Here is a 121,896-nt window from a genome sequence, read left to right as displayed (position 1 = left end):
TCTTGATTTTGAAAATGGTTTCCCCTCTGAGATCTTCAGATTTGGTGGAGAGCAAGCCTGAGGACTCTGAGGGCTGTTTCCATGGAGATGGGAAGAAAATGACATCCTGAGTGCTGACCTGCTGACTTGCTGACCACCACGGGAGATGCTCTCATGGGCCATTTTGCTGAATTTTCACAGCAGTTACTGTTATCACCCTTTCTGGGTCAGGAGCCTGAGACTTGGGACGCGGCCAGGGTTACACGGGGTTGCACTGGTTTTTCTGGCTTCAAAGTCCAGCCTCTCCCATGTGCAGTTGTTGTCTCCTTGAGACAAGACACAGTTTTCTTCGTCTTTATGTCCCTGAGCCTCATCTCCCCCCCATGCAGGAGGCACCCAGAGTTATGTGGGAGGATTCTGGGAAGACGGCAGAGTAGGAAGCGGCAGAATCTGTCTCCCCACCTGGACCATTGCACTGGCAGCATCTGAATGGTGGAACTGTTCTCGCAATCTGGAGTCTGTTGAAGCCTTGCAACTTCAAGGGGGAAGGGCTGGGTTGTAAATTGCGGTTAATTTTGGTAAAAGTCAGCTCTTGCACAGTAGTGGCTACTCAGCCCCCATCACCAGCCCAGGGCAGGCAGCCGCGCCCTCGCAGCCACCTGCATAGATTGTGAGAGTTAGGGTGGGAAGCAGGACTCTGCCCCCAAATACAGGGGACTGTGATCTGACGGCAGGCTGCTGCTTCCGAACCCAGAGGGGCCCACGGGCGCGGGGGTAGCCATAGTTGTACCTCCCCCATCGCTGCCAGGCCCTCCCCCTCAGGCCGACGCGACCGCCGGAGCACTTAAAGGGCTGGCATCTTTTTTTTTATCCTTCGTTTTTTGCTTTTTCCTCTTTTGGAGCCAGACATTAAAGATTAGAACGTCCAAAAACAACTGCATATATGGGGAAAACTAGAAAGTGACTGTATATACCCAGGGAAAGGCTCAGAAAAGACCTGAGAAGACTAAATTTACACCTCAGGCACAGGAGACAGCCTACAGCAGTTAAACACACACACGCGCACACACACACACACAGCACATATACTAAAATTGGAACGGTACAGAGAAGATTAGCGTGCCCCCTGCGCAAGGATGACACGCAAATTCGTGAAGCGTTCCATATTTTTAGAGGGGATATATGTATACGTGTGGTATAGCATAAAGTAACACAACATTGTAAAGAAGCTATACTCCAAAAAAAACCCCAACAACAACAATAAACAAATCAACAACAAAACCCAGCAAACACGGGGAAAGAGGGAAGAATCTGCTTTTCAGAGCTACCACGTCATTAGATCCGAATGTCCAGTTTTCAACAAAAGATTACAAGGCATTCAAAGAAACAGGGACAAAGGGTCCATTCAAAGGAAAACAAAAATCAACAGGAACTGTCTCTGAGAGACCTGAGGGCAGATCTACTAAACAAAGACTTTAAAGCAACTGCCTTAAAGATGGCTCAAAGGACTAGAGGAGGATGTGCAGAGAGGCAAGAAAATGATATGCAAACAAAATGGAAATATCAATAAATTGACCTCAATCGAGACCAATAAAGAAAACCTAAAAAGAAGCCAAAAATAAATCCTGGAGCTCACAGCCGAAATGAAAAGTTCACTAGATGAATTCAAAGGCAGATTTGAGCAGAAGAAAGAATCAGTGCTATTGTAGGTAAGACAGTTGAAATTATCAAGTCTGACGAAGAGGAAAAAAAAAAAAGATTGAAGAAAAGTGAACAGAGCCTGAGGGCCCTGTGAGACACAATGTATAAAGATGTAATTTTTTGTGAAATTGACAAGGAAAAGGAGTGGGGATGGAGCTGTAAGGGAGCAGAATTTTTGTATGTTATTGAAGTTAAGCTGCTACAAATTCAAATGAGAGTGTTACAACTTTAGGATGCTAAGTGTAATCCTCATGGTAATCACAAAGAAAATAGCTATAGGATATACACCAAGGGGATGAGAAAGGAATTTAAACATTTCATGACAAGAAATCAACTAAACGCGAAAGACGACAGTAATGCAGGAGATCAGGGACAAAAACGCTATAGGGCATATAGAAAACAAGTAGCAAAATGACAGAAGTAAGTACCTCCTTATCAATAATTGCTTTTTTTTTTTTTTTTTGGTACGTACGCGGGCCTCTCACTGCTGTGGCCTCTCCCGTTGCGGAGCACAGTCTCCGGACGCGCAGGCTCAGCGGCCATGGCTCACGGGCCCAGCCGCTCCGCGGCACGTGGAATCTTCCCGGACCGGGTCATGAACCCACGTCCCCTGCATCGGCAGGTGGACTCTCAACCGCTGCGCCACCAGGGAAGCCCTTGTGTTCATCTTAAACGTCTCTTGCCTGATCTCTGGCTCACTCCTCTGTGGCTTTCCCACTTCGCCCATGTACCAGTCTTACAGCATGCCGAGAGAAAAGCTAAATAACCCGGATGGTGATGGTCTAACAGCGGACATCTCAACGGCAACGTATATGGCGAGAACGTAGCAGAACAAAGTGCTGAGAGAAGGAAATAAGTGCCAACCTAGGGCTGTAGGTCCTGGGCTAAATCATCCTTCACTAATGTGCAGGAAACAAAGACATTTTCAAACAAGAGAAAACAAAGGGAGTTTACCATGAAAGGAGCTGGACAGCCAGGTACAGAGGATTTGGTAAACATACACAAGTATGGACTTGGAAAAATAAGGATAATGGTCAAAGTCTACTTTGGGTTGTTAAAGCACACGGGTAGACCCCAAAACACTGGGCAAAAATGACACACAAACGAAAGGGCCAATCGGAGTGAAAGATCCTGAGATGTTTGCCTTTTGCAGGAGGGTAGAGTTAGTCACTTTAGATTTCGTTAATCTGAGTGTACAGTTAAAAACATGATGGCGCCGCTGAAAGACTAGACATAGAGTAAGTACGTAACTCTTAAAGAGAAGAGAGAAAAAATGGAATAAAAAAAATCTTAATCCAGAAAATGAGGAACAACATATCTGCAAGCAGGTGTCGGGAAGGGGTGAGTCAGGGTGAGGGGGTTATTGCCTGGGAAGCTCTGTGGGCACCTCGGAATGTTCTGTTCTAGGTTAGTCTTAGGACCAAGTGATGAGGGAGGTCGGGTCAAGAGGAGGGATGGAGGTGGCAGCTGAGAATGGGCTGGAATTGGTGTTCTTCCCCCTTGCTTCCTGCAGTGACAAACTGTGATGAATCTATGCGTTTTCTTCTCGACTAGATTGAGTCTTGAGAGCAGAGACCACGACTCATTAAAAATATATATATTCATTAACCATTTGAAAGAGTACAATTCAGTGACAGTGCGTTCACAGTGCTGAGCAGTCGTCACCTCCTCTAGTTCCAAATATTTCATCACTCAAAAGAGACCCTCACACCCCCTAAGCCGTCAGTCCCCGTCCCCAAACCCCCAGCCCCTGGCAACCACCAGGCTGCTTTCAGCCTCTACGTAAAAGGAAACTTCTGTTTTCAACTCACTACTCTTCGCTCTGACACCGAATGTGTGGGTTTATTCCCCACTCCAGCCGGTTCTCCAACCCTGACACCAGCTGTCCTGTAGTTCAACTGTCCTGATGCCAGGTATCCGGACTTAGTGCAGATCTCACAGGCTGAGGGCTCGGCCCCACGAGACGGCCCCCACTGTGGATGCGGACCCCAAGGAGTGGGTCCCCAGGTCCCGCAAGCTTGTCTGGCTTGGCTACAAATCAGGGGGTCCCGCAACCCCCTTTTCGGTTTGATAATTTGCAAGGACAGTTCACAGGACTCAGGGAAACGCTTTACTTACATTCGCCTGTTTGTCGTAAGGGATGCAGAGGGACGGCCAGGGGACGAGGTAGCCCGGGCAAGGTCCACAGGGCTCCTGAGCCCAGGACTTCTGTCCCCAAGGGGCTGAGGCACATCACCTTCTGGTGTGCGGAGGGGCTCAACCTGGAACTCTTTGAACTCCTCCAGTGGGGTTTCATGAACTCTTATTTAACCCTCACGACCAGATGAATGTCATGCTGACCCCTCCTTTAAAGCAGGGCAGCTGAGGCCCCACAGGTTAGCAATAATCCATCCTGAATTTGCACCTGGCCGCCTGGCTTCCGAGGCAAAGCCCACGGTCCCTGCTGGTCTAGCGGAAATTGCCGCCCCGGGGCCAACTGGGCATCGGAAAGCCTGTGGCTGGTGCCATGGGAGCCCATCTTCGCCACCTTCCACCCAAGCGCCCTCCTTATCACCACCCCCGAGGCCCCTCCCCACAGCAAGCCAGCGGTTTCCCAGTGAAACCCCCACAGGGGCACTCGAAGAAACGCGCTTTTCTGGCCCTTCCAGGTTGACAATGATGGGATCTCTTCCTTCCGAATCCCCCTCTTGTTGAGTGCAGTCAGGTGTGATCAGAGGACTAATCCCCACTGAATTGTCAATGACGCATCAACTCATCAACTTTTTTTCTTTACCCTTAAAAAGCTTCCAGTCCATTAATTTCCTATTTTGCCTTCTAAATATTCTTGCTTCCAACCCTTCAATCAAAGCAGGACCAGACAAGACTTTCCTTTTCCCCCTGAGGTTTTCCATTTTCCCTGTTTTCCCAGGATTATAAAGCACTTTAGATTTTTTTCTTTGTAGATTGGAAGTTACCGCTCGAAACATCCTCCTGCTTCCCATTTTGCATTTTAATGATGGACAATTCCTTAATGGAAAAAAATACATTTCTGACGGAGGAACTGAAAAAAAATTTTTCTGTGCGAGACTTGGTGGCAGGAGGACCCTGCGTGTTCCCCGAGTCAGGTGGGAAACTGCACCTCACCTGGGGGGGACAGGCTGTGCGGATGGCACTGCAGCTGAGGAAAGTGCAGGGCAAATCACACCGAGCAGAAATGGAAAGCCCCTCCTAATCCATTCCTAGCAGCCGAGAAAATTGAAAACCCCAGGGAAGGACAGGCAAGCGCGGCGGACGTGTGCGTGTGTGCGGGCACGTGTACGCCTGTGGGTGGGTGCAGGCGCGCGCGCGCGTGTGTATGTGCACGTGGGTATTTGCAGCATCTGGACCCTTCGCAGGGGAGGGAAAGGCACATGAGGGTCGCTCTCGTGTCCTGAGAACTTTGGTTGCATTGGCTGGAAAGCTGCCTTCCCCGGGGAGCCGCAGGGGAGGCTGGGATGCCCCCCATTTTGGCCCATTTCCTCCTGTGACAGTGTTCTCCCCAGCGAGGCTTATCCTGCTTCCCTGGCTGCCAAGGGGCCCCGTCTTAAAAGCACACTCGGTCTCAAATGTGCAAAGGACTCATTTCCTTGCTTCCAGAGGACATAAATTACCCACTTCAGAGGGAGTGATGGCCGTGCAGTGGAGTCAACTTTCCAGCCCTTGGGACCTCCCCTGAGCGTGGGGAGGACCCTCCAAGCCGCAGGAAAGCCCCTGGGAGCCTTTGACAGACGACTCCCCCCCACCCCTCCATCACGATGGGCTCTTCTGCGTGAACTCGCGCTTCGCTCTCCGGCAATTGCTAAAAGCCAATTAATTATCTTAAGAGCCAATTTGCCGAATGGCCAATTCCCTGAATTTATGGTTTCTTTGAACCAATCCGTTGTAGTTGAGCAGTTTTCAATTTGTGTTCATATCAGCATATTCAGACTGTTCTCTCTCTGCCTCAGTGCCCTGGGGATGGAGAGATGCAGAAAGGGGCCTTTTGAGAAGGCAACGGGGAGTATGTTTTAAGCCTGTGACCTTGACTATGAAGAGTTCTGATCAACCAGCTCTTTATTAACATGAAATAATTGTCATAAAACCAATATTTCGTATTGAAGAATACATTCAAGACTACGCTCAGTGATGCATTTTTCATAAATGTTTTTTAGATGGATTTATTCTTCCATTTTTTCAATCTGAAGGTATAAAAGAGGTTGTCGGTTGCCTGTTCTGTATCCATTCTCCGTTTTTTTCCTTTAGCACAAGGTCTCCTTTTGGGGGAGCACCCTTATGCCTAGTAAGCAATCACATTTCCCTGCCTCCCTGAACGTAGGGAGGACTGGAAAAATCTAAGCAAATGTATTTGGGAAGAACCTCATAACAAAACGTCCTGCAAAGGGACTCACCTGGGAGGCGTACTCTTTGCCCTTCTGCCTACCTTCTTTCTGCCTGGAATGCACTCACAATGGCTGGATCTACTGTGGCCATATTGGGACTGTGAGGTGACCTTGATGATGAATGCTGAGACTAAATGTGTAAGTGGACAACGGCCAGATCATATATAAAAAAAGAATGCTGACCCACAAACTGTAGGGACCTGTAGAGGAAACCAACCCTTTATCTTACAGCCAGACTGCTGTAAGTCAGACATGTATGAATTCAGACTGCTATCTCTAGTAAATGGTTCAGGAAACCAAATAATAACCCTTGCAACAATGGGCCCCAAATGTCCAGGACTTGATTAACAACTGACAGCGTCCCTAAATTTTGTTCCTGCTTGCAACCTGGGACCAACCAGAGAAAGCCAAATATGCACCCCTAAAGAATCACATAGGACCCCCACTTCTAGTGAGCCTGCCTGCAGCTTCCCACACCGACAGCCTCCATCAGGGCACACCTGGAGCCTTCCGTTTTCTCCGTGTGAAGCTTTCCCCCACCTCTATCTGCCTGGGAGCTCTGACCCCCTTGCTACAGCCAGGTCTGAATGAATAGCCTTTGCTTTCTCATTCGAGTGGGTCTCATTTATTTCCATGATGCCACATATCAAGGATGGTGAAGAAGAAGCACAAAAGGACCTGGAGCTCTGATCAGAGGAGCAGCTGCTCTGCTAGCTCAGAACTATGCTGGGGAAATAGAAAGAAAGACAAAATCTCCTCCCAGTCCACAAACCATCTCCATAAAGGTAGGAGAACAAGAAAGCGATTTTATTATTGAACAAGCATTTAGCTACGATGTGATGTGCACCCCAGATAATCTGTTACAGAGACTGCAAAGGCAGGAATCTTTCCCTTGCATGTAGCTAAGTAACTATAACCCATTATATTCACATTTCTAAGACGAAATGGCTCAATTTCTTCTACCTTTATGACTGGAGGTAGGGTTTGTGTCGTGGAGTCGGGTGCCAGCTGAGGTTTGGCCGTCTCTCGTCCTAGGAAACTGGGAGATGGGGTCTTAACCTCCTCGGTGACTGCATTTCAAAGGGACACTCCTGGGTCCTTGCGGAGTTGTGAGGCTGGCAAGAGGCTTATTTCCCATTTGACCCACAACTGCTGATCTCCAGACGTCTTAACATGACAGAAAACCAGTCTCTGTCATCTTTAAACCACTCTTATTTATAACTAGCTTGAAACGCAATATCTCACAAAAGCACAGTTTTGTTTTTTTTTAGATGTTGGGGGCAGGAGTTTAGTAATTTATTTATTTATTTTTGCTGTGTTGGGTCTTCGTTTCTGCGCGAGGGCTTTCTCTAGTTGTGGCAAGCTGGGGCCACTCTTCATCGCGGTGTGCGGGCCTCTCACTATCGCGGCCTCTCTTGTTGCGGAGCACAGGCTCCAGACGCGCAGGGTCGGTAGTTGTGGCTCACGGGCCTAGTTGCTCCGCGGCATGTGGGATCCTCCCAGACCAGGGCTCGAACCCGTGTCCCCTGCATTGGCAGGCAGATTCTTAACCACTGCGCCGGCAGGGAAGCCCAAAAGCACAATTTTGTACACTTTTTTCAAATCTGGAAAATTCTCTTATCTTTGAATATTGCCTCTTCCATGCCTTCTATTCTGTCCTTCTTAGAAAATATCTATTACAGCATCTCATTCTATCTTCCTTGTCTAAAGTTTTCTTTAATATTTTTCAGCCTTTATCGGCTTGTGTTACAGGTCAAGCTTCCAGTTCATTAATTCTCTCTTCAGCTGTTTCTGGTCTACTGTATAATCGCTGTGTTAATTTTTTATTTCAATGAATCATAACAAATAGATCTAAAATTTTTGTTTGCTTTTTAAAATATTCTGCCTCTTTAAAAAATATTCTGTTTCATGTCTTATGAATACTATTCTCTATATGCTGTCTAGAAGAAGCCACTTTAAGTATAAAGACAGATTAAAAGGATGGAAAAACATATACTGTGCAGACACAGATGAAAAAAATGCTGGTGTGTCGATATTAATATCAGACAAAGTCGATTTCAGTACAAGAATTGTTACTAGAGATAAAGAAGGACATTACATGAAAAATGAAGGGGTCAGACTATCAGGAAACTGTCAGGAAAACATCACAGTCCTAATAACAGAGCTTCAAACTACATGAAGAAAAACCTGAAAGAACTGAAATAAACTAACCACAGTTACACCTGGAGATTTCTGCGCTGCTTTCTCAGTAATCAGTAGAACACGTAGACAGAGCTTCCTGGGCCAGGAGATCAGTGTGGCACTGAGATAACCATGGCAACAACTACCCAAACTAGCCAGGCTCCTGACCAGATGGGCCAATGCCCCACACCAAGGCCTGCAGGAGGTGAGCTACGAAGTAAAGATGTCAGTTCTCCCCAAATGGAAAAACATGTTTAATGCAATTCCTGTCAAAATCTGAGCAATATTTTATAGATACAGAAAAGATTATTCTAAAATTTATATGGTAAGGTAAAAAACCCTCCTAAATATATTTGAAGAAATATAAAATGAGAGGAATCAGTCTATCTGATTTTAAGACTTATTATATTGAGACTGTGGTATTGGTGGAGGGATAGACACAGAGATCAGTGGAACAGAGCGGAGAACCCAGAAATAGACCCACACAAATATGCCGAACTGATTTTTGACAATAGTGCAAAAGCAATTCCATGGAGGAGGACAGTCTTGTCAACAAAGGGCGCTGGGCATCCACAGGGGGAAAAAGTGAACCTCAACCTAAGCATATAAAGGTGAACTCAAAATGGTCCATGGATTAAAATGTAAAACTGTAAGACGCTTAGAGAAAAAACAGAAGAAAACCTTCAGGATTTAGGGCTAGGCAGACAGTTCCTAGAATTGATGTCAAAACCGAGACTGGCAGAAGGAAATGTTGATAAATTGGACTTCATCAGAATTCAAAATGTTCGCTCTGTGAAAGATGCTGTTAGGATGACAAGACAAGCAGCAGACTGGGCGAGAATGTTTGTGAACCGCATATCTGACAGAAGACTGGTATCTGGAATCTACAAAGGACTTCCAAAACTCAACACTAAAAACAATCAAACAAGCACAGGGAATGCCACTCAATACTCTGTAATGGCCTATATAGGAAAAGAATCTAAAAAAAAAAAGGTGGGTATCTGTATCAACATTTGTATAACTGATGCACTTTGCTGTACACCTGAAACTAACACAACATTGTAAGTCAACTAGACTCCAGTAAAAAACAAAACAATGAAACAACGACAATCCCCAAACAGATGTGAAAGTGAGCGGAAGACAGGGGCACACATTTTACCAATAAGCATCCGCAGAGCACGTCTTTTCAGCTGTTCAACACCTCAGGCATCGTGGACGTGCAAGTCAGAGCTACAAGGGGCTCTCACTAAAGTAAAAGAAAACAGTGACAATACCAAATACTAAAGAAAGTGTGGAGAAACTGGATCCCTTGGACATTGCTACTGGGAAAGCATAGGTATAGCCATTCTGGAAAACGTTTTGACTGTTTCTTAGAAAAGCAGGCGAACCCCGGCATATGACCTAATAAATACACTCCTGGGCGTTCGTCCCAGAGAGATGAAACGTCAGACTCACGCAGAACCTGCTGGTGAATGGATGTAGCCGCTTTATTCGTAACGGCCGAAACCTGGAATCAGCCCAGATGCCCTACAAGAGGTGAACAGGTAAACAAGCTGTGACCCATCCAGCCGTGGGGCGCTGCTCAGCCGTAAAGAGCAACAAGCTCCTGAGGCACCTGGATGACCCTCCAGAGAATACGGTGCTGGATGAAGTAAGCCCAAAGGTCACATGCTGTGTGATTCCGTTTACAGAACATCCATGAAATGACACGCTTTAGAGATGGGGGACAGACTAGTGATTGTCAGGGGTTAAGGAGGGGGTGGGGTGGAGGGAAAGAGGGGGAGGCTATCAAAGGGCAGCAGGGGGCTCCTTGTGGGAATGGAATGTTCTGTGTCCGGACTGCATTAGTCAACAGCTCGGTGGTGATTCGGTACAGAGTTCTGTAAGGTGTTACCGTGGCGGGGGGGAATCTGGGTAAGTGCACGTGGGATCCCTCTGTGTTCTTTCTTACAACAGCAAGGGAACCTACAATTATCTCAAAATAAAAAGATTCATTTAAAAAATGATCATTTGGGGAATTCCCTGGTGGTCCAGAGATTAGGACTCAGCGCTTTCACTGCCGAGGGCCCGGGTGCCGTCTCTGATTGGGGAACTAAGGTTCCACAAGCTGTGTGGCATGGCCAAAAAAAAAAGAGATCGTTTTTCTTGGTTATAAGTTCAAAGAGAAGCTAATTTCACGGAGCCCACGTGGTTCCTGAGCAGCCCAGTGCTGGGAGGACTCTCTGTGTGAGGCAGACCTCTTCTGGATCGCTTTGGCCTGTCCAGACACCTGCTGATCCAGTGGGGCCCTCAGCAATTCAGGCCGGATCAGCCTGAGGCCGGACAAGTCTGCCTGCAGAGAAAACAGTTCACTTGCTGGCTTTGAATGATGCCTCCCGAGATGTGGGAATGCGGGGGCGGGGTGGCGGGCAGGCTGTGGGCTTGGAGGGTGTCCCAGGGTGGGTGCAGGCCCTGAGCTGGAAATGTCCTGGGGCTTTGGATACAGCCTGTGGACTGGTGGGTCACTGAGTGACCCACACCCTACCCCGCCCCGGCTGTGATGACGAGGGTCTCCTTGTGGGGAATTTAAAGGAACCACAGAAGATCCTGCTGGAGCGGCTGGGAGGGGCCCAGGCTGTGGAGGCCCCGAGAGCTACGGTGCTGTGTGCATAGCCTCACCTGGACCCAGGAAGGATCAGACCCAGGTGCCTCGCCTTGAGTTGGGGCCTCCCTTCAGCTGCCCAGGAAGCAGCGCTTGTTGGAAGTGACCAACTGCACCGGCAGCTCAGAGTATTGCCCGTCCGCCCTGTGGGCACAGCAGGTGATAAACGGCGACTCACAGGCTAGGCCGCGGTCAGCGAGGATGACACGGCTAATAAACGAAGAATTGCAGACCTCGTGGGTTAGCGTTCTCTCGCCCCTCTCCCCAGGGGCTGCTTGACCTCGCGGCCCCTCATTCATCAGCAGGCGTGTAACAGCTGTACGGGGTGGCGGCCTGACTGCCTCCAGTGGCGACGCTGCTCTTGCAGCTTCATAACAGGAGAAAAATACCCTTCATAACAGGAGAAAAAAATACCCTTCATAACAGAAGAAAAAAATACCCTTCATAACAGGAGAAAAAAATACCCTTCATAACAGGAGAAAAATCTCCCTTTATAAACAGGAGAAAAATACCCTTTTTGGTCTTTTCTGCAATCACATGTGCCTTCTTTATGCCCCTTCATTTCTGAACAAAAGCAGATGTATTTTTCCTAAAGACAAACACTTGGAGAATCTATTTAGCTGAAGTGATGGACAGCGGCTTGTCACAGAGGATGGAGAAAATACCGCAAGTTTTTTCCCAGGGGCTTTTGTGAAATCCTATCAGAAATGAGTGGTCTGACCTGTGGGGAGACCCGTGCATTTCCCTTCTCGTTCACTCTTCCAAGCCTCCTTGAAATCAGTTTGAATGCAATGCTAGCAACCCTTTCAGCTGAAAACCAGAGCAGTAGACCCAATGATTCCTCTAGGTTGGCGGCATAAACCACATTCCAAGTACCTGCCTTTTAACTGTTCTTTCTTCACTCACTCGCTCGTATGTTCATCAAGCATCCTTGAGCACCGTGCTCGCTAGGCCGGGTATCATCAGGAAGGCAGAGAACCTGCCTCCCTTGCATTTCTGGGCGCCCATCCTCACCCACCCCAGTGCGCTCAGGTGTTTTCTTCAGATGCCAGTGAGGGCAGCTCACTTGTCAGAGATTAGCTTAGCTTATTCGTGTGGTGAGTGAGAGAGAATGAGAACGAGAATTTTAAAAAAGGTTCCTAATGCTTATGGGATCTTTTTGCAATTCTAATGAATGTGCCAACGTGACCTGACCTGGAGGTCCCTGGTGGAATGCGGGGTCTGACACATTTGCTCGTATCAGGCAGGTGCCCTGGAGGCTCGCAAGGTTATGGGCAAGGTTAGATTTCCAATGTGCCCAAGAGAATGAAAACATAAGGCAGTTAGTTAATAAACAGACTCAACCACCATGCTTATTTCCACAAACTCCACACTTCCCTCACTCGGTTCAAGTTGCATGATTGATTCTGGGTAATTAAACACCTTATTATGCACCAGCAATCCCCAATCGAGTTTAGCCCTGAACACCCACTCCCTAATCGCCATCTCATTCAGGGAGCCCTGAGGGAGCCCCATGTCTGCAGTCCCAGTGGGGAGCATTAGGGCTCCAGAGCCCCCGGGGTCTCCACGGCGGGGCTACCGATGACTCAAGAGTATGCCTGCTTTACCTTTATGGGGTAGGGTTTCTCTGACAATAAATATAAAGAAAACCATTATCACCTACTTGGAGGCTTAGAGATGTGTTCGTCAGACCAGCTAGGGCGCTATGTACAGGGGCTGTGGTCCAATATTCCCAACTTCTCATCTGCCACCCGTCCAGCCTCTGAGCCTCGGTTATTGGTGTCGCTTTTTTGGCCAAGCTACCTCGTCAGAATATAATATTGTTCATGGCCACCTGCTGATGAAAACGTGATACCCATTCATTATAGGAATTGAGGAAAATGTGCTGGAAAAACATCACTTGTAATTTCACCCAGGAATAACCTGTGAAATACCTGTTAACATTTTTCTTCAACAAAATCAGGGTCGTAAAGAACAAACCATTTGTATCCGCCTTGCCCAATCTAACATTACTTAAGGAACACTTTCCAATACAATTAAATGCCCTGGAAGCACACGGTGGTTGTGGTTGCCGCGTGTCAAATCCTATGGACGTTTCCTGGTTTACGTGAAGTTTCTCCCACTCGTAAGACACTGTTATCCTCCTGCCTTACAGTTGCCTGAAAACACCAAATCTTTGCATTTCTCAGAAAATGGAATGACCCTGCCCTCCAACCATTTGAAAGGCCAAATATGACAGTTTCTGTGAGCACTTAGGGGCTCAGAATAAAACCTTGCACTCATTTTTAAGAATCCCTTAATTACACGCTTCTGCTGCAAGGATAATGTCTAAAAATTCTTTCCACTTGAATTAGATGCCTCTGATGGCTGGGTACAGTAAATAACCATGTATAAAATCTGGTGAGGCGAAATAATACCAGATGTAGGAAAGTCTTCCTTTGTCTGCTCACAAGGCTTGGCCAGCTGGGTGTGATTCTTACCTGATTCCCATGTTGAGACAAGCAGACGCATCAGTGCTGGGGGTGCGGGTGCTGATAGCAAGAGCCCACAGTGGGCCTGCGGCAGTCGCTCCAAGGACCTTGGGGAAGCTTTCAGGAGCTTTATAGGTTGAAGCCCTTCAATGGGCGTTCTAGGATCGCAGCACCGGGACGTGAAGACAACTTCTCAGCTGCTCTTCATAGGGTTGGCCTTGTGCCTTCACGTCTGAAATCAAGTAACTGCTGGGCGGGTTAGAAAAACTAACGGGGTGGGGGGCTTGGAGGTCAGGGAAGAAGCGGGCATTGAGAGGAGACTGGAGAACGATGCCAGCTGTGTTTTCCACCACGGTCATAGCCACTCTTGTAGACGGCAGATGGCCGTATGTTCATTGCAGCTCTGTCTGTCGTGAAGTGGGCCCTATTTCCCACCCCTTAACTCTAGGCTTGGCCAAGGGACTTGCTGTGGCGGATGGGACACAGTGACTGTGGTACTTGATCAGGCTTGAAAAGTGCCTGGGCCCCGGGGGCTTATGCTTTCTTGCTGCTGGGACCATTTTGCCACCACATTTTATTAACCTGCCACATGGTGACAGACACACGCGTGGCTGCAACTCCAGCTGACACCAGACACTGCCAGGTGTGTGGGCGAGGCCATGTAGACCAACCAGCTCCAGCTGAACTGGGCCAGACCAACCATCCTGCCCAGTCAGCCCACGAAGCCCCGAGAAACAATACACGTTGTTGTTTCAAGTCACTGAGTTTTAGGGTGTTTGTTATGCAGCAAGAGCTGACTGACACACTCCCCATTCGTACCCAGGTGGTTGAAGGCAACATTTCAGGTTTGAGTTTGGCCAAGCAGAGCGTCATCATTTGTATTCCTGGATTCTTACATCCAGACCATCCTTTTCCTTCTGTCCCATTTCTACCAGTTCTCCCTGTTGAGTCACTCTGTGCTCAGTGCCCAGTCCTCTCAAAGAGACCCCACTGGCCATTCCTGCCTCTGCACCTGACCTGAGCCTGCTATTCTCCTTTCCTCCAGGTACCTGCCTTTTGCAGAACCTGGCTCCTTTGAGGAAGCCTGACCAAGAGAATACAAGAGCTACCTCCCTGCCTAGGGGATGTACATCACTGATGGCCTCCTGCAACGATGCCTTCACCCACAGAGAGATGCAGGCAGGCTCCTGAGGGTACCTGATGTTGATGGAGAGCTGGCTGCCAGACACTGTGCTGACACTCGACACACGCTAGTGAGTTAATCCTCACAGCAAGCCAGAGAGGTGGAAATTGACAGATGGGGAAGCTAAGACTGCCAGGGTGTAGGGGGTGGAATTGCGTCCCACCCCCCAAAGATTGTAACCACTTGTGCCTGTGAGTGTGACCTTACTTGGAAATGGGCTCTTTGCAGATGTCATAAGTCAAGGTGAGGTCACTGGATTGGGCTGGGCTGTCGTCCAGTGGCTGGTGTGCTCGTAAGAAGAAGGAAATTCGGGCACAGAGACGAGAGGAGAAGGCCATGTGATGTCCCCAAGAGCCAGGGACCAGCAGGGATGGCTAGCAGCCGCCAGAGCTGGGAAGAGGTGAGGAAGGATTCTTCCCTAGAGTCTACAGAGGGAGCTCGGCCCTGACAACACCTGGATTGTGGACTTACGGCCTCCTGAACCGTGAGAGAATACATTTCTCTTGTTTTAAGCCAGCAAGCTTGGGGTACTTTGTCACAGCAGCTCCAGGACATGAGTACAGGAGGTGGGCAGTCCACACCAGCCGTGAGAAGAGGATTCCAGAAGGGCTGAAACCCAGTCCTGCCAGATTCCTTGCAGATCAGGCAGCCTCTAGACAACGCCCCGTCCTGATGGCAGAAGCTGGACCAGCGCAGGAAAAGGAGGAAAGGAAGCAGCCTGGCCTGGACGTCAGTGGAGGGGCTGCCGCTGGAGGAGCCGGCTTGGGCTTCCGGAAGTCTCCCAGAGTTTCCATTCAGGATGGATGGCTTGCCCGAGGAGAGAGGGTGATACATAAACAGATGAACATTTCTGCCAAGTTCCTTCCCAACCAGTACGCTGTGGTCGGCACAGTGCATATACCAGACTGGCGGCCATCCTCGGCCCATGCCGTCAGCAGGCATTTCCTTGGAGGTGGGAGCTGCGTGCCACGATGCCCGCTGCAGCCCTGGGGTCGATTAGCGTCTGTGGGACACACATGGGCTATGTAAGGGCAGGTGCCTCTGGACATCACAGCAGCGGTGAGAACAGGCAGATCTGTCAGTGGCTGCAGTCACCGAACATCTCCTGTTATATTCTAACTGGCACGTCCAACACATTCTGAATTTCTTGTAGAGTTAATTTTAAGGAAGACGGCAGAATTTAGTCCAGAGTTCTCATGGCCATGAGTCATCGTGGGATGCTGCAGGTTCAACACGCGTCTCGCTGCCCCGTGAGGGACCGTGTCTGCCTCTGCCGCCTCTCCTCACACCTGTCCCTTTGTTCCTTAACGAAGCCCAAATGTTCTTATTTTTACCCCGTTCACTGCCAGGTCTGAAAACCGTGCCAAGGATGGATGCGTGCTATCTTTTGAGGGTCCTTTGTCTCAGCTGGGAGTGAGGTGCACATACGCTCACAGATGCGCACGCACGCACACACACACACACACACACACACACACACACTGCAGGAGGACTTTTCCTCTTAGTGATTCTCTAGGTTAGTGACCACAAACTCAAATTCATTCCTTCGATGGGTAAATGTCTGAGCCCCTAATGGGTGGTGGTCACCAGCGTCACCCCCAGGGTGTATGGGGTCCAGGGAAATCATTTTTTGCAGGGCTCCTATCCTTTATAAACAATGCGAGTCACCCCAAATCACCAGGAGCAGCGGGGCCATGGGGCAGGCTTGCAGCCAGGCGGGTTGATGCCCCAGTCAGCCTCAAGTCCACTCGGTGGTGTTCGCAGCTGTCACCGCCCCCTTCTTACAACTGACCGCCAGTCCAGCTGGACTTAGGTCCAGATGGTCCCTCAGACCCCAGCGGCATCTCTCCCTGGACGATGCGGCCCCAGCTTGTACCCCTGGCAGAGCCCGGTCCTTCCCCACAAGCCCCAGGGCACCGGCGGCCCAGGCCCCTGCCTCACCCGGACACCTGGTGGTCCTCTCCCCGCACGCCCTGGGCTTCCAAGCCCGTGGGCTCCTCCCTGCCTTGGGGCCTCTGTCGTGCCGTCCCCTTGTGTGGGAGCTGCTTCCTTGGATCTTTGCCTGGTTCACTGCGTTTATCAGCCAGCAGGACTCAGGGCTCTTTGCTCCAGAAAGCACACAGCGAGGGCTGCAGCTCCCCGCCCACCAGGCCGTCCGCTTGGAGGGCCCTCCCTTCTCCCTCTCCCGCCCACTGGCCTTTCAGGAGGTGACCCTCGCCTCCTTCTGAAGGTTCCGGGCACCCTGCGCGCGCCACGAGCAGTGCACAGGACCCGTGGCTTCCCACCGATCCTCTATGGTTTTCCCACTGGCTCGGAGCTCCGACGGGTGGACACCCAGAGGGGCACCAACACACATGCTTTGGGAAAGGGACTAGTTTGGGCAGGAGGGCATCATGTTTCAAAAGAAAGGGGGCATGTGATCCGGGAAGGGATATTTTCCTCCTTAGGAATGTGAAAGTTTAGGAACCGCGGTTTGGCTCTGCAGACCCTGGGCACGTCTGTGACCGCGATGATGGGTCCCTATTTGGAATCGGGCTTGTTGAGAGGCACGGGGCCGCGAGGCCCTGGGCGTGTGTGCAGTGATTCGGGGCTGGCAAAGCCCGTCTGCCCCCGACACCTTCCACCTCGGGCGCCAACATTTCCCCCCAGAGAGTCATGCTTTTTTCCATGTCCCATTTTAAAAATAAAAGAACATTTATTTATTTATTCTACTTAGAAAAGTAAAACCAGCCACTGCAGAAAATTTGGAAACTACAGGAAAAATCAGAAGCTTCCCCCATCCCACTGCCGCCCGTTTCAGCCGGCGTGCGAACTCCGCTCCTGCAGCCGAGGAACGGGTCCTCTGGCTGGGCCGAGCCAGCGGTCCTTGGGTGAGAAGGCCTGGCCGGGCGGACGTGGCCTTGACGTCTGGGCACCTCCGGAGGGCCCTCTCCTCTCAGCACGCCCACTCGCGTCTCAGGCGATGGTCCCGACGTTCCTCAGGCCTCTCCCCCAGCTCTCAGGTCCCCTGAGCACTGGGGGATCCCGGTGGGGTGTTCCCGTGGGATGTGTGCCCAGGGGGATGCCCGTGAGGAGGGCCTGGGTGCTGGAAAGGCCTCTCCGCCGGGACAAGCAGCGGCCCCGAGAGAGGAGGGGCAGCTGCCGGGCTGCAGGGCGTGGTGTTGTGGGGGACCCGGCCTCACTCCTGAGCACCCCACGGTGCTGGCCCCATGCTGGCCGTCCCTGGACACAGGCTGTGTGAGGTCCTGGGGCGGCCGTAACAAAGCACCGCTGGCATTTATTCTCGTGCGGTCTGGAGACCAGAAGTCCGAGATCAAGGGGTTGCAGGCCTGTCCCTCCTGAGGGCTCTCTGCTGGGCGTGAGGATGGCCGCCCCCTCCTGTGTCCTCACGTGCATCCCTCTGTGTGCATCTGTGTCCTCATCTCCTCTTTTTACACGGACACAGCCCTCTAGGTTAGGACCCACCCTAACGACCTTATTTTAACGTAATCACCTCTTTAAAGATCCGACCTCCAAACGCAGTCACATTCTGAGGTGCTGGGGGTGAGGGCTTCCGAGTATACATTTTGGGGGACGTAATTCAGTCCATGATAAGGGAACTCACCCCCCAGGACCTGGCTCCTACCTGAGGCACCCACCCCCAAGCTCCCGAGACGGTGGTACCCGCTGCCCCTCCACCTTCCCTGGCACGGGTTGGAAGCCCAGCCTGAAGCTGGGAGAAGCTGCCTGAAGACACTTCGAATTCCCAACACCCTCACCGGGTCCTCTCGGCTCCCAGCGGAGAACGGCCCCCTCCAAATCCGCAGCGACGACTTTATCTGCCCTTCAGACAGATTACAGTTAAATTCTTTTGACTTAAATTTTAAAAACTCCCCTCACGGTAACACTGGAGGAGCAGTAAGAGTGAAAGAAGCCTCTTGTCTGGGGCCCGTTCCTGGGTTGGGGAGGGAACCAGCGTCACTGCTGCCCTTGGGGTCAGGATGGAGGTGGCATTGCCTGCTGCCACCCCGACCCGGTGGGGCAGCTCTGTGGCGCCTGGCTCTTCTCTGCCGGAAGCGACCTGCAAGCTGACAGTTCCCACCGACGCCTGCTTTTCCAGGGTTAAGTACTTAGTGTGTGTGGTGTTTGTTCAACCCTCACACTGAATTGACTTTCCCGCGTGGCTTGGTTAAAGATGTCACGCTGGCCTCAGAAATCATGGCTGGAGGAGTCCACGGGAGGCGCCCGTGGTCTGAGACACGGCGGGCAGCATGAGACAGCGGGGTAGGGGCATTTGGCCCCGGGGACACCCTCTAGACAGATGAAGCTCTCCTTTCTTCCTTCTTAGCTGTGAGGTCAGAGCTGAAATCACAAGCGGCTGCACGGCCTTTCTGACGGCGGTGGAGAGGCGGGCGGCCGTAGCTGTGTTCCCAGGGCAGCGCGCCCTCAGAGCTGAGCTCCCACGATGACGATTAGGAAGGGGATTTGTCGGGGTTTATGAGATCCAGTCTTTGCCTGACACGTGTGCGTCATTCCTTGACGGCTCAGAGAAGTTCTTGGGGGAGAAAAACCACAGAAGAGGGCGCTGTCTTGTCCCCTTGTATGAACACAAGGTGTTGGAGGGGCGGCCGGGCTGCAGGGTGGGGCCGAGTCCCGCCGTAGCCGCTGCGCGCAGGTCTCCCACCACGGGGCTCGGCCCTGAGCCTTTTATCCTTCACTCTGACTTTACACTGAGGTTGATGGGGGCCGCCGCCGCCTCCCCACCCTCCGTCTCCTACGCGGTCACTCAGCCAGCGTGTGTGGTGCCCCAGGGCAGGAGGCCTTCCAGGTGCGGGTGTGTGCAGGCTGACGCGGCTGGATGGGGCCCCTGTCCGTGGGCTCTGGGGCTGCTCTGTGCAGCAGGGGGGCGGCGGGCAGTATTCCTGCCGCTCACAGAGACGGACGTCCCGTGTGAGACAGCTTTCAGTGGGATCCCGATCTCTAAGGGATCCCGTTAAAGGGACCAGGCTGGCTTCACCAGGACCCGGACTGTCACAGGTGCTGCCAGGGCGGTCTCTCCTCTTGTTTGTCGATCTCATTGTCCCAGGACTTGGTATAACCTAACCCAGTCATGCAGATGAAGTGTGTTAGTGTGCGTGCGTGTGTGTGTGTGTACACACGTGTACATTCGATTGCCTGTATAAGTGTATATAAGTGTGTGCATGTGTATACATGCATGTACACGTGTGATTGTGTATATGTGTATGTGGACACACGCGCATGTGTATATGCAATATAAGCGTGTGTGCACACGTGTGCCTGTGTATCATCGCACGCTTATGTGTGTGTATGCATGTGTGTTATGATCATGTGTACAGTGCACAGAAGCATTATGTGTGTGGACACCTGTGCATGTGTGATTGTACGTGTGTATGTAAGTATGTGTGCGTGTGTCGACATGTGTATCACCTACGGGTGGTTGCGTGTATACGTAAGCATGTGTGCACGCATGTGTGGATACATGTGTATGTGTATGCCTGTGTGGACACGTGTGTGGACCTGTGACTGTGTGTATATGTGCATGTGTGTTTGTGCATGCGTGTGCATGAGTGTTAAATTCAGTAATCATTGTATGAAGTTTGATCAGGGGCAGAGTTTGGTGAGGTAGGCATTCGGCGTAACCCAGCAGACAGAAGGCACCATTCAGCACATTCCCTCACCGATCGGGAGGGCGGGCGATAAAGTGTCTGTATAGCGTGACGTGCAGGTTGAAGGCCTCAATATCTAAACACGTACTAAGTTTGGGTTGTATTTTAGCCAAAGCTGCGGTAGGTACTGGCTTTAGCAGATGAAAATGAACAACAAAAATAAGAAGAGAGGCGGAACCCAAGCCCCCTGTCCATATTGAACTGAATTCAAGGAGAGATGGAACATTTCACAGCTCAAAATGAATTATTCAAAGATGGGAAGTAATATTCTGGAATTCACCAAGAGGGAATAGATGCTCTGAGGAAACTGAACCAACGTGCAAATGAAATGTCCACAGAGCTCAGATTACGCTGACGGCCTTTAAAGTCAGTTTTTAGAGCAGATGCTTTTGGGGGGACGGAGATGGAGCTCACAGCCCCGGGAAGCACTGAGGAGTCTAAACGCACACGGGGAGGGGCTTCTGGGCGAGAGCTCAGGCGTGTGCAACCTGGACACGCCTGACTGTGAACTAGCCTGGGGCTGGGTCTCCCCTTGTGGGCGCAGGGCCACCCAGGACGTCCCCGGTGCTCGTGTCTAAAACAAAGGCAGGAAGAGAAGGACAGCTTCATCCCCTGAAACGGGGGCCTGAAATGTGCTGAGTAAACGCGGCTCCTCTGCCCATCTGCCCACTAACGTGGAGCTCCCAAGCTGGAAACGGGCCCCAGCGTGCGGTGGCTGGTACCCCGCGTGGATTTCTCGGGCTCACGCTGCCTGCAGCCTGACCGAGCTGCCTCCGGCCTCACGTCCCTGGACGCAGCCCCCAACACCCCCCTCGCAGCTCACAAACAGGACACGCACAGCCCCGCGCTCCGGGCACCGGTGTGACATTTAATGCTGAGTTACGCGGAGGCACGCAGCACATCACGCAGGCCGTCACTCCGAGACACACGGGTGAGGAAAGCACAGTGTCCTTTGTCTCCCCGTGGGAAGCGGGGGAGATTCCTGCGGTATATCAGAAGCAGCCCGGGACACACAACACTACCAAAGAGAAAGGACAGTACCCGTTTCTGTATAAGAATATATTATTTAAAAGACAGTTTAAAAATAAAAATTCTGTACAGCGTCGTGAAGTCCTTTTTTTTGTTATCAGTGAACAAAATGGTTCTTAGAAAACATGATCTCATGGTGGCAGATGCTCAGGACCACGTCTCCCCGCAGGGCCGATCCGCAAAGCCCAGCCGGCCGGGTCCAGAGAGCAGCCCACAGCACGCGGCTTTCTTCAGGCATGATCTGCTTGGAAAAGGAAAAAGACGGCTGGTTTGTGACTGTGGGATCGGAACTGTGCGGGCATGCCGCAAATGTCACAGGCTCACACACGGGCAATGAGCACTTCTTCTGTCCCAGCACTCTGTGCGTTTCATCCTAAAGCAAGAGGAATGGGATTATTGCCTCTGGTTTAGAGACTGGGGCTCTGCGGCTCAGAGAGGTTGAGATGCTTGTGCACGTCACTCAGCTTGTAATTAGCAAAGCCCGGACTCAGAACAAGGATTGGTGGATGCCAGGGCCTGGTACCCACCTCTCCTCTATGAAACCAACCCAGTTCTCATGCCCTGTACCCTGACTGCTCTATAAGCGAGGCTCTCCCAAGTGACCCTCATACACGTGTGTGGTGTGACCTTACCACGCGGAGGCCGAATGGGCTGGTTTGCCTTCTACCCGTTCCAAATGCAAGCGCGCAGGAAGTGCTTACAGCGACATAAGCAAAGACTTTCTTTTTGAAAAGTAGTACCTATGCTAATCATTGATCTTTTTCTAAGGCATGGCTCCTTTCAGAGCCTAATTGTAAAGATTATATGCAAGGGAGAAGCGTTTCATTTAAAAACATTCAGATTCTCTCCCCTCCTTCCCTCCGTCCCTCCTTCCTTCCCAGATTTCCACGCCATCCCCATTGCAGTCTGGACTACCGTATACACTGAGACACCGTTCAGAACAGCCTTACCTTCACGTTTTCCCCCATCTCTGCTTTTCTCTCTCGACGCGGTGCTCTCAGGTGTCAGGCTCTCAGCCTTCTGCTGTAACCAGGACAGAGGATACGGAAGGCAAAAATCAAGCTCCAGGAACAGTGAGTGAGTGACTGCTCGTCTGCCCAAGACCTTCCCGGGGCTGCAGATGCTAAGACGCGGGAGGAGACTGGGGTCTACAGCCTGGGGGAGCTTCCCGGACAACAGCTCTGCACGGGCCACCTTCCCTGCGGTCAGAGGGCCCACTGCACACGGCCACTGTCCTCGCACTCATGGCCACAGGTGCAGCGCCAGCACACTGGTGGATGCGGTGCGAAGTCCGAGACCCTTTCACCTCTTTTGTGGGTCTGTTCTTTCTGGGAACAGGAAGGGGCACTGGAGCGTCCTAACGGCCCTTCTAGGTGGCTGGCCTGGGACCTGGAGACTGAGGCCTTCGCAGCGATGGCTCTCAGTTGACCCTGGGGAGTCAGGCCCCTTTAGCCCTCCTGTCAGGGGGCTCGGCAGGGGGACACCGCCTCTTCCATCTGTTCTCTGCATCTTTTGCTCTTAGGTTCTTGGAGTTTCAGGACCCGTCTGTGACTTTTTTTTTTTTTTTTTTTTGCGGTACGCGGGCCTCTCACTGCTGTGGCCTCTCCCGTTGCGGAGCACAGGCTCCGGACACGCAGGCTCAGCGGCCATGGGTCACGGGCCCAGCCGCTCCGCGGCATGTGGGATCTTCCCGGACCGGGGCACAAACCCATGTCCCCTGCATCGGCAGGCGGACTCTCAACCACTGCACCACCAGGGAAGCCCTTACATTCCTGAGCTCTTAACTCTCCACAACGTCTTAGTACTTATGAGTTCCCCAGCACTCCCTTTTTCAGTCCTTCACCTGGAATGCTGAGGGTTTTTTTAATTTTTTTTTTTTTGTGGTATGTGGGCCTCTGACTGTTGCGGCCTCTCCCGTTGCGGAGCACAGGCTCCGGACGCGCAGGCTCAGCGGCCATGGCTCACGGGCCCAGCCGCTCCGCGGCACGTGGGATCTTCCCGGACCGGGGCACAAACCCATGTCCCCTGCATCGGCAGGCGGACTCTCAACCGCTGCGCCACCTGGGAAGCCCCATCTGTGACTTCTTGGGGGAAGAATCCGAGTAGAGGAATTGGCTGCCAGCCTGGATTGCCATCGACCCATCAGCATTTACCGAGCACCATATCGCGTGCGGCATTGTACACGAAGGAGGTCGAGAGCCGCACCGAGGCTCAGCGGGCGCAGTGGGAGTTCCTGGCTGCAAAGACGGGGCGGGGCCCTGCCCGCAGTGAGGACAAATGGCACAGAAGGGGGCCCTTGGGTGGGTGCGGGGGGACACCGGCCAAGGCCAGAGGGGGATCAAGCCCGAGGCAGCAGGGACGGGCCCCGGAGAGAGGGGGTGGGAGCGTGGATGGAAGGGAGGCGACACTCAAGTGGCTGGACGTCACGGGGGGAGGTCCCAGGGGTCCCAGGAGGCAGGGGGACCTGAAGCAGATCTGCACACACTGGGGTCCTGCCTTGGCCAGACCAGCTTCTGGGGCTTTTCTGAAAACCTCTACCCCCGCTCTGAGCCTATGAACTGGACCTCCCTGAAACACAGGATCAATCCCAACAGCAGCCTGGAGCCAGACCCAGCCCCTCCTCGAGGTGCCACGTGGTAGCCCTGTGGCCAGGTCGTGGTGGTGGCTTTTCCCATGCCAGGGGAAGCGTCTCTTCCGCCGCCCTCCCTCTGCACAAGGTCAGCCCTGGGAGGAGGTGAGGGACCCGCGCGGGCCTAGGGCGCTGCTCTGAGGGGATGCAGGCAGCCGAGGTGCTGTGATGCTCTGCATTTCCCGTGGGCGATTGCGACCACGGGGCACCGACTCTGCCCGAGGTTCTGTGCGTTCCGTGCCGTGAGCTCCCCGAGGACTGACCCCCCTCCTCCGTGGGATGCACGAGCTCCCATCTGGAGGGCCCCCCGGGCCGTGTGGCCGGGCCCCGCGGCCCCCGCGCCTGCGCAGCCCGGCTCACCTCCTTCATGGCGTCCATTTGCTTCAGCTCCTCGTAGCGGTCTCTGGACTCCCACAGGGGCTGCAGCATGAGCTCCCCCACCGCAGGGAAGAGCTGCGAGGGAACACACGGGCCCTCTCAGCAGCTGGTCCCCCTCGCTGAAGACGCTGGCGCAAAACCGTGCCAGGTCCCGTGCGTCCCGGGGGAAAAGCCGCGCAGGGAATGTGCTTCTGTCCAAGGGGCACCTGTGGACCCTTGGGTCTCGGCTGCGGCGGAACCCAAGGTGCCCGAGGTTGGAAGCCGACTGGTCAGTGAGTCCCGGGAGCCCCTGGGGAGGGAGAGTTCCCACTCGCTGCCCACCCACCCCTTCCAGGTCCCTGCTTCCTGCTCTCACACTGTCCTCGCGGACCTGGCAGAAGCCACCCCCTGCCCTCTGCTTGAAGGGACCCCCGACTGTCCAGCCTGCAGACTCTCATCTTCCAAACGCCAACCTTGCCTACTAGAGCCCTGGCAGCCCCGGGGCGGGGGTGGTGAGGCTGCTCGCACCCCGCCCCCCCGCTGCCCCCGTCCCGCCGCTGTGGGGCCCAGGACCCCTCCGCCCACCCCGTGCTCAGGCCTGGCCCTGTGGCTCCCGCCGCCCCGGGGCCACCTGCTGAGCATCTTTACCTTTGAGACTCAGCTCTGAGGCGCTCGCCTCTCACTCCAAGACCCCCCCGCGGCCCCAGGGAGCCCAGTGCACACAGCCCTCAGCCCCTCGTGCTTCCTGTGCTTCCCCAGCCCTGCTCCTGCCACCTGTGGGAGCCACCATCGCCCTGCTGTGCCCTGGCACCCGGTGCCCACGGGGAAGACCCCGCAGCCTGAGGAAGGAAGCTGCAGACAGGGAGACAAATTCTAGGCGGAACGGAGCCACGGGGCTTGAGGAGGGTGTGCTGCGGGAGCTCTGGAAGGTTGCTGAGCAGGGCATGGGGTGCCCAGGCCACGGAGGGTGGGCTCAGAGGTGGAGGCTTGAAGAAAGGCAGGACCAGGAGCTGAGGGCCGTCCTGTAAGACGGGAGGGCCTGGGAGGGCGGGGGGCTGTGTGCCCTGTGCTGGGGGCAGTGGGGAGCCATGGAAGGCTCGGGAGAGAGGCAGAGGCCGGCTCCTTGCTGAGGATTAACCTGGTGTCAGCCGTGTGCCGGGTGGGGTGGGGGGCAGGTTAGAGGGGCTTCTGTAGGCAGAGTTGAAAGGCTGACAGGGACTTGGCCGGTGCCCTGGGAAGCGGGGCCCTGGGGGGGGGCCCAGAGACACCATGGGGGAGGGTGGCCAAGGGTGGGGCGGTGTCCATGGGGGAGGGTAGCCAAGGGTGGGGCGGTGTCCATGGGGGAGGGTGGCCAAGGGTGGGGCGGTGTCCATGGAGGAGGGTGGCCAAGGGTGGGGCGGTGTCCATGGGGGAGGGTGGCCAAGGGTGGGGCGGTGTCCATGGGGGAGGGTGGCCAAGGGTGGGGCGGTGTCCATGGGGGAGGGTGGCCAAGGGTGGGGCGGCTTTGCTGCTGGATCGCTGCCCGGGGGGCGGGGCAGGCGGCCAGTGCACACGTGTGTGTCCGTGTGAGTGTGCGTGCACCTGTGCATGTCTGGGTCACTCACCTTGGTCACCGTTTCAAACATCGGGATCAGCACGAAGCTGATGAACCCAGTCTGGGCCGTGGCCTTGGTCACTTTGTCCCGGTCCATGAAAGGCGCCACGGGAAGGCCCTCCGACTTCTCGCGGTCGCTCTGCGGGGAAGGCAGAGGACACACGTTAAAGAAAGAAACACCCGTGGAATCTGGGGGCTTCCAGGATCATCGTCTGAGAGGAAGAGAGAAACAGCTAATATGCCAACGGAACCACCCGCGTCACGCACGTTCGTGACCACGTGGGACGATGGGGACGCCGTAAGTGCGAACTAGGTGCCCGCTGGGCCTGCAGGGTTGTGCGAGGGGGGGGGGGCGGGGAGGGGGTTTAACTAGTGGTAACAGGGGCACTAATGTGGTAACAGTTTGACATTAGCTTTTCCTGTTGGTCCCTGTCTTTCGTGTCTCAAATTACACGTGCGCCTGCTGGGAAGGCTTCCGGAGGCGGTGATGCCGGAGGCCACCTTGGCCCGTCCGTCACGCTTCCAGCAGGAACCCAGTTAAGGGGCTAACGAGCCCAGGAGGCGTGATGCTGCGTGATGCTGTCTGATGCTCCTACCTGCATGAAATACTCCTCTAATAAACAATCCACCCAGGGTTCCGCCACCTCCATCGGACGGACCTCGTTAGAGATGTCACAGCACTTAATCAGGATCATCTTCAGCTGAAAGAAGAGATCTGGAATCAGCTGTGCAACACGGGACACATCCCACAGCGCTGTGCGTCTGGACTCACCATCACTGGCCGGCAGGGAAGGAGGGCGGGTGATGCTGGCGGAGGGGAACCCAGCATTGTTGCCCCCTGCCCCCCACAAGGACATACTTCCCGCTGCAGGGGGAAGACGGGGCATCCCCGCACCCCCGAGGGTCAGAATCTTTCCTGGAGGGGCCTCAGTAGTAGGGAAGTCCCTTGAACACACGGACGTTTTGTCATACAAACTATACACTGCAAAGCTCAGAAGTGTCTTCTTGATGTCGAGAATACGTAAAAAGTGTAGACAGACGGTATTGCCTGGAGGCAGAGGTTTAACAGATGACGAAAAAAACCCCAGCGGGTGGAGAGTGCTGGGACCCCAGAGCACTGAAGAGGTGCGCTAGAGACACAGGGTAAAGGGGATCCTCATGTAACAGCAGGGAGGGCGCCCACCGGCCTCGGCACCCCGCCGCCTGCACACCGGGCAGCGATGCAGGGGGGGGAACCACAGTCCTGCCGGCTGGCCCAAGGGGCATCCAGGGCAGGACTCCACCTCTGCCGCCCCCAGCACGGGGGGAGCAGTCCCACAAATGCCAAGGCGGCCCTGGCTTCTGCCCTCTGCCCTCTGCCCCCAAGCCTGGCGCTCCCCTGTGTTGGCCAGGCCTCTGTACGCAGGCTTACCTTCCCCTACTTATAACCTTCAAATCTGAATGAGATGGGGGAATGGGAAAGGGGTGACTTTAACTAGGAGAGGGGGTCCTGCTGGGGTGATGGGGGGCTTTCCCTGCTAAGTGCCGGGACTTGGAAAGCCGGCTTCACCGACACCTCGCTGCGAGGCGAGGTTACACGTTTTCCTTTGGCGCTTCGGTCTCCAGTCTGAGCTGGGGGTGGCGCTCACTCCCCAGCCCCCCAGAGAGGGAAGACAAGCCGCTCACCAGGGTCATGTGCTCCTCGTTGCTGTAGTCAAAATTCTCCATTTTTTCTTTGAAAGAATCCATAATTTCCGCGTGCCTCGCCATGTCGGTGGCCAGGATTAACGTGATCACCCCCTGAGGAGCGAAGGCAAAGTGTGAACGCGGGGCACGATCCCAACAGTGACTCAGTGAGCGCCTGCTGTATGCAGAGCCTTCTGCTCATACCGCTTCATCTGGGCCTCCTGCCAACGCCACGGGCGTGTCTAAGAACCACTGTCCTCGTTTTATAAAGAAACTGAGAGCCGGAGAGGCTGGGGAGCCTGCCCAGGCCTCAGCTGGTGAGTGGAAGGCTGGGGGTTGAGCCCCGGGCTGCCAGACACAGGCTGTGTCCCTGGAGAAGGCAGCGCGTCGGGCCCGCCAAGACCGTTCGCCTGCAGAGGGCAGGCTCAGCACGTGTCTCCTTGCGAAGTCCAGACGCTTTCAGCCGAGGACAAATGCTCCCCGCTGAGGCAGTAATTTAGGTATATGGTTTGTTCCTTCCAGAGCTTGTTGTTGGAGGTCAGTGACCTATTTTCCAAGAGTATCTTTTTCCTGTTATCTAATCTGTATGTGATGATATGTGCTTATCTTGCTTGGGAGCGATCAAAGTCTGATCATATAATAGCATGCTTCTATTAACGAATTTGTAGGTAAGGATAAAATAAAGGTTGTTTTGTTTTGTTGTTTTTGGCCATGTGGCATGCGGGATCTTAGTTTCCCGACCAGGGATCGAACCCGCACCCCCTGCATTGGAAGTGCAGAGTCTTAACCACTGGACCCCTAGGGAAGTCCCCAAATAAGTTTTTTAATACAAATATTTTGACCTTGTTAACCCAGTATTGGTTTAGTAGAAATAACATAATTTGAAACCATGATCATCTACCCACCCACTCATCCGCCCATCGATTTATCTGTCTCCCCACCCGTCCACTTGTCTACTCACCCATCCATCCACCCATCCATCCACCCACCCACTTGTCCATCCATCCATCCATCTATTCAGTCATCCATCCATCCTACAAACATTTACAGAACACACCTCTGTGCTGAGTATGGTGTTCTACTTTTCCAAGAAAACACCACCACAAGCATCAAATACACAACTCAAATCAGTCAAGACAGATAAAAAATCGGGGGGGGGGGGCGGGCTTCCCTGGTGTCGCAGTGGTTGGGAGTCCGCCTGCCGATGCAGGGGACACGGGTTCGTGCCCCGGTCCGGGAGGATCCCACATGCCGCGGAGCAGCTGGGCCCGTGAGCCATGGCCGCTGAGCCTGCGCGTCCGGAGCCTGTGCTCCACAACGGGAGAGGCCACAGCAGTGAGAGGCCCGCGTACCGCACAAAAAAAACAAAAAAAGGAGCATCACTGGCCTTTTCAATTGTGCGATTTCTCGGTAAAGATTTAACTGTATTGTTAGTGAAGGATCTGTTCCTATGATGAGTTATCCCTCAAAATATTCAAGGACGGAATATGATTAAAAATTGGGACAACGGATTTTACCCGTAGGAAGTGTTAATGTCAGTAAGGTGCTGGGCAAGGTCAGCCTGTGTCCCCGTGGCGGGCGGCACGAGCAGGGCCCCGGCCCCTGGGTGCGGCTCCTCCGCGGGAGCGGGGTGCTGCTCTGACCCCTCCACGCACAAAGGGGCTCAGCTGCCTGAATCCTCTGGGCCGCGTCCCTGGCAGGGCTCCTCACCCGGCAGCCATCGGGGCGGCACAAAGGCAGGGTCCTTTCTTCAGGGTTTACCCCTTTACCTGCCTCACAGAAAGACTCACTCCAGCTCGTGGAACATGTCGCGTGTGCCTGCTGGGTGGGTCCATAAACGTGGAAGGGAGGCCAGAAAGCCAGCAGATAGAAAGCCAGCAGATAAAGGGGAGGTAACTGTACCAGGAGCCGGTGATTCACCAGGGCGGTAATTAAGCCCTGATTGAGCTCTGACTGCCTGGAAGCTGGAAGGATGGGGAACGAGGCTGCTGTCGTCTGATAAGGTGAAGCTATCAGTTCTCCTGGAGGGAGGGGACTGTGTCCTGGCCCTGGGCTCTAGTGCGTCTTGGAGCAAGGCCACAGAGACGCCGAACAGACGCGGCGTGTGGTTCCTCCTATGCCGTGGACACGGCTCCCGTTCTAAGTGCCACATGCTGGGGGACGGAACAGCAGGAAGGCATCCTCTCACGGTTCTGGAGGCCGCAAGTCTTGAAACCAAGGTGTCCCCTCTGAAGGCTCCAGGGATGGTCCATTCCCTACCTCTTCCTGTTTCTGGTGGCCCCAGCGCTCCTTGGCTTGTGTCCACATCACTCCTGTCCCTGCCCCTGTTGCCTCTCTGTATCTCTCCTCTGTGTGTCTCTTATGAGGACACTTGTCATTGGATTTCACATCCACATGGATAATCTGAGGTAACCTTACCTAAAGCTCCTAATTTAATTATGTCTGTAAAGACTCGTTCACAGGTCCTGGGGAGTCAGGAAGAGGACACACCTTTTTGGTTTTTTTTTTTTTGGTTGGGGGGTGGCTATCATTCAACCCACCTCACTCCAAGATCTCTCTGACATCACCCCTCCCCCGAACACGCCAGAGGATGGGACACAGGGCTGCAGCTCCTGTGTGTGTAGGGGCGTCACTTTTGGTGAGTTGGAAGCATCTGACCCCAGACAGCTGGCCTCCCTCATCCTTTTCCCAAAGTGCCCCGAGCAGCAGAAATGTCTCTTCTGAAATGGGTGGTGGGGCTGCAGGGGACAAGAGCAGGGCTTAGGGGACAGTGGTCGGGGTTCTGCTGGGCTGGATGCCGCAGACGTGTCTGCCCAGGGCCTGCTCCCTTGAGCGAGTGACCTCGCCTGTGTCAGCCTCACTTTCCTGGGCTGTGAGATGAGAAAGGACCGATCTCAAAGGGTTCAATTAAATGGTGGCCGTGATCTGCAGGTCCATGGAACACCGTGCATGCGTGCCAAACGCAGACCTCTTCCCGGGGAGCCACTTGGCCTTGGAGGAGGCTGGGGAGGAGGGCCGGTCCCCCAGGATCCCTGGTGGGGGACTGGGAGATGTGGGAGCCTCAGGCACGGGGCGAGAGGGCTTCTGCTCTCTGGTCGGACTCACTGTCCCCCCGGTGCCTCCCACTCTGCGGTGGGCGTGCCCTCACCCCACACACCTGTCTGATCTGCTTGAAGCCCTCTGCCGGCACGCTGGAGAAGATGTTGCACTCGGGCTGGCTGAGGATCTGGAAGGCCACGGCACAGTGGTGGTTCTCCAGGGGTGAGATGTCATTGTAGCGGATGGCCAGCTCCGTGCGGGCATTGATCTGGTACCTGGGGTTGGAGGAGAGAGCAGAAGGGCCCTCGGGCACCCGCACTCAGAGGCACCTTCGAGTCAGGGCAGCGGCGCTGGCGGTGGGGTGGGGAGGTGCATGGAGGCTGGAAGGGATGGAGGGGACCGCACTCTGCTCGTGCCAGGAGCCCCCTTCTCCTGGCTCTCCTGGGTCTCTGCTGCCCCTCCAACTGGATACCTCCAAGTTGCTGTAGTCCTAACAGTGGAGGTCACCAAGAAGCCTCAACGCCTCCCGTTGCGTGCCCTCAGAATGGTCAGACACCCTGCAGACGTTATCAGTATGTGGAGGACTGGGGTGCATTTTCTCGTCATCTGCTGTGGGCACGGCCCTCGGCTGGCCTGTGCTCGGGCACGTCATCCGAGTCTGAACTGAGGGCATGGATGCCCACGGGGCCACCTCCTCGGAGGGGCACAAACGTCCACACCTTGGAATCCGCTCTGGTCCTGACAAACGACGGCACGCTTCTCGGGCAGACCTGGCATCATCACCCGCCCAGTGATACTCGATACGCAAATACACGAACTCGATAGAACCACCAATGTACCACTAGGAACGCGAAGCAGCGCCACCCGGCCTGGACTCTGGCAGGCGTGTGGGGTGGCACTCGGGGGCCTTCGCCCCAGAGGCGGGAGCGGACCAACGTTCCAGCAAAGCCTGGCCCGTCCTCCTGGCTCCACACCTGCCCTGGACCCTCCCACCTCCCGCCCGTCCACAACCCTGCTCTTGCTGTCACAGCTCCTGCCTCTGCTTTGCTCCTGTCGGAAACGGGCTGGGGAGGCTGCCCACGGGGGAGTGAGATCCAGAGACCGGGGTGGGGCTGCCCCTCCCCGTCCACGTGTGTGCGGGCGTCCCCGCCTGCTTCGGGGGAGGGAGGTCCTGCTGCCGTCGGGGCTTTGCCGGTGCAGACGCAGGGGCTATGGCAGCCCCTCTGGCTTTGGTAACCTCCAAGGTCCTGCGCCGGGAGGCCCGGGCCCCGGACACAGTCCCAAGCAGTGAGCCATGTCCTAAGAGGTGGGGTGGAGCTGGGGGCTTAGGAGGCCTTGGCCGACCGCTCCAGCTTGGAACTGGCAGAGGGTTGAGCTGAAAAGTTCACCTCTGATGCGCAGAGGCCCCTTTACAAGGGAAAAAGAGACAGAGAAGAAGACGGCGTACGTACGTGTTGTTGTAGCCTGGATGGTCCAAGTCATGGCAGATGGCCGCTGTCATTAAGATCAAGATATCCATCTGGGAAAATTTCTCCTGGATCAGAGAGAGAGTGGGGTGGGGTGAGGAGGGGCTGGAGTCGGGTGGGAGGCGGGTGATACAGGGGGACGAAGCCCCTCCAGCTGCCGGCCCGGTGGGGGAGGACCTGCCTCTCCCTGGGGCGGGGCGGGGGTGGGCGCCCATTTGCTCACTGACCACGCCGGGCAGCGGGCTCCCCCAGACCCACCTGCAGCCCGCAGAGCCAGGTCATGCTGTACATCATCTGGGTGACGCAGAAGCAGTGACGGAAGTTGTGGAAAGGGTTGTTACGGTAGTTGTCGTGCACGCAGAGCTGCGGAGACGAGAGGGTCCGCCCTGTGGCCAGCTGCCCACCCCTCCCCCCAGCTCCTGGCACCTTCTTCCCGGTGCCAACTGCCTGCTCCCCACCTGGCCCTCATCCAACTGCCCTCCCATTTCCCGAGGGTGAGAGCACCAGGGGGCCCAGGGGCCTGAGGATGTCCGGGGGCCACACCATGGCCCCCACGATCCCACCCCGGGGAAGGTGTCCCCAGAGGAGCCACACTGGGGTGTGAAGCTTGGGGGGAGAGCTTGGGGTCTATACGCGGGGAGCTGGGTCCCCAGCCACCATCAAATCTTCCACAGGCTTTTAACATCTGGTTGTGAGCAGTATTTTATTAAAAAGAAAGATCTGGGGCTTCCCTGGTGGCGCAGGGGTTAAGAATCTGCCTGCCAATGCAGGGGACACGGGTTCGAGCCCTGGTCCGGGAAGATCCCACATGCCGCGGAGCAACTAAGCCCGTGCGCCACAACTACTGAGCCTGAGCTCTAGAGCCCGTGAGCCACAACTACTGAGTCCACGAGCCACAACTACTGAGCCCGCGTGCCTAGAGCCCGTGCTCCACAACAAGAGAAGCCACCGCAATGAGAAGCCCGCGCACCGCAATGAAGAGTAGCCCCCACTCGCCGCATCTAGAGAAAGTCTGCGTGCAGCAACGAAGACCCAATGCAGCCAAAAAAAATAAATAATAAAGAAAATTAATTAATTAAAAAGAGAAAGATCTGCTGCTAAATACTCTCTCACACACACACCCTGGCAATCACACAAACGCAGTCACGTGCATACGCTTACACGTGTGTACATGCACACGTACATGCACACGCCCCACAAGTATGCAGGCACCGGAACGCACAATCACATGCACACAAATACAAACGTACACTCACATGCACCCCCCCATGTACACACCTGCACAACACGCTCGCTCACATGCCTGTGCGGCTTAGAGCACCTGCTTCACTTGCCCCTCCCCCGTTCTTACTACTTTCTCGCTCACCAGAGCAGGGGCCTAAGAGCAGAGAGTGTTTTGGGGGAGGAGGACGGGCAGAGACTGGCTGACCGTCCCCGCAGGGCTCTCATGGAAGCGTGGCTTCCGTCTGTAGGAAGCCCAGGGCCATCAGGAAGGCGCCCACAGTCCATTCCCATGAAACTGTGTCGGGGGGACGGGGGGGCCTGACACTCACCAGCCACCGCTTGAGGGTGATGGGGTTGATGCCAAAATCTCTGACCAGGCCGAGGTCGTGGTACATGTGCTCTAAGCAGCTCAGCATCTGCGGGCACAGGAGGAGAGGGACGGTCAACAGCCCGAGCGGCCAGGAGACGCGCTCAGGGCGGGCCGGGTGGCTTCTCCAGCCGCACAGAGAATCCACTGGGGAAACTGGGAGCCACGCCCAGCCCAGCCCAGAACTGGGATGACGTCCCAGACGGAAAGTCCTTGATGGCCACCACACACGGCTCTTCCTCGAGGGCACGGCACACACGCAGGCCGGGTGCCAGAGTCTGGAAACGGGGGCCTTGAAGGAGCCCCTGGCAGAGCGCCGGGACTGCGGGGTCCCGGGTGAGAGCGGGACGGCTGGAGTCCAGGCTGCCGGCCGGCTGCTGCCCGGATCACCCAGCTTTGCCAGCAGCACGAGCGCCCAGCCAGGGTTTTGCCGTCCAGAGGGGCTGTGGGTCCGACAGCCCCGCTCCCCGTCCCACCAGCCTATTCGCAGCTGCGGGCAACCCCGAGGAGCTGAAATATTTGCTGTGAAATCAGAGTCAAGAGGCGGAGGTGATCGGCAGACAAAACCATCTGGTGCCACTTACGTGGCAGCTTCGGGGCAGGAGTGACGCGTCTGAGCATCTGCTCGCGCTGACGCTGCGGCGGGCCCTGCGCTGGGCAGCTGGATGAGGCTGAGTGCGGAGCACGCGCGAGGTGACCGAGAGGCCCCGCGGCCTTCGAGCCCGCGCTCGGCAGACGCGGCGTCGGGGGCAGCACTCAGGTCAGCCCGCGAGAGCGGAGCAGCGGGAAGTCACCTCCCCGCCCGGTCTGCGATCGGAGGATGCTGGGCCCCTGGGTGACGCTGGGTGCGTCACCCCCTCTTGAAGGGAGAGAGGTGAACCACCACCACCCGGGAGCCCTGATGTTCTCGGGGTGCGAGCCGCTTCTTGGGTGGCCAGATGCAGTTTTGGGGGCCAGGCGGGCTGTTGAAGCTTTCAGGTGTGTCCCTGTAGCTGTTCACCTTTGCTGTCCACACTCCAAAGTTCATGGCCTCCCCAGAGGCCAGGGCTCCCGTCTTTGAGCACCTCTGGTTTGCCACTGTGGGCAGCTAGGTGCTTTTCGGAAGCCCTGGGACCCCTCCCAGGCTGCCCGGGGTCATGGAGGTGTGCTGGCGAGGGCCTGGGCCGGCAGATGGCCACACGGGCCGAGCCCACTGGCAGGGGCTGGTCCCTCCTTTCACCCCTGCCCTGATGGCGGCTGCACATACATCCCGAGTGTGGAGGGCCGCCTTCGCATCCCGCATGCGTGGGTCCTTCCACCTCTCAACGTGAGGGTGGCGTTCCCTCTCTGGCCACGAGCAGCCGGTGCCCCAAGGAGACAGGAACGGCGGGGGTTCCACCATCAGGGCCCCAGCTTTGCTCTTCCTCCCTGTGGGCTGCTGAGGTCAAAACGACTTTGGGGAGAGTGAGATGTGCTCGGTAGCGGCGCTTGGCCACCTGCTGGAAGCAGGGCTGCGTGTTCTGAGCTCCTGTGCGTCCAGGCCAGCAGGGTCCCCTGCTCAGCGAGAGCTTTTGGGACCTGAGGTCCTAATGCTTCTCCTGGAAGATGTGACTCTTCTCCTCCTGCCGTGGTCCCCCTCCGCCACGTCCATTGCTGAACATGCATCGATCTGGCAGGTGACAGCTGCACACTTAGAATGCCTCCTCCACCCCTGACCTTGCGGCTCCAGCCCTGCGTGCTGACTGCTTGGACGGTTTGGAGCACACGTGTCACCTAGGGCCTTTCCTCAGGCGCCGGCCAGCACGCGGCCCTTCTCAGGGTGGACCCGGGACCTGCACTTTCCTGGCCCCTCTTGCTGAGGGCTTCTCTCATCCTGGGAGACCAGCCAGGGAAGGCGGTTCGCACAGGAGATTCCAGGCCCAGGCGGGGAACGACGACCTGGATGGTGAGCGCTCAGCGTGCACCGTTCCTTTGCTGGAGCGCAGGGAAGTCGCTCAGCGGATCTCGTCCAAGTGGGTGAGCCCCGCCGGGGCTCCCGCGTTACCAAAAAGCTGGTAAGCGTCTGTGGATTCTGGTGGCCACGTGGAGGGACTTTTTGTTTTCTCTGGGTTCAGAGAGAGGAAGGTATAACTGATATTATAGACTAAACAACAACAAAACGATCTCCATGTTTGTGTTTTCTCAGCAAAAGGGGAATTTTAAAGGAGTGTGTTCTTGCCGCAGAAAGTCACTCTGGGTCCCCGAGGCCTCACAGCTGCCCGGGTCGCCTACTCTCAGCAGCACCTCCGGTGGAAGCTCCTTCCTGAAATCCTCCCCAAGCCCGCGAGGCCTGCACCCTGCAGGCCCGGGGATCAGGACGCAGCCCGGGGGGCTGCTGGGCGGAGGGGGTGCACCGAGCAGCCAGAGCCCGGGTTCGAGGCCCCGCCGCTCACCTGCTCCTTGGCCCTGACGCCCCTTCCCGAGCCCACCAAGGGGCAGTTTGGCTGCCAACCTGGAGAATGAAGTTGAAAGACAAAGAAGACAGAGGAGAAGAGCGATGGGGCCGCTCCCGTCTGGTCCCCGAAGCCGGTCCCGGTCCCAGGCGGCTCCTGCACTCACCTCGTTGGGCTCCCAGAGCCAGACGTCGAAGGTGGGCTTCCGCAGGGCGTCTACGGTCTCGGGGGACAGCAGGTACTGGAGGGGACAGGAAAGCACTGTGAGCACGCACGGGGGCCTCTGCGTTGAGACGAAGGCTGGCCATGCCTTCTCCACTCCCCTCTTGCCCGCCTCTCAGGACACCTGGGTACCTTCTCAAAGGCTACACCCACGAGAATTCTGGAGGGGTCAGAACTACGGGGACAGACATCCCACCAATGGTGGTCAGGGGCAGAGCGCCAGGAATGACCGCACAGGGGACGAGGGGGCGCTTGGGGGAGACAGAACGTTCACCCCTTGACCGTGGTGGAGGGTACGTGACCACGTAAGCCTGTTGCACTTGACAATGCTCTGCACTGCAGGAGGTGAACTTTACTGCATATGCTAATGACATCCCGAGAAACCGGACTTTAAAAAATACAAGAAAGTGAAATCAAGGGAAAAAACTTTTACTTGGCATAAATTCAAATAGTGGCTAAGAAGCTATTTTGAGGTTTGCTTTCGGACGCTGTCACTGGTGTAGCCGTGGGCCATAACAGCCCAGCTTGCTGGGGGCAGGCGCTGGTTCTACGGAAGACCGGAGTTTAGGTTACATTGTCAGAGGAAACAGAATATTTTAGACCCAAGACAGTCACGGTGTTTTGGAGTTAGATACAGTCGTCTCCTAGGTCTTTCCGTTTGTTTTTTTAAAAGGAACCACTGCGGAGGACTGCCACCTTTTGTTCTGGGCCTAAGCTGGGCCTCGGGACTCCCTGGGGCAGATCCTGAGGTGTGGGTCACGCGTTCCTGTAGGGCAGGGCACTCGTGTCCATGTGAAAACCTTGGACAGTATTTAGCTTGTCTTTCGTATCCGAGTTGGGGAACCCCCTGGCAGGGAGGCTCTGGGAGTTTCTTTGCTGCTGTGGGAACAGTGGGGGGGTGGCGGCCTTGGGCACGGCCAGGCGCCCCGTCTGCAGGACCCCGGCCACTGCGAAGCCCAAATCTTAGTGGGAGATTGTGCAAAGAACAGTTGGGCCAAGGGTCCTGCTCAGTCACTAGCTGCAGGCGTTGTGAGATGGGGGACCACCATCACCGGACCCCTCTTTTGCAGCTGTCTGAAGAACCCTACCCCCGTCCCCAGGGCACTGCTGCTCTAACAAAGGCTGAGGCTCTCTTGTAACTGAGAAATCCTTTGTGACCAAAAAGCAAAACTTCTCACAACAACTACATGTTGTTCGGGGACAGGAGATGCAGCGAAGCAGCTTTTAAATAATTTAGTTAAAAATGAAAGTTCTTTCAAGTAACATTTGCACGTGAGAACCGTTTGTTCACTGAGTAGGCGACGGGGGCTGGCTGGACACCGGGGAGGAGCTCCGATCTCTTGGACCTTGGTCTGGGACCACTGTGGCTAAACAAACGTCCGAGAGAAAATATATCCTGCCTAAGAAAAACGGCAGCGTTCCACAGCCCAGGGCCCGGGCGGGAGCTGGTTTTGCAGATGTGCAGATGGCAGGCGCCGGGTTGGGAGGTCAGGGGGGCCGAGGGTGGGAGGCTGTGGACGCTGACTGTGGCTTCTTCAGGAGCAGGATGTCACCTTACCTTGGGATAAGCGGGGACATCGCGTCGAGATGTCAACTTCTTGCTGTTATCCAAAAAACTGTATTTACAGGGACAGCTGGTCCTGAAGGGAAAAGCAAAGATTGTTTCTGGCACTGCCGCCTTGGTCTTGGTGTCACTTGGGCGGCGGATTGCGGGGACCTCATCGGAGAAAGACCGAAAAACGCAAAACCCAACCCAATCCGCATCCCACAAACCCCTTTGGTCTTATTTGTTACAGAAGAATAAGTCGTAAAGCCAGTGACACCTCGTTGCTAAACCCCGAAGACCGTGCCTGGACCTCCTGAGATAGTACTGAGCTCTCAGCAAACATGGCATCTTCATTTTAGAGAAGCTCCTGAAAATCTCTTTTAAATGATGCGAGCAAAATACGTTTATTCTAAAAAATTCAAAAACCACAGAAGCAAAGTAAAAAAAAAGTAAGTCCCCTTTCCCCCACTTCTTTCCTCTAAATCTCACACCTGGCAATGCCTTCTGTTAAGTTTGGGGTACCTTTCCAGAACGTTCCTAGGTATGGACACACACGGACAGCCCCTGGTCCTTTTAGATAAGGATGGAATGGTTCCAAGTTTCCTCTCTGGCAACTTGCTTTTTCCACTACCATGTCACAAATGCACTGCTGCTGCTTCAGAGAGCTCGACCTCATCAAAAAGCAAGTCCTCCTTGGGACCTCGGGCGTGATGGACCTCATAGGGTCATCAATCCCGCCTCCTGTAATAGACGTTCAGGATGTCCCCAACTGTTCCCCTTACGCACACGTTGAGAGGCGAGTTTGATCTCTGACTCTGCTTTTCATTCCCTAACGTCAAGGCATCAAGAACAGAACAGGGACTTCCCTGGCGGTCCAGTGGTTAAGACTTGCACTTCCGATGCCGGGGGCCCGGGTTCTATCCCTGGTCGGGGAACTAAGATCCCACATGCCTCGGGTTGCGGCAACAAAAGCAAAACAAAACAAAAGAACAGAGCAAAAGGAGCCTGGTGGTTTTGGAGGGAAGCCCCCTTCCGACATCAGGGGCGAGTGTGCTGGCCCGAGGGGTCACAGCCAGGGACTGCAGGTCGGGGCTGTTCCAGGAGAGCCCGCAGCGCCTGGGCCCCCAGCCCACATGGGCACCTTAACTCCTCTGGAAGGAACTTGAAGTCCCCCCACCTCGAATAGGGAGCACAGCGGGGGTGGCGGGAGGGTCTAACACCCCACTCCTCCCGCTCCCCCTGCCTTGCGTGAGATTCCCAGGCTGGGGATGGGGCCAGCACAGAAGCTCACGCAGTTCGTAAAGAAACTTCCATCTTCCAGGAGAGCAATTTATACTGAATTGTAAGAGCCGTAAAGAAATTCACATCCTTTAAGCTGCGAGGCTCCTCTGGAGAATCTATCATAAGCAAAGAATTAGACGTAAGCAAACAGCTTGAAGGTATTCATCCCGGTGTCATCTGTTGCCGCAAAAACACAAAACCAAACTAGAAGCCACCGGAACGTCCCCCAATGGAAAATAATTTAAACCATTATGGTACTTCAACAGGGAGGACTACTATGTCATCTTTAATTATGAATATTATGTGAAGCGAGGGAATTTTGGATGAAAAGGGAAAAAGAAACGTTGCCTACAGTATGTCCTGAAAGGTACTGCAAAACAATTGGCCACGGAATGAAGAGAAAAGAACTCACTGGGTGGGTGACATTTGCAGACATTCTGCAAAAATGCCTGAGGCTGCATTTTCATCTACTGACTGTTTACAGTGTTGTAAATGAAAAAAAATTACAACAGTATTTCGTAGCTGTTTTTCGAAACCGGCTATCTGGGCGTGGAAGAACATCTGGGAAGCTCAGGACTGGGTTTTGACTGGGAGCATCGTGGTCGCCGTTATTTTTACTGACTTGCCCCCCTCATCAGTATAGTCTGGAGGTATGACAAGGTGGCTATGCCACTTGCAAGCTCAGAATAATACGTCTGCTTCCTTTTTGGGAAAAGAGCCTCAGTATGACTTTCTTGGCGTGCCGCTGTTCCTTCCCTCCACCCGATGCTTGCGAAATCATCCGAGCTGCTTAAGACGGCTTCGTGCATGGAGTGGGATTTTAAGACAGATTTAGCAGAAGGGTAACAAAATGAACCAAGAAAAAGCGCCAACCAAACGCTTTCCGTGGTCGCCCCTGTCAACGAGAACTCCCATTTACACACGCACGTCTGAGCAGTGAGAACCTGGTCTGTGACTTAAGAGCATAGGTAGCATCGTCATTATTTCTTTTCCGCTTTTAACCTCTTTTGTACAAACATGCACACACGTGCTGTGCAGGTCAGTCCCGCGCCTCTCCCAGGAGGGCTGTGTAAGCTTCCACCACCGAAGATGATCTGACTGCTGGAATCCACTGCTTCCTTGAAAATCCCAGCGTTGGGAGGTCCTGCCGCGGCCAGGCAGCCCTGCCTGCTCCCTCTTCGGCCCGTCGCCACGGGAACCAGCATCCTCCAGCTGACAGAGCAGCTGGCATGGTGCCTTTTCTTTTCTTTCTGTTTCATTTTCTGCGCTCCCAGCCTCCCCCCTCCTGGGGCTCAGTCCAGTGGTCAAGGCCATTTGTTTGGGATGAAAGCAGAGATGACAGATCCCAGAGCCCTCAGATGCCGCCCCGTGTTCCTGCAGCCCCCACGTGCTCGGCGGGGCCGGGCCCTGCCCTGAATGTGGGTGGGCGATCCTCCCTCTGTCCTCTTGGGGGAAAAAGCCAAGAGAAACCCAAGGCCTGTGTCTCAGGGGAGCGCAGCCTGTTCCGAGGGTGTCTGTGGGTCTGCGCCTCATCCGACCCAACGGCCATCCCTATTCCCTGGGGAAAGGCGGTTCTGGTCCACGCAGAGCCCTGGCTCCGAGGCCACGCTGGGGTGTGCCTGTGCGGGGGTGAAGGCGGCCATCGCCTCAGGCTCCCTGGCCACCCGAGCGGGTGCAGACCTGAGCTCAGCCGGGCAGGTGCCTTTGTTCCCCTCTCCGCCCCCGAGAGGCAGGATCACCGCCCGGCTGGGTGGACATCCTCAGAAAGAGCTGCTCAGCTGTGCGACCTCCCCCGCAGGTAACGAGCCTGGTCCCAGGATGCCGGATGACTACACGGCCCCCTTGCACGATTAAGATGGAACCCAGCCGTCAGCAGAGACGAGGGGCAGTGCAAGCAGCTTATCCCCCATCTGAGTTAATTTCTCCATAAAGAAAAGGGCAGGGCTGTTTGTATGGGGCACAAAGGGGTGCTGGGCTCCCGGGCAGCGTCCCAGGTGGGTGTCGCTGCGTGGATCAGCCCTGAGCCCAGGAGGCTGCATTTCTTTTTTCGCAATGTGTCAGCACTGTTACAGACTTTACCCCATTCTGTTTTCGATTGAAGAGGCACAATTACCCGTCTCTCACCTACATGAGCTGCTGTGAAAACTGCCTGTTGAGAAGACAAGCCTCTAGAAGCGGTTGGGGCACAGGGAAGCCTCCTCTTCGGACCACAGCACTGTGAGTTCCAAAAACGCATTGATACCTCTTGCGGGGGCGGGGTGGGGGGGTGGGGGGCGTGGAAGAGGCTTCATTACTCGGATGAGCCCCGGTTCTGCCCACTTTGCCCCCGACGGGTGCCTGCAGGTGACATCTCGCTTCCCTTGTGCTCTGAAATCGGGCAGGTCTTCTCCACATGGTCTATCGTGTCCCCCAAGAATCATATGTGGATGTTCTAAGCCCCAGTACCTGTGACTGTGACCTCATCTGGAAATAGGGCTGTAACAGATGTAATGAGTTAAGACTGGTCACACCAAGTGTGATTGGATTAGGGTGGCCCCTAATCCAATATGACTGGTGTCTTTTTAGAAAAGGGCCATTTGGACACAGAGACAGACACATACGAAAAAAAAAGGCCATGTGGAGACAGAGGCAGAGACTGGAGTGATGCTCTACAAACCAAGGGGCCCCAAGAAGTGCTGACAACTGCTAGAAGCTGGGAGAGAGGCCTGGAACAGGTTCTCCCGAGAGCCTTCAGAGCGAGCCTGGCCTTCCTGACACCTTCACTTCAGACTTCTGGCCCTCAGAACTGTGGGAAAGTAAATTCCTGTTGTTTTCAGCCCTGCAGCGTGTGCTGCTTGGTTCTAGCAGCTACAGGAAACTAACACCACCTGGACGAAATTCTGTTTTTTCTCCTGCAACCTAACCCGCAGGGCAGTGCACGCCAGAAAGCACAGCAGGGGCATCACGTTGCCCCTGCCCCAGCCTGGCTCTTACAGAAGGGGCGGTGGGGGATGCCTGCCACACGGCCGGCGGGGCAGGACCAGCGGGGGCGGGGGGGGCGGGGCTCCTGACTCACCCCAGTTGCTCTGGGCAGGTGGTAGGATTGAATCATTTGAGAAGGGACGAGAGGCCTCATTATAAAACACCTTCTGCTTTTGAATCACTCCATCATGCCCGTGAAACTAACCTAACACTGTAAGTCAACTATACCTCAGATCAAAACCCAAACCCGAACCCCACCTCCTGCAAGTGCTCTGTGGGCTGTGTGGCTGCAGGCGACCCTACAGAGGGAACATGGGGGCCGGGGCCCAGGGCACCACCGCTCGCCGCAGCAGACACGGCCCTCGGCCACGGGCCGCCAGTCTGAGGCTGCTCGCGGAGCGGCCGGGACAGGGCCTGGCCGACTAGCTTTATCTCCCCTGGGTGTTAGGACTGGGCACAGGACGGAGGTCCAGCACGTGGCTGCCAGAGGGCTAGGCTGAGCTGTCCAGATCCTGAGCCCGAGGACGACACCGTGACCAGGGGCCTCCTTCCAGCTGCTGAGCCGGGCCCAGCCGTGGGGCTGCGCGGGCAACTCCAGGGCCCTTACTGGGTCACGTGAGGGATCTGCCTCCTGACCCCACAGAGCCTTCTGCTTCAGGGACGGTGGGGACGAATTATTCACTCACAATTTTCTGTCGTCACGGACTCCTTTGCCCGACTTCCCCCAAATCCAATGGGATGAGACATCCCGAAGTCCAAAACACTTGACAAGTGAGCGGGCCACGAACGGGGCGTGGTCCCCGGAAGCCATGCACCACCGAGCCCGTCAGGCTAGTCCCCGAGCCCGTCCTGAGGCCGCCAGCCCCGCCCCTCCCCTGCGACCACCAGCTTCCCCTCCCCTCCTGCACCGAAGGCCCTTGCATGTAGCCACGCTCTGCAGTAAGCAGGTTGCCCTCAATTTTGAAAACTTAGGAAACGACCTTCAAGATGTTGGGTGGCCTCGTGAGCCAATTTGGCGCGCTTGCACGGGCCGTTCGCAGGTTCATTAGTCCCGTTAAATCCTGCTGAGCCCCAGCTGTAACCTCAGCCTCCTTAGTGGCGTGGCGTTCCGGGGGTGACGGGCCACACCGTCACCACGCGGTCTCTGGACCACGGGCGTGAAGCAACGCAGGACAGCAGACAGCTGCAAGCTGGGCCCGTCAGCAGAGCGCTCGGTGCAGCCCCTCACACAGCAGGCTCAGTGTGTGCGACCTCCAGCATCATCTTGGCTGGCGTGGTGCATCTCTCCCCTTGACCTGAACATCTGCTTTGACCACCGTTTCGGCGAAGGGTCTGGCTGTAGCCCAAACCCCACTTTCCAAGAAATGCCTGGGGCATGTTTTTCCTGGATTTCGGCAGCCTGGGCCACCTCACCCTGGTTCTCCAGGGGATGTGTGGAGGGACCCTTATTCCGTGGGACAAGTGACTTCTGTGTCCAGAACGCGGCATCGCTCCCCTGACGGGCCGCTCTGTGCTATGGGGACGTCCACACGGGATTGGGGCCTCCGGGACACCAGGACACTCGTCCCCTGGAAGCCAAAGGCCTTTCTCCTTTTATCGTTCCCCTTTTCAAAAAATCGATGCCAACTCTGTTCAAGTTGGGGCCGTAAATCCTAACACTCTGATCTGCAAGAAGATTACTGGCCTTTTCTGTGACGTCATCCTCCCAGCCTCCCTCTGCCATAAACTCTCTTTTATGATAAGAAACCTGTGTCATCGGAAAGCAAATCCCAGACGGTGCCCACCCCAGCCAGGGCTGGGATCCTCCAGCTCTGCTTTCAGGGAAAAAACCCCCCAGGGCCCCTCTCGGCTCCGCGTGGCCGCGCAGAGCTCTCCCCGGCCGTCCGCCGCGCTTGCCCAGCGCAGACCTTACCTGTTGCTTCTAGCTGCCAGCTCGTCCCTCATCTTTTTAATGTCACTCTTGCATTTCTCAACCTCCACCACTTTCAGTCCTTCCACTGGAGACCAAGAGAAACAAGGGGGTTACCATGGATACACGTGGAGGCTGGGGAGGCTGGTAACTGGGGGCTCGCCCGTGGCTCCCACGTCCCCGGGGGTGAGGGGCGGAAGCTGGCTCAGACACTGGTTCCCAGTCCCGCCCACGCCGCTGATTCTCAGGCCTCCCCCCCCACACACACACGGCTCAGCCACAGCCTGTTCATCACGAAGCCCCTCCCCCTCCCCGCTTCCCGAATCGCCACCGTTCCCGCACGTACTCCTTGCTTTTTCTCCGTACCCCTAAGCGCCAGCTGAGGACAGAGGATCTTTTATCCCCAAAAGAAAAAGGGGGTACGTGTTCCCAGGGTAGTAAAATGCAATGAAGGGCTCGGGGAGCAAAACCACAGCCTTCCCAGCAAGGATGAAAATTTCGTTAAGGCAAAAGCTTTGCAGTTGAAGGTCCTGGGTAGAGCAGTTAACCGGGAGAAGCGCTGACTTGAAATGGATGAGAAATGATCAGGCCAGGGGAAGGACGAGCGGAACCCGCGCTTGGTCACATTCCCAGGGTCCTGCAGCACCGGGTCCCCTAAGTCAGAACACTACGTTTTTTTTCATCAAAGGATGAACTGGCGCTACGCCTGCCAGCGAGCGTTCAACTGCAAGGCGTTCACTCTGGCAGGTGCATATTTAGTTCAGAAACGCTGCCAGTTCTGGAAGGGCTTTCAGATTAGAGTCAGGTCATAAGAAATAAAAAAGATGAGCTCTGTTACTTGGTAATCACACCTCGATTTTTATGCAGAAAGATACTACCCACGATGCCACTCATTCCCCTTTCTATCAAGCGGAATATGGCTAAAAATAAAATGCAGGTGATTTCTAAGAGAAAAACAAAGCAACTCAGCGACTTCCGTGGGCTTCCACCCGTCTCCCATCCGGAGGAACTGTCAGCAGCTCTGGGGCTCGCGGCTGGGGGAACTCTCCCAGCGCCGAGCCCCCGGGCAGCCCTCCAGGAACCACGATCTTCCTGGGTGGGTTTTCTAAACATTTCAGTGTCAGGGGCCAAGATTATGTGGGACCACTGCTTCTTTCCGTCCAGTGGCAGGAATCTGGAGGATCTGATACTCGGATCTGGTTCCGGTGACCTGCTTCTGTGCCGTGCGGGATGCCAAGGGAGAGGCTCAAACACCATCTCCACCCTCCTGTACCAGGACGCGGGACCAGCGAGGTGGGGAAGCCAGGGAACTGGACATCGGTACTTTGTGCTCCCACCAAGAGCCCACACCCTCCTTTGGGGTGCGATGCCCTCAGCACTTTCTCGCATCGCGGACCCCGTTAGGAGGTGGATGAAACCATGGGTCCTCTTCCAAGAAAAAGCACATTAGCACACACCCTTTACGGTTTGCATTTGGACCAGGCGTGCGCGGCCTCCCAGGCATTTCTCGGCCGCCGTCCCACTGCAGGACGCTTACCCCGAGGAGGAGAGGACCACCGCGGAGCTGTGTCTGTGGGTCTGCGAATGGGACAGATGGTAGATTCAACATCAGTGGCAGGAAGGGGCCCAGGAAGGGGTTGTTAACACGTGAAGGGCAGAAAATTTTGGAAAGTTGAATAGATCTGGAGAAGAGACCCGGCATGTGGCATAGACTTGGATCCAAAAAGTGGATCCATCTGGGGAAGAGATGGAGCACGCAGTATAGAGTCCAAATAGGGTAGCGGTGCCCTGCCTGCAGGGTCCACGGGTACCATTCATTCCGTTTCCAGCATCACTTCTCTGAATACAAAATAACCTATGATCGTTGTAGAAAATGGAGGAAATACAGAGTATCTCAAAGAAGGGTATTTAAAAATTTATTCATGGGGCTTCCCTGGTGGCGCAGTGGTTAAGAATTCGCCTGCCAATGCAGGGGATACGGGTTCGAGCCCTGGTCCGGGAAGATCCCACCTGCCGCGGAGCAACTAAGCCCGTGCGCCACAACTACTGAGCCTGTGCTCTAGAGCCCGCGAGCCACAACTACTGAGCCTGCGTGCCACAACTACTGAAGCCCGTGCGCCTAGAGTCCGTGCTCTGCAACAAGAGAAGTCACCGCAGTGAGAAGCCCGTGCACCGCAACCAACGGTAGCCCCCGCTCGCCGCAACTAGAGAAAGCCTGCGTGCAGCAACAAAGACCCAACACAGCCAAAAAAAAAAAAAAAAAAAAAAAATTATCCATGATCCTATTGGCCCAGAGAACTCATTTAATATTGTATATATTGGTGTGTATCCCTCCAGGCATTTTTCTCCCACCCCCATGCAATCTAAATATCTATTTATCTTTCTTAATTTAAAAAAGGCAGAATTGGGATCATGTTTTCTCATCTGCTTTTCTCCATCGTCAACAAGTCAAGGGTGCTCCTGTTAGCAGCTGCCTCATAGCTCATGGTTTCTGCTGGCTGCCTGATGTTTGATTGTGTGGTATTGAAATTGATGTAGATCAGGTTCCTGGGCCATTTATCGGGGGTGATGTTAAGATTAAGCCTTTTGGGCAACACGGAATGATAGAATTTACTGTAATGATGTTTACGAAATACAGCCTGGTTGCCAAGGAAATTGATAGTGAGTAATGAGATGGCAAAAGTGCATTAATCAATGGAAGAGAAAAACAGTGCGTCACGGGATTAAAGAGCCCCACCGCCGGGCGGAAGCCAGGAGGCAGTGAGAGCGCTCGGCGGATTCAGGCGCCAGCAGACCCAGGGCTGCCGCTCCCAGGCCTTGCTGGACACCAGGATGCCTTGTGGAAGATCCTGGGGGAGGGAGAAGGCCGTCCGAGCTGGGCCTCCCCCAGGTCCTGGCACTGACACTAGGGAGGACTCAGGGTTGAGACGGATGTCAGTTTCCCACTTGTCAGTCTCAAACCTGAAACACAGGCGGGCACGGACCAGAACCCCAAACTAAGGCAGAGGCTCCACAGCCCCGGGCTGAGTGGCAGCGTGAGCACCACCTGGACGCTGCTGTCCCCTTGGACTTTAGAAGGGGTCACGGCCACCCTAGAGGACCTTTAAGAATGATTTTCTAAGAGGGACACTGGCTTCGGGGACGGGGCCTCAGCAGGCAGGAGTAACAGCACGGTCACGGTCAGGTCACGAAGGCAGCTCTGTCCTACTCCCTTCTCCCCCTGACCCGCTGGGCTCTCCTAAGAGGCTGGCTGTGGGCAGGCGAGGCCCTAGTTAAGCTGCAGAGCTTTGGAAGTTGTTTATAGCCACGTAGGAATAGAGCCTCGGGTTTCAGCACTTCCTCCAAGGACTTTGGTAAAGAATTTGCATAAAGCACATTTCCCCGGTGACAAAAAGAAAAGCAAGCTTTGGTTTCAGTTTTCTGGGTTGTTTGCATGACCTGGCTGTAAACTTTGCCCCATGGGGCCAGCTCTCTAGTCTGTAGGTTCTGGGCCAGGCCCCGGCAGGGACAAACGCTGAACAGGGGCAGGACTGCCCTGTGCCCACCGCAGGGCGCCTGGGCCCTTCCCGCAAACAAGGAAGGACGGGAGGGAGGGGCGCCCCTGGATGGCCCATCTCCAACCGGGAAGTGAGGGGAGGCCCTGGATGTCCTGTGTTTAGGAAATGGCTTCTCACCTAAGCGAGACCCCAGCCTCCCGAAGAAGGAAAACATTTCGTAGAAAAGGAAGGAAAGCTTTTAAGGTGAATTAAGAGCTATGGCAGAATTTACATTTGATTCCAAAGAATTATACACTTGAGAAGGTCAAAAAAAAAAAGGCAGGAAATTCCATTTAAAACAAGTCAAATCAATGTAATGTGGTTTACAGATGGGCAGCTCTCGCTGGTGCCTCTGAATTCAAGAGGCAGAGAACAGCTCCGAACAGCTCACACATACCAGACAAAGTATGTGCGTGCGTGAGCACGGTGTGTGTGTGTGTGTGTGTGTGTGTGTGTGTGTCCATATCTGGTCGGGCCCCGCGGAGCAGCCCGGCAGTCATATTCCCGGCAGCCTTCCCAGGCCAGCAGCGCAGGCCGGCTTGCTTCTGGCAGCTCTGCAGGGTCAGGGCTGACCTTCTGAGTGGCTGGGATGACCAGTTCCCCAAGTGACCTGCGGGAGAGGTCCAGCTGCAGAACCCCTGTCCTCAAAAGGCCTCCCCTGTCCATTTCCAAGGTCCCTGCGATGTCTTCGGGGGAGGCCCTGATTGCTGTGTCTGGGCGGCTCTTAGGAACTCACACCCCCCGGGGCTGAGCACAGATGAGGTGACCGCGCCCACCTTGGCGCTAACGCAGAGGCGGGTGGAGCCCGGGGAGCGGTCAGCCACAAGCGCCAGGAAAGGATGCGCCCAAAGCCAGGTGGAGTTCAGGGAGGATGAGGGCCCCCTCCGGGGGTGCGTGGGCCCCCATAGCCATGTTCCTGTGGGCAGCGGGCAGCCGGGAGGTGGTGGGGAGGCCAGGGGCTGATGCAGGGAGAGGTGCCAAAGTGGGCCATGGGGGGGAGGCTGCTGCCCACACCTGGCCACCTGACCGCAGCTCCTGGAACCCTAACCCTAACGTCCTCTTCCTCCTGAGAAATGCAAGCTCTCTCCATCCCACTCCTTCAGTGCCCAGGTCTCTGGTGCTAGAAATTAATACCACTAGTAAAAACGCTAGTGATTTTGCAGCGAGCCTGAGCTGGGGGCGAAGGGGCGATGCCATCCTCCAGGTAATTTATGCCCATGTGCATGAATTATCTGATCTACACAGGAGCCCCAGGAGGAGATGCGAGCTAGTTGTGGAGGATTCCGGGCAAGGACATGCTGGGGAGAAGGTCATCGGGGATCCATCCTTTAATGGTCCTCAATCCACAAGCCACTTGAAGGCAAAATAAAAACACTTCTCGGCCTGATTGGTGTCCCCTCGGCCAGATACCGGAAGCCTCTCAAGTTGAAGTCAGCACAGCTCCCTGTAGGAGTTCTGAGAATTAATTAACGGCCTCTTCAACTTGTCTGTTTCCAAGGAACGGCGGCACTGGAGCTGGCTTCCGTGTGGGGCGGGGGAAGTGGTCAGAGGCGCCGGAGGAGAGGACGACAAAGCAGGAGGCACCTGTCACCCCCCAGCCTTCCCCACCCCCCGGGCATCTGTTCTCCAGGTGGGGACTGTATGACTGTTCATCTCTGTGACTGTAGGTGGTGACTCGGCAGTGAATGTTTGCTACGTCCAGAGAGCTCCCTACCCTCTGGGGCTTGGTGGGAAGCTGAGCTTGTCGCCCATGGCAGAAGACGGAAACCCCAAACGCTCACGGCAGTGGGTTGAACTGCGCCCCCGTCAAGGACAGGCTCACATCCTGACCCCCAGAATGAGAGTGTGACCTTGTTTAGAAAAGGATCTCGAGATGAGATCGTTCTGGGTGAGGGTGGGCCCTGAATCCACAGACAGGTGTGTCCTGATAGAAGGACGACCTGGATGCAGACGCAAGGGGAGAAGGTCACGTGCAGGCGGCGGCAGCCTGGAGTGATGAGGCCACACGCCAAGGCCCGTGGGCGTCCTGGAAGCTGGAGCAGGCCTGGGACAGATTCCCCTCCAGAAGGAGCTGACCCTGCCGACACCTTGATCTCGGACTTCTGGCCTTGAGACAGTGGGGGAATTCATTTCTGTTGTTTTAAGCCCCCAGTTTGCAGTGCTTTGTCACGAGAGCCACAAGACACTAACACTTGCTTTCCTTGGCCGTCCTTGCAGCGAGGGTGTGGGCACCTGATCCAGCTCTGTCCAGACTCTGGATCTGTAGCTCGTGTACAGAGAAGCAGCCTGATGTATGCAGCAGTGGCCACAGGGGCTATGGGGGTCCGAGCACAGATCTAGGGGTGCCGGGGGGTACTGTACATCTGGGGCTCAGATCCACCAGGTCGGCATCCTCACAGCATCAGCTCTACGTGGGGTTTGGGGCATCGCTCCTGCTGCAGAGCTACTGAGCCCTGGTCCTGAGCCCTCCTGACACCCAGGGGAGCTCCCCCAATCCCTTAGGGCAAAACCTCTTTTCTGCTCAGTGCAGCCATGACCAGTGTTTGCGGCCGTAGCCGCGCAGCCAGCTGTCACAGCTGCTTTCTAACCTGCATCCTCAGGCCCTCCCCGCCCTGCTGTGGCACTGGCTCCCCATGGGGAAAGGTGATGGTGAGAGCAGCCCCACCAGGACCCTGGGGCTGGTTCCGGTTTTATTTACTTTTCCACTTTGCTGAATGAACTTCAGCAGGTCACTTAATCTCTCGGGGGCTCCTTCATCACCAATGGGGAAAATAAAACTGTTCTGAAGCTCTAATGACCAAATGGATTTTATTTTTTTACCCAAACCAAAGTTTCTTTATTACGAAGCTCTCTCTTTTGAAAAAACATCCAGCAGAAACAAGTGCTCTATTCCAACCCCTTTATTTTTAGGGTATCGGCAACCACTCCCAGAAAACTAAGTTCACAGCAGTTTCTGGGTACCATGATTTTTGGGGGAGAAAAACAAAGGTCCCAGGGTGATGTGATCAAATGGATTTTTATAATGTTGCCCTACTTTGAAAAGGGTAACTGTATAAATCATGATTCAAGTTATTTAGGTGAATTGGTTTTGGACATGATCCTGAATGTTTTTTCTTGTAAAAAATCCAAGCCATTCATACAAGATATGAAAAGTGACAGTCAGTGAGTCAGCCAGGTAGAGTCTGTGATGCCACGACCCCGACGGCCTCAGGTTTGGAGTGTGTTTGCTCATTCCGGAAGTCAGTAAATGTGGTGCCCATGAGCCATTAACCTTGGCCTTGGCACTGACAAAGAGCCTTCCCGTTGTGCATTGAATGGGGAATTGCGGGTCATGTGGAATTCAAGCTTTGTTCCTTATTTGATGGATGGGAACACAAAGGGTGAGTGACTGGAAGCTGTTTTCCTCCCAGAGTTTCAGCTATTTGGTCACTGAATCAAGACTTGGTAATGATTTTGTGGACATCCTCCCCCCAGATTGTGAAACCACAGAGTGTGGGTCGGTGCGTTCTCCTTTTTGTAAAAAGACACACACACACGTTATTCTGCAGAAGTTCTTCCCTGGAGGGGGCTACGTCTGGGGGCCTCACGGTTTCCTTCTGTGCTCTCCTGCACTCAAGAGACCCTATTCCAGGGGCTGTGCTGCGATAAGTACCATGTTGCAAGTTACTGCACACTTAGAACACGTCATATGTTACTGAGTTACTTTTAAGATAGAAATCAAACACTTAAGATTCATCACTGTTCTAGCCCTTGTTAACTTCAAAGGTAACTTTCGCGCATTTCCCAAAGAAGAGACATTTGCTGTCAGCCTCAGCTCCGTTGCCACCACCAAGCACCAGGGTTTTAAGTGGTTACTTTAAGCAGAGGTTAAAAGACAAATCAGCAAAGGGGAATCAACGTGCCACTCACATTCAACGCGCTTCTCTAGCACTGCCAAGTGATGCGCAACTTCGGCTTTCAGTTCGTTGATTTTAAATGCTCTAGGAAGGAAAAAACAAAACAACACAACTCATCAAATTCTCCAAGTTAAAATGGGTTCCGCCAACATCTGCTGACTCCCTGCTGTGGTGAGCCCTACAGGTGGGCTGGCGAGGGGCTCGAACAGAGGAGTTGCTTTTAAGGAACTCACGGGAGTTGGGGAGGGGTGCTGAGGGGAGGGAGGAAAAAGATACCCCTTTGAATTATCTCAAAGGTGTATTTTCCCAGATGGGAACGTAGAGCAGGTATGCTTACTTCCCCATACGTGGGCAGTGAGCAGATGCTCTCCGGGGAGGACCGTGTCCTCTGCTCACAGAGGGCATGGTCCAGCCCCACACCCTGCCCTGCTGGGCACAGACCGTCTCAGGGGACCTGAGGTGCCCTTCTCCGGGAGGCTCCAACCCATTCAGTTCAACAACTCCTGGGCTTTAAGAAAATACCCTACGGCCTTTCCCCATTTTAACTACCCTCGGGCAGTGAGATGCCACAGCGAGGTAACTGAGAAATGGAAAGCACTGACCCAGAACCGGCAGGATGACTCAGAATGGAGAGGAAGCCGCACAGCTGCACAGGATCTCTGTGAACGCTGTCAGCTCTTGTAGGTTGAAGTCCTAGCCCCAGAAGAGCCAGCTGGGAAGATTACCAGCAACACGGGCTCTCGTTCTGAGAACACCCACTTGACACGGTCTGTGGCACCTGGCATCTGTTTCCTGGACCCCATCCAAGCTGGCTTAGGTACGTAAGTCCCCAAAGGATTCCACTGGGGAGGCAGCTTCTGGGGGCAAGTGATGTATCAGACCCTGCCGGCCGAGACAGCCTCAGAGCAAGTGGCCCACCCCAGCCATGAAGAGAAAAAGCGCCCAGCTCTGGAGATGACGCATCCAGAAGATTCCGTACCTTGAGAACTGCTCTGCCACCTGGGTCAGCACGCTCTGGATCAACTCTTCTTTCTCTGCAGACGAAGAAAGAAAGACTGATGGGAAAGGGCACGCTGTGCGGACCACGGGCTGAACCCGCACGTCGTGGGCAGTGGCACCAACACCGTGCCCGGGAGCCACCCGGGAACCTGGAGGGATGCTCTGGCCGCCTCTCAGCAGCAGGGCCTCTCCTGGGCCCGGGATTTCCTGTCCACCTTCAGATGCTCTTTCCCTCCTGGACTCTCAGTACTCTCAGCGGTGCCTGGGCAGAGTGACCGGGGCTGAGGCCCGCCCGCGGTCCGCACCAGCCGTAAAAAGCAGGCAGGACTGGGCCCTTAAATACGGGCCATTTTCACGTGGTGCCCTGGTCCACTTTATGGGGGCAATTACTATGACAAAGCGCCTTCAAGGCATATTTTGAGTGCAAAACAGTGTTCTCACGGCAGGTCCCAGAGAGAGGAAGCAGGCCGGGGTGAGCAAGTTTGTCCCTTTGTTGCCGGGCACATAAAACCGGGCCGGGTGGCTGGTTTTACAAGGTTCAGGTCCCAGGCTGAATATAACCTGCCTGTCTTCCTGTTTCCTGACCGGGCCCAAGGCGGGATGCCTCATAGGAAGGTGTAGACTGCACGGCACTGTTCCAGCAACTCCACCCTCTGAGGAAGGGAGGGTTCTCCTCCTGGATCCAGATGGTCATTTAGTTCACGCCCTGAAACGCTGGGGACCTAAACAAGGCCTCCTCCTGAGCTCACGTCATCTTCTATATTGACTCTAAAACCAACACAAGTCAAAACTAAACCAAGCCTGTCCAGACGAACAAAAAACCTTGATAATCCAATCTGGCAACAGGGCTGAAAAGCTAAAAATGATCCAGTGTCTTCATTTCTAGGAGAAAGATGTTCATCACAATGTTATTTAACACAGTGAAAACTGTAACGGCCTATATACCCATCAAATGCACATCACTTATGGCTTATAAATGATGGTATATCTGTACTGTGGGAACATATTCTGCTATTAGGAATAACATCTTGGAAAATGTTCATGTCTATTGTTAAAGAAAAAAAAATTGTAGTACAGTGTGATAGCACTTCTGAAAACTTGGGAGGATACATTCCAAAATAATAATTGTAGTTATTTTTGGTTGTAAGATTATATATACACTTTTTCCCTTATTTTTGTTTCTCTATATCTAATACATTTCTATAATAAACATATGTTAATTTCATAAACGTATTTAAAAAATTAATCTAAATTAACCTCTTGGACCTTATTCCTTCACTTGCCAAGTGAAAGGGTGGACCAGATGACCCAAGGTTTCCTCTGGCTTTAGCATTCTATAACTTGATGAGAAGAAGGGAAACGACGTCTCATTGTATCTCTTGGAAATATAAGAGTAAAAATGTCAGCCAGGAAACTTCATTGAGCCATATGTTGAGCTGATCCAAGTTCTATCCTTCACAGAGGCCCACACCTATCAGGGAAGAAGGGTGGTGACTCCACTGATAAGAATCACCAGAGAGAAGGTTTCACAGCCGTCCTCGGTGAACTCAGCAGGATCTTAGATCACTTCTTCTGAAATCTTTTGCACAGCAAAGCAAACCATAAATAAGATGAAAAGATAACCCTCAGAATGGGAGAAAACATTTGCAAATGAAGCAACTGACAAAGGATTAATCTCCAAAATATACAAACAGCTCATGCAGCTCAATATCAAAAAAACAAACAACCCAATCAAAAAATGGGCAGAAGACCTAAAAGACATTTCAGCAAAGAAGACATACAGATGGTCAAGAGGCATGGGAAAAGTTGCTCAACACCACTAATTATTAGAGAAATGCAAATCAAAACTACAATGAGGTATCATCTCACACCGGTTAGAATGGGCATCATCAGAAAATCTACAAACAACCAATGCTGGAGAGGGTGTGGAGAAAAGGGAACCCTCTTCCACTGTTGGTGGGAATGTAAACTGATACAGCCACTATGGAGAACAGTATGGAGATTCCTTAAAAAACTAAAAATAGAACTACCATACGAACCAGCAATCCCACTACTGGGCATATACCCTGAGAAAACCATAATTCAAAAAGACACATGCACCCCAATGTTCACTGCAGCACTATTTACAATAGCCAGGTCTTGGAAGCAACCTAAATGCCCATCAACAGACGAATGGATAAAGAAGATGTGGTACATACATACAATGGAATATTACTTGGCCATAAAAAGGAATGAAATTGGGTCATTTGTAGAGATGTGGATGGACCTAGAGTCTGTCATACAGAATGAAATAAGTCAGAAGAGAAAAACAAACATCGTATATTGACACATATATGTGGAATCTAGAAAAATGGTACAGATGAACCTATTTATGGGGCAGGAATAGAGACGTAGATGTAGAGAATGGATGTGTGGACACGGGTGGGGGAAGGGAAGGGTGGGATGAATTGGGAGATTAGGATTGATATAAATACACTACCATGTGTAAAATAGATAGCCAGTGGGAACCTGCTGTACAGCACACCAAGCTCAGCTTGGTGCTCTGTGATGACCTAGATGGGTGGGATGGGGGGAGGAGGGGAGAGAGGTCCAAGAGCGTGGGGATATAGGTACACATGTAGCTGATTCACTTCGTTGTACAGCAGAAACTAACAGCATTGTAAAGCAACTATACTCCAATAAAAAAATATATAAATAAATAAAAAATTTAAAAAGTAATGTACCACATAACCTTCAAGAGTTAGTGATCTGTCTCAAAGTCTTGAGATATATTTAAAAGTCTATCAACGGGGGCTTCCCTGGTGGCGCAGTGGTTAAGAATCCGCCTGCCAATGCAGGAGACACGGGTTTGAGCCCTGGTCCGGGAAGATCCCACATGCCACGGAGCAACTAAGCCCGTGCGCCACAACTACTGAGCCTGCGCTCTAGAGCCTGCAAGCCACAACTACTGAGCCCATGTGCCACAACTACTGAAGCCCATGCACCTAGAGCCCGTGCTCCACAACGAGAGAAGCCACTGTAATGAGAAGCCTGCTCGCTGCAACTAGAGAAAAGCCCACAAGCAGCAACGAAGACCCAATGCAGCCAAAAATAAATAAATTTAAATAAAAATATGTTTAAAAAAAAAGTCTGTCAACGACTGCAGAACACATATTCTTTTCAGGTGCCTACAAAGCGTATACCAAAATAGACCCTATGCTGTCCACACACACACACACAAAAACCCGCAACAAACGTAAAGGAACTGCAACCATATAGAGTGTGGTCTCCGACCTTTAAGAGAATCAAACTAGAAATCAGTAACAGAAAGATAGCAGGAAAATCTCCAAACACTGTGAAGCTAAGCAACACACTTCTAAGTAATACCTGGGTCAAAGAGGAAGTCTCAAGGGACATAGAAACAGACATTGAACTGGATGAAAATGAAAATACAACACATCAAAATTTAGCTGTGGGACACAACTAAAGCAGTGCTGAGAGGAATATTTATAGCACGACATGCTTGCATTAGCAGAGAGGAAAACCCTCAACACAATAATCTAAGAACCTAAAAAAGAAGAGCAAAATAAACCTAAAGCAATAGCAGAAGGAAGGAGATAATAAAAAGCAGAAATCTATGAAATAGAAACAGAAAAACAAGCAGAAAACCAATGAAACAAAGGGCCGGTTATTTAAAAATATCGATTAACTGACAAATCCCTGGCAAGACTAAGAAACACAGATCACCAATATTTGGAATGAAGAGGGGGACAGCACTACAGACCCTGCAGACATCGATAGGATAACAAGGGAACAACTACAAACAACTCTAAACACATACTTTGACATCCTAGATGAAAATGGACCAATTCCTAGAAAAGTGTGAACTACTACACCCATCCAATATGAACTAGGTAATTCGAACAGTCTGTATCTATTAAGGAAACTGAATTTCTAATTTAAAAACTCCCCTCACGGAAATTCCAGGTGCAAATGGTTTCACTGGAGAATTCTACCAAACATTTAAAGAAGAAGTAATACAATTCTGACCAATTTCTTCCAGGAAACAGAAGAGGAGGGTACACTTCCCGATTCATTTTATGAAGCTAGTATTAACCTGATACTAAATTCAACAAAGACAACAAAAAAAGAAAACTACAAATCAATATCCCTCATTGATGTGGAAGCAAAAATCCTTAACAAAATATTAGCAATAGAATTCAGCAAGATACAAAAGTAAAACCGATAAGTGAGTTCGGCAAGTCACAGGATACAAGATAAATATACAAAATTGATTATATACTAGTGATGACCATGGAGACTCTGAGATTACAATCACAACGCCATTTACAAACACTTAGAAAAGCTCAAACAACTTAAGTGTAAATGTAACAAAACACATGCAGAAGCTGTGTGCTGAAAGAAAGAAGAAAAGATATATAAATGGTGAGACCTACCATTTTCATGGTTTGAAAGACTCAACATAGTAAAGATGTCATTTCTCCCCAGATTAATATACAGACTTAGCACAATTCTTATCAAAACCCCATCAAGATTTTTTGTAGAAATAGACAAGATTATTCTAACATTCCCATGAAAATGCAAAGGAACCAGGAGAGCTAAAACAATCTTGAAAAAGAAGATAAAATGGGACAAATCAGTCTATCTGACTTTAAGACCTATTACATAGCTAATAATCAAGACTGTGACATTCGTGGAATGTTAGATACAGATAACAGAACAGAGGACCCAGAATGATACCCACACAAACACGCTCAACTGATGCTTGACCAATGAGCAAAAGCAATTCAATGGTGGAAAGACTGTTTTTCCAATGAATGGGGCTGGAGCAATTGAACTTTCACAGGCACAAAAATAAGCCTCGAATTACACCTCACTGTTTATATAAAACTTAATGCAAAGTGGACCCTGGATGTAAAATAGAAAACTATAAAACTTTTAGGAAAAAAAATAGGGGAAAATGTTCAGGTTCTTGGGCTAGGCAGAGAGTTCTCAGACAAAACACACAGTCCAAAAACACAGTCCATAAAAGGGAAAATTGATAAACTGGGCTTCATCAAAAGTAAAACTTTTCTCTGAGAAAAATCCTGTTAAGAGGATGAAAAGCTATAGTCTGGGAAAAAGATATTTGCAAACCACGTATCTGACAAGGACTTGAATATAGACGATGAAAAGAACTGTCAAAACTCGACAGTGAAAAACAGAACAGCCCAACTTGAAAATGGGCAGAACACACGAGCAGACATTTTACTGAGAGAATATATAGATGGATGACAAGCACACGACAAGTTACTGAGCTACATGAGTCACTGGGAAATGCAGATTAGAACCACACTGAGATACCACTGCACACTTATCAAAAAAGCTAAAATAAAAAAAAAGTGACAACCCCCAGTGCTGGAAAAGATGTGGAGAAACCGGATTACTCACACATCGCTGGTGGGAATGTAACACGGTACAGCTCCTCTGGAAAATGGTTTGGCAATTCCTTAAAAAAACTAAACATGTAAGTACTGTATGTCTGACCTAGCAATTGCCCTCTGGGGCAGAGAATGACAAGTTATGTTCACACAAAAGCTGGTACATGATGTTCAGAGCAGCTTTTATTTTTAATTGCTCCAAACCAGAAACAACCCAGATGCCCTTCAGTAGGTGAATGGATAAACAGACTGTATTCCGGCCACACCATGAAATATTACCCAGTAATAAAAAGGATTGAACTTGTGATACACGGAACAACCTGGACGCATTTCCAGAGAATTATGCTGAGTGAATAAAGTCAATCCCCAAACTCACCCGCTGGATGAATGCATTTACAGAACGTTCTTGAAATGACAGAAGTATATAAAGATGGAGAACAGATTAGCGAGGGCCAGGGGTTAGGGAGGGGTGGGGAATAGAAGGGAGGGATCTGGGGGAGGCTATAAAAGGAGGGCTCGTGCACTGGGGGGATGGAATGCTCTGTATCTGGACTGCATCAGTGTCAACAGCCCAGGGGTGATATCTTACTACAGTTTGAAAGATGTTACCACTGGGGGAAAAAGGGTAAAGGGTGCCTGGGTCTCTCTGCCTTTTTTCTTACAACTGTATGTGACTCTCTAATCATTTTAAACGGTTTAATAAAAAATTTAATAGATAGAATGGAAAGAAAAAGTTAAGGGGGAATTTTCCCTTGGACTTTTGAGGTAGGCTCCTTTGAGCATCATAGGATTTTGATGCCGAAATTTATTACTGCCCCAGCAGTAATAACGCTTCTCGCCACTTCATCCCATACCTTCCTGCTCCCAGCTCAGTCCAAGGTGTGGACACTCGTATTCCGGTCCACGTAATAGCTACACCTCAGCCCATGTGCCACCCGTGGCAACAAATCCGATGTCCTCCGAAAGGGCATCGGCACAGAGGTGGGCTGGCGGCAAGAAAGCCTCAGGGCGCCACTGCCCAGGCTGCGGAGCCCACGCCGCTGCCATGCATGGAATTTCACCCTGAGCTGCCTCTTCAGGAACTGCGCAATCTGCCTTCTTTTGCAAGGGGAAAAAGAGCGAGAAAATGCCTCTATGCGGAAGGCCAGCCACACCCACACAACCGCAAACAGAGCCTGAGCAGGAAGTAGGTGCCTCCCGCCACGCCCCACCCCCTGCACCCCGGAGCACTGGCATTCCTGTCGCGGGCCACTGTTTCCTCCCAGGGGAGTTCCGAGTTTAAAATTAATTGACTTAATGTGTGTAAAGTACTCAGGGCAGCGCCTAGCCCGTGGCGAGCGCTCCGATGTTGGCTGTTGGCTGTTGCTACTACGTTAAAAGTGTTATGACATCACTAAGGGTCCCTGACACCCACAGGTGTCGTTATGACATCACTAAGGGTCCCTGACACCCACAGGTGTCGTTATGACATCACTAAGGGTCCCTGACACCCACAGGTGTCGTTATGACATCACTAAGGGTCCCTGACACCCACAGGTGTCGTTATGACATCACTAAGGGTCCCTGACACCCACAGGTGTCGTTATGACATCACTAAGGGTCCCTGACAGCCACAGGTGTCGTTATGACATCACTAAGGGTCCCTGACAGCCACAGGTGTTGTTATGACATCACTAAGGGTTGCCAACAGCCACAGCAGTTGTCATTACATCACTGAGGGTCGCTGGCAGCCACAGGCCTCTGACACCTTCTCTTGCTTTGAGTGTCTTCCCCGGTGCGTGCACTGTCCCTGGGGTGACAGGCAGAGCTCTGGGGGGAACCAGGTCCAGGCTGAAAAGCAGTCACATCTTTCCTGCACTGTCCCGAAGGTGCTCTTCATTCCCCTAGAAGCCTCAGATAGCCCTAAACCCCTGCACCTGGGGGCAAGAAGCAGTTTTCAGTCGCAAACATTAGTCATGCCCAACCTTGGTGGCCAAACCACACCCTATCAGAAAAGTCTGACAGCATGTGGGAAGCCCATCTATTTCCTAGATGCTACGTGGCATATATCGAATTAAAAAAATCGAAGCATATTCAAGTGTTTTTGCTTTGCAAAGTTTAAAACAGCTTTAAGAGTAACCAGCCACAGCCAGGGATGCTGGCAATTCAGGGTTGGACGTGATTGGGTCTTTGGGGTCTCTCTGGATCTCGAAGTTTTTGAGAAAATTGGGAGACAGGAACTACGACTGAAAGAATGGGAGTCAGAGCAGAATGGTTGCTGGTCCACAGGATGGAGGCTGAGGGGGAGCCAGCCGAGTCATGGGTGACTCACGTGCTCTCCAGAGAAAACTCCGCTCCATGAGAACAGCTGACGTACCATCAGAAGTGTCCCTGAACCTAGCACGCGCTAGCGAACATCCGGGACACCGCTCCAAGCTCGCCGTGATTTACTCCTAGGCACCCACAGCTTTCACAAAAGCAAAAGATTGAATAAAGGCCAAATGGTCCGTCGTAAGCACAGAGGTCTCCGTAGGCTTCTCATCAGCCTCTTCAGGTCTGGGCTGCTTCTCCCTGCTTCCACCTGGATGGGCCTAGCCTAGATATTCTGGGGGCCTTATCTGGCTGGCCTCTCAGGTGACGGGCCCCGACGGGTAAATGCTGGGGCTGGCAGGGTCTCCCACACATCACAGAAGCGTTTAATTTAGCTCCAGGACAATCTTGGAGCCTGGCAGAATCCGAGTCCTGTTTTAAGGATGCTGCTAGATCGGCCCAGATTCTGGCCGTGAATCTGCACCAGGGAGGCCCCAGGAGCTTCCGCTGGAACAGAACCGAGGGGTCCGGAGCAGCCCACCCTGCGCAGACGGGTGCAGAGCCGCCTACTGGGGTTTGTGGGCAGGACGCCGCCCGTGGGCTGGCAGGACAGCATCCACCCCCTCAGCCCCGCCCTGCCCTTCCCCGATGCCGGCGGCTGCTGCCCAGCTCCACGCTGGCCTGCTGCAGACGCTTCGAGGAACCCGCCTCCACCTCTCCCAGCCCTTCCAGGAACTGTTTACTTGTTTCAGACAAATCCTGAGTCTCTGCAGCACAGAAGGACATAAAGATCTGGTTTAACTGATCGACAGGACAGCCCGGCCCCCTCATTCCTGAAGGTCACCTTGAAGGTGACGCCCTGATTGGACAGGCCAGCCAGGTGACGGGCACCTCTCATCCCACCCCGTGCTGGACGAGACAATGACAGCCATGGCCATTCCTCCATCCTCTGCTCACCTGAGCTGGCCGGCGCGCATACCTTCCTCCCCCGCTGCAAATGGAAGCAAACGCAGCCCTGGTAATATGCTGGCTCCGCACCTGTGCATGCAGGGAGGGGACACCCTGCATGGGGACACCGGCACCTGAACCCCCGCCCCCAGTGGTGCGATGGGTGGACCGCCTGGAGTCCACGGTGGGTCCCAATCTCTCCTGATACGTCTGCAACTGTTGCACAATGTTGCTATTGTGTCTCCACGCTGTTAGTATGATGTGTGAGCTGTCCGACCTTATCTACCTCACCTGAAGCCCTGAGCATCGTTCAAAAAATACATACTTAACAGACACCCTCCCAAAGCTTTTTTTTTTTTGCGGTACGTGGGCCTCTCACTGTTGGGGCCTCTCCAGTTGCGGAGCACAGGCTCCGGACGCGCAGGCTCAGTGGCCATGGCTCACGGGCCCAGCCACTCCGTGGCACGCGGGATCCTCCCGGACCGGGGCACGAACCCGCGCCCCCCGCACCGGCTGGCGGACTCCCAACCACTGCGCCACCAGGGAAGCCCAAAGCTTTTTTTTTTTTTTAAATGGATATCCCTTCAGAAAGGGGTGTTTTGCTTTGCATTAGGGAAAATCACCCCCATTACTTGGCCCAAAGAGACACCCCAAGGCCCTGAAGATTCGGGGTGCGTTTATTTCCAGGGCTGTGTGTAGGAAGGGCCTAGAGGGGACTCCCTCTCTGTCCCCTCCTGCCCCTCCTTCTGGGAGGTGGTGCTGCCCCTCTCCAGGAAAGAAGTGGGGCAATTCACCTCTGCCCCACTTTGGCTCTCCGGGCCCCTCCAGCCAGAGAGGATGTTCCAGCCCTGGGCACAGTCATCGGCAATTCACTGTTTATGGATGTCATAAAGTAGACGTGCAGAAGGAGGACGCTTCCTTTACAACCCAGGAGCACAATAAAATGATATGATGAACAGTGACCTGGCCTCGCTCCTTAAAGCAACAGGTGCCCTTTCCACGGTCTGTCCTGTCGAGAAATCACCCTTGTTTATCAGCGGCCAAAGGGCCGTCCCAGGTGACCCACGGTGTGACTTTGACTAGATGCTTTCGCCTCCTGTTAGCCACTCAGATGTGGCAAAGAAAGCAAAGTGGACCAAAGGGCGCTGGCGACCACATCCGACATTTGGAGAATGTCCCGTAACCGTCTCGGCCGAGTCCTCGCAGGATCACTGCAGACTCGCCGGACCTCCGCGGCAGGGACTGGGTTGCTTTCTTTTCCCCTTTCGCTTTTGGAGCTGGGATTTGTACTGTGCGTAGTTGAGTCTGATCTCAGCTGTTGGATACAATTCCTCCCTATGGCCTCCTTTCCGCGTAGTTTTGAGAAAAATGCCTTGGAGGGAGAAGCTTCTGGGACAGCTAGCAATGCAAGTTTTCTTTATTGTTCTATGGATTGCAACAACCAAAACAATCTTCATGGAGCACTTTCTAGGTTCCAGGCACTGTCCTGAGTGGTTTGCCCACGTTGATCATGTAAAGCCTCCTAAGAGCTTGAAGTGGCTGCGGAGAGAAAGCCATGGCACGACCCGGCCAAGCCCACCTTGCCCCGCCCCCCACCAGGCATGTCCCCACGTAGGACTGCAAAGATGGGCAGTGTCGCACGGAGCCCAGGGGGCAGAGATGTTCTGCACACTGGCCTCCTCCCTGAGAGCCATCCCTCCTCCATGGTGTGGTCGGGGGGTGGACTTTTCAGGGAGGAGGCCACGGGTGTGACATTCTCTTGAGGATGCCCTCGGAGGAATCTGAATCTGAGATCCAGCCCCTGATTGACTGTACAAGCTGGAGGGACTTTGTCCATTATGTGATAACCTTGAATGTCTCAGTGAGGGGACACTCTGTGGGAACGTTTAATTACGGTGAAACCAAAGGGAGTCAAGCCTGGTTCACTGCGTCTGGGCTTTGACGGTGTGTCACATGACCCCAGAAGACCGGCGTCAGGGAGAATTCTGTCAGGATCAACTCCGATCCAGTAAGATGATCGAAGGTGGTTCACACGATAGCAGGGCTCCTGTAAAGCTCTATTAAGAGACTGAACCCTTTTTGAGAACCATCTGTGGACGTTAATGTTGCACAATTGCAGAGGCTGCACAAGATAAACTAAAAACAAAAAACCCCAGATGACACAGAAGTTGAAATGAGCATGTCCCTATAATTGCCTTTTATGTGGCAAATGTAAGTACATCCAAAAACTAAAGAAAAAAGATGTTAGTAAGTAGTAAACAGACAGGGGATCTTAAAAGAGGAATCCATGAATAAGAACAGAATGAAACTGTTGAATTTAAAAGTGTATCTGAAACAAAAAATTCACAGATGGGTTTAGAGCAGTTTGGAGTGAGCAGCAGAGTCAGGGGAATTGAGGGCAGATCCTTAGGAATTCTCCAATCTGAAGAGCAAAAAGAAAAAAATCTTAAAAAAATAACAGAGCCCGTCACACGAGGGATAAGAGCAAGCTTTCTAACATGCATGTAATTAGTCTCAGAAGGAAAGGCGTGAGAACGGTACATAAAATACACGTAGTGAAATAATAGTGGAAAATTTTACAAATTTGATGAAAACACATTTATATACCATGGAAGCTCAACAAAGGACACCAAACAGGATAAACAGAAAGAAAACCAGGGCACGACATGGTCAAAGTGCTGAAGCCCAGATAGAAAGGAAAAACACCTTGAAAGCATCCAGAGGGGAAAAAGGGGATGGTATGATTCATAATGAAATGATTCATCTGCAGGGGAAAGAGACCATAAAAGCTGACTTCTCAGCAGGAACAATGGAAGCCAGGAAAAAAAAAAAAAAAAAAAAAAGGACATCTTTAGACCTCTTTTAAAAAACAAAAACAAAGCTCTGAATGCAGCATTCTACACCCTGAAATATGTTTCCAAACGAGGGCAAACGGAGACATGTTCAGAGAAGCAACAGCTGAGGGAATTAGTCACTAGCTGTTCTGCGCTTCAAGAGATGCTCAGGGAAAAAAGAAAATTTTCAGGCTGAAGGGCTATGACACCACTCAGGAGCTGGAATCTACGGGGGAAAAAAAAAAAGCACCAGAGATGGCAAATACATAGGTAATTACAAAAAAGTTATCTTTAAGTTTCTTTTCATTATTTCTTCAAAAGACAGCTGACTGTTTAAAGTAAAAATTTTAATACTGTATTGTAGAGTTTATACTGAGAGTAGATGACCTTAGCTGCTCCGCCTGCTCTAAGAGACCACGGAGACTCGGTGACTTGTGAACAACAGAAATTTCCTTCTCACAATTCTGGAGGCTGGACGTCCAAGACCAGAGCGCCAGCAGGGTCGGGGGCTGGTGACAGCCACTGCCTGGTACGTAGACGGCCAGCTTTTCAGTGTCTTCACAGGGCAGAAGGAGCGAGGGAGCTCTCTGGGGTCTCTTTTATTAGGGCCCTAATCCCATTCATGAGGGATCTGCTCTCATGACCTACTCACCATTCAAAGGCCCCACCCCCAAATGCCATCACATTGGCGGTTAGGATCTCAGCATGTGAATTTTTTTTGGGGGGACGCAAACATTCAGTGTGAAGCATAGATGTAAAGTGTATTGCAGGGCTTCCCTGGTGGTGCAGTGGTTGAGAGTCCGCCTGCCGATGCAGGGGACACGGGTTCGTGCCCCGGTTCGGGAAGACCCCACATGCCGCGGAGCCGCTGAGCCTGTGCGTCCGGAGCCTGTGCTCCACAACGGGAGAGGCCACAACAGTGAGAGGCCCACGTACCGCAAAAATAAATAAATAAATAAACAAATAAAGTGTATTGCAGCAATAGCTCAAAGGTTGTGGGGAGGAATTTTACTGCTGCAAAGTCCTTACTTTTTATGTGAAGTGGCACAATATTAATTGTAACTAGGCTAAAAAGTTAAGGATGATTTAAAAATGGGCAAAGATCTGAAAAGACACTTTGAGAAAAAAAAGATATACAGATGTCAAATAAACATGAAAAGATGCTGAATAACGTTAGCGGACTGCAAATTGAAACCATAATGAGATACCACTTCACACCTGTTAGAATGGCAAAAATCCAAAACACTGACATCACCAAATGCTGGCGAGGCTGTGGAGCAACAGGAACTCTCATCACTGCTGGTGGGGATGCAGAATGGAGCAGCCAGTTTGGAAGGTATTTTGGTGGTTTCTTGATTCTTTTTAAAACATTTTAAAAAATATTTATTTATTTAGGTTGCATTGGGTCTTAGTCGCGGCACGAACGATCTTTCGTTGCGGCGCATGGGCTTCTCTCTAGTTGTGGTGTGTGGGTTTTCTCTTCTCTAGTTGTGGCATGGGGGCTCCAGAGCGCGTGGCCTCTGTAGTTGGCAGCACACAGGCTCTCTAGTTGGGGTGCGTGAGCTCAGTAGTTGTGGCGTGTGGGCTTAGTTGCCCCGTGGCATGTGGGATCTTAGTTCCCCGATCAGGGATCGAACCCGTGTCCCCTGCATTGGAAGGCGGCTTCTTTACCACTGGACCACCAGGGAAGTCCCAGTTTGGTGGTTTCTTACAAAATTAAATGTATGATTCAGCAACTGCACTCCTGGGCAGTTACCCAAAGGAGCTGAAAAGTTATGTCCACACATAACTTTCCCACAAATGTTTATAGCAGCTCTGTTCATAACTGCCAAAACTTTGAAGCACTCCAAGACTTCCTTCAATAGGGGAAGGAACAAATCAGCCCTAAGAAGAAATGAACTATGAAGCTATGAAAAGGCATAGAGGAACCTGAAATGTATAGTACCTAGTGAAGGAAGCCGATCTGAAAAGGCTGAAGATTGTATGATTCCAGCTACGGACATTCTGGAAAAGGCACCCCTGTGGAGACAGTAAAAAGATCCGTGGTTGCCAGGGGTCTAGGGGGAGGGATGAATGAAAAGGTGGAGCACAGAGGATTTTTAGGGCAGAGAAACTACTCTGTATGACCCTGTAGTGGTGGATGCAGGTCTTTATGCATCCGAAAACCCACAGACTGTATAACACGAAGAGTGAACCCTGATGTAAACTATGGACTTTGGTTGACAATGACGTGTCAGTGTTGGCTGACTGGGACGAATGTAAAGCTCTGAGGCGGGATGCAGACGGTGGGAGAGACTGAGTGAGTGTATAAGGAGGGAATGTGTGGGAACTCTGTACTTTTCACTCAATTTTGTGTTTTTATTGATCTCCAACAAATAAAGCCTGCAATTAAAAAAAAAAGGTGAAGGATGCACGGTGAAATATAACAACCAACTAAAAATAGTGCAAAAAGCAGAGGTAAAGAGTCAATAGAAGAGGGACTTCCCTGGCGACCCAGTGGTTGACACTCCGCCTTCCAGCGCACCGGGTATGGGTTTGATCCCTGGTCGGGAAACTAAGATCCCACATGCCTCGTGGCCAAAAAACCAGAACATAAAGCAGGAGCAATATTATAACAAATTCAATAAAGACTTTAAAAAAAGAGCTAATTTCTTCCATTAACAAAAAAAAGAGTCAACAGAAGAAATAAAATAGAATACAAAAGCTTATCCAATGAACCCAAGAGAAGGGAGAAGAGGAGGAACCAGGAAACCGAACCCAAGATCAATAAGAAAAACAAATGGCAACATGGTAGATCTAACCTCAAGCATATCAAGAAATACATTACATGTAAATGAATATAGGAAGAAATAACACCAAAATTACACAGAATCTTTCAGAAAACAGAGAAGAAAGTAAATGCCCCAATATGTTTTATAAGGCCACCATAACCCCACAATCAAAGCATGACAAAGACATTACAAGAAGAAAGTTATAAGCCAACGTCCTACGTGAGCATGGACACAAAACTCCTTAACATATTATTAAAAAATAAAATCTAGCAATATATAAAAAGGGACTACATCCTACATCAGGGTAAAGGTCCTGTATACCCTTTGTTAAATTTATTCCTAAGTATTTTCCTAGGAACACTTCCTGGGAATACAAGTGGGGTTATCCCAGAAATGCAAAGTTGTTTTAACATTCGAAAATTAGTCGGTATAATTCACTGCCTTAACAGAATAAAGGAGAAAAATCATGTTATCCCAGTAGATGCAGAAAGAACATGTGACAAAAATCTAACACCTATTTATGATGGAAAAAAACATTAGAAAACTAAGAATAAAAGGAAACTCCCTCAACCCATTTCAGTCGATGCACAAAGAACCTCTGATAAAATTTAACACAGAAGATTTGACAAAAAAAACCTCTTTGTGAACTGGGAGAAGAGGGCATCCTCAATCTGACAGAGAGCACCTACAAAAAAACCTGCAGCTCACGTCACACCCAATGGTGAAAGAGTGAATGCATTTCCCCTGAGGCTGGAATGAGGTAAGGATGTCTGCTCTCAGTCTTATTTAAACCATATTGCAGTTTCAACCAATGCAACAAGACAAGTAAAAGAAATAAAATCCAAAAAGACTGGAATGTAGAAAGTAAAACTGTCTTTATTTTTAGAAGATATGATTGTCTTTATGGAAAATCCTAAGATTCTATGAAACAACTACCAGAACTAACCCATGAGCTAATAAGCAATGTCACAAGGTACTACGTCAACACACAAATATCTGTTGTAAATGAGGAGCAAACAAATGGAAAATTACGTGAAGACTCCATTTACAATAACACCAGAAAACAGAGAATGCAGAGGAACAGATTTAACAAAAGATATGCAGGACCTCTATCTATTCTGAAAGCTATAAGCGTTGCTGAGTGGAGGGATGTATCATGCTCGTGGTTGGAAGACTCAATATTGTTTAGATTTTATTATTCCCAAATTAATCTATATACTGAATGCAATCCCAGTTCAAGTAGAGAAGCCTTTTTGAAAGAAATTAACACGTTGATTCTTTATTCTAACATTTGTAGGGAAAAGAAAAGGACCCATAGAACCAAAACAACCGAAAAAGAAGTACGAACGTGGAAGATTACCGGATTCCAAGCTCTAGCAATTAAGCCAGTGTGGTCTTGGTGTCAGGACAGACAGACAGATCCATGAAACAGAACAGAGAGTCCAGAAAGGGATTCACACATATAGAGTCAATTAATTTTCAATAAACATGCCAAAGTGGTTCAATGGAAAAGGAAACTCTTTTTTAACAAAGGATACTGTGACAACTGGGTACATGTATGAAAAAAAAAAAAAAGAGACCACAACTCCTACCTCACACCATACACAAGATTAATTTGAAATGGATCACAGATTGAAATATAACAGCTATAACCCTAAATTTCCTGAAAATGTATCTTCATGACCTTGCGGTAGAGAAAGGATTCTTAAAGAAGACACAGAAAGTACTACACATAAAAGAAAACTTGTTCAATTAACTGCATCAAGTTAAAAACTTCTGCTCATCAGACGACCTCTTTAAGAAAACGAAAAAGGTAAGTCACAAACTGGGAAAAGATACTTGCTATATATACATCTCACAAATGGATTATATCCAGAATATATGGTTTCTTATAAACCAGCGATAAACACTAATACGACAGTCTAAAAACTGCACAAGAATACTTGGAACAGACACTTCACGAGGTGAGATATTCAAGTACCCAATAAGCACAGGAAACCACGCTCAACAATTATTAAGTCATCGAGAAATGTAAATTTAAACCGTAGTGAAATACAATTCTACGCCGACTTGAGTGCCGAAAATTAAAAACACTGAGAACGCCTGGTGTTGGGTTGGATGTGACAACGGGATCACTCATACATTACTGGTGGGAACGTAAATGGTACAGCCGCCTGGGAAGACAGTTGGGCATACGAACCAGCAACATCACGCCTAGGTATCACCCACGATAACTGACAAATATGTCCATAATAAGACGTGCACAATGCTTACCGTAGCTTAACCCCAAACTGGAAACGTCCATCCGCAGGAGACTTAACGACCAGTGGTGGAGCGCTCATGAAACAGACTACTACTCAGCGAGACAAAGTAAATAAACGACACGCATGAATCTTGAAAACATGATCCTGAGCGAGGGAATGCAGACACAAAAGAGCTCACTCTGTGTGGTTCCATTCTCATGAAATTTAAGATCAGGAAAAAGCAATCTGCCTGTGGCAAAAGAAGCGGTGGTTTCTCACGGTGCGTGGGAACAGATTTGAAGACAAGCACAAGGGAATTTTTCTGGGGCGATGAAAGCGTTCTTTGTCTTGACTGGTGTGGTGGCTACACGCGTGTGCTCTTTTATGGAAGTTCAGCAGATGGTACCCTTCATGTCTGTGCATCTCACCGCACAGTTAGAGGGGACACGGATATGTGTGTGACTGGTTTTTGCAGATGCCTAGCGGCGGAGAGCGTTTGCTTCCTGTTTGAAGTTTTGCTTCCCAGAGGTACGGTCAGTCCTCGGTATCTGCAGGGGATTGGTTCCAAGACCCCTGCCCCCGAGGACAGCAAAATCTGCTGATGACTTTGGTACCTTAGTCGGCCCTCCGCATCTGTGGATGTGGGACCGCGGACACCAAGAGCCGACTGGACCAGATTCTGTAGTCATCACATGCCGACTCTGTGTCCGGTATTACCGTTTGCCACCTGCCTTCCTGACAGTGATGGGCTCAGTGTTCCCGCTGTCGCCTAAACCACCCCAAGGAGCAGGTGAACACGCAATTCCCTAAAGCTAAAGAAAGCAGAAGTGCGCTAAGCCCCTAAGAGACCTCACGGGAGAATAGGAGCTTTCGTTTTATACACTGAACCCTTTTTGTTTTCAAAAGAATACAAGTAAAGATGACTAAGGCTACGATGACCAAGCTGTGGGCAGTGAAACTGCACTAAAAATAGAAAATATTATGAAGAAGCATTATTATTTCTCCGAAGCAGCATGCCTGCGCTCAAAGTCAAGCGTTAACTTCACTGGCAAGTGAAGGCAGGAGCCAGCCCTCCGTGTTCAGACCTTAGGAAGCAGTCCTGGCTCCACGAAAATTCAGCAATTCCAGACAGGCACAGCTTCAGCCGTGCAAACGTGTCCTCTAGGGCATTTTAAATGATAGCACCATTTAGCGAGCGCTCCCCAAGTGTCACGCACCGTGCTAAGCATTTTGTATGAATTACTTCATTTATCCTCGTAAGAACCATGCGGGCGTGTATCCTAATTCCTACTTTGCCGGGTAACTGCGGTGCAGCGTGGTCAGTCGCTTTCCTGAGACCACTTCACCCAACTGACACCTGAACGATGGCAGCTGGACGGTTCCTGCTTCTTAGGTTTGGATCTTCCAAAGCCGACCCGGAGACAAGGAATCAGGCGCCAGCAGGGCACGTGGAGGTGGTCCCAGGAAGGCTGGGGGGCGTGGGGAGTGGAGGAAAAGCAGGGAACTGTGAGCCGATGAGCAGGGGCATCTGGGCTGATCGTTCTGGGGTCCCTTTGGGCAACTGCATATTCGATGTGTAAACTGTCCCCACCGCTCCACCCAGGGGCAAGGAAGCCAAACACTTGCCCGCGGCTCCCTCTCTGGCAGGAGGACCGTTCTCGGGGCGTCAGCCCTCAGAGCTTCCCGTGCAGAGGGAGTCCACAGGCAGGGGACTCAGAGGCGGAAGCCCTTAGTCTGCATGTGCTCTTTTCTTAGGCCCTTCCTCCAAGGTGGCTGGGCTCTTGTTTTTTTAACTGAAATATTTTATCTAACTCAACTTACCTCAAAAAGATCTCATTTCAACATGTATCATTCCTAGGAAAACTTGCCCACACCTGTTCACAACTGCACCATTTACATTAGCCAAAAAGTGGAAACACCCAAACTGCCCATGAGCCGATGAGTGGAAAACACCACGTGGCTCTTCCACACAACAGGACGAGCGCTGACCTTCGCTACAACACAGAGGAACCCTGCCTACATCGGGCCAAGCGAACGAAGCCAGGCACAAAGGGCCGCGTACTCTGTTACACGACACGTCCACGACAGGCCTATCCACGGGGACGGAAGGCAGACAAGTGGTTGCCAGGGAGCAGGGTGAGGGGATGGGAGTAGGTGCTGGCAGCTACGGGGCTTCCTCTGGGGGTGTGGAAACCTGGCGTTAGAGAGTGGTGATGGCTACACAGCGAGGTGCGTACACTACAAACTACTGAATTTGTGCCTTTAAAATGGGGGGTTTATGCTGTGTGAATTACATCTCAGTAAGATAACATGAAATGTAAACGTTCCTCATGAGCTATCTTGCGTTCCTTTTCTCCATGCTGAGTCTTCAAAACTTGGTGTGCATTTTGCATTTACATCTGCAGCTGGACGGTGGCTGGCCTTCTTATACACGTGGTTGCTGGGTCAGGACTGGCCCGTCCTCTTCTATGAAAAGTCATGTTTCCCGCAATACTCTTCTCTTCACTGTTTCCTAATATTTAAACAGCAAAACAGGAAGACTGGGGCATTTCTGCACTGCCCGGCCCCACCAGGACCGCTAGGGGCGTTTATTGACACGTGTGGCTCAGAGGATCAGCAAAGACGGCGGGGCCTCCAGGAGAGGCCAGGCCCACGGGCCCCGGCAGCTGCATGTAAGTCTGGACACAAGGTTCCTGAGTCCTCTCGTGAGGTTGTTTTTCCCGCCATCGTGAATGTGGCCTGGTGACTGCAGGGCTGGTGGGGCTCCTTACAGGCCCTGACTCAGGGCTGCACGGCCAGGACCGGTTACTGAGCGGGGGCGAAGGCTGAGAGGCTCCAGGAAGCCAGGCCAGGTGTTGATGGATGGGAGACGGAAGGCTATTTCCAGAGAGAGAAGCTCAAAGAGTTAAAGACTCCTACGAGCAATTCCCAGAGGGCAGAGAGTCACACAAAATCCTCTTTCTTCTCCCTCTAGCGAGGATTGTGCAGACATCTGATCACGCTGCCACGCGCCCCCGTCTTCCTCTCCGGAAGCTCATCCCTGTCCCGTCCACCTGCTCGGCTTGTTTTCTTCCCCTTTGTTCTTCAAAGGGACCCTCTTCTGGATGGTGTCAAGTCGTCAGCGGCCGTCGCAGGGAATGCTGTCCCCCAGTGTGGCGTCTTAGGGCTCCGTCCTCGGTCCCTCCCTGGCTGGGGAGCTCATCAGGTCCATGGCTGCAAACACCACCCACACCGACAGTCCAGTGTCACGTTGTCACATCCCCAGCTCAGGTGTGACGGCTTCCCTAGACCCGTCTACTCGATATTGACGTCCAACAGGCAAACCACGCCCCCCCCGCCCCCGCCGCCCTGAGCCCACGTCACCCTCAGCTCACACCCTCACAGGGCTGCTGTTCCACCCTTTCTGTGGCTCAGGCCAGACCCCCGAGGCTTCTCCAACTGCTCTTTCTTCTATATCTCACTTCCACTCAGTCAGGAAATAAGCCTGGTTCTTCCTTCAGAACACGCCAGGATCTGATCACTCCTCACCACCTCCCCTGCCCTTCCCACATGGGAATCAAGGCACCAGCTCCTCATGGACCTTCAAGGTCCCACATGACCTGCCCCCAGCAACCTCAAACCTCATTTCCAAATGTCTGAGCTCCGAAGAGCTGGAGTCAGGAATGCTTGGTGGTCACCAGGGCGTCAGTGGGGACCCCACAGGGGTGGCGCCTCAGCTGCAGGACGGAACTCTCCCTGGAGTAGGGGTTCTCTAGAACCGTCCTAGCAAAGCTAAAAGACAGGTCTCAAAGGCATCAAACTGATTTGTAAGTTGCTTAACTGTCTGCCAGGACAGAGCCTATGCTCTTTAATGGAAGAAAACAAAATCCAGATGGTCCACAACATAACAAAGGGCAAACATGAATATACAGAGACACGAAGAAAAAAATATAAGTGTCGACAGCAAAGATGATAACAGTGTATCATGGGGTCTATAACATACGTAGGAGTAAAATGTGTGACATAAAGCACAAAGAATGAGGTAGGAGAAATGGAATCATGCTATTCTGAGAGTCTTACATCATTGTGAAGTGGGGTAATGGAACTGAAAGGCAGACTGTGATGAGTCACTGGTACATATTGGAACACCAAGAGCAGCCACAAAGAGATAAGACAAAGAAGTACACTTCATAAATCAAGAGTGGAGGAAAAAAAATGGAATTAAGGGGCTTCCCTGGTGGTGCAGTGGTTGAGAGTCTGCCTGCCGATGCAGGGGACACGGGTTCAAGCCCTGGTCCGGGAAGATCCCACATGCCACAGAGCAACTAAGCCCGTGCGCCACAACTACAGAGCCTGTGAGCCACAACTACTGAGCCTGTGTGCCACAGCTACTGAAGCCCACGTGCCTAGAGCCCGTGATCCACAACAAGAGAAGCCACCGCAATGAGAAGCCCGCGCACCGCAACAAAGAGTAGCCCCTGCTCGCCGCAACTAGAGAAAGCCTGTGCGCATCGACAAAGACCCAACGCAGCCAAAAATAAATAAATAAATTTATTTTTTAAAAAGTTATTTTCATACGAAAAAAGTTAGAACTCAGATTTTATTCTAACATCTACTATCAAAAGAACTGAATTAAGAGTTTTCATAAAGAGCTACTCAGGCATAAAAATATTTAAAGCAACCAGTGCTCCTATGTAAATGTTGTCACTTGAAAGATGAGACCCTGAGACACAGAAACATCAGGGCCTCACTCACACACCATCCGGCGCAGTATGGGTGGCATCAAAATTCTATTCTGTAGACATCAATTTTAAAAAAATTATTAAATTAATATTAAATTTTAAAAAGAAAAATAAACCTCAACTTTTGCCTCAGACCATACACAAAAATTAACTCAAAATGGACCACTGACCTAAATGCAAAAGCTAAAACTATAAAACTTGTAGAAGAAAACAGAGGAGAAAACTTCACAACTATGGGATAAAATAAGATTTCTTTGGCCACAAAAAGTACAAACCATAAAAGAACAACTGGTAAATTGGGCCTAATCAAAATTTAATTCTGGTTATTGAAAGACACTCATAAGAAAAAGAAGCAGCAAGTTGCAGACCAGGAGAAGATATTTATAATATCTACCTGACAAAAGGTGTGTATCCCAAATATACCAGGAATGCTTTCAATTCAAGAGTGAGAGGGAAAACTACCCACCACCACCACGACCAACAAATCAGAAAAGATTTGAACAAACACTTCATAAAAGAAGATTTAAGAATGACCAGGAAATACTTTAAAGATACTCACCATCATTAATCACTAGGGAAACCAAATTAAAACCAAATGCAGTACCACTCCACACCCAATAGAACTGATTAACACAAAAAGGACTGACAATATCAAGTGCTGCTGAGACTGTGAAGCAACGGGAACTCTTGTACATTATGGGTGGGGGTGCAAGATGTGCAGGGAAATTACCTGGCAGTACCTTTTATAAAGTGAGATATACACTTAACCATGCGATCCACCAATCCCATTCAATCCCATTGACTCCAAGGGAAATAAAAATACACGTCCCTGTAAATGCTTGTACTGGGATGCTCACAGCTGCTTTATTCATAAAAGTCCCCAACCGGAAATAACCCAGATGTCCTTCAACAGGTGAATGGATAAAACAACTGTGGTCCAGCCATACCTGGAACGTGACTCACCAATAAAAAGGAAAGAATCACTGATACACACAACACGTGGACGAGCCTCAAAAACATTCGGTCGAGTCAAAAAAAGAGAGGACACACGTTACGTGATTTCATTTTCTATGGAACTCTCAAAAAGACAAATCTAATCTATGGTGTCAAAGAGCGGCTGGTGGCTGACAGGGGCCGGGAGCGGAGGGACAGGGGTTAAGCGGGAGAGAACACAAGAGAACATTTTTAGGTGATGTAAATGTTCCCAGTCTTGGTTTTGGTGGTAGTTAACAAGGATGTATAGAACTTTCAAGGTTTATCAAAATATACACTTAAATGGGAGCATTTTATTAGGCATACATCATACATAAATAAGAGCGACCGAAGATTCAAAAGGAAATGGGATTTTAAGAAAACAACACCACTGACTGTATGAGGCATCCTGGGGGCTGGCCTTTTGACTCACAGTCTGAATGGTCAGGACAGATACTGGGCCCAGGGAGACAAGAGTGGGGTGTCACCCAGTGTCTGCTAAGTCGTCAGGACCGGGTGGGAGGGGGTGGGACTGGGCACCCTGGGGGTTTGTGGAGGGCAGCGTATGGCTGTCTCTGCAGCAGTACGTGGCTTTACATTCTGTAACAGTACCGGGCTTCAGATTCAACGCCTAACTCATACATATTCCATCACAGGTGCAGCCTGGAGCTTTTTGTTTTCTTTTAATTTAAAAAATGATAGCAAGGCCTTACCAGAGAGCTGCTTGATGGCCACAGGTCTCACTTTGTAGGGAGTCCTGCAAGAGAGAAGGCAGTTCCACTGTAAGATGCTGTCAAAGATGTTCATGTACATCTGGTTCGAGAGAGAAGCACTCGGGCTGAATTAGGATTCAGCGAATTAGGTCTTTTTAAAACGAATTTCTTTGGCAGGTCTGAGCTTTCTCATTCAGAAGAATTCTAAATACTTTAAATATATCATTTAAACAACGGACCTCCTCTATAATGTTCATATTTGGTTAATAAAATAAACATGTTGAATGCAGCTGGGATGGTACAGAACTGTCCTGGTCTGTCCTGACACCTGACTGATGCGGGAGGCTCTCCCTCTTTTGCTTTGAGCTCCTGGAGACTGCATCCCCCAAGTGCACAAGAGAGGATGGTGTCAATAACTCAGTCGAAAATGCACTGGCACCTCGGTGATGTCACCACCGGTAATCATGAGACCCACAGGGGGTGGGGAGAGGATACTGGTGATAGGAAAGGCAGAGTAAGGGTCACTGTCCCTGACATACAAGGACCTCTGGCAAAGGTCGGGGGGAGACAAGTCAATGGAAAATAGGCAAAGAATAGGAACAGGCAATCATCGATAACAGTTAATAAAAATAAAAAGAGGGACCTGAAGAAAGAGGCTATTTTTTTTTTTTTTTTTTTTTGCAGTACGCGGGCCTCTCACTGTTGTGGCCTCTCCCGTTGCGGAGCACAGGCTCCGGACGTGCAGGCTCAGTGGCCATGGCTCACGGGCCCAGCCGCTCCGCGGCATGTGGGATCTTCCCGGACCAGGGCACGAACCCACGTCCCCTGCATCGGCAGGCGGACTCTCAACCACTGCGCCACCAGGGAAGAGAAAGAGGCTATTTTTTTACCCAAATTTAGAACCTGGTAACATGAATGCTATGAGGCACAGGGACTCAGGGTCTCACAGGTATTGCTAGTGGGAGTACGGATTGCCATCACCTATGGGAAAACAACCTAGCAGCACTGATTCAAATGTAAAATCCTTTGTCTCAGCACGTGAACCTAGGAACGGAAGTATTAACTCTTTTGGTTATCTTACACAGGGATACCTTCACATGTCACTCGTTCATTCATTCAACATGTTTTACACTCAGTGCTCACTGTGATTGGGTTCTGGTGATATAAGAGTGAATCAGGGCTTCCCTGGTGGCGCAGTGGTTAAGAGTCCGCCTGCCAATGCACGGGTTTGAGCCCCGGCCTGGGAAGATCCCACATGCTGTGGAGCAACTAAGCCCGAGCGCCACAACTATTGAGCCTGCGAGCCACAACTACTGAGCCCGTGTGCCACAACTACTGAAGCCTGCGCGCCTAGAGCCCGTGCTCCACAACAAGAGAAGCCACCGCAGTGAGAAGCCTGTGCACTGCAAAAAAGACCCAATGCACCCAAAAATAAAAAAATAAATTAAAAAAAGGAAAAAAGAGTGAATCAGGCAAGAACGCTGTGCCCTCACAGATCCTACGTTCCGCGGTCAAGTACACGTTGAAAGGACGTGAATGCTGCCATCTGAATGGCTAAGAAATATGCGGGCCCCTCTCTGCCGGGGGTGGGTGACACATTAGCTGAACTGTGGCGTGTCATTCAGTGTCAAAAAGATGGAGATGAGTGAGCAAGTACTGACGTGGAGGGCTGCCTACAACACCTCGTTAGGGAGACACGGCAAGTTACAGGGCCACAGACGGAGAATCCGCTCAGCGATGGAGAAAGAAAGCACAGAGACTCTGGAAGGAGTTACACCAAACACCAGACTCTTAACAGGGGCTAACTGGGCATCCCACCTGTGGTTTAACAGGTATAGGGCACACGGAAGATGGTTTACATTTAAAATGCCAATAAGGTATAAAAATAACAACCGCGTGGCACTAATAGGTGATGGACGGACAAGCCCACGGTGGTCTCAGGTCCCGCCTCCCCGCAAGGGTTTCCTCCTGGTGGAGCCCGTGAGGGGCGAGTCACCCCCACCCATCTCCCCCTCAGGAGCGTGCACCTTGCTTGGGGAAAGGTCCTCTTCCAAAGGCCCCCGGAAGTTGGTTATTTGGGACTTGGGGAACATTCCCTACAGAGGCTTCACGGTGATGGTGTTTGGGTCCTGGGAGATCGCAGAACAGCCTGTTCAGAGTCCACGCGGCTTGAGGTGTGGCTCCAGCTGCAGAGCAGGTGAGACACCGGCTGGGGCGGGGCTTGGCCAAGGGGACACAGCTGCCTCTGTCCTCACTGATGGCGAGCAGGGCGGGTCCACCCTCCCCGGCCCTCCCAGCAGCCGTCAGCCTCGCCAGCTTGCAGGTTTCCAGGAGCCACCGCTCAGCGAAGCGGGGACCCTCCCTGAAGCCCACCGCTCAGCGAAGGGGGGAACCTCCCTCAAGCCCACCGCTCAGCGAAGGGGGAACCTCCCTGAAGCCCACCGCGTGTGTGGGGCTGACTTTGAACCAGGGGCGTATCCAGAGCACGTGTCGGCATTTCCGGGGGGGGGGGCCAGGGCTGCGGCGATGGGCTGAGGGGCGCGGACAGCCAAGACGAGGTGGGCGTCACCTCTCCTCTCTCCTCCTCCCTCAGCCCCATGAGCAGCACTGATGCTGGGGCAGTGGGTGGAGAGACGGGATCCCGGGCCCGAGGGGCGCAGGAAGGGGCCATCCCTTCCCCTCTTTTTCTTCTCTCTCCCTCCCCTGCGGCCACAAGGACTGTCTTCCCCTGCTCCCCACAAGCCCACGCTGGCCGGGAGGTGACAGTGACGGCACAGAGGAGGTGCCGGAGGCGTGGATGGGGAGAGACAGAGCCGCGTGTCCTGAAACGCCCCCCGCTCCCCATGTCAGAGGCGCTGACCACAGCTGGATCCCCAAGATTACCCTTGGCCCCTGGTTCCTTAATCCTCTTGACTCGACAGCAGGAATGTCCTCAGAAGCAGTTATGCCGCTTCCACGACTGAATGAACTCCTGCCTCGGCCTAAATTGACTCGCAGCTTCATCATTTCTTCCTCAGCAACGGAACTGAGATAAACCACTTTCCATTCGCCTTGAACTTGTATTTGTCTTTTTCCAAAATGCGTCTTTTCAAACACGTTTACTGGGAGCTGCGCCGGACTCCAGGAAGCGTTTCTCCCCAGCGGAGGGGATGGGCACACACACCATCCTTGTAAGCGCCCAGCCATTTCATCTGGCGGACAGCTTCGTGTATCACACCTTGGCTAAAACCGCAAATACAGGAGCCGTCCTGGCCCTCCCCTCTCTCCACATGCCCCATTTTTCCTCCTACTACTTAAGGGTCTGTTTCTCTCCTTCAACAAGGATCTTGAAGCAGCAGAGGCAGAAATGGAAGGGTGGTCAAGAAGCAACACGCTGGTCAGCGGGGCACCATGGGATCCACAATGTCCCCTTGTCCAGAAAGGAGCGCACTGGGACCAGACGCTCGGTTCCGCCGAGCGTGACATGAACAAAGCTGGGATGTGTCTGCTTGTGTTCGTTAGTCTTTAGGAATGGGGATTAGCAATCCATCACCTTTCTTATCAGCTCCAAAAGAGAGAGGAAGCTACTCAGCCCATTGCTAGATTAGAGCCTCTCTGACTTAGGTAAATAGGTACCAGGTTATTTAAAATGCGGGTCTGAACATTCTCTGATCATTAAGGGAAGAAGCATTTTGAAGGAAGACTCAGAAGGTCATGAGATCTGGTTTGAAATGAGCCGAAAAGTTTAGTATAAGAGATGGGAAAACTGGGACCCCGACTTCTGATCGGTAACCAGGTGATCACAGTCAAGAGCCCTTGTAATTTGGAGAAGAGGCTGTGAAAAGCGGCCCCTGCGAGTGTGAACTGGGCAGCAAGCAGGCAAGGTGGACGAGCTGGCGCCTGCAGGAGAGCCTCTCCCGGGAGGCGGTTCCTGAATCCGAGGCTGGGGGCAGGGTACAGGTGTTGACAAGGCTGGACCGAAGGGCTGCAGGGTCTTCAGTGGCGGAGGAAGCTGGAGGGACACCAGCTTCCTGGGAGGAAACAAAATGTTTCCAGCACTTTCTGAGAAGGGGACACCCTGCGTCTGGTAGAGGTGAGCTTCTGGTCCCTGGCAGGCTGAGCACCCTGCAATCAAGTGAGCACACTACTATCAAGAGTAGTTTCTTAGCTTTTGCCCACTTTACACCTGTGGTTCTCACCCTCGCTGCACACTGGAATCACCCGGTGAGCTTTAAAAAAAAATCCCTCAAAAATCCACATTTCCTGGGTTCTAGTGGGGCTCTGGTCACCAGAGCCTTTTTGATGATCCCTGGTGGTTTGAACCTGCAGGCAGGGCTGACGGTCACTGGTTTGGTTGGACTAGGTTATACCACGCATGTTTAGAGGGGGCGGGACCCCCGACGGCAGCTGGAACCGTGGGACTGGAGAATTAGAAGCAAACGGAACAGATTGGAGGCCTCACTGGGGCTCACGCGTGACCTGGGAGGGGGAGGTGAGCAGATGGGAAGGGAATCTTGGGGATCTGCTGCCTTTCAGGGGCAGAGAGTGGGAAGCAGACACAGACGGGGGGAAGATGATGGAGGCAGCTGGTAAAAAGGAGAAGTCCATGATCTCACGTGCAGGGAGCAGACAGAGACAGGGGAGGGGATGCCCAGTGCTGGGAATAGTGATTAAGGAGGTCCCAGCCAACAGCATCACCACCTGGGAACCTGCAGAAATGCCAGTTCTGGGGCCCCGAGGGGGTGAGGAGAGGGAGGGAGGGGGCTCTGCTTCAGCCAGCCCCCCGGGGTGTGCGTGAGGCTGGTGGCCTGGGGGACACCGGGCAGCTCTGCGACGAGAAAGCAGTGGGGACCGCATACACCAGTTCTCAGCCTCGCCACCACTGACATTTGGGCAGGTGAGTCTGGGGTGGAACCAGTCCTGGGCACTGCGGGACGTAGAGCTGCAGCCCTGGTCTCCGCCCGCTGGATGCCACAGACCCCATCCCCTGGCGTGGCAGCCAAAATGCTCCAGACTTCGCCAAGGGTCTCCTGGGGAACGAAACTGCCCCCCGTCGAGAAGGGCTGGCACAGAATAAAGAGCCTAAGGAGATATGATGAGGTGACAGAACAAGTCGACAAACTACAAACTGCTTTCAATTAATTCGGGAAAAATGCAGTTTTGCCCTATCAGACACCGGCTTGCACAGACAGGGCACTTCCCCCTGATGACATCGTATCTTGTGGACGTCAGGGGTGACAGGTCACTCGTGACTTTCCTCATGAATACAGATCTGGGTCAGGCTGGACCTTATGCCACAATTTACAACAGTCTTCCCGGAGCCTCTGGGGATTCAATTAGCATCGCTCCTTCCAGGTAGCCCGGAGCTGACAATCAGAGCGTAATCAAAGCCAGAATGCATGGGGGCAGAAGCTCCTGATGACGAAATTAAAAATTCAGGAGACTGATGGATGCAGTGGAGGGGGAGGGGAGACCGGGCGGAAGCGCCCAGATGCTCGGGGAAGGACAGTGCTGGCCGCTCACCACGGAGCTCGGAGGACATCGGAGCCTGTTCAAATGTTCTAGGACTTTGTACGCGCCAAGGGTTTGTTACTTGCCGGGCTTTCTGCACCAAAGCCTGGCAGCCTTTGCGAGGTCTTGAGCCCTTGCCTGGGGCCAGGCATCCTGCACCCAGGCCGGCGTGGATGGCTGACAGGTGGCTTCGGGGGACAGAGGAAGAAGGGCTGGTGCCCATCCCTGGGCGCTCAGGTGTGCACACACCTTTGGTCGGGGGAACCTTTTGGGCCCCTACAGCGGAGGTCCCAGGGACCCCATCATGGGAGCCCAAATATTCCCACGCTGCCATCAGGGGGCCAGGGCCCTCCAGTGGCCGGGAACTTCGAGGGTCTGCCTGGGCATGCTCTCTCCTGCGGCTGGAGCAGCTGGCCTGGTTCAGTCAGGGGGGCACACCCTGATGGCTGGATTGACACGTGTCCCTCGCAGGGGGATGCAGTGAGGGCAGGCGTAACAGGGGTCCCGAGGGGCACCCCGTTCCCAATCACGCTCCTGCTTCCGGCCTCGCAGGGCACGTGGGCTGGATTCTGCCTGGCCCTACTGCAAATACAAAGTGTGGACCACCGGGGACCTCGCCAGCCGCTGGGCAGAGGGGCGGGCGTGGACGGGAAAGGCTCTGCTTGGAGTCCCTCTCCGGCCACATGCAGCCGGGCTGTTTTATAGATGTTCACAGGTGTGTTTACTGCCCAAGCCTTTTCCTCTCTAGGTCTCTCCTGGTTTCACTCCTCTGGCCCCCAGGCTTCCCACCCCCCAACCTCCGCCGTCTTGGGCAGAGTAGCCGGTGGACAGTGCTTGACAACACCGGGACTTGCCCCAGGGGGCCGACGCCCAGCGCTGCCCAGGGAGTCTGGTCAGGGAATCTCCTGCCCGGATGGACTGGGCGCAGCTCTGCTACTGCCACTCAGTGCCTCAGTTTCCCCATCTGTAAATGTCCCCCAGAGGGCTCTCGTGGAGCCTCGGAAAAGTCACGCTTAGACCTGCTACTTTCTTGGAAAGTGACAAGTTCTGCAAAGGAACCAGCGGCCTCCTTCCCAGACCCTCCCATCTTTGGTTTAAATTCAGATTTTCCTGCAGCAGTAAATCTATACAACAACCATGGAGACCCTGCCGTGCATGCAGAGAGCTGTCAGACACACCACGAGAAGGAGCTGACGTAGCCCACTAGCCGCTTACCGTTCCGAATTGGCAGGCATGGTGGGGTCGATGGAGACCATGGCGTCATCTGTGGTCAGGAGGGAGATGGTCGTGTTCCTGGAAGACAGGAGAAGCCAGTGTCTTCACCCCACTGTTGTCCCCCGGGTGCACACTTGAATCTGGGCCTCCCATGAGGTAGGAGCCCGGGTAGCAGGTCTGTCCTGCCCAAGGGGCCATGAGGAGTCGGCCTCAGGACGCTGGCCCTCAGCTTGTAAACAAAGTTACGGGCTGTGTGTGTACTTCTAAATGCTCGGTAGACGTGTAAGTAATTTAAAATGGGAATTGGAGAAAGTGTAATTTGTTGAGTTGGGAGATTAAATGGTGTCAAAGTAGAAATGAACATTTGTATCAACCAGTGATGAATTCAGGGTTTGCCTTTCTACTTTATTTCCTGTGGGAGTCTATCTAAATGGGCAAAAAGCTCTCCTACCAAACAGTTTTAAGTGGATAAATGAATCTTCCTCCAACTTCTCATCTGTGGGGTCTTTCACGCGAGGTGTTGCCTTAACCACATGACTTAACTCTCTGGTCTTCAGCCGTGTATCAAAATCTGTGCAATGGGGGTGACACCTAAAACCCAGGTTGTTCTAAAGAACAACATTTATTTATTTCTTAGCACATTGCTTAATAAAAGACGCCCCAAACTGTGGGCTATTTCTTGCCCCTACAAACCGCTACTTGCTGTAACTTCGGGTGTGTAGTCTCATCCTTGACTCTCCTTTTTCTCACCTGACTCTGAACGGCTCCTGCTGTCCTCCTCTCTCACCCTCCTTGACCTGGGTTACAGCTTTAGTTAACTGCAGGCCAAGCTGCCCCTCATCACTTTCTATAGTTGGGAAGTTAGGACAGAAAACCCACTGGCTGGAACAAACTGTTGATTTGGGGAAAAGAATTCTTCTGGAGTCCTTATGGTTCTATAAGGTAGATTTCTGGTCTTTTCAACTTATTTCTGACATCAGTCTTTTCCTAAACCTTGATCTGTGATGAGCCCCTCTCTCCCCCTTGCTGGGTCATTTGGGGCTGGGGGACCAAAGTCTAAACACTACCACCGTCCTTTACCCTTTCTCCCAATGCAAAGGAATAAATGAAAGAAAAAAAGAAACTCTTAAGACAGTAGTTTCTGCCTAATTCCTCCAAAGGTTCCTTCTGCGTAGCACAGCGGTGGTTGTAAAAACCTCCAGAGATTGATCCACTGATTCGAAAGGTCCCAAGTGCAAGGTGCAAGGTGACCCCACGGGCCCTACCACACCTCTTGTCCCCTAGACTCGGCCACTCGCCCTCCCAGGTACCTGTCCCTCCAGGTGAATTTAAAGGCGTCCCTCTGGCGGGGGCAATTCCGGGTCACTCACCGAGGCAGGCCGGTGGCGATGCAGAACAGGTCCATAATGTCGCTGGAGTTGCAATACTTGCTGAAGACCACCTGCAAAACAGAAGCAGAAGGCCATGAGGGTCAGGCGGGAGCAGGGCAGCTGGTTTCCGTGGTGACGTCAGATTCCAGAGCTTTCTCTCTGGTCCCGACCTGCAGGTTAATTTTACAAAGAAAAAACAAAATAACTGTGGGCACTGGAATGTTCCAGGCACGTCTCTTCACTGAGTCGATTTATACAGGTTGAGAAAAACTTCACTCTTCTGTTCGCTGAAAAGAGTTGTGAAAAACAACGCTATCACCCATGTAAGGACACCTGCGGTGACATGCTGCCTCGTGCCCCGCACCATCAACAACCTCAGCTTAATGATATCACATCGCAGGGGGTCTCCAACGGCCTCCGGGGCCATTATGCAAAAGAAATTTAAGATCATTAGCTTAAAAACAAAAGATTGCCTTTTAGGATTTGGGGGCTGAGGTGCAGGACCAAATCCAAGAGGGAATCACCCTGAGAAAGGGTCCGATTGGAACCGTCGGTCTGCATAGTGAACAAATTTCACCGGAGGCAATTTTACACATGACCTGGGTGTCCAGTCCCTGCTGGACAGGAGAGAAACACACCAGTCACATCAGCATCTTTTGTCCGAGGGGCCCCGATTGTGAATCTGGGCTCTGGAACCCCTCCCTGGGAGAGGGGGCTTCACGTACAGAGAGGGGGGCTGCTCTCCAAGGCTGGACCGCGCGCATAGGACAGTCCACGCCAAGGCTCCTGTAACAGGTTTTCTGTCAACATTCTCCCTGGCTAATTGCTTAAGGCCCCTCCTGCTCACCAGGAGTCCGCGGGCGTGGGGCGAGCCAAGCTGAGGAGAGCAGGTATTTTTCAGTGCGCAGACCGCTATTTTTTTTAGCCAGATCAGTTTGCATCTTTTTTTACGGGAAACAGTAAAACAGAGTAAGCAGATGTTTTTCCCCGCAAACGTAGCTGGTCCCTGACTACCACGGCCTCCTCTGTGCCACTGGCCTGCCTACGCTGAGAGTCAGCCAGCACCACTGTCCGGGCTGCCAGCTTGCCCCCCGAGGTGGTATTCGCACCCTTGGTGACAGGGCCTTTGTTCGGCACTGTCCACCCGGCGGCCACCGGCCTGGCTCAGGGCTGGTCCCGCCTGGACCCCTGCAGCAGCCCCTGCACTGGCTCTGCTGGGTCTCAGCCCAGCACCCACCCTCGGTTTCTAGAACTCAAACCTGGTTGTACCACTTTTCCGTGCAGACGCCTCTGCTGCCCCGCACGCCCACCGGAGAAGGTCCACCTCCTCGCTGGGCACCTGAGGTTCTGGGGTGCGTCCCTCGAGGCTGTGCTCTTGCCAAGCTCCCGCCCACGGGTGCCCCTCCCTCGCCCTCTGCTCTGGGTCCCCCCTTCCCAGAGACCGTCCTCCGCTCTCCCTCCTCCCAGCCCTCGGGACTCGGGGCCAGCTTCTCCACACGGCCCCCCGACCCCACCGCCAGAGGAGTCTTGCGCCTTCGGCCCCCCGCATTTTCACGACAGCGCGTCCCAGCGCCCCCAGCACAGGCCTTAGCTCACGCCTCGGCCTTTGCAGCCGTGCCCAAGACGGGTGAGGTGCGGAGTCCTGGCCGTTCGCGCACTGACACGGGGCCATTTCTGACTTTCCCACTCAAGCCTTTGTGAAGGTCGTGTCCACCTGGTGTGGGCTGACTGCGTGGGTTTATCCCAGACCCCAGTCAAAGGCGAGGGTGGGCCGAGGCAGAGGACAAGACGGCTCCGTCTGTGAACATTCGATTTGCCCGGAGATCCCGGCACAGGGTGAGGGGGCTGGCAGGCCGGATGCTGGTCATGAGCTGAGCGTGACCCCAGCAAGTTAGCGCCGACAAGGCCCTCCCCAGGGAGGGAGGTGGGAAGAAAGACCGGGAGCTTGGAATATCCTGGGGGCCTCGACAAGAGGGGAGTCTGCCCAACTTTATAAGCACTGCAGATGCAATCTGGAGGAGCGAGTCTTTCGTGATAGCTTCCTAGGCTCGGGATAGCAAATAATAAAAGCTTTAAAAAGTCCGGTTATGAAGCAGCACAACAAACCCAGAAGGGCCCACAGGGCTCCCTGACACTCTCGCTGCCCCTTTGTAACTGATCCCGCCCAACCTCGTGAGGGAGGCCAGCCTTCTTCTGGGTCCGGAAGAGTCTTTGAGATTATTTTTGACTGGGGGGGGGGTGGCGGGGGATGGAAGGAAATCAGAAGTAAGCAGAAAAGATTGCATCGGGTGTCTTCCATTACAGTGGGGAACCACGCTGTGTCCATCTGTAAATCTATTTCAACATTCCTCTACCGTAGAGAAATGCAGCGTTCTTTGACCGCACTTCCGAACTGGTTGTAACATTTTGCCATTTCCCTTGTTCAGCTAACAAGTTAGTTTGACGTGTGGCCCTTTGACATCTGTGCGAGAGTCAGGCTTTTGCCTTATTTAGTTAGTTAGTTAACGAGCCTTGAGCGGGGCCAACGCAGGTGAGAGGCTGGGGTGAACATCACGTGAACCCTGACGTCGGAAGTCCTTGGACAGCCCAGTTCTTGGCCGGGTGTCAGGAGGAGCTCCCGGCCTAGGTGGGTTGTTCCTGGTGTGGGAAACCAGCCCCTGTAGCACAAAGGCTTGGTCGGCCTGGGAAGAAGCCCTCCCCCGCCCCCGTCACCAGGCAGCCTGGTCAGGAGGGTACGAGGCTTTCTGTTCCCAGGCTGAATCGTTCTGCAAATCCTTTAGCCTCTATCCAGAAATAAACAGCGGGGGAAACAGCGCCGGTGAAATGAAATTTAAACGTGAAAAGCGGAGGCAGCGTGATGAACAGAGAAATGAGGGCCTTAGGTTGCCCCGGCTGCGGCTCATCAGTGAAGCGCGGCAGGTCACCCCACACCCTTTCATGTGGCTTGGTTGGCAGCACTGCGATGTTAAAACAGGACGAGAGAAAACAAGGGGAGCCCAGAGGCCTCTCCTCTGCTGGGTACTGGGCCTCCCTCACAGTCAGCTGGGACCTGTGAACGTCAGAGGGAACTTCGGCACCTGGAACCTTCCTGCTGCCTGCAGAGCTGGGTAACAAATACTCATGGAAACCAGCCGCCCGCCAAGCTGTGTTCTGAGGGGTCCCCAGAGGAAGCAGCACAGAGCTGGACGAAGCTCCCCGGGGCCCAGCCAGCGAGGGGTCAGGGGGTCAGGATCACAGCCCAGGCCTCCCTCTGTCCAGCACACACGTGACCCAAACAGCTGACTCGCAGGCTCTGCACGGCGTGTCATATCTGTATTCACCCCCCGCCCACCCAGCGATGGTGTCCTGGCAAGAGCAGGGGGTCCTGCGCTCCCGTCGGTTATTCTTCTATCCACTGGTTCCCTCCCAGTGCCCTGCCCACCCCTCCGCCGTCGTGGGCAAGACCGCCACCACCCCGTAGCCTCAGTTTGCCTTTCTGCGAACGAGGTCCATCACGCCAGCTGCACCTGCCTCTCAGGGCTGAGATGGGCAACACGTGAGGGAACCCTCAGGACGCTGAGCCCTCAGGACGCTGCCGCTCTGACACAAAATTCAGCTGCGTACCAGCTCTGCTGCCTGTGAAACTCCAGGTCCCCAGTGGCTCTGAAATCCTGAGTGTGGATGGAAGTCTCCAGGGCTCTTCAAGTTGCCAAACGCACCCAAAGTGACCTGTGGCCCTCCTTTGTCTGGCACCCAGTTTTATTTCAGTAGGACCTCAAATGTACGACTGCAGGATTTCCAGAGCGAGAAGAAAGGACATGTAACCCAGCTCCTCCGTTTCCACTGTTTCTCGGTAGGTGGGGATGGAGCCCGGGGCGGGAGCGCCAGGCCACGAGCTCTCAGCAGGACAGTGCTGGGGCTTTGTGGGGAGCGACCGACAGTCAGTGCAGACGAGGAAGAGAGGTGAGCGTCCCGGGGCACACACGGGTTGACCGGGTTTTCTGGTCAGTGCGTGGTTGGGACTGGCCTTGGCCCAGCCCAGCTGGGCAGCCCGGGAAACGGGCCCAGGGCTCTGGTCAGGGCTGTGCTCTCCCAGGCGGGTTGCTGGGTGGGGACCTTTCTGAAGACATCCTGCAGGCCTGTCCTTACAGGTGGGGACTTGGGAGCGAGACCCAGGGGACTGCCGTGGCCCAGCCACAGCCCTCAAAGCACAGGGCGCCTCCCTAGAGCCCTGGCTGGGCAGCCCTGGCACCTGGGGACCCTGCCCCTGCCCGCAGCCTGACCTACAACTGTCGGGTCAGCACACAATCTCCTTTCCTCGTGAGAACTTCACTAAGCGATCCGGAGCTGGTGGCAATTGGGGTGAGTCACAGGGTCACGGGGAGTCTGACCTGCTGACCACACCAGGCCACCCACGAGATCACTAAGGAGGCGCAGCCCCCGGAGAAGGCGGGGAGGGAGGCCGGATCACAGTGGGCAGAGGGGAGGGGCAGAGGGCAGGAGAGCCCAGTGGCTTGAGTTGCCATGTACGCACGGTTCTGTTTCTTGTTATCAAAGGCACCTCCATCAACATGCTTAGAACCCAGGGCTGGTAACCGTGGAGCAGATGGTCAGAGCACGGCCAACTCGCGTCCAGGGGTTAAAGAGACAGGACAGCACTTTCTAAAGGCCTGGGGGTGACTTGTCCATTCTGAGTCCAGAGGCCTCTTCCCGGGACGGGATTCTATTGTGTTTTCCTCTCTCCCCCTGGACCCCCCATTCAGAGGCTCATGGAGGGGAGAATGCAGGAAGTAGCCCCTGAGTTCCCGTGTTCCAGCCACATGCTGCTGTTTGCGTGTCAAAAAGCAGGAAGATGGATGGTCTCCGGGCCGCCAGGCAGCTCAGATAATCGATCAGCGAGTTTCCCGTTATGAGGCCAGGAGGACGGAGATTTGATCATCGCCCAGCCGGGGCTCCTGGAAGGCACTCTCTGGTCTTCTGCAAACCAACCCAGCATGAAGGGGTTTCCACGTTCCTCAGGAGAGATTCCAGGACCTTCCACTGGGAAACGCAGCTTCGTGTTTCAGCACGAGGACAGCGTGCGGGGAGCGGCTGAGATGTTCTGGATTGGAAACCAATCCCGATGGGCTGTACCCTGGACGGGAGACAGGACACAGGCAATCCAGCAGCGACGGGGGCGGGACTGGGGCCCCAGGCTTCAGCGAGACCCGCAGAAGCCCTGAGATGTTCATCCACGGATGGGGGCAGCCCCGCCCCTGCTGGACCTTTCCCGGGAGGGTCGTCCACCTCCTGTGAGGGCCCTGCATCCGGCTTCCCCACCTTCGGCCCTGGAAGCTTCCAGGTTCCTTCCAGTCTGCCTCTCCCTTCAGGCTGTGCTCTGACTCACCTGCCGTGTTTTCGTGAACCTAAAAGGTGCAGAATTCAGCCCGATGTGTCCCATTCTCCAGTTTGGAGGGGCTGGTTCAGCCAGATACCTCTGGCGACCAGTCCGTCAGTTCAGCAGCGGACTCCACCACGGGGAGGCTGCCCGGACCGTGACACACACGGTTTCACCAGCTCAGGCTCCGTCCCCCTTGCTCCTGGCTCCACTCCTAGCCCCCGTCCATGTGTCCACAACTGTGGCACGCGGCTGACCAGCACTTGCTTCCATGTCTGCCCCACGATGGTCGTGGCTGCCATGCTGGTGGGTTTTCAGACCTGGAGGCCGAGTCCCGCTCTATCCGTGGGCCCAGAGCCTGGGGCTGCTGGCCCGGGTGGGTGCCCAGGTGGCGCAAAGATGCTGTATTCCATCTTTGCCAGATATTAGCTCTGAGTTTTGCAGCATGCATTTGAGGATTATGACCCCTGACGCACACGACTTAAAAACCATGTATGAATTCACGCAGGTGAAGCTTCTTAAAAGAAATTTCAAAACATGCTGGTGTTGATGTCCATCACCTGCTGTCCTCTGCCTTCCTGCCTCCCCGCTTTAAGGTGGTGGATGGGGGAGGAGTCGTGGGGGGCTGGCCGCCGGTGCCGGGCATCTGTGGTCCAGGCATAGGATAAACCTGGCTGCTGGAAGAGGGTGGAGGTGGGGGAGGGCCACCCTGGGGGCGGTGCTCAGGCACGAGAAAGATTTCGAGTAGAGCATCCTTTCATTTGGGCTCCACAGGTGAAAGCGACTTGTCACTGTCCCTGCCCCATTTACGCTGGTCATTCAGCGCAACCGTGGTCGGCAGTGGCCGCTGAGCACACAATTTCCTCTGCTGAGTAACGGGGAGCCCGCCCAGGAGGGGCAGTGATAACAGAGCAGAGATAACCTGAAAGCAGAGAGACAGCACCGCGCCCCCGTCCCCAGACCCCGCACGTCTAAGCACCCTCGGGGGCTGGGATGAGCACGCTTTGTGCCTGCGCTCGGAGACGGAAACCTGAGTTTGGTTTCCTATTTCTATCCGAGGCAGTTCCTTGCAGCTGCTGAGAACATTTCTTGCTGGGTTTGTCAAATTTTGGTTTGGACTGGCATGGAGTCAGTGACCACTGGAAGCTGTGGGTTTCTCACTCAGACATCTGTGGCTCCATATTGCGAAATGCTTCCAGTCCTGGACGAATAAGGTAACCAAACGGCAATTCAGGTTTGGGTTGAGAAAGACAAAACCCACCACTATCACAAAAGAAAAGTTCAGTTTGTGGATGTTGGAAGGGGACCAGGGACCAGGCAGGGAGGGGGACGGTCAGAGGCCTCCTGAGACTGCAGTGTGTCCCCGGGAATTTTCTCTGCCGGGCCGGCTACAATCTTTTTCACCAGGGAGACAGCTCACGAAGCTCATAAACCAGGATGGTATTAGTTCCCTTCCAAAATCATTCAAAGCTATATCCATGTCAGGTAGTTGTGCTTTTGGGGTTGGCTGCTGCAAAACATGCAATTACGTTCGTCTTGCTGTTACGCTCGCACCGCATGGGAAATTTTTTATTCGACTGCGTTAGCAACAATTTTCACGGAGCGTCTTTGAACTTGGAGTAATGAATCTCGAGTAAAATTTTCCTCATTGTAATTCTTCTGCAGTTTTTCCCCGAAGTGATTGTAAACGGCTACAGCTGAAGATGAGAGCTGGGGTGCGTAGACACCAGGATGCCGAGGTCCTGAAGCAGGCAGGGAAGAAAGACACTTCTCCTTTCCCAGCAAGCTGTCCTTCCTGAGGGCACGTGGCGAGCTCTGTTCCTCCACGCGGCACCCGGCTCCGGTTCCCTCCTCTGTTAATGAGAACTCGACGCCTCTCCCAGCGACGTTCACTCTGGTCCCTCCTCGCTCCATCCACGTCGGCTATTGATCTCAGCCCCCCAGCATCTTAAACCTCAGCACTGACACTTCATCATACTTGTATTTACTTGCTGATGATGAATTCTACGCGTTACATGGCATCAGAAATCTCCACCCAACCAAACTAGGGTACTGACTTCTAAAAATAGCCACGTTGGCCTCCAAGAAATGGAAGGCAAACCACCACATTGGCAAGAACGAAAAAGTGATGGAGAGCCCAAATCTGGAAGCAACCCAGATGCCCTTTAACAGGTGAATGTTAACCGAACTCTGGTCCGTCCACACTGTGCATGAATTACTGATCTACACAACTGAGATGGGTTCCAAGGGATTTATGCTGCATGAATAAAAGCCAACCCCAAGAGGTTACATGCTGTATGATTCCACTTATACGACATTCCTGACATGACAAAATTATAGAGATGGAGAACAGTGTTACATACTGTGTGATTCCACTTACATGACATTCCTGAAACGACAAGATTATAGAGATGGAGAACAGTGTTAGGGATGGAGGTGGGGGGTAGGAGGGTGGGGCTCCGGGTGGAGGATGGAGGTAGGCGTGGTCACAAAAGGGCTGGGACTGTCCTCTACTGTGACTGTGGTGGTGGATAAGAGACCCTACATATGTGATTGAATTGTACAGAACTCAACACACACACTCAGATGAGCACAACAAAACAGGGAAAGTCTGCATAAGGCGGGGGACTGTCTCACGGTTACATCCTGGCAGTGACCCTGTACCGTGATTTTGCAAGATGTCACACTGGGGGAAACGGGGTGAAGCGTACACAGATCATTTGGCAGTATTGCTCATGACTGCACGCTAATCTCCCATTGTCCCCAAGAGCTTATCTGAATAAAGTGAAGTCACCAACTCTGGCTGGGAGTGGGGAGAGGGATGCCCTTCCAGGAATGTGTGTCCAGACAGCCCTGCTGGGAAACATGTGGCCATATGTGTGCCCTTTGACCTGGAATCCCATTTCCAGGAAGTGCTCTTAAGAAAATAACAGCAGGGCTTCCCTGGTGGCGCAGTGGTTGAGAATCTGCCCGCCAATGCAGGGGACACGGGTTCGAGCCCTGGTCTGGGAAGATCTCACATGCTGCGGAGCAACTGGCCCAGTGAGCCGCAACTACTGAGCCTGCGCGTCTGGAGCCTGTGCTCCGCAACAAGAGAGGCCGCGACAGTGAGAGGCCCACGCACCGCGATGAAGAGCGGCCCCCGCTTGCCGCAACTAGAGAAAGCCCTCGCACAGAAACGAAGACCCAACACAGCCAAAAATAAATAAATAAATTAACTAAAAAAAAAAGAAAATAACAGCAAACTTAATAAAGAGAGCATTTATTAAGTGCCAGGCAGTGTTCTAGTCGCCTCCCAGGCTTAGGACCAAACCACTGCCCTGCATGGCCCCTCTGCAAGCAAAGAGCTAGTGGGGTTGTTCCTTGTGTGTTAGTTATTGCAGAGAAATGGAATTAAGGTGAATATCTCAAAGCAATGAAATGATTACATCTTAGTAAGTCTCAACGATGGAACATTATATAGCATTAAAATCATGTTTTTGAATACCGCTAATGTAATGCTGAGTGACAATGATCAAAAGAAAAAAATATGTAAAAGAAAGCGATTCTCTCTTCCTCTGTCTCTCTGAAAAGAAAACACCAGCAGGAGAGGTCCCGAAATGTTCGCACTCTTGGAATAATGGGTTCTTTTCTTTTCTTTTTTATGCTGCTCTGTAGTTTTCAAATATTCTACGATGAATACACAGGGCTTTTATAACCACGAGAGAAGTTACCTAGATCTAGAAGCTGAGGTTAATAACCGATCACAGAACTGGCTTGTGACTCTCTCTTCCTAACAGCGGGCTGCGCTGCATTTGCATAAGAGTCTTAGGAAAAAAAGGTCTTTACCATTTTTACTTGGAACGAATACTCTTTGGCTTTAAGCCAAGCGGATGACAAAATTAAATGACAAGTTAACCAGAGGACAAAAATCAGAATTTCAATAGCATTTGGCTAGGAGTAGAGGGAGCTGGTGCGGAGCCGAAGGCGACAGAGAGGCAGGGACCCTTGGATGGGAAGCGAAGGGCAAGCTGGGTGCCTCCCGGGACAGACAAGAAAGCAGGTCCCACGGGTCTGTGCCAGCTGCAGGGACACAGCTGACTCGGGGCTGGAGGGATTGGCCGTGGCCCCCAGGGGACCCGAGGCCGTGCAGACAGAAGGGGCCACAGAGAAGCCTCCTCCCCCATGCTCCTCCCCCATCCCGCCGCCCCACCCACCCGAGACTCGCGGCCCATGCGCCGGAACTTCCCGTTAAAGGATTTCTACGGCTTCAGAACCCAGCCTGACGTGCCTCACATCATGCATCTTCCAGACTCACCCAAGTGAGGTTTTCAGTGATGAGGATGCGTGTGCGGTCCTCCTAGGGGGCTGCAGTGAGCCTGGGCAGAAACCCCAAGGGGTCCAGACCAACAAGTGGGGTGAGACCGGCCTGGGCGCGGGAGCCACGCCCCAGACATGGGAAGGGGGGGTCTGATTGACCCCCACTGCCCTGGAGCAGGGGCAGGGGCAGGTGGTGGAGCTCTGCCGGCACTGGTCTCAGCTTTCCTTACGTAAGCTCCTTTAGACACTAATTATAAAGCAAGTACTCAGCTGTAATAACATAAATATCAATGCATCTGAGGAGGGACACGTCATCTTTGGGGGCGGTACCCACGAGGCTGCCCCTGACTGCTGTCCTGAGACCCGAGTGTCTTGTACATGCCTCCTGGCCGGCGAGTTGCAGTTCGAGCCTCTCCACGGCCTCAGGATCGTGCAGGTCAGGGCCCTCCTCAGGCAGCGTTCTGGGGGCCAGTAAAACGAGCTGAGGGTAACTGATGCTCAGGCCAACGCAAGCCTGCGGCTGCCATTCCGAACCCTAATTCCAAACGCGGTGCTCACACGGGGACCTGCTCTGTCCCCAGTAATTCTCCGGTGGGTGCCGTAGGTCTGAACTTACAGAATAAATGGACACTAATACATGGTACTTAACTGTTTATCCAAGCTTTATGTAGTAGGACTGTAGGTAAAATTTTTTGAGAAAGAAAACAGTTCAGTTGCTCAAGTTATGCGATCACTGCACTAATTCTTTGGCCATCCGGGCAGAAGGGTGTCTGGAGCGAGGACAGTCAGTGAGTGACTGCCCTTAGCGGGCTACGTCTGACCGGGTGGGCGCTGGGTTGGCTGGAGCCCACGCGTTTCCTGCTGTCTCACATCCCAGGATTGCCCTCGGCTGGTGCCAGAGTCGCACACTGCTCCAGGCACGTGCAGGGCAGAGGGGTGGGAAGGGAGGGGTCAGGGAAGTGAGTTCACTTCCAGTCCCTCTTCCTATCAGCTTGACCCAGGGCAAGTTTCTTCACCTTTTTGAGACTCTGATTCTTCATCTGCAGAGTGAGGGTTATCATACCCCAGAGAAGGTTTCATCACGACATACAGAGGGCCTGGTACACAGTAAGTGCTCAGTTAAGTGGCAGTTGTGATTACAGGGAGGGCCCCTTGAAACTTATGGATGTCTTCCCTAGAGACAGAGAGGCTCCTCCTTGACCCCTCCAAGGCCATTTCGCAAGCAAGAGGCGCTGAGGACACACAGCCTTAACCTCAGCACGTTGGCATCTCTGGGTGGTTCATATGTCGGGACATGGGGATACCTTAACTTGGGGAGGCCACCACAAAGCAGGCCCTGATGTGCTAACTGACCTCCCTGTGTTACCAACCACACCCGACCACACCCAAAATGCAGTGAAGACCAGGACCGTGTCAATACGAGTGTGTATTAGTCAACAGGGTCACCACATAGGATTCAAAAGACTTTGACAGGTTAAATGATCGATTCGACCTCACTGTGGTGAGTGTCAGTTTTCTTCTGGTAAACACGGAGGACAGTCTTTGGAAGGTGAGGTCCTTGCGGGCAGGACCCTGTTCAGTTCCTCTGTATTCCATCTGTGAGCACAGGGCCTGTCCATCTGCTCACGGGACACCGGAGCCCAAGTGTCCTCCTGTGTGAACAGGCTGAGGATGAATTTTGCATCTGCTGGTTTTAGGTTATACCACTAAGGATGCCAATTCCACCGCCACCTCCACCATCGCCTCTAGTGTCACCACCATGATTACCAGCACCAGCACCACCACCACTGTCACCACCACCATCACCTCCACCATCACCATCACCACTGTCACCTCCACTGTCACCACCACCATCACCTCTACAATCACCATCACCACCACCACCACCTAGTGAGGTTGAACTCGCGCTTGGGCCAGAACCTGAGCCACGCAGCTTACACCCTATGACCCTGGGTCCTTGGAAGGACCTCATAAGCTGGGGGTATCCTCCGCTTCACAGAGGAGGACTCTGAGTCACAGAGAGAGAACCTGGCCTGGCTGGGTCCCCGTGGTCCTGGATACAAACTCGACCTGCCTAGCTCCAAGCCCAGAGCTGCGTGCAGTGCCTGGAATCAGGCTTTTAATGGTGGTCCACCTGGGAAGCAGAGGTAGTCTCCTGGCCTCTTTGCCACTGTCACGCTCCTACAGCACTGGACGCGTTCTCTGTTCGCCTTGCTCTCAGATGACTGGTTTCTGATTGCACACTTGGAGTGAATATTGATTTGGATCCCACACTTGGAAGAAAATAAATCCAAATTCTTTTTCCTTTGTCTATCAGACCATGATTCATTTAAAAATTTTTTTATTTTTTAATTTTTTTTGCTGTACGCGGGCCTCTCACTGTTGTGGCCTCTCCCGCTGCGGAGCACAGGCTCCAGACGCGCAGGCTCAGCGGCCATGGCTCACGGGCCCAGCTGCTCCGCGGCACGTGGGATCCTCCCGGACCGGGGCACGAACCGGCGTCCCCTGCATCGGCAGGCGGACTCTCAACCACTGTGCCACCAGGGAAGCCCCATGATTCATTTTTAAATAGCTTTTATAAACTGTTAAGCTTGTATAGGGCTTTGTCTACCCTCAAAGAGTACTTCAGTCTGGCCCCCAGTTCTCGTGCTCCAGGTCCACGAGTTAGAATTCACCAGAGCTGGCAGGGCAGCCAAACGCCAACTCAGTGGGGATTCTCCAACTCCACTATCTTTGGGGGAGTTAACAGCTGAATCTCTATTGCTTTTTCAGCACCTGAGAAGTACAAGTGTTTAATATATAAAACAAACAAGCTAGAAAGAGACCAAGACCCAAACCCCACATTTTATTGTTTTTTACTATCAAGAAATACATTTTCACCAAAGGAAAGATTGTAGGCTATCTCCCCATCCATCCATCCATCCATGTATACCGGCAATTCATCTGCAATTCTTCTCTAATTATAAATTATATATATAAATGCGAACATATTGTTCATTCTGTCCTGCCCCTTGTTTCCAGAACATGTAACAATAATGTCACATTCAGAATGGATCACCGTTACCCACCAGGCAGGCAATCATGGCTTCTCTGTCTGCTAAGATAAAATTTGAATTAGGCCTTATGTCTCTTTCCAATTTAAGAGATATTTTGCTGGTCGTGTCGTGTGAAAAGACTATAATAACGAGAGAGACCTTCAAGATGGCGGAAGAGTAAGACGCGGAGATCGCCTTCCTCCCCACAGATACACCGGAAATACATCTACACGTGGAACAACTCCTACAGAACACCTACTGAAGGCTGGCAGAAGACCTCAGACCTCCCAAAAGGCAAGCAACTCCCCACGTACCTGGGTAGGGCAAAAGAAAAAACAGAGACAAAAGGATAGGGACGGGACCTGCACCAGTGGGAGGGAGCCGTGAAGGAGGAAAGGTTTCCACACACTAGGAAGCCCCTTTGTGGGCGGAGGCTGTGGGTGGCGGAGGGGGAAGCTTCGGAGCCGCGGAGGAGAGCGCGGCAACAGGGGTGCGAAGGGCAAAGCGGGGAGATTCCCACACAGAGGATCGGGGCTGACCGGCACGCACCAGGCTGAGAGGCTTGTCTGCTCACCCGCTGGGGCGGGCGGGGCTGGGAGCTGAGGCTCGGGCTTCGGTCGGAGCGCAGGGAGAGGACTGGGGGTGGCGGCGTGAACACAGCCTGCAGGGGGTTAGTGCGCCACGGCTGGCCGGGAGGGAGTCCCGGGAAAAGTCTGGACCTGCTGAAGAGGCAAGAGACTTTTTCTTGCCTCTTTGTTTCCTGGTGCGCCAGGAGAAGGGATTCAGAGCGCTGCTTGAAGGAGCTGCAGAGACGGGCGCGAGCCGCGGCTAAAAGCGCGGACCCCAGAGACGGGCATGAGACGCTAAGGCTGCTGCTGCCGCCACCAAGAAGCCTGTGTGCAAGCACAGGTCACTATCCACACCCCCCTTCCGGGGAGCCTGTGAAGCCCGCCACTGCCAGGGTCCCGGGATCCAGGGTCAACTCCTCCAAGAGAACGCACGGCAGGCCTCACGCTGGTCAACGTCACGCTGGCCTCTGCCGCCGCAGGCCCGCCCCGCATCCCTCCCTCCCCCCGGCCTGAGTGAGCCAGAGCCCCCGAATCAGCTGCTCCTTTAACCCCGTCCTGTCTGAGCAAAGAACAGACGCCCTCCAGAGACCTACATGCAGAGGCGGGGCCACATCCAAAGCTAAGCCCCAGGAGCTGTGAGAACAAAGAAGAGAAGGGAAATCTCTCCCAGCAGCCTCAGAAGCAGCGGATTAAAGCTCCACAATCAACTTGATGTACCTGCGTCTGCGGAATACCTGAATAGACAACGAATCAGCCCAACCTGAGGCGGTGACTTTGGGAGCAATGATATATATTTTTTTTTCCTTTTTCCCTTTTTGGTGTATGTGTATTCTTCTTTGTGTGATTTTGTCTGTATAGCTTCACTTTTACCATCTGTCCTAGGGTTCTGTCTGTCCTATGCCAAACAACTAGCAAGACAGGAACACCACCCCACCCATTAGCAGAGAGGCTGCCTAAAATCATAATAAGGTCACAGACACCCCAAAACACACTACCAGCTGCAGCTCTGCCCACCAGAAAGACAAGATCCAGCCTCATCCACAGACACTAGTCCCCTCCACCTGGAAGCCTACACAAGCCACTGAACCAACCTTACCCACTGGGGGCAGACACCAAACACAACAGGAACTACAAACCTGCAGCCTGCCAAGGGAGACCCCAAACACAATAAGTTAAGCAAAGTGAGAAGACAGAGAAACACCCAGCAGATGAAGGAGCAAGATAAAAACCCACCAGACCTAACAAATGAAGAGGAAATAGGCAGTCTACCTGAAAAAGAATTCAGAGTAATGATAGTAAAGATGATCCAAAATCTTGGAAATAGAATGGAGAAAATACAAGAAATATTTAACAAGGACCTAGAAGAACTAAAGAGCAAACAAACAATGATGAACAACACAACAAATGAAATTAAAAATTCTCCAGAAGGAATCAATAGCAGAATAACTGAGGCAGAAGAACGGATAAGTGACCTGGAAGATAAAATAGTGGAAATAACTACTGCAGAACAGAATAAAGAAAAAAGAATGAAAAGAATTGAGGACAGTCTTAGAGACCTCTGGGACAATGTTAAACACACCAACATCGAATTATAGGGGTCCCAGAAGAAGAAGAGAAAAAGAAAGGGACTGAGAAAATACTTGAAGAGATTATAGTTGAAAACTTCCCTAATATGTGAAAGGAAATAGTTAATCAAGTCCAGGAAGCACAGAGAGTCCCATACAGGATAAATCCAAGGAGAAACACACCAAGACACATATTAATCAAACTATCAAAAATTAAATACAAAGAAAAAATATTAAAAGCAGCAAGGGAAAAACAACAAATAACATACAGAGGAATCCCCATAAGGTTAACAGCTGATCTTTCAGCAGAAACTCTGCAAGCCAGAAGAGAGTGGCAGGACATATTTAAAGTGATGAAAGGGAAAAAAACCTACAACCAAGATTACTCTACCCAGCAAGGATCTCATTCAGATTCGATGTAGAAATTAAAACCTTTAGAGACAAGCAAAAGCTAAGAGAATTTAGCACCACCAAACCAGTTTTACAACAAATGCTAAAGGAACTTCTCTAGGCAGGAAACACAAGAGAAGGAAAAGACCTACAATAACAAACCCAAAACAATTAAGAAAGTGGTAATAGGAACATACATATCGATAACTACCTTAAATGTAAATGGATTAAATGCTCCCACGAAAAGACACAGACTGGCTGAATGCATGCAAAAACAAGATCCATATATATGCTGTCTACAAGAGGCCCACTGTAGACCTAGGACACATACAGCCTGAAAGGGAGGAGATGGAAAAAGATATTCCATGCAAATGGAAATGAAAAGAAAGCTGGAGTAGCAATTCTCATATCAGACAAAATAGACTTTAAATAAAGACTATTACAAGAGACAAAGAAGGACACTACATAATGATCAAGGGATCAATCCAAGAAGAAGATATAACAATTGTAAATATTTATGCACCCAACATAGGAGAACCTCAATACATAAGGCAAATGCTAACAGCCATAAAAGGGGAAATCGACAGTAACACAATCATAGTAGGGGACTTTAACACCCCACTTTCACCCATGGACAGATCATCCAAAATGAAAATAAATAAGGAAACACAAGCTTTAAATGATACATTAAACAAGATGGACTTAATTGATATTTATAGGACACTCCATCCAAAAACAACAGAATACACTTTCTTCTCAAGTGCTCATGGAACATTCTCCAGGATAGATCATATCTTGGGCCACGAATCAAGCCTCAGTAAATTTAAGAAAATTGAAATTGTATCAAGTATCCTTTCTGACCACAACGCTATGAGACTAGATATCAATTACAGGAAGAAATCTGTAAAAACAAACACATAGAGGCTAAACAGTACACTACTAAATAACCAAGAGATCACTGAAGAAATCAAAGAGGAAATTTAAAAAAATACCTAGAAACAAATGACAATGAAAACACGACGACCCAAAACCTATGGGTTGCAGGAAAAGTAGTTGTATGAGGGAAGTTTATAGCAATACAATCCTACCTCAAGAAACAAGAAACATCTGAAATAAACAACCTAACCTTACAGCTAAAGCAATTAGAGAAAGAAGAACAAAACCCCCCCAAAGTTAGCAGAAGGAAAGAAATCATAAAGATCAGATCAGAAATAAATGAAAAAAAAATGAAGGAAACAATAGCAAAGATCAATAAAACTAAAAGCTGGTTCTTTGAGAAGATAAACAAAATTGATAAACCATTAGCCAGACTCATCAAGAAAAAAAGGGAGAAGACTCAAATCAATAGAATTAGAAATGAAAAAGGAGAAGTAACAACTGACACTGTAGAAATACAAAGGATCATGAGAGATTACTACAAGCAACTCTATGCCAATAAAACGGACAACCTGAAAGAAATGGACAAATTCTTAGAAATGCACAACCTTCCGAGACTGAACCAGGAAAAAATAGAAAATATAAACAGACCAATCACAAGCACTATTAAAAATCTTCCAACAAACAAAAGCCCAGGACCAGATGGCTTCACAGGCAAATTCTGTCAAACATTTAGAGAAGAGCTAACACCTATCCTTCTCAAACTCTTCCAAAATATAGCAGAGGGAGGAACACTCCCAAACTCATTCTACGAGGCCACCATCACCCTGATACCAAAAGCAGACAACGATGTCACAAAGAAAGAAAACTACAGGCCAATATCACTGATGAACATAGATGCAAAAATCCTCCACAAAATACTAGCAAACAGAATCCAACAGCACATTAAAAGGATCATACACCATGAACAAGCGGGGTTTATCCCAGGAATGCAAGGATTCTTCAATATACGCAAATCTATCAATGTGATACACCATATTAACAAATTGAAGGAGAAAAACCATATGATATCAATAGATGCAGAGAAAGCTTTCAACAAAATTCAACACCCATTTACTATAAAAACCCTCCAGAAAGTAGGCATAGAGGGAACTTACTTAACATAATAAAAGCCATATATGACAAACCCACAGCCAACATCGTTCTCAAGGGTGAAAAACTGAAACCATGGGCTTCCCTGGTGGCGCAGTGGTTGAGAGTCTGCCTGCCGATGCAGGGGACACGGGTTCGTGCCCCGGTCTGGGAGGATCTCACATCCCGCAGAGCGGCTAGGCCCGTGAGCCATGGCCGCTGAGCCTGCGCGTCCGGAGCCTGTGCTCTGCAACGGGAGAGGCCACAACAGTGAGAGGCCCGCGTACCACAAAAAAAAAAATAAATAAATAACTGAAACCATTTCCACTAAGATCAGGAACAAGACAAGATTGCCCACTCTCACCACTATTATTCAACATAGTTTTGGAAGTTTTAGTCACAGCAATCAGAGAAGAAAAAGAAATAAAAGGAATCCTAATCAGAAAAGAAGTAAAGCTGTCACTGTTTGCAGATGACATGATACTATACATAGAGACTCCTAAAGATGCCACCAGAAAACTACTAGCGCTAATAAATGAATCTGGTAGAGTAGCAGGATCCAAAATTAATGCACAGAAATCTCTGGCATTCCTCTACACTAATGATGAAAAATCTGAAAGAGAAATTAAGGCAACACTCCCACTTACCACTGCAACAAAAAGAATAAAATACCTAGGAATAAACCTACCTAAGGAGACAAAAGACCTGTATGCAGAAAACTGTAAGACATGCTAGTACACACATGGTACTGGCACAAAAACAGAAATATCGATCAATGCAACAGGATAGAAAGCCCAGGGATAAACCCATGCACATATGGTCACCTTATTTTTGATAAAGGAGGCAAGAATACACAATGGAGAAAAGACAGCCTCTTCGATAAGTTGTGCTGGGAAAACTGGACAGCTACATGTAAAAGAATGAAATTAGAACACTCCCTTACATCATACACAAAAATAATCTCAAAATGGATTAAAGACTTAAATGTAAGGCCAGACACTATCAAACTCTTAGAGGAAAACACAGGGAGAACGCTCTATGACATAAATCACAGCAAGATCCTTTTTGACCCACCTCCTAGAGAAATGGAAATAAAAATAAAAACAAACAAATGGGACCTAATGAAACTTCAAAGCTTTTGCACAGCAAAGGAAACCATAAACAAGACCAAAAGACAACCCTCAGAATGGGAGAACATATTTGCAAATGAAGCAACTGACGAAGGATTAATCTCCAAAATATACAAGCTGCTCATGCAGCCAATATCAAAAAAAAGAAACCCAAACTAAAAATGGGCAGAAGACCTAAACAGACATTTCTCCAAAGAAGATATACAGACTGCCAACAAACACATGAAAGGAGGCTCAACGTCACTAACCATTAGAGAAATGCAAATCAAAACTACAATGAGGGCTTCCCTGGTGGCGCAGTGGTTGAGAATCCACCTGCCGATGCAGGGGACACGGGTTGGTGCCCCGGTCCGGGAGGATCCCACATGCCGCGGAGCGGCTGGGCCTGTGAGCCATGGCCGCTGAGCCTGCGCGTGCGGAGCCTGTACTCCACAACGGGAGAGGCCACAGCAGTGAGAGGCCCGCGTACAGCAAAAAAAAAAAAAACTACAATGAGGTATCACCTCACACCAGTCAGAATGGCCATCATCAAAAATTCTACAAACAATAAATGCTGGAGAGGGTGTGGAGAAAAGGGAACACTTGCACTGCTTGTGGGAATGTGAATTGGTACAGCCACTATGGAGAACAGTATGGAGGTTCCTTAAAAAACTAAAAACAGAACTACCATATGACCCAGCAATCCCACTACTGGACATATACCCTGAGAAAACCATAATTCAAAAAGACACATGCACCCCAATGTTCATTGCAGCTCTATTTACAATAGCCAGGACATGGAAGCAACCTAAGTGTCCATCGACAGATGAATGGATAAAGAAGATGTGGCACATATATACAATGGAATATTACTCAGCCATGAAAGAAACGAAATTGAGCTATTTGTAGTAAGGTGGATGGACCTAGAGTCTGTCATACAGAGTGAAGTAAGTCAGAAAGAGAAAGACAAATACCGTATGCTAACACATATATATGGAATCTAAAAAAAAAAAAAAAAAAAAAGTGGTTCTGAAGAACCTAGGGGCAGGACAGGAATAAAGACGCAGACATAGAGAACGGACTTGAGGACATGGGGAGGGGGAAGGGTAAGCTGGGACGAAGTAAGAGAGTGGCATAGACATATACACACTACCAAACGTAAAACAGACAGCTAGTGGGAAGCAGCCGCACAGCACAGGGAGATCAGCTCGGTGCTCTGTGACCACCTAGAGGGGTGGGATAGGGAGGGTGGGAGGGAGGCACAAGAGGGAGGAGATATGGGGATATACGTATATGTATAGCTGATTCACTTTGTTATACAGCAGAAACTTGGCACACCAGTGTAAAGCAATTATACTCCAATAAAGGTGTTAAAAAATAAAAATAACGAAAACTACCATTTATTACTATGAGCCAGACGCATTACACACATTCTCTGAAAGAGGAACTGTTGTATAATGGAGATGCTCCAACACGTGCAGAAGCAGAAGGCCTGGCATAACGGGGCCTCCCGCCCCACCTCGCAGCTTCCACGACTCTCATCGCGAGACCCATCCTGCTTTGCCTGTCCCCCGACTTCGCCCTCCAGTGGGGTCACTGTGAAGCTCATTTTCGACATCGTATTATTTCATGCATGTATTTCAGTGTGGATCTCTAAAATATAAGATCTCTTTCTTATGGTTTAAGATAGCCACAGTGCGATTATCACATGGAAATAAAATTGACAACAATCTCCCTTATCACTTCTCAGGCTGTCAGATATCTATCCTTGGGGCATGTTTTGAGGACAAGAAGTAATATGTCTTCTTTGACCAATAAAATGGCAAAAGGAACGTAAGGGATGCAACAAATGGATAAAGACCAAGAGGGTCAGCAAACAAATGCACCAGGTGAGTCTTGTGTGGATCCTGACTTGAAAACGAGTGTGAGTGTGTGTGTGTGTGTGTGTGTGTGAGAGAGACATGGTCTCCTTTTCTTGCCGTTTATTTGTGGAAGAACACGCGTTATCTTTGATCCTTAAAGGAAGCTTTAAAGGTGGGCACTGTTATTCCTATTTCGCAGGTGTTAAGGTTCAGAGAGTAGAGGAACTCATCCAGGTTCACACCAGTGAGTGGGAATGAAAAGGAAGGGCGACTGCGAGTCCAGCAGCGGGTGAAGGCCAGGCCGAGGGAAGGGAGAGGAGCCGGTGGCTCAGTGCGATAAACCGTCTTAGATGATGGAGACCAGGTGTGGGCGAAGTTGGGAATCATGGACACGCTCGGGGGGCAGCACACACGCAAAGCCTCCTGGAATTGTGGGAGGGTGAGTTTGGGACAAATGCAGAGAGAGGTCCCCAAAGACCAACTTCACTGCTCTCGCAGAGCTTGTAAGGGCGTGACGAACCGGCCGAAGCAAAGCCTCTGAACTGGGCTTCCAGGACCTGACTCTGTTCCCCCTCTAATACACCATGTGCCCCAGGCAAGTCTCCCAACATCTCTGGTCTTAGACATCTCAACCTCAGAGTGGACAGGGCCAGCTTCACGGCGCTGCGGGGCTCCCCTGGGCAGCTTCTGCCCTGAGCCCCAGATACTGGAATGACCACCTCACCCCATGGCTGGCTTTTCCTTCTCCCCGAGAGGCACATTCACTGCACACAGCCTGCCCTCCTGTTCCACGGCCAGCTTTGCTTCTCAAGGACTCTGGGATGGTGGGCAAATTCCTTACCTCCTTCAGTGCATACTTTCCTCATCTGCCATCTGGGGAGGATGCACAACCTCTATAAAATACGTCCCAAGATACCTGGGACGTGGTGAGCATGACCCAAATGTCTGCCAGGCAGGTACTAGCCCCATTGACAGATGTGGAAACTGAGGCCCAAGATCATACAACCAGCACGTGGCACTGCTGGAAGCAAAGCCCAGTCTGCTGATTCCGGGGCCGCTGGATAAGCAGCTGAGGGGGTGGTGGGGTGATTTGAGCCTGAGGTTCTGAAGCAAACCACCACTTCCCGAGATTCATCTCTTCCTCACGCACCTCTTCCGGGGTCCGACACACAAGAGGCAGTCGAGGCAGCCTGTTAGGTGACAGGGTTTGAGAGGCACATTGCCTAGCGCAGCACGAGTTAATGCAATCAAAATGAAGAGCGACATTTGGTGGGGGGAGCAGAGAGATGTCTAAGACCTGCCTGTACTATGTACCCAGCGGCAGAGGAGGCGATGATGTCCACAACACACACGAAAACAAAGGCGGATGGGACACATCTGTGAAAGAGGGCCGACCTCAAGGGATGGGGAGGCCACAAGGAGCAGGGTGAATCAGCCTGGAGGTGAAGGGCAAGTGTGATCACCTCGCTCCACCCTACCCACAATTCTAGACCGACGATCCCGCTGGGCTTAGGGCACAGTGACTACGTGTGGAGAGCCTGTGGGGCTGAGGAAACGTGCTGTGAGCTGAGGCTAGAATGTGTTTACAGCCAAGTGGCCGTTGGCCCTGAATAATGCCCCACCCCCCAAAGATACCCACACCCTAACCCCGGGAAGCTGTGAATATCATCTCATGGGGCAAAGTCTCTGCAGGTGTGATTAGATTAAGGCTCCTGAGATCATCCCAGATTATTCAGGTGGGCCTAGATGAAATCACAGAATCACAAGGGAGGCAGAGGGAGAGCCGACAACACAGGGAGGAGAGAGTGACGTGAAGCCGGGGCAGAGAGAGATTGTTAGTTGCTGGCCTTGAGGACTCGAGGGATGAGGCCGCAAGCCAAGATACGCTGGCAGCCGCAGAAGGCCGAAGAGGCAGGGACGGATTCTCCCCCAGGGCCTCTGCCAACACCTCGATTCCGACCCCCGTCATACTGATTTAGAACTTTTGGCCTCCGGAACAGTGAGAGAATACATTTCTGTTTTCAGTCACGCTGCTCATGGCTGATTTGTTAGCAGTCCCAGGGAGCTAACGAACCCTTGGCCTCCATTCTGAGAAGGCTGGGATCTTTTATTGCAGGCGATGGGAGTCCTTGAAGCTGCATGAGGCACGGAGTGTCTGTAGGATTGGGATCAAACTGCAGGACGGGGCCAGGGAAGCACGGGTTAGAGGGCGGAGACGCTGGAAGCTTGGGAGCGGGTCAAAGGCTGTGATTCAGCCCCTAAGAGCTGCCGTGGGCCTGGAGGACGGTGAGGCTGGGAGGCTGCAGGGAAAGAGCCCGGGAACTGTCCAGTCGTGGGGACTGCCCTGGATGTGCGCACGTTTGCCGGCAGGCCGCGGCCACCCAGACTCTGTAACCCCCACTTGCTCAGGCTCTGGGCTGCCCTGAGCCTCAGCGGGATTTCGGGCCCATTTCCCCGCTCGAGTCTGCGGCAGCCTCCACCCTGGACCCATCTGTCACAGCTGATCCTCTCACGGCTCTTGTCATCGTTCAGGGTTGCTCTGTTTCTGCTTTTTCTCGCTTCTGGTGTCTGAGGCCAAGCTCCATTGTTAGAAATAATGGCTCCCAGGGGACTGAAAATGCACAAAGCGAGGGGCCGGAAGAACAAGAAATGCGCTGCGGCGGAGCTCGACCCGGAGCGCTGCCTGAAGCTGGGACGTGGCCGAGGGCGTCTGTCTGCTTCAAATTTGCTTTACTTCTTGAGATCTAACCCCAGTTAAGAGGCAGCTCGTGGCCCACGAGCCTTGCACTTCCCCTCACTGGGCCCTCGTCCTGCTACCCTGCCCGCGCGGCTCTGCTGCATCAGGACTCCGGGTGTGGTCCCGGGAGACCCATCCTGGGATCAGGGCTCCTGGGTGCCCCGGCTGAGAGGGGGCAGGAGGAGAGGACCTGGCGCCGAAGCCCCTCGGCGACCACCCATGGGGAGCCTTCCCCCAACATGCAGTCCCTCTGGCCCTGTTTCAAGGCAGAAAGTGAGTGTGGCGGGGATCGGGGGAGGGCGAAAAGGCAAGATGTAGAAGAAACCGCGGGAAAGCGAGACCCGTGACCAGGAGGCGGGAAGGGCCCCTCTCTCCAGCTCAGGCCAGAGAGCTCGGCTGTCCTGCGAAGCAAGTGTCCACGTCCCACTGTCATTCCCAGTGGGAATGAACCGGGAATCCGAGGGTTCTAGGGAAGCTGCGCCTTTCAGCCCCTTCCAGAGAACGATCAAGGCTTTCGGGGGAGGGCTGTATTTGGAGAAAGTCTTTAAAGAGGTAATGAAGTTAAAACGAGGCAACTGTATGAGTTTTCTGGGGCTCCCGGAACAAAGTGTCACAAACGGGCAGCTTAAAACCACAGAAGTTTACGCAGGCCGGGAGTCTGCCGTCAAGGCGATGGCGGGTTTGGGTCCTTCCGAAGGCTCTCGGGGAGCGTCCGTCCTCGTCTCTCTCAAGCTCTGGTGGCGGCCAGCAACCCCTGGGGCTCCCTGCTTGTGGACACGTGACCCCAGTCTCCACCTCCGCCTTCTGTTCTCTGCACGTGCACATTTATTTCCCTCTTCTTGAAGGACACAGTCACGTGGGATAAAGGCCCCTCCTCAAGCAGCATGACCTCATCTCACCTTGGTTACATCTGCAAAGACCCTATTTCCAAACACAGTCCAGTTCACAGGTACTGGGGGTTAGGACGTGGGCATATCTTTCGGGGGCGACACAATTCACCCCAAACGGTGGGGACCCACGGGAACAAAGACAGGACGAGGTCACAACGCAGGCAGGCGGGAACCTGCCAGAGAGGCACCTGGGGCCGTCACGCGGGCGCCCTGGCGAACAGTGGCGTGTGCACTGAGATGGGAGCTGGGGAGAAAGTCCAGTGAGCTGAGCTGGTCGTGGGACGCAGGGGAGCTGAGAGGCTTCCATCTGCAGTGGGGGCCGCCTTCCTTCCTCCCTCCCTCCATCGCCTCCTGTATTTCCTTTTCTTTTTATCGCTTGAAATTTCATTAGAAAAATTGAGCACAGTTTTCCTGCCAGAAAAGAAATGTCTCTGGGCATGGGTGACGCTGGGGGCCCTGAGCGGGTCCAAGCCCCACCGTCCTGCGTCTCATCCAGGAGGAGGCCGGCGCCCACCATCGGGAGGAAACCCCCTGGGCATCCTCTACGGCTGCTACAAGTGCCTCCAAAGATCGGGGTTTCTGCTCAGTGCGGCTGCACTTTCGGGGGTGCTCGTCCCCGATGTCGCGTCTCCTGGGCCACGCCGAGACGCCCACTGTCCCACATCGCGTGGCACCCGTGCCACCCAGCCTGTGGAGGCCGTGTCACCCGTGCAGCCTCTGCGCTGAACCAAGCAGTCCCTCTGGGGCTCACTAGTTTTAGTGAGATGCCTGGGGCTCACAGCGGTTGGCCGAGAGCCACTAAACCCTGGCTTTTTCTTCCAGAAGCCAAGCCTGGCACGTCCAAGGCGGGGTGGGAGCTGGAGGCTTCGAGGGGGCCCTGTGGTGTCTGGACCCAACCTGCATCCGCTGGGGGCATGTGGGGAGGGGTCACCACAGGGCCGCAGACCGAGTCAGAAACCCCAGACGTAGAGGGGGCCCCGCTGCTCCAGCACCAGTGCCCAAGAGGCCCAGAGTCCCCCATCCCTGGAGAGGCCCTGGGCTTCAGGGAAAGGCCTGGGAGGGGAGATGCCGTGCACAGGACGAGTCGGAAAAAATAGGGTGCAGGGCTTGGCATATGCTGTCACGTTCCGGGGGGGAAATACGGGGTGCAGGGAGAGGGGAGCAGGTGGAGGACCCAGCCACGTCCGCCGGTGCACGCAGCCCGCACCCTCCAGGCTCACTCACGGGAGCCCTGAGAATCGGGCCCTGACGATCAGGCTTAACATCTTGGGTGCCCAGGGCAGGCCGCCGAGTCTGACTCTGAGAAGGGCCGCCCTCGCCCTCTGCCCACCCACCTCAGCACCCTCCATCACCCAGGCATCACCTGCACGGGAGTGTCCTCTCCGTCCCTGAGGCTGGGACCCATCTCATCCCTCTTCTGCCTGGTGCCAGTAGCTTCAAGAAATGCTCCCGGAGAAAACTCACTGCTCCTACACGCGCCCCTTTATAACCCTGCCACAGGAAGTGCCTCTCCGACCCTCACCCCTTGGAATATTCGGGGCCGTCTTTGCCAGGAGGGCACAGGTGCCATCTCCCATCTCCGCTCTTTGGGGCTCAGCCTTCAAAGCACCCCCCGCAAAATGGGTCTCAAATACATGCTGGACCACCGCCGCACGTCCTGCGGGCTCCAGGGGGCATCTTAAGCCATCTCTGAGTCACGTGTTCCGCTGCTTCTTGTATTTGCTCTTTTTCTGTTATTAATAGTGATGGTAAGACATCTGAGGCTTACATAAGAAGCTTCACTGAGATCTCAGGGTATGTGTGACCATGAATTTTGAGCCTTTAAGCGCTGCCCACATCTTGACTCTTCCCCCTGTGAAGCTTATATAACACAACTCTGAGCGCAGACACTTTGGGGGCTGCTCCCCGAAGCGCTCTGAAACCGGTGCGCATGGCAGACGGGCTCCAGACGAGCCGCCAGCCACGCCCGGCTGCTTCTGCCGGCAGTCAGCCTTTACGTAACAAGGAACGATGCTCTGGGTTAGCTGTTCTTGCAAATGGGAATCGCAGGTGGAGAGATTACTGAAGATCTCTAGACGATCATGTCAAATGCACTGCCTCTTTTTCTGTTAGTTGTAAGGCTATAAATGTAAAAACAAAAAAATCCCCAAGACAGAAGCTGTGGGGATAAAGCCAGCCTGAATCACTGGGTCTGCTAACCGTTCTGCTTACAGAATGAATCAATGCACCTTGCAGCTGGCCTCGGGGATGCCTGACCCCACCTGGACAGCACCCTGGTTCCCGGAGCCTGCAGCTGGGCGGTGGTGACCGCAGGGCGGCGGCCGCTTTTCCTTGCGGCCGTGTTCCCTCTCGGCTAAACCGAGGAGGGTCTGCCTGTGACAGATCGCCCAGGGCCGAGCAGCTCTCCCAGGCTGCACACGGGGGCTGGGGGAGCACAGCCGGCATCCAAGGGACAGAGACAGCAGAGCGGTCCTGGGGCCGCAGGGGAAAGCGACCAGCAGAGCACTCTCCAAGCACCGCTCGTTTCCACAGCAAAGGCTGGTTTCGCCTGTAAAATTATCATTAAGTGCTTGTGGGTACCGCTACCATCCCCTCCAGCAAAACAAACGACCCAGAAGCCCGGAAACCCTCATGCAGCTGGAGAGCACGCGGGCATGCAGGCTGCCCCACGTCACGATCGGGACTGCTGGTCCCAGCGCATCCAAGTGGAGAGCCTGCACTGGGTGGTCACGTCCCCCTCCCCTGCCCTCCCTTCTCACCGCTGTCCTGATGGAGCGCCACCTCCGAAACAGTCGGAGGAGAAATGAAAGGCATCTGCGGGCTTTTCTTTGCTGGGAAGAGAGGTTTGGGGGCCGACCTGGGGAACACAGTCACCAGGTATCACAGAGCTGGACACACCCGAGGGGCTGGGCCGGCCCCCCCATTCCACAGAGCACTCCTGGACACACGGCCCTGTGCCTGGAACGATGGCACGACACACAGGGCCACACGTCTCGGGAAGGTTCCCCCAGCCAGACACGGAGATCCGGCGGCTTGAATCCATGACATGCATAAATAATAAACAAACAAGTAAAAATAACACGACCTTCCTAAACGTACACCACATGCCACCCCGTTTCAGCACACATGCTTGAATTTAATCACTGCGGCCCTGTGAAGTGGACGCTGGCTTCCCCCCACCTCACAGACGGAGACACCGAGGCATGTAACTTGCCCGCACGCTCCCGGGTGCAAACGCAGACGAACCCGCCCCAGAATCGGTGCTCTCGACCGTGATGTCATGTTGCTGGTAAACGGACTGAGTGTAATTGAATCTGAAAAGCATCTATCTTCCCTGAACAGTTGACTCCCGTCCCCGCCTGTAACATTTCACTTCATAGACCACACAACCGCCCTGGATGAGCACGACCAGGACCAGGAAACGGGGGAGGGCTTTGGGAACACAAAGTTTTCCAGAAGACACAATAATTCACTATTGCAACAGACCTACGCTTTGCGAACTGAGGTGATAAGAGTGGAGATGATTCAGGTTTAAAAGGTAGCAGGCAAATTCACTGACGAATAAATGGAATGTGGTCCATCCGCACAAGGCAATCTTATTCAGCCTTAAAGAGGAAGGACGTTCTGACATCTGCTACAACAAGGATGAACCTTGAGGACATTAAGCTCAGTGGAATGAGCCAGTCGCAAAAAGACAAATCCTGTATGATCCCACTCATAGGAGGTCCCTAGAGGACTCAGATTCACAGAGACAGAGAGTAGGGTGGTGGCTGCCGGGCGGCTGGGGTGGGGGAACGGGGAGTCAGAGTTTAGTGGGGACAGAGTTCCAGTTGGGAAAATGAGAAAGTTCTGGAGATGGACGGTGGTGGTGGCCGCACAACAATGCGAATGTATCAGCGCCACTAACTGTGCACTGAAAACGGCGAAGGCGGTAAAATGTTATGCTATGTGTATTTTACTATGATTTTTTTTTTTTTATGCGGTACGCGGGCCTCTCACTGTTGTGGCCTCTCCCGTTGCGGAGCACAGGCTCCGGACGCACAGGCTCAGCAGCCATGGCTCATGGGCCCAGCTGCTCCGCGGCATGTGGGATCTTCCCGGACCGGGGCACGAACCCGGGTCCCCTGCATCTCAACCACTGCGCCACCAGGGAAGCCCTTTAGTACAATTTTTAAAAATTAAAAAAAATGTTAGGCAGGGCATCTAAAGCCAACTGAACAGAACGTTCTCGCTCTTCTTTCATTGTGTCAAGACCGAGTTTTCAGAGGTGCTGTGAGTTTCTGTTCAGGCAAAAGTCCCCATCGGGCGATCAGCTTTGGGAATTGAGAAGGAGATGTGGTACCTGGTGGGGTGATGGGGTGGGGGACAGGTAGGCAGGGCTGCGGCCAAGGCAAATAACCACAGCATCGACTGCAGAGGTTGTTTTTGAGATTGGAAACGTCTGGTGCCATTTCCAAGGCACGTGAATGCCCTGTACAGTGACCCACAGCACGGCTGTAAACCCGGTGCCCGGGGAGAGACGGGTGCACTTTTTATACTCTCACGGCTGCATCTTTAAGTGTGCACTACCTTAGAATACTTTTTTCTCAAAAAGATTCAGAACCCTGGCAATGCCAACACTTAACCACGAAAGTGGGAGGAATTAGCCCGATGAGCTGAGCAAGAGGCCGTGGCTCCGTCTCTACGTCTTTCGAGCTGGGCGGCTGACACGCCTCCTGCACCGGCCGCGAGCCGTCCTCCAGGCTGGAGCCCATCCTCTGCCACACCTGGGCGGGGGCTGCCGGGGCCCCCCTCCCGTCTCATGGCCCGTCCAGCCGAAGGGGAGGGGATGGGAGTATGGAGGAATCCTTCACTGGGGCAGGGCTGGGCTGCAGCTGTCTTGACATGGACACCTGAGGGCCCTCTGTGTCCTCTGGGGACCCTCTCAGCCCTTCTTGCCAAAGACCTCCCCCAGTCCCCAGGAGTGCAGCCTGCCACCTGCGAACCGCAAACCCAGGACAGGGGAGTGGGGCCCCAGCCTGCAGCGACCCAAGGCTACCTGTCCGCCCAGCCCCTGCTGCCCACTGCTGGGCTTGTGTCGGGGTCCCTGAGGCTGGCACAGGGCTCAGCATCCCAGCTGAGTGTGCAAATGAGGTTCCCAGAAGCTGTCTGACGGGGCGCCCTGCCCGTGCTTTTCTTCCCTGACACTCAGAGCCGTACTCTGCACGTTTCTGAGGCCAAGCAGCTGCTTGGCCCACAAGGGTTCTGGTGAGGCCACTGGCCCTCTCGTTCAGGGCAAGAGATTCGCCTCTGCCGGGTCGGAGAGGGAGGTGCCCTGGGCAGTGGGCCGGGGTCTCGGGGCCTTGGCACTGGCCCCGTCTTTGTGGCTGTCTGTCACAGTGGGCTGGCTCACAGATATGAAACCGGGGACACCAAGGCACTGCGAAGGCTTCTTCCAGAGTCTCCGAGTGGACAGGGCAGAGGGAGGGGGCCGGGGGACAGGACGTGTTTACTGAGCCTCCCCGGGTGGCCGGCTCCGCCCTGGGCTCTGTACAAGTGCTGCCTAGCGCCATCCGCATCACCCCGTGTGGGGCGTCAGCACTGCACCCACCTCACCGAGGAGAAGGTGACCTTTCCGTGGCAGAGCCGGGCACTGAGAGGCTGTCTGTCCAGCACCACGGCCTCTGCCCCTCCACGTGACCGCTGAGAGCAGCTCCGGCCCCCCTGCGCTTAGCCGGCAAGGTCTCCATGTCATTACCCGTCAACCCTGATGACATTAGTGAGGTTCGGGCCTCCAGCCAACCCCGTGCTGGGGCGCCCGGGTGTCAGAAAGTGTCTGGTTTAAGAGGTTTTCCGACCGTATAGTGGGAAGGAGGGGGTCCAGCAGCCTCCCGAGTTCTCCACGACCTCGGGCTAAAATTTGAGAGACTCAGTTTCCAAGAGATCTTATTTGGAAGCACCTGATACGGCATCTCAGGAGTCAGGCTGACTTACTTTAGCGGCTGATCTACTTGTTGCAAAAGAGACTGAAAATGGAGACATCAGTGTTCACAGCCCGGCTCTGGCGCAGCTGCAGACAGAGGGTCATCACAGGCGAGGGGCTGGGTCTTCTCCCCATCACAACCAGCCCTATACCTCCATTTGCACCGGAATCCCTGAAAGGGTATGGAATGACCCCCTTTCTCCAACTTCCCTTGGTTGCAATTAGCTTGTTACCATTTCAATATCTTTTTAAAGCTCTTACATTATGAACATTAAAAGGAGGATAAATGACTTTGCTGGGACTGCGGAGGGCAGTGCACCTGGCAGTGATGTGGGGAGAGGACAGCAGCGCAGAAGCCCAGAGGACTCGCTGGGTCTGCCTGGCCAGGGAGTGCATCCCTGTACAGACGGGCATAGACCCTTCCGGTCGGCAGGCCAGGGATGTTCTGAGCGTGGGGCAAAGCAGGGGCACACGTCTGCGGGCAAAAGGGAATCTCCACTAGGCTTCACCAGGCAGCCAGCCAGACATTCCAGGAGGGGGAAGACATTCCATGAGCCGGGGAGGGACTCCAGGCCCCGCCATGCGGACCGCGCTGGACCAGACGGGGGCAGGTGCACCCTGCAGCAAACAGGCTGAAGACGATCGGCCAGCTTGAAGCGCTGGCTCGTGTCTGTGCCAGAGGCAGTGGAGGCTGCCGTCCTCGGAGGGCGCAGAGCCAGAGCAGGGCAGGGCGGCACAGGGAGACTGCGGCAGGGCGGGCAGAGCCGGGGCTCCCAGCGCAGGGAGGAGGGCGGGCCTGAGCCCCGGGGGAACCTTTGGGGAGGGGATGGCAGGCCCGGCCCCGCAGCTCCACGGGGGCTGAGTGCCGGCTTCACGGCCTGGGGTCCCAGGTGTCAACAGGGCCAGGCTTGGGGGAGGGCAGCAGGGTGGAGAGAAGGCCCGGCAGACGGGGGCTTAGCCCCAGCGGGGAAGGGGGCACAGTCACAGGGCGGGGAGAACCAACCACAACAAGGCGCTGGAACTGGGAACAGCCTTCTCTTGACATTTTAACTTTCCAGTGCTCTAACTGCTCTTCCTTTTGGATTTTTCTCATTTGTTCCATTATTTTAGAGCAGAAACAACTTAGTAGAACTCAAGTGGCTGATCGCCCATTAAGACCTGAGTTCCAGCTGCAGAGCGAGGCGGGAACAAGGACGTGGCAACTCACAGAGGCCGAGGGCAGCCCCCCTGACAAGGGGCCGTCCCCCAGGGGGCCGCTAGACCAGGGCGATGCACCAGCAGGCGGTCCCTTTCAACGGCACTTATCGTGGTCTCCAGGGTGGCCAGTCTTGCCCAGATGAGGCCTCTCACCAAACCCAAGCCCAAGGCCAGGTCCGGGGGTCCCACAAAGGCCTCACTCTGCCTCATTCAGGAGGTGGGCAGACCCACGCCCGGACGTGCCACCAGGCGGGACCCCTCAAGCTCCCTGATGCCAAGGGCATTGTCCCGTCATGCCCTGGGCAACCCTGCTGAGCTCATCCTTGCTCCGGACACGGGTGGGAGAAAGGAGCAGGTTCTGAGGTCAGGGGAAGCTGCGGAGAGAAACAGCAAGCCCTCTGGGTAGGAACAGGACGCATCAGCTCCTAGAGCAGAGTCCTCAGAGCTGCGGTGCTGGCTCTCCGGGCTTGGGGGCTCCCACTCCCTCCTCCTTCACCTGGGGCGGGGAGGTGCCAGGTCCCACCCGCCCCCCTGGCAGGTGGAGGCGCAGGCGATGGGGACAGGTGTGCAGAGGTGTTGCGGGCCGCGTGAGGCCGCAGCCCTGGCCATACGGCAGTCCCCGGCCTGGGTCCTCCTGAGGCCACCCAGTCTGCGAGAAGGGCTCCTTCCCCACAACGCCAGTCTTCTCTGAGGAAGGAAACCTCTTCATTGGGCCCCATGTACGGCCGGCATCACAGCCCCTTCCTGCCAGCCGAATCCCGCGGTGTCCTGCCCATCACCAGGCACCCTGCAACAGCGGCAGTTTACTATCTGTCCCTTCCGGGGGAAGCAGGGGGCAGAGGGGCCATGGCTCGGGGGGACTCACCAAGCTGGATCCCGGCTCTCAGCACATAGCAGCTGCTCAGTAAACTCGTCTGGATAACTAAGCTATTTGCCCTGTCCGCTTGGACTCCTACAACACGCAGCACAACTAGCACCCCCGCGTGACAGCGGAGAAATCCACGGCAGAGAGAGGTTAGGTAACTAACCCGAGGCCGTGGGGGTGGTAGTGGAGGCGCTTAGGACAGGACCGCCGTCTGGCTCCTGCCATGGCTGCCAGCCACCTGGGATGCTGCTTCTGTGTAGACCCAGGAAGGACCCAGACCCGGGAAGATAAGCCACGTCGGCCCTCTGAGCCTCCTCTGCACAACCTCTGCAGGAGAATCCGGCGGATGGAACACGGATCCCTCAAGTGGACCCCAGATCCCCGTGGCGGCCTCCCACTGGATACCTGAGCAGGTGAAGTGCCCGTGTGTGCTGGAGTCTCCTTCACACCAAGGAAGCAGTGAACCAGCCTCCCGAGGGCCGCCACGGTTTCTCTAGGAACCTGGAACACCTACGGTACGATCACTACGGTACGTCCTCAGACGGGGACGCTGGCTGGCTGTCCCTAAAGACAACGTTACGTCTGCACCCCAAGCTTTGCTGGAGCCGACACCATCTGCAGAAGCCACTGTTCCTTTTTTTTTTTTTTTTTTTTTTGCGGTACGCAGGTCTCTCACTGCTGTGGCCTCTCCCGTTGCGGAGCACAGGCTCCGGACGCGCAGGCTCAGCGGCCACGGCTCACGGGCCCAGCCGCTCCGCGGCATGTGGGATCTTCCCGGACCTGGGCACGAACCCGTGTCCCCTGCATCGGCAGGCGGACTGTCAACCACTGCGCCACCAGGGAAGCCCCAGAAGCCACTGTTCTGCCTGTTATCTTCTTCTTCCCCGCTGGGGCCCTCTCTGGGGGGAGCGTGGAAGGACCAGGAGCCGGGGCACTGGACAGACAGGGAGCAGAAACAACGTGGGGGCCGCAGGAGGGACGATGGGCGGACAGAACGGCACACGCGTCAGAAGCGGTACCTGCCTCATCCCCTGACTCCGACTCCGCGGGGCTCTCCCCTCAAGAGTGACCTTTCCCGGAAAGGAGGTGGGATGGGGATAAAAGGGAGAGAGAACACGACTGCATGCTGGGAACTTTAGGAATTAATCCAGTGCCTGGGACTTTAAGAAAAGAAACCGCAGCCGTTGGAAGCCTTGCTGTGGGAGCTCTCAACCCAGGATTAAAGTCCCAACAGCGCTGCTGGGTGTCGAGCGCGAGGTGAGCGCGGGGTTATGACTTGCTGGCACATGCCTGGAAACCCAAATGATCCGGTTCTCCCCCAGGGCTAGAGATGCAGCCAGGAGCCCCCAACAGGGCCGGCAACAAAGGCAGAGGGCGCACAGCAAGGTCAAGAAGCACTGACACAGATGGCAGAGGTCTGAGGACCACTGTCTCCCTCCCCCCTTTTGTATTAGTTAAAGGGCACGGACGAAACAGAGAGAGAGCATCGCGCCCGCTGTGTTCCAGAGTGTTCCAGGCACTCTGTCTACATGGCCTCCTTCACTGCGCATGAGAGTCTATGAAGCAGATGTTTTTGTTCCACTTTACTGACCAGGAGGCCAGCTCAGAAGAGCCAAGGGTTAGGTGCCCAGGATCACAGAAAGTGGTGGAACCAACCCTCAACATCAGATCTGGCACCCCCGAGCGCAGGTGCCCGCGGCCTCCCAGGGCCACCTGCAGGGCTGCTTCCGTGGAGGTCACCCAAACCTTCAGCATCTCGGCCGCAAAATGCCCACAATGACGGCTGAGCTGAGCCCGCCACTCACCTTCACCTCCCTCCAGACCCTCTCTTCCACTTTTCAGCCACATCCCACTGAATTTCTCCGGGAGACCTTTGGGAAGTTCTTGGGAAGGAAGTGTCACTTCTGATGGTGACAGCATCTCATCTCACCTCTCTCCAAAGATAAAAAGGGCCAATCTTGGAGAATTCTCCTCTGCTGGGGTAGAAAGAGCGTGTGTGCTTGTGTACGTGTGTACATGCGTGTGTACATGCGTGTGTGTTTGTGCTCGTGTGTGTTTACATGTGGTGCGTGCACATATTTTTATGTGCGTGCTGTGTGTGAACGCATGTGCACACGAGCGTGCCCAGGTGTGTGCATGTGTGTCCATGCTGGGGCAGGGAAGTACTCAGCGGAGGGCCCTTTCTTCCTTTGGGGAGGCTCTTAAATTCCTGTGCGGTCACAGGTGCCCAGCCCTGGAAGTCCGGGGACCTGGGGGGAGTACTGCATCAGGTCACCACCTGCCCTGTGCTGATGAAGTAAGAGGGGGTGGGCCACCTGCCCTTGTTTCAGCTGCTTCCTGTTCCCCGTTATATGGTTCCAACGAAGCGGGCTATAGTGGGAGAAGGGGAGCCCATACTTCTCCTTTCCTGGGATCAAGCAGGGGATGGGCTGAGAGTGAGGCGGCTGGCAGAGGCTTGTGTGAGAACCGGAGACACCCGAGCCCCCGAGGCTACTCCGTGCCCGGCTGGGGCATCTTCCCCTGCTTCCCAGCTCCCCGAGGCTACTCCGTGCCGGGCTGGGGCATCTCCCCCTGCTTCCCAGCTCTGGGTGCGCCACCTTGAGAAGATCAAAGTGAGCCGCGGCAGCTGCAGGGTTTCCCTGAAACATGCAGCTGAGATTTCGGAGCGTTTCCCTCCCTGGGGCCTTCCCTGTCCCCCGCGCCCAGGACCTTACGGGGAGCTTGGAGAAGCCCGCTCCAAGCCAGCTTTCTTATCGTCCCTCTCTGCCAGTGAGAAGCAGGAGATGCTCTGAATGTAAAGCTGGTCCAGAGGGTCACCCAGTCTCTCTGCGGGCCCAGGAGGTAGAGCAGCCCCGGGGTCACCCCCTGGCGGTCAGAGCCGGCCACCTGCTGGGATGGGTAACTGAAGGAGGTGGGGGATGAGCAGTCCCTGCTGAGCCAGCCTCTACCGACACCCCTCCGCCCAACCTGCTCCCTGCTGGCCGGGAAGCGGTGCCCGGTCCCCACAGGGGCTGCGAGCTCCAGGCACCCTCCCTGTCTGAGGACTCTGCCCGGCAGGTCTGCCCACCGGCTCCCGGGGTGAGTGTTCCACCGGAAGTAAAAGGCTTAACGGACCAGCCTCTGAACGGAGGAACTCAGCCTAATCAGATCTGTTACAAAGAAAGCTCTGCCCACGAAATGGAAAAAATCCCCCCTTGCAGTCGCGCCTTTCCACGGGGCCGCGCGTGGGGACACCTGCCCCGCAGAGCCCCACCAACCCCCGGCCCGAGTTGTCGAGGGCCGCAGCGGGCTCCACGGATGCCGGTTCGCTCGACCGCCGTCCCCTCCCCCGCCGGCGCCCCCTGGCCGGCCCCCACCCGCCTCCGGGACCCCGCGCTGTCACCGGGGAGGGGCCGCCGCCGGGCTGGCACCACAGGGGGCGCGCCGGGAGGGCGCCCGCGCCGGGCTGGGAAGCTTGGGGAGGGGGCTACCTTCTGAATGCGTCCATCGATGTCCAAATAGATGGCCTTGGGCCGGTAGCTGGAAGAGCCCGTTCCCATCTCGACGAGCGCTGCACTTGGACTTTTTACTGTACTTTCTCGACGCCAGCCGCCGCGGGGAGGGCGGAGAGTGGGAGGAGGGGGTGGGTGGCGGGAGGACGCGGGGACCAGCCAACCAGCGCGCCGCTGCGGCCCGTGCCGCCGGCTCGGCCCCTCCTCTCCCCGCCCCCTCCTCCTCTCCCCCACTCCGCCTTCCTCCCTCCTTCCTCTTCCCTCCCCGTTTCTCCTCTCTCCCTTATCTTCACTCCCTTTTCTTCCCCTCCCACATTAAGGCGCACCCCCTCATCTTGCCTTTGAGTCCAGCCGCCTTGGGGACAGGGCCAAGCAGCCTGTCTCCAAGTGCCCTCTGGACAGGTGCTCATAGCGAGCGACACCCTCTGGCTGCAAAGCTGGTCACCTCCCCATGTGACCAGATTCCCATAGCGACCCCCTCTGGCTGCAGGGGGCTGGTCACCTCCCCAGGTGGACAGTTGCCAGTTGGGACTCCTTTGCCGCAGGTGGGTACTCCATCACCTGGCTGGCATGGGGCCGTACGCTATTTGTGGTCGCGACCTAAACCCAAGCACCACTTAACGCTAGGAGAATCCCCCTGGGTTCCTGCTCTCCCTGCTGTGAGTGCCGTTCTCATTAGTTTCAATAGGAGATGGGAAAAGTTTCTTCTCCATGTACCTCCTTCCCCTAAGTTTTCTGTACATCCTCGAGAGTGAAAGCTTTTTCCAGCTGCACCCAGAGCTGAAATGGCGATTTGATTTCTGTCCTTCATGTAGCCAGAGCGAGGATTACCCAGCCACCAGTTATTTGCTGGTTTCAGCACTGTTCTGGTTCCCACCCCCTTTGTTAATTGCCACAGGGAGTGTGGGAAAAAAGGGAGGGATTGCAGGCAGCTCTTGACCTGCAGGTCACAGCGGGGGCTGCCTTTGCAGCTCCCCAGCTCTCTCAGGGGGCGGAAACAAGTTTTGGGAGGGCGGTGATGCCGAATGGCTCTCAGTGCCTGTTGCTTTTGGAAGCTGGTGTCGAAACCAGACAGAGAATGCACTTATTGTTTCGTTCTAAGAGAATTCCAAGCCACTGCTTTTCATCTGTTGAATGTCTGGGGCTTGCCTACTGAGACAGTGGCTGGAGCACACAGGCTCCCTCCTCCCTGCCGGTCCGCCCAGGCTCGGCTGACCACGGCCACGGCCAATGGTCTTTGCTTTTCCTTCCCTGGCCATCTGGCCTCCACCTGGTGGATAGTCACGGGCTTTCCAGACTCCTCCCAGCTGCCTGGAGAGTTGGCCAGGCTGGAGCCCTGGGGAGCGTGGGGTCATCATCTTTGGGTGAAGTGGTCCTCCTCAGCCTTTGGACGGTCCAGCATGTGTCGCTTCACGTCCCCTGCCTGCTCTGGGGTGGGGGTGGGGGGCCGATTGGTTTTGCTCTTGCGTCCAGCGCAGTGACGCGCAGGGACCGCGTCAGAACCTGGGCACCACGAGATTTGCTTTACACGTGGCTGGAGGCGAGAAGAGGCACCAGGAGGCCTTTGGGGTGGAGGGTCAACCCTGCTGGGTGGGCACAGTTGGCCACTTGACTCACAGTTGTGAAAATGTATCCGCAGAAAATTGGAAGGAGCAGTGTCATGACAGCTCAGTTTTGTTGTCGAACGTTCCGACGTTCTTTGGGCTCATCTGGTGACCAACCTGCAGAGCTATCTGCTGCCTGGCGTGGCAACCTCACCGCCCGGCAGATGGCTCATTAGCTTGGTACTTGTTTATTCTCCGTGTCTTGTTGTCATCTGACCCTGCTCTCTCAGACCATCTCCTTCGGGCGCCCAAACACCGAATGCAGCTCTTCAGGGCCGTTTACCACCGATCAGAGGGTGAGTTTCTGTGACGGTGCCTTCCGTACCACTGGGTGTTGGGGGTGGCCCTTACGCTGTCTGGCTCATTCTGCATTCAGAATAATAATCGCCCCATAAGTATCTGACCAGCTAGGCTGCTGTCCAGTTACTCCATCCCTGAGCCAGCAGACCCTGCCTCTACCGCGCCCCCAGGAGCCGAGGTTCCATCCTTCATCAGCGCCACCCTTGCTGTGTGTCGGTGCTGTTCTAGGCCCCGGGGAATTAAGTGGAGAATAAACAGAAATCCCTGGTCTGGCGGAGCCGGCATTTTAGTGGGAAACAGATGAGATGGTGTAAATAAATGCAACATGTAGCATGTTGGATAATCATTAGTGCAAAGGAGAAAAGTCACGAGGGGAAAGGCGTGCGCCATGGAGTGTGCAGCGCTGACATCGGCGGGGTGGCTGGCAGGAACACACAGGGGTGAGAGGGAGCAGGGGGCCCGTGTCCATCGGAGGAAAGAGCCTTCCAGCAAACGGAGCAGCCTCAGGCCGAGGCCCCTCCCCCAGGAGAGGAGGGCGGGGGTGGTACGGGGCAGGGGGGGGGGGCCTGCAGGGGCTGTGGGTCAGAGAGGTGAGGGGTGGCAGGGCCGTACCAGGGACGTGGTTCCGCTCTTTCATATGGAGCTGCGCAGAAGGCTGCGCAGAGGAGAGACGCGGCCCCCTCGGGTCCAGCCGCTGCTGGGTGGGGACGCCCTAACGGGAGGGGTGGCGGGAGTCCAGGAGGAGCTGCCCCCATAATCTTTGCGAAGAACGACAGTGGTTTGGGCTCCTGGGGCGAGGAGGAGTGGCTGGATTCCGCCTCTGATCTGGAGATCGTTTGGCTTTTTCATGAAGGCTCGGTGACATCATTTCTGCGTTTTGCTCCCCTTTCCTTCCGCAGACGGGGGTTCTGCCTAAATCCGTGCTCCTCCATCCTGGACGGCCCCTGGGGTTAGGCTCCAGCAGCCACCCCTCCCCTCTGCCTGCACCACATCAGCCCAGAGGCTCCCTGGCGTCCTTGACCTGCATTCCTGATCCTGGCTTGGCCACCAGAATCGCAGCCAGTGTAAGTTCCCAGAGCCAAGATACAGCGGAAGGAAACCGCCTGCCTCTGCCAGGAGGGCTGCGCCCGGATGACGAGCCAGGGTGGGGCAGGAGGCCTGGGGCCTGGTGGCAACTTGGCCACTGAGCTCAGAGCCCTGAGGGGGTCCAGGGGGCGAAGTTTCCAGCTGTCTGGGCTGTCAGGGTGTGAAACCCTGCCTGAATCTCGCAGGGCCGGGCCGGAGGCGAAGGAGCTCAGGGAAGTGCACAGCCAGCCCCTTGG

General features: G+C 53.2%; 1 protein-coding gene and 1 non-coding gene across 19 annotated transcripts; one reads left to right on the top strand and one right to left on the bottom strand.

Moving 5' to 3' along the window:
• The first annotated feature begins 1,039 nt into the window (after positions 1–1,039).
• On the top strand, positions 1,040–1,150 carry LOC117312299 (U6 spliceosomal RNA). Its single transcript, XR_004526556.1, has one exon. It is a non-coding gene; the product is annotated as a U6 spliceosomal RNA (small nuclear RNA).
• A 20,113-nt stretch (positions 1,151–21,263) lies between these two features.
• PDE9A (phosphodiesterase 9A) lies at positions 21,264–118,832 on the bottom strand. 18 transcript variants are annotated; one of them, XR_012331638.1, is made up of 21 exons: positions 118,650–118,832; positions 83,337–83,407; positions 81,967–82,044; positions 75,262–75,305; positions 52,331–52,385; positions 51,365–51,435; positions 43,923–44,007; positions 37,781–37,862; positions 36,167–36,241; positions 33,552–33,638; positions 32,257–32,361; positions 31,984–32,066; positions 30,651–30,807; positions 30,034–30,231; positions 27,494–27,607; positions 26,425–26,529; positions 25,839–25,967; positions 24,238–24,330; positions 23,092–23,485; positions 22,199–22,271; positions 21,264–21,489 (listed from the first exon to the last, which is right to left on the bottom strand). XR_012331638.1 is itself a non-coding variant. In XM_073804541.1 (20 exons), exons 1-20 carry the CDS (start codon positions 118,716–118,718, stop codon positions 21,479–21,481), a joined length of 2,214 nt encoding a protein of 737 aa, XP_073660642.1. In that variant the 5' UTR covers positions 118,719–118,824; the 3' UTR covers positions 21,264–21,478. The 18 variants fall into 18 exon arrangements, 5 of the variants coding, with proteins under 5 accessions (XP_073660642.1, XP_073660643.1, XP_073660640.1 ...); XR_012331632.1 differs by having other exon boundaries at positions 21,264–21,492; positions 26,425–26,958; positions 118,650–118,827; XR_012331631.1 differs by having other exon boundaries at positions 26,425–26,958; positions 118,650–118,827.
• Positions 118,833–121,896: the final 3,064 nt, after the last annotated feature.

The sequence above is a fragment of the Tursiops truncatus genome, chromosome 4 (genome assembly GCF_011762595.2).
Source record: "Tursiops truncatus isolate mTurTru1 chromosome 4, mTurTru1.mat.Y, whole genome shotgun sequence".
NCBI classification, from domain to species: Eukaryota; Metazoa; Chordata; class Mammalia; order Artiodactyla; family Delphinidae; genus Tursiops; species Tursiops truncatus.
The sequence above is the reverse complement of the archived record's forward strand: the minus strand, read 5'-3'. Positions and strand labels throughout refer to the sequence as shown.

Excerpts from the sequence above, each read along its gene's own strand:
- PDE9A (XM_073804539.1), bottom strand. The coding sequence starts at position 118,718 with ATGGGAACGGGCTCTTCCAGCTACCGGCCCAAGGCCATCTATTTGGAC. Across the intron at positions 27,608-30,033 it reads CAGAGAGATCTTGGAGTGAG|GGGGTGATCACGTTAATCCT; the intron begins GTGGGTTGAATG and ends TTCGCTCCTCAG. Across the intron at positions 25,968-26,424 it reads TAGAGGAGTATTTCATGCAG|AGCGACCGCGAGAAGTCGGA; the intron begins GTAGGAGCATCA and ends CCTTCCCCGCAG.